The sequence below is a fragment of the Dasypus novemcinctus genome, chromosome 5 (assembly GCF_030445035.2).
Source record: "Dasypus novemcinctus isolate mDasNov1 chromosome 5, mDasNov1.1.hap2, whole genome shotgun sequence".
Lineage (NCBI taxonomy): Eukaryota > Metazoa > Chordata > Mammalia > Cingulata > Dasypodidae > Dasypus > Dasypus novemcinctus.
The window spans coordinates 122,792,453-122,936,631 of NC_080677.1; the positions used below are offsets into that span (position 1 = coordinate 122,792,453).

A 144,179-nucleotide genomic window follows, 5' to 3' on the forward strand; every position below is an offset into this window, starting at 1 on the left:
TGACTAATACAGCCAGATTGCATCATCTTATCCACTTGATATTAAAATCACCCTTTGGTGAGCATTCATGCAGGACACAGATATTTTCATGTTTTCTGACCACTCAGAAAAGTCTATTCACATAGTCTTCCCCAGACTTATCATCAATTTTCCAATCATGTTCCTTCCAAGTCCCTGACCATCTAGCCAAACCATTGGCAATGGCCCATGAATGAGTGTACAAACTCACCTCCAGTCATTTCTTCTTCTAAGCAAAATGGACAACCAGGTGCACTGCTCAAATTCTGGCCACTGGGAGGATTTACCCTCACCACTGTCCTTCAAGGATATCCCAGAAAGGGACTGCTGTGCTGCTGTAGTTCAGTTTCAGGTAGTACCTGCATATTGTGTAGAACCATCTGTAAATAAGGCCTGAATTTTCCCTTCCTCAGTCAACTGATTGTAAGGGGCTCCCCAAGAGGCCAAAGCAGTGATGGGAAAGACAAGGTAACATGGCAGAGTGTGACTATGGGCATTTGGGCTACTTCATGTAACTTACTTGTGCCTTCAGGATCCACTCAAGTCTTGTCTTATCTTGTATATACCACTGTCACTTTATTATGGAGTGCTGCTGTGCATGCCCAACTTTATGGTTTGGTGGGTCAGACAATAACCAGCTCATGGCAGGCAACTCATGTCTCATGGCATTCAGTCTCTACTGAGGCCCAGTATCAGGCCAAAAGCTGTTTCTCAACAGCAGAGGATGGAAGGGCTTTGCTCCAAAATCCTAAGGGTCTACATTGTGGTTCTCCTATAGGAGCCTGCCAAAGACCCTAAATAGAATCTCTATTTGCCACTGAAATTTCCAGCACCATTGGATTTGCTGGATCATATGGCCCAAGCTTGCACAGCAGCCTGAACCTGTTGCAGAACCTCCTCTTCATCCAGTTTCTTGTCAAATCTAGCAGCTTTTTTAGTCACTCAGTAAATGGGCTGGAGTAGCACACCCACATGAGGAATGTGTTGTGTCCAAAATCCAAATAGACCAACTAAGTGTTAAGCCTCTTTTTTGGTCATAGGAGAGACCAGATGCAAAAGCTTATCCTTCACTTTAGAAAGGATATCTTGACATACCCCACAACATGGGCAACTAAAATGTTACCAAGGTAGAAGGCCCCTGTATTTTTGTTGGCTTTATCTCCTATCTCCTCTCATGCAAGTGCCTTCCCAATAAGTCTAGAACCTTTGCTACTTCTTACTCACTAGGTCCTTTCAACACGATATTATCAATATAATAGACCAGAGTGATGTCTTGTGGGAGGGAGAGATGGTCAAGGTTCTTGCAGGGAAGTGGACTTGGCCCAGTGGTTAGAGCATCTACCTACCACATGGGAGGTCCGTGGTTCAAGCCCTGGGCCTCCTTGACCCATGTGGAGCTGGCCCATGTGCAGTGTTGATGCGTGCAAGTAGTGCTGTGCCACGCAGAGGTGTCCCCCACGTAGGGAAGCCCCATGTGCAAGGAGTGCACCCTGTAAGGAGAACTGCCCAGCACGAAAAAAAGTACAGCATGCCCAGGAATGGCGCCGCACACACGGAGAGCTGACACCACAAGATGACGCAACAAAAAGAAACACGGATTCCCATGCTGCTGACAACAACAGAAGCAGACAAAGAAGAATACACAGCGAATAGACACAGAGAACAGACAACTGGGATGGGGGAGGGGAGAAAACTAAATATAAATAAATCTTTTTTTTAAAAAAAAAGGTCCTTGCAGAAAATACTATGACATAGGGCTGGAGAGTTGATATATCTCAGAGGCAGGACAGTGAAGGTATATTGCTGGCCTTGCCAGCTGAAAACAAACTATTTTTCATGGTGTGTACTCATGGCAATTGAGAAAAAAGCATTTCCCAGATTAATAGCTGCATACCAGGTACCAGGGGACGTGTTGATTTGCTCAACAAATGATACCACATCTGGGACAGCGGCTATGATTGGAGTCATCACCTGGTTAAGTTTATGATAATCTGCTGAGCAGATTTTAAATGGTAAATCCATTCTAGCATTCCAATCTCTCTAATCCTTTGAATTTCCTCTTCTACTGTATACCAGGGCAAATCCAGCATCTCAACCTCAGTCATACTAGGTCATCTTTTGGTCCATGTTTCAGTCGGCCACCCTAACAAACTGTTAGAGCCCTTTCTATCCTTGTGCTACAGCCTTGAATCCAGAATTTCTACTGAATGGGCCCATATCAATAAATTCAGCCTGATCCAACTTCACATTCCTTCCACCATTATCCCATACTCTTAGTATCCATTCCCACATATATTCCCTTGATTTCTGTCTATATAAGTTGGAAAACTCATGTAGTTCTTTTAGATAAAGCATACTTCCTCATGGGTCACACTTTGTATTTTGCTTTTGGGGGCTTGTTGTGATTTTAGTCTAGTATTAATAATAGGTCTCCAAGAAAAGAGGGGTGGTGGGAATGGGTAAGGTTAAAGATTATAAATGCCTCAGGTCAGTTGAAAAGCTACAGACCTGAGGGCATTCCTTTGCATTTTCATCTGGTGAGACAGGATTAATCTCCTCAATCAGGTGTTGGAAGGTAGATTCCTTAGAGCAAAGTAGAGGTTGGGAAAAGGATACTGGAGTTTGGCTGATACCTGCCTCAGGGCTGGTGGTGGTCTGGACTCCCTTGCAAAGGCAAAAGGCAGGGCAAAGCAGGTTTTAGTTGAGTTGGTACCCACCTCAGGACCAGGAGGTCCAGACTCCCTAGGGCAGGCTGGAGGCTGGGTGATACAAGCTAGGCTAAATGTGGTCTCCACAGGGCAGGCCATTATAGGTTTATCCAGCAATGTCCCACCAGAATTTAGGATTCCAATGTCCCCACCAATATCATCATCTTCACATGTTTCCATCCCAATCCTCATGGTTGCACTCCTTTCCAATCAATGCCTTCACTTCAACTGCAGACAACCTGTAAAGTTGAGATTTTAGTGTCCTTTGTAACTCTGCTACTGATACAATGAGAGTCTGAATCTGGTTTTCTGTTATCTCAAGCATGTATCTGCAGGAAACAAAATTTTCTTTCAGAGCACACATAGAAATTTTCACATCATTCATGTGGCATTTAAGCTGCAAATTTGAAGTCTTTAGCTCATCTCTTTCTTTTGTAACTGTATTCAGAGTATTTAGGAGGAGTCAACCAATATCATTGTACCTTTTGACTCCACAACTCTGTTAAGGTGTTAAAAACACTCTCACTCAGATCCCTGCCTCTTATAAGCATGGAAGTAGGGGAATCCAGTGATGATATTTTGTATCTCCATTTACCAACTCATACCATGGACTATTAGTGGCCTCTTCATTATTGGAAAGGGAATCCATAGTACTCTCAAGTCCAATTAGAGTAAAGTGCCAATTGCAAAACTCCCAGAACCACTTCAAACATCCCATCTTTAAGACTCTGTTCCTCAAGAATCTCCTTGGTATGAAGATGTCTTAGTCAGGGTTCTCTAGGGAAACAGAATCAACAGGAGATATCTGTAAATAGTATGAGATTTTATACAATTCTTTCACATGACCATGGGGATGCACAAGTCCAGATTCCACAGGCAGGTTGCAAACCAGGGGCTCTGATGAACGTCCAATGAAGGTCATTTATGAGTTTCTGGGAGATGTTGACTGTCCAAAGATGAGCTGGGAAATTCTTTCTGAATGCTGAAATCATTTCCCCTTTTAAGGCATTCAACTGATTGAATAAAACACCACTCATTGCAGACAGCAATCTCCCTGGTTGATGCAGCTGTAATCAGCCATCTGTGCAGTAAATCACTGATGACTAAAGCCCATAAATGTCTTTGTATTACAATTAGCTCAGTGCTTGCTTGACTGAACAACTGGGCACAATTACCTGGCCAAGTTTATACATTAGCCTAACCATTACAGTTTGCTTATTGTTTGTTTTTGTTTTAAGTAGGCACCAGGGACTGAACCTGGTACCTCCCATGTGGGAAGCAGGCACTCAACTGCTTGAGCCACATCTGTTCCCCAACATTGGGTTTTCACCTACGTACCTCAGTTCTCCAGTGTACTGTCTTTCTAGTGGTCTCTGCTTAAGGAATGAGGAAGGGACTAATGACTCATTTGTCATAGAGCCAGAGGCTAATTTTGTTGGCCTTAAACTAGCCCAAACCTTAGCATGGTGACTTATCAAAGAGGTCAAGGTGGTGATAGGAGAAAGTGGGTGATGATGATGTTTGCTGGAAGAGCCTGTGCCATTCCATCTAGTCAATCAGCTTGACCAGGAAAGACTTAGAGAACCAGGTCAAGGAAGAGGAAGACAGAAAATATTGTTGATTAAAAAAAAGCAGCCATTTAAGAATTGTGTTCTCTGTCTACACACACATCCATGTACACACAAACACACCTACACATGCAAACAGATAACTTCTCACAGATACATGGCACTGTGGACATCACTACAAACATGCACACTCTGTCCTTCCAGCTGCATCCCAGCCTTGAGAAAGTCCCTTTTCCCGCAGGCACATTTGGCTATAATTGCCTCCCAAGGATATCAAAGAAGGGGTCCAAGCAAAGATGTCCCAGGCCTACCCCAGGTCAGAGAGAGGGTAACTGCACTTACCCAACCAATCGCTCTTAGTGCAACACCACTCATTGTTACCTGGCCAAATAACTCTCTCCATGCACCTCGGTCCTCTTTTCCTTGTCACCTTGAAGAAACAGGTGGGCCTACCTCAGAGAAGTAAACCCTCCTGGTAAGACATAATCTCAGGTTTTCTTTGAGTAGTCTCAGCTCTGGACCTTATGGACACTATGGTTTACACTTCTCTCTCCAACTCCATTTCTCTACTCTGTTGTATGCAAAATCTGTTCTCAGCACGTCTAAAGTCAGCTCTTCCCCTCCTTCCATCTCTCTTTCCTTCTTTTCTCCCCTCTCACTCAGCTTCAGTGTCCTAGCCTTCTTGACATTTCTTCGGTAACATCCCAAGGGTTGGAACGCTGACCTCTGGCCTCCCTTCCCAAGACTGCAAGCAGAGCCATCTTCAGGTGCAACCTGCCTTTCTGACCTGAGTACAGAACCTTGTCAATAAAACATTTTGCAAATGTCTGTGAGGCGACATAGTTTTAAGAGTCCAGGCATGCTAGTGAAAACAAAATCTCCCCATCATCTCCCTTTCTGTTGCCTAAGAGGCACATGGGAGCCAGACTTCTGCATTCTATATTTTGAAGGATCAGGGTGGAGTGGAGGGTGGAGGGAAGAGGAGAAGATAGCTCTCTGGGGAAACTGAAGAATTCCTCATTTATGAACAGCACAATTTATTTTACTCTTTCCCCATCCCTGTCTCTGTAGCCCATTAAATAAGCCTGGCAGTCTTCCCAGCAGGACAAGAATATCTTAAACCTTCTAACCCTTCAGCAACATAGTTAAAATACCACATCTTCCCTTTGGTACAGTACTGTCTATGCATGTTTTCTTTTCCTGCCTCACTTGGGTTTCTGAGGGCAGATTCTTGTAGATTGCCTGGAAAAAATCTTACAGATGTTACCATATACCAGTGGGTTCAGTAAGATCTGTCTCAGAGCTCTGCTGCTTGGGGTTTCCCCCTTTCACCCCTCCTCTTTTCCCTCCTCTTCTTTCTTCTTCTCCTGTCTATCTTACTCTCTCTTTCAAACAAGCACACACACACAAAAACCACATACTCACACAGAAGTATACTTAAGGTAAGAAAAGTTTCCAATAATTGCATCACATTGGGCTTTATCCTTTCCAATGTGTTTCCAATTATATGTGAGTTCATCATTATTATAACCCCACTCAGACAAAGGTATTTTTATCCCCTGTGACAGGTAGGGAAAAAAAACTGTGGCATGGCAAGTAAGATAACTTACCACAAAAAAACCCAATAATTTAAAAGTTCAGTTCATAAACATTTATTACATACTACATTGCACTGAATTATGCAAGGAACTGGGAATTGAGTGATGAACAAGATTAACTCCATCTTTGCCTCGTGAAACTTACAGTCTGCTAGGAACACAGACATTTAAGCAAATAATTGCAAAGAAGTGTGGGTGGTATAATAAATGTACAGGATGGTCTAAAAATATGGATTAGAGAATTCCCCCACCCCACAAAACACATGCTGCCACGTGTGATCTTTTAGCTGACAACAATAAAATGAATAGAACTTATGAAGATGGAATGGGGAATGGATGGAAAGAGGTACAAAGATCCAAAATTGTGAAAACCCAGAGAGGAGAAAATATAGTAATGACCAGAAATTAAAACGAAAATAGTATTGTAAAATAGAGGACAGGAAAAGAGATGTTTGAGAAGAGCTAGCACTGAGCTCATAGAAGGGCTTCCTAAAGACAGATTTTGAGGTAGGAGTTGCATTTTACTAAGATCATTTTTGCTAGAGTGTGGACTATGGGCTGGAGAAGAGCAAGATAACATTTAAAAAGAGCAGTTAGGAATCTACTTCTGTAATGCAGGAGGGAGATGATGGCAACCTATTCTAGATGAATGGCACAAGGATTGGGAGAGGCAATGACTAGTGAAGGAGGATGGTCCATTGACAGGCCCTTGATATTGATGACTGTGCTTGTGAACCTTTACTCTTGAAATGGAAACTTAGCTTAATATTATAGGGTGCCTAAGAGTTGCCTGCTGGGAGTCTCCTTGTTGCTTAAATGCGGCCTCTCTCTAACCTGAACTCAGCATATAAATACATTGTTTGTGTTTTTAAAAGGATAGGCTTAAATATTGCATTTTTGGCATGATAAATAATAAACTTTTATTACTGGATGTCCCTGAGGAGGACACCTGGTGTTTGGGTAGAGGTAGGATACCTTAATTTCCCTGTATATTTTCTGTACTTTAAAAAAAAAATTATTGAAGTATATCTTTCATACATGCACATACATAAACAATAAGTGTATAGTAAAAGTTGTGAATTACAAAACACACATAATATCACACAGAGGCCACATGTATCACCCTACCACTAACACCTTACACTGTTGTGAAATATTTGTTATAAATTATGAAATCATATTTTCAAAATACTAATACTAACTATAGTTAATATCTTACATTTGGTGTATTTTCCCCCAATCCACCCTATTATTATTTTTTAAAATATATTTTTATTTCAGAAGTCATGAACTTACAAAACAATCATGCACATATGTAGAATTCCCATATAACATCCTTTCACCAATATTTTTCAAAGAAGATGTTTAGGTAGTAGAATTCACAAGTTCTGAGATTTACAGGATATGAGAGTTGAGACAGAAGTATTAGAGATGATGCCTAAGATTCTGGGTTAGGTGTTTACTTTGTTGGGAACACAGGTGTAGGAGAAGCTTTGGGGAGTATGAACAGATGTTCAGTTTGGGACATACTGAGTTTGAGTATCTATGAAATATCCAGGTAGAGTTGTCCAACAGATAGTTAAGCTGCTCATGCCTGGAGCTTAGGAGACAAACCCAGAGTGAGGAAAGTGAGTTGGTAATCATGAGTGTATGCATGGTAATAAGATGAATGGATTTAGGTGAGGCTGGCAAGGCAGAGAGGGAAACACAGAGCTGTGGTCTTAACCTTGTGGACTAAAAGTATTTAAGGGATTGATAGAAAAAGAGAAGCAGTCATAGTGGTAGGGGAAATCCAGTGTGTGTGGTGCTAGACATGCTGAAGAGAAGTGGTAAGTGACCAACAATGTCTGAATGCTACAAAGAGGTTATGCAATATGGAGGCTGTTTAGTAGGTTTGGCTAGAGATAGATAAACTTAAGAAAAGAAATACCAGTAGTATGGAGTAGACAAGGTCAAATCCCAGTGGGGTGAAGAATCAGTGGGAGGTAAGCAACACATGTAGAGTACTCAAGAAGTTTGAATCTGACTGGGGAGTAAGGACAGTAGGTGAAAGGAGAGGTGGAGTTGAGAGAAGGTATTTGTAATTTCTTTAAAGATAAAAAAAAATATAGAGCCTATTTATTTGCTGATAGAGCTAGTGAAGAAAAGGTTGAAGATACACAAACATGAAGAGTTTAAGGAGGCAGTGTGGACACAGGAGTCTGGAGAGACAGAGAACGAAACCTGAGCACAGATAGGTGTATAGCTTAAAAAGCAGTGAAAGCACTTCACTGGGAAAGAAAATAAAGAGGAATTTTGTTGACTGTGTATGTGTATGTGTATGTGTATGTGGGTGTATGATTGTGTGATCCCTCACTGTTCAGCACTTGGCTGTGCATTTGTGTAAGTATCTGCATGAACTTTTCTGTGGGTCACAAATCCCGCTTATCTCTTTGCCATTTCAGACTACAGTCCTCTTGAAACAGGTTTGTCCCATAGCAAGGGTGATAAAAGGGACAAGAGAAGCAAATGGCTGGGAATAAAGAAGGGGATACTTTGTGAGCTATTAAAATGGGTGCCCTGGACACTGGTTCTGAATTTCCCTTCTACAGAGGGGTGGCTGGCTTGCTCTCCATTATTGCTATTCACCCCACAACTCGTCACAAAGGTAAAGAGAGATGGAGAGTTGAGAGATGGCTGGTGGCAAGAGACATAGAAACCTGCGTAGAGATGATTAATTTCTTTTTTTTTTAATTTTTAAAAATTTAATTGTCTTTTTTTCAAAGATACATAGTCACAAAAAATATTACATTTGAAAAATATAAGTGGTCCCCATATACCCCATACCCCACCCCACTCCTCCCATATCAACAACCTCTTTCATCATTGTGGCACATTCATTGCATTTGGTGAATACATTTTGGAGCACTGCTGCACTGCATGGATTATAGTTTACATTGCAGTTTACACTCTTCCCCAGTACATTCAGTGGGTTATGGCAGGACATACAACGTCCAGCATCTGTCCCTGCAATATCATTTAGGACAACTCCAAGTCCCAAAAATGCCCCCACATCACATCTCTTCTTCCCTCTCCCTGCCCTCAGCAACTACTGTGGTCACTGTCTCCATATCAATGATAAGTTCTTCAATTGCTAAAGTCACAATAGTTCTATAGTAGAATGCCAGTAAGTCCACTCTAATCCATATTTTATTCCTCCATCCTGTGGACCCTGAGATGGTGATGTCCACTTCACCTCTAAATCAAGAGGAGACTTAGATCCCACATGGTTGGTGGATGCGATTCTCCTGCTTACAGTTGTAGGCACTCTTGGTTCCCTGATGTGGTAGTTGACCATGTTCACTTCCCCGTTAGCTGATCTGGGTAAGTCCAATGAACTGGAGAGTAGGAGTTGCGACTCTGATGAGGCTCAGAGCCCAGTTAGCACATGCCAGTCCAGAGATTCATGTCTCCTGAGTATACATCAACCCCAGTGTCAACCACATGTTCAGTAAAAGTGATAGAAGAGGCATGTGTAGAGAGGTCATATCTGAGTCCAACTCCATCACACTCAGGAACAGAGATGATTAATTTCTAAAGACCCACCTGAAGAATGGAGTATGGAAGGTTCTGAAGAAGAAATGACTAGGCCATTCAAACATGTAATGAAATGAGAATACTTTCAGAATGAGCCTTACAAAGCACAGATAAGGAAACTTGCTTCTTGTAGTCCTACAGGGCATTAGGAAAAAAGAAAGGGTCACAACTTCTATTTCATGCCTGACTCTTCCCACATTAATCACGGTAGGCAGGCTTCACCAGTTTACTACTTTCTAATTCCTACATGGGGCAGAATGAAAAATCACTTGAAATTTGTCTCACATACCTACCTCATGTCTTTAATTGTCTAGTTCACTTCTGCTCCACGATGCCTCCTTTTTCCCAAGATATGGGACTAATAAGACAGAAGATATATATGACCATGGATGTCCATTGTCCACCTCCAGTAATGCTTATGTGAAGGATGGCACATGGTCCTTTAGGAACTATTCTTGCCATAACTTCTCATAATTAACTGCCATGAAATTTAAACACTCTGTAGGTATTTATAGTATCATAATTAACTGGCGTAGCTATCTTTATAGGTATCTCATAAATAGCAGGCATAAAAATTAGATACATCATAGGTACCTCTCTGCTTGCCCCACAGGCCCACCTGGAGGCAGATCAAGAGTAACTGTCGATCTAATTATATATGGTAGACTCTCTCCTCTCCATCTCCTTCACCAAGATCTAATCCAAGGTTTAAGTGTCCCCAAGTGTTATACCGAATTATCTCCCAGCACTGGTGACTGCTACTGTTGTGGGATGTAGTCCGGGACAGGGAAGGAGTTGGGATGGCCCGGGAGGCTCTGGCTAGAGTCCCACTCTCAGCCACAGAGAGAATTTTCTCAGAAAGATGCTCTTGTCCATCCTCCTGGTCTGAGGACTTGAAAGCTTCCACATAGCGAAGCACTCGCAAAGGATTCTGATCATGGTAGTTCTCAACCCTGATGAAAGGAAAAGGAACAGACTCAATTGAAGTGGGGAAATAAGCCAATTTAAGAAGCAGAGGTAAATGAGGCACAGGATGGAAACAGGATCAAGAGGAAAGGTGACATTAAGTGTGAATAAATATATATATTTTTTAGAGGTACAGGGGTGGATGTGGGGATTGAACCCAGGACCTCGTATGTGGGTAGCTGGTGCTCAGCTACTGAGCCACATCAGCTTCCCTGAGTTTTTTTTTTTTTTCCATTTGTTTTGCTTCTTGTTTGTTCTTTTGTTGCTTTAGGAGGCACCAGGAACTGAACAAGCAATCTCCCATGTGTAAGGCAGGCACTCAACCACTTGAGCCACATCCCCTCCCACATTTTTTTTTTAATTTAGGAATCACCACTGTTCATATCAAGGTAGTAAATGGAATGGAAGACCAAGTATCTTCTCCAACATTAATAAAAGATAAAACCAGTTTGATTGTAACTTCAACATAAAATACACTTAAATGGCTTATAAAATTTATGAATTTTTTATAAATGTTATACTATGCATGTGTTAATAATATTATGTTCACTAGAAAGTTTATTTAACCTGAATATTACATTCTCCAATAATTCTGAGTAAATGAGAAATTCTTGTATTTTTTAAATGTAACATTAAAAAAATAATAAAGACAAAAAAAGTAAAAGTAAATTTTACATAAGTATGTATTAGCTGAGAAATAGAAATAACTAAAAGGAGAAATTATCTTCTTTCTTAGGAAAAAGGTAAAGTGTTTTTTTTAAAGGTTTGATAAAATTCAAAGGTATGTTCTAAAATAATAAAGGATAAAAATGCAAAAAAAAGGAAAAAGAAAAGGAAGGAACCAAAGTTGAAGCAAGAAGTGTATCTAGGATCAATTAATACACTTGATACAATTGATGGAAAAGGAAGGGAGGCAGAGTGCAGTCTAAGGTCAACTGGGATAGAAACAAAGGAAGTCAAACAATCAGGATTTGTATGGTAATAGGGCTTGCTTATGCACATACGTATAGAGGTGAATGAGACAGAAAATACAGAGTCAATTAAATATAAATGAATCTCAAGGGTGAGTAGAATGCAATTCAGGAAATAAACAAGAAATATAAGGAGAGGGGAAAGCCAGGTGAGAAGTTGAGGATAGTAGGTATAGCAGTTTGATATGGTTATGAATTAAAAAAATAGATATTGGATTATGTTTGTAATCTGATCTGTACCTGGGACTGATTGAGTTATGATAAGGGGTTTAATTGGGCCATATCATTAAGGCATTGAGTCCCCACCCCTTGGTGGGTGGGGATTCACAGATAAAAGGCATGGCAAAGGACAGAGTTGTGGGTTTCTGATGTTGGAGTTTGATGCTGAAGTCTTAAGCTGGAGCCCCGGGGAAAGAGACAGAGCCGTTCACCTGATAGTCCACAGCTGACCTTGTGGAGAAAGGCAAAGCCGAGAGAGCTTCAGAGTCTACAGCTGACCTTGTGGAAAAAACAGAAGAGCTGAGTCCAGAGGAACCCAGAAAGCCTGAACCCTCACAGACGTCAGCAGCCATCTTGTTCCAATATGTGGAAATAGACTTTGGTGAGGGAAGTAACTTACACTTTATGGCCTGGTAACTGTAAGCTCCTACCCCAAATAAATACCCTTTATAATGCCCAGCAGATTTCTGGTGTTTTGCATCAGTATCCCTTTGGCTAACACAGTAGGGTATAAAGAAGGAAGTTAGATTCAAGACAAAATATACTGGAGATGGGGGTCAGGTAGGAACAAGGCTTAAACAAATTAGGTAGACACATACATCTAAGCCTTCACACATCCCTGCTCTGATATACACACAGCCTGGCATTCGCTTCCAGCACTTTTTAACCCTTCCACAATATTTCCCTCCCTTTCCCCCAAACACAATGCTGCGGTTTTCCTTTATAGGGTGATCATCACTACTGTGGGTCCAATTTAGAACCTCAATAAAGGAGAAAAGGGTAATAAATGTGAAACTAGTAAGAAAGGCCAGGCCTAGATTCACCCACCCATGATAGCATTTCCTCACACGTCTGAAGCTTGTATGTACACACTATCACTCACCGCAAGAACCAGTGATCTCCCAGCCCATACTCAAGCCCACATATCCCTGAGCGAGGCCACAGCCAGCGAGGCAGCTTCCGCTCCAGCATCACTGTGGTGGCTACAACCTGGAAGGAGATGAGAGGTGGAGAAAGTTCAGTGCCATGAGCTTCAGAGAGCTCATGCGTCCACAAATAGAGGGATTCAAAAAGAACTCGTGTTTAAAAGAATGAAAAGACAAGGCACAGACTGGGAGAAATTATTTGCAAAATACATATCTAGCAAAGGACTTGTATCCAAAATATAAAAAGAACTAGAAAAACAGTAAGAAAGCAACCCATTTTTTTTCACAAAGAACTGAACAGAAAACGTACCAAAGAAAGCACACAGATGTCAAACAAGTACATGAAAAGGCATTTAACATCATGTATCATTCAGATATTGCAAATTAAAACAACAATGAGTTATCATTACACACCTATTAGAATGACTAAAATCCAAAACATTGACCCACCAAATGCTGAGAGAATGTGGAGCAACAGGATCTCTCATTCACTCCTGGTAGTAATGCAATATGGTATAGCATCTTTGGAAGACAGTTTGGCAGTTTCTTAGAAAGCTAAACATAGGCTTACCATATGATCCAACAACTGTGCTCCTACTTATTTACCCAAAGGAGTTGAATGCTAATGTCCCCACAAAAACCTTCACACCAGTGTTTATAGCAGCTTCATTCACATTTGCCAAAACTCAGAAACAACCAAGATGCCCTTCTATAAAAGAATGGGATAAACAAACTGTGGCATACCATTTAATGGAATGTTATTCAGCAATAAAAAAGAAATCAATCCTTGAAAAAACACAGAAGAACATTAAATACATATTGCTAAGTGAAAGAAACCAATATGAAAAGACTACATACTATATGAGTCCTAAATGACATTACAGAAAGGCAAAATTAAAGAGACAGTCAAAAGATCAGAGTTTGTCATGGGTTAGGACTGAGAAGGGGGAAAGCAGTGAATAAGTGGAGCACAAAGCAGGCATATTTAAGGGCAGTCATTCTGTATGATACTGCAATGGTGGGTACACGACATTACACATTTGACAAAACCAGTAAAACTGTACACACAAATAGTGAACCCTAATGTAAACTCTGGACTTCAGTTACTAATAATATATCAATTTGAATTGGTTCATCAATTGTAACAAATGTACCACCCTAATGCAAGATGTTTATAACAGAGGAAATTGGGGTGGGAGAGGATATTGCATACTGCCCATGCAATTTTTCTGTAACTCTAAACTGCTCTTAAAAAAAAAAGGTTTGTTATTTAAAATACAACAAACAAACACAAAAAATGGTGAGATAAGGATTCCAAAGGTCAGTGGTGAGTACAGTGATTCATCCACTCCCTAGTCTGTGCCAGGCTTTACATATCATTTATCAGAAAAGGAGAGATAGATTTTATGAGTATTTATAATAAAACAGAGATCCCTACTTTATTATTCAGATTCATGGGAAAAGAGTCACTCCAAATTTACCTCATTTCCTTTTTCAGAGGAAAGTCATAGAAACAACTATTTGTTTTTAAAGGAAATGATTAAATATAGTCACTATGAGACTGAGATTGAAATGATGATGTCAACGTCTAGACAACTGGTAGAAAATTAAACGTCAATACCCATGTCCTATGAGGGAAAAAAATTGATACACGACTATGGGAAAATGGGTGGTAAATTTGTAATGGCATGTCACTCAGCCCTAATTAGTTACTTGTAAGATGAAACATGAAAGACATACTTATCAAATATCCCTGTGAAACCAAACTGGGAGCAATATGTAATATAGGACATGATAGAAGGAATATAAAAATTATCTCATCAGACTAGAATGCTGGTCTAAAATGAATAACATGAAATTTAAGAAAACCAAATATAAAAACCTACATTTATATTTAAGACTAAAGCACTGTAGGAAAAGAGTAAAGGAGCTTAGCTAAGTCCATCATGCAAAAAAAAAAAAAAATGCAGGTGTTCTAGTTGATCATAATAAGGGCCAACTGTATGTTTTCTAAAAGACCTGACTCCATTTATAAATAGTAAATAGTAGAGTATAGTCTCCAAAGGAAGGAAAGACATGACCGATTTTTTAACCATATTACTCCAGTCATATCAGGGACAATTCTAGTTCAAAAGGTTGATAATCTATCAGAGCAGGAACAAAAAGGTGCAAGCCAGATGGGCTGGGGCCAAGAAAGATGGGGAGTGGAAAAATGTAAAGCTGGAGAGTTGGGCACTCTGTGGTTAGTTCACTTCCAATACAAATATTTTATTAGTCTATGACAATACAAAGAAAAGATCATAGAGAACCAGACATTTATAGAAGCAAACAGAAGATAAGGTCTAAATTTAAAATTACAATGTACCAGAATGAGATGATTTCTTTTTTTTTTTTTTTAAGATTTATTTATTTATTTCTCTCCCCCCTGCCTCCCCAGTTGTCTGCTCTCTGTGTCCTTTCGCTGTGTGTTCTTCTGTGACTACTTCTATCCTTATCAGTGGCACCGGGAATCTGTGTTTCTTTTTGTTGTGTCATCTTGCTGTGTCAGCTCTCCGTGTGTGTGGCACCATTCGTGGGCAGACTGCACTTTCTTTTGCTCTGGGTGGCTCTCCTTACGGGGTGCACTCCTTGCACATGGGGCTCCCCTATGTGGGGGACACCCCTGCGTGGCAGGGCACTCCTTGAGCACATCAGCACTGCGCATGGGCCAGCTCCACATGGGTCAAGGTGGCCCAGGGTTTAACTGTGGACCTCCCATGTGGTAGACGGACGCCCTAACCACTGGGCCAAGTCCGCTTCCTGAGATGTTTTCTAGCTGCAACTGGAATCAAATATGACTCCTGGGTCTACTTGTGAAAAAGACCTCCACCTATTGCTCCTATTTTACCATTTTAAGCTCCTTGGTAGAGACTCCTCTATCTATCCTCATGTACCTCAAGTTTACATAAACATTTATTGATGTAACATCACCACTGAGTTCTGTGACTCTTTTCAAAGTATTCTGAAATAATATATCCCACTGTTGTTTTTCTCCCCATCCTCTGCACCTTAACAAGACTATACTTAAAAACTCACCTGGGCCCTCCAGAGCTCGCCTTGCTCATGGGCCACCCGCCAATGTGTGTCACCCATCATGGCGATGAATAGGTTGAGCATAAGCAGTGTGGCAATGATGGTGAAAGCAAAGTAGACCACTCCAAACATGAAGGGCAAGTTCACTTCGTAGTTGGCAGGCCCATCAATGACAGTGAGGAAAAGTTCAAAAGTGCTGAACAGCGCCATTGGATAATCATAGAAATGCCCCAGATTCGTTGGGTCTTCTGTCTGGAAAATGATATAAAATGCTGCTCCGCCCAGGAAGAGGAAATGGAGATGGGAAACAAGGAGTTATCATGATAAGCATGGGCCTGGTCAGCATTCATTCTACCTCTGATATATACATCTCCATTTACTTACATGCATGAACACATACACACCCATAAAAATAGATGTGGGAATGTGTTCATGTAGATCACTTTTTACCTCTGAAACTGGCTAACACTGAGATGTTCTACGAATGAGTTCAACACTCTGGATAATAATGATACTCAGCCATTTGGCAAAAAATATGATATATTAAATACCATCTAACTGTATTTTACATTTGAGAAAACCAAATATTTAAAATGCAATTATTTCAGGAATGCATGGAATCTTCAACAGTTTTAAAGGACTGAGTGCATGAAAATGCTAAAAGAGATAATTTTTTATCTCAGTGGCCTCTAGATAAGCTTTCATTATCCTGAGATTTCCTGGGTGATGCTGAACCATCATAGTAAAGTTATTCCTGCTCAGTGTGTAGCATACTAGACAGTACTGTACATCCTGGAATCTTAGAACCTTTAAAAGACTACTTATATGTGGATTTGAAGCATGAACAAGGTAATTCTAGGAAATTATGGGTTTGTGAGTGAGGAGACAGGGTAGGGATGGCTCAGGGGAGTGGACTTCTCCAAATAGGAAAAATTAACAGTTCTACACTTTCTATATAAAATCCTGTATTTTTTTCCCCTATGGGCTGTTTTATGAACACCTCCATTAATGGGAAAATTCCTAAGTGTAGAAACAGTGTTGGCTGAACTGATTCATGATTTATTAGATTTGGGGAGGAGTCTTCAAAGATTATCTAGTACATTCCACATGTCTTATGGATGACCAGTTGCAGAAATTGGTTACTGTATTATTGTTGCTGTCCTTTGTCTCTTCATGTCTGGCCCCTTCTGCTTTACACTGCTCCCTAAGAATTCTCACCTACTCATGTACTTCTCTATCCCTCCCTCTAGCTCTTTATCAGCATGTTGAGTTTTTTCCTCAGTGTTCCCTTTTCTCTCTCACTACACGTTGGCTGTTTCTCTCATCTCTGTTCTCCCTATCTCTCTTCACAGCTCTTCTTTTACTGTTTTCCTCTCCTGTTCTTTGAACTCTTTTTACTTTACCTCATTTTTCTAATTCTTTCATTTTCTCTCAAATTTAAATTACCACATTTGAGGAAAAACATTTTTTATTAAATGTTTTATTTTTTTTTCTTTGGAATTGTAAATGTGGTTAAGTAAACACTGTTGTTTCTGATTGCCCACATAGTTCCCTAAGATCCATGATTGGCCAGTATTTCTTGTTTACGTCCCTCTACAAAGCCCTTTTTCTCTCTCTTTTAAGAAGTTCTAGGGAAGTTAGGCCATGTGAAATGTACAGAAATTCAGAACGCATGGGTATACCTTCTAAGCAAGCCTGAGAGGACCTAATCCTACAGATATGAGTATGGTTTATGACTCACTTTCTGCCAGGAGAAATAAAAAGTGAGAGAGTGCAAACAAGAACTGAAAGCAAGAGTGAGAATAAGCACCCTGGAGAACTGCATCTAATGATTAAGTGGAAGTGGGAGTAGAAGTCTTACCTGAGGCAAATCCCAGAATGACCACAACCATCAGCCAGCAGAAACGCATTAGGTCTCCAAAAATCATCTGCAAGAAACAGAGAAAGAGAAGAAATGCGAGATGATTCTTTCTCCATCTGTCGATGAGCAACTACAGCTAACAGAACAGAAAGACCTCTAATTACACCAGATCCACCCTAAGCAGCATTTACCTTTTTGCTCCCAATCCTTTCCCTTTATCTGGGAAGGTCCCGAGGCTAGAATCAGAGGAAGCTTAGGATAAGCCACTGACCTTCTGGATCATGATGGTGAAGGGCCCCAGCATCTGGAATCCTCGGGCAAAGTACATGACACTGCACCAACCCAGCACCAGGGCAAAAGACATGGGCACTACCTCCCCACTGACATTGGTGAGCCGCATTACCATGATCACCAGTACCATGCAAGCATAGGTGATGCTAAGGGAGAGAAAGAAGGGAGAGTGAGAAGAAGGTTGAAAATATTCTAGGTTTCCAACAACAAAGCTGTGATTTAGGTGGTATCTACACACTCAGGTTTAGTCTTTATACCTAAATATAGTCACACATAGAAGTCCCCAAGAGAGAAACCCACAAAGGTAAGATGTGAAACTTTGAACTGGAGTACTTGAATGATTTTGGTGAGCAAAGTCATGGGGCTGGGAGGAGGAGAATACTCACATAATAACATGGAATGGACCCCCAAGTACTGTCTGTCCAAAATAGCAAGTGGCACCAACCCTGAAGATATCTGGAATCTGAGGAAAGGCCAGTAATACAGATTATGGAGACCACAGTTCAGACTGGGCACACTGGTGCTGATGCGCTCGTGATGGATGCAACCCACACCTCACCTCTAGAAGCAGGATGGTCACAGCCCCAATGATGGTCACCAGCTCCCCTATCAGTCGGATGTCATCCTGGTAAGTCACATAGGCCTCCTATGGGGAAAATTCAGGATAAGAAGTGCTTTCTTGTGGGTGGGGATTCAAAACAGTCTGAGCAAGGGGTCTAAAACTGCCAAGGTCTATCCAAAGTGAAGAAAAACTCCTCTTACTATTGCCATCACCAACATCCTCATCATATTTGTTATTGTAGCTCTGTGACCTGGCTATCAGTCTAACTATCTAAATTAAGATAGCTATACCAACAAGAAGACATACTAGTGGTTTGGAAAGATTTTAGCTAAGCTGACAATTCTGTTTTTCCAATTTCACTGTGGCTCCCAATGAGTAAAATATAATGTAAACATATCACAGAAGTCAGGCTCCAATATGAGACCACAACTTACTAACTCAAGTGAGACCTTGAACTGGTCATTAAAGCTTTCTGAACTTGAGGTTTCTCATCTGTAAAATGGAGACTTTTAGGCTTACCTTGCAAAGTTATTGTGAGGAGAAATATTTGAATGTAGTTCATAAATTAAAAGCAGCATAGATAGATTCATTGTGGTTTTATTAAGATATTAATATTATTTCAATTTCCTGGGTCAACATGGCTAAGTAATGGTTTCAAGTTGTTTGCTCAAACAACCTCAGGCCTGATTTCATAGATGGATTTATATCTATTATCAGTTGATTGCCTAAATGTTGACTGCATTTACAACTGACAAAGAAGATCGTCAGAAATGTGAGGAATATCCTCATTCAATCGATTGGAGTCCTTAATGCCAGAACTGATGATTTCAAAGATCAGAAAGAATTCCTACCTCTCCTCAGTTAGCCAACTTCTTCTGGGGATATGAACTTGTTAGTCTTGAGAATGACAGTTATTAGCTTGTGACCTGCCCTACATAATTCAGACTGCTAGCTCCCATGCTGACATGAGCTAATTCCTCATAATAAATTTTTCCTAATGCATATATATAAATATACACACACACATGTATGCATGTTTGTGTGTGTATGTTTCCTGTAGGTTTATTTCTGTGGGGAACTCTGACTAAAACAGATTTTGGTACAAAGAGTGGTTCTTGATAAACAGAATCTTAAGAATGAGATTTTGGAATAAGTTCTCTGTGTTTGGAATTGTTTCTTTTATCTAATTAGATGTAAAGGCACCTAATTTCCAATGATCAAGAGAGTATTGATAGTCCATGGAGTGATTTGGCAATAGAGGTATGCAAAATATCATCACTGGATACTCCTACTTAAGTGCTTATAAGAGGCAAGACTCTGGGTGACAATGTATTTTAAATCTTAGGATATTTTTGTCAAGCTAAAAAGTATAGTGAGGTTGACTGCTAGATTAATTTGTTAAAGAAATGGATGAGCTTAAGGCTTCAAATTCCCAACTCAAGTTTTACCTGAGTAACATGGAAGTTTCTATATGTGCCCTGAAAGAAACTCTTCTTTCCTGTAGCTGCATATTTGAGATTTCTAAAAACCAAACATAAAGAGTCATTCCATGAGTAACCTACAGTGCAAATTGAATTCCCAACCTTACAGGATGTCTCCTATTAAAGTGAAGGCATTTATTGGGAAGGAATAGGACACTGAAAATCAGAATGGAGACATATAAGCTAATCATGATGGCAGTGGGGACATTGGACCACTAAATTCTGCTGAATCCTTTTTGCCTGATAAACCTGCAACAGCCTGACTTGATGAAGCAGGCTTCCCAATCCTATCTGAGAAAATTAACCATTTTTCCTAATAAATCTATGATTGACCCCTGAAGAATCAGACATCCCACCTGTGACAGTTTGAAATTCTTTTATGAATCTTAAAAAGAGAATGATGATGTTTTTTAACTAATACATTCCTGTAGGTATGAGACCCTTTTGACTGGACAAAGTCTGTATAAACAGAAGTGTTCTAGATCAAGTAAAAAAAAATAAGTCTAACTTGAATGACAAAAACAGAGGACCACAGTCCCTTGATTTCCCAGACTTGAGACAGAACCCTTTGAATGAAGGGGAAGGTGTGTTCCCTTGGGGAAGGAACCTATTATATGGAAAAAATAGTTAAACTTTTTCCAAACCTCTCCCCAAAGGGATCTATGGCTTTTTACCTGGATGATTGTGCACTGAGAAAAAGGAAATTATCAGACATTTCAGGGATTACGTTTTGGGTTCAGAAAACCCCAAATATCAATAAATTGGTGTCAGTTCAGAGCCTGTGTTCAGTCAGAGTAGGGGCTCATAAAGGTCAGATAATCAATGGAATTTCAGCTTAGGTTCATCTAACAGTGGGTACTTTGGGCCCCTAAACCCATCGTATGATTATTTCCCCAGTTCTGGAATGCATAACTGGAATAGATATACTCAGCAACTGTCATAATCCCCACATCAGGTGAAGGCTATTATGGCAAGAAAGACCAAGTGGAAGCCACTAAAACTGCCTCTACCTAGCAAAATAGTAAACCAAAAGTAACACCACATTCCTGGAGGGATTGCATGATGTGGGATCATTTCTTTAGCAAATCAACACATCTTCTTGCACCCAGTATGCAGTTATTGATCTGGAAAGTGCTTTTTTCTCAATATCTGTTAGTAAAGACCATGAGAACCAGTGTGCCTTCAGCTAGTAAGGCCAGAAATATACCTTTACTGTCTTACCTTATGGGTATATCAACTCTCCAAACCTATGTCATAATATAGTCTGCACTAGTCCATTACATTGATGGTCCATTAAAATGGTCCATGACATTGATGGCATTATTCTGATTAGATCTAATGAGCAAGAAGTAGCAACCAATCTAGAATTATTAGTAACACATTTGCATGTCAGATTATTGGATATAAATTCAACAAAAATTCAGGAGCTTACTATCTTACAGCAAATAAGTGCAACACTGAGCCCATACTTTTGGAATTCACTCGCCTTACCATGTTCCCCACCATCCTGACATATTTGGATTGTAAAAATGGTGGATTAGCATTTTTATATCTCAGTTATGGTGCCAAATGGCCTTTCAGGCTGGGGCAATGTTCTCCAGGGAGCAGAATATGCTCTAAATCAGTTTCCAATTTACTGTGCTGTTTCTCTCCTAGTCAGGACTCACATATCCATAAATCAAGGGGTAAAAATGAAGTGGCACCACTCACAGCTACTCCTAGCAAAATGTGCCCTTTCTGTCCCCATAACCTTATGCTCTGCTGATTTAGGGGTCTTGATTCTGAAGGGAGTAGTGTTTCCACCAGGAAACACAACAGTTATTCCATTGAAGTGGAGATTAAACCATCCAGCCACTTTGGGCTTCTCAGATCTCTGAAACAACTGGCAGGAATGAGAGTTACTATAGTGGCTGGGATAATTGATCATGATTTAAAAGGGAAAAATAGACAGTCACCACACCATTGTAAGGATGAGTATGTCTGGAATACAAGAGATGGTTTAGGTCATCTCTTAGTACTACCACGCCCTGTGATTTAAATCAATGGAAACTACAACAATCCAATTCATACAGAACTACTAATGTGATTTAAGTCAATGGAAACTATAACAATCCAATTCATATAGGACTACCCAGACCCTTCAGGAATGAAGGTTTGGGTCATCCTACCATGCAAAGAACCATGACTATTTGAGGTGATTTCTGAGGGTAAAGGGAATATGGAATGAATAAGTGAAAGAAGGTAGTTATAAATATCAGCTACAACCATAGGACCAGTTGCAGAAATGAGGACTATAATTGAATTGAGTATTTCTCCCTTATGTTATGAATATATATGTGTAAAGAAAATACCTTTGTTGTCTTCTTTCTCATATTCCCCTTATGATACAACATTAATTATATTAACTATACATCATAACATTTAAGTTTAGGATATCTAGGATAAGAGTAAATATTACCCAAAGTCTTGCATCTTCTTCTGGGGAAGGAGTTACTGTACTTGCTGTTGTACAGAGCAGTTGTATCATGTTAAGTAAAAGAATGACTGTGTTATTGTCTTTATTTGGAGATTAAGCATGGTTTAAGGAGATGTGTATGGGTGCCAAGTGGACAAAGGGCGGATTGTTTTGGTTAATTTCATGTGTCAACTTGGCTCAATTATGGCATCCTGTTGTTTGGTCAAGGAAGCACTGACCTTCAGCTAATAAGACCAGAAATATATGGTTACTGTGAAGGAATTTCATGGATAGATTTGTATCTATAATCAGTTGATTGTACCTATGGCTTATCACATTTATGATCAAAACAAAAGAGATTGCCCTTAGCAATGTGAGGAATCATCTTATCCAATCAGTTGGAGAATTTAAAGCCACAACTGAGAATTTCAAAATCAGAAAGAACAATGTCTGCCTCTCTTACAATCTTCTAAACAATTCAATGAGATGAAGGAAGAGATAAAATATACTAAGAAGACATTGTAGAGGCATCTATTCCTTCACTTAGTTTTTCTAGTGTTTGCCTCACGTAATTAGAGGTGTATAAAAGTCTATAGGCTATAATGTAAACCATAATGTAAAATATAAGGTAACTAAAAATTTAGAAAATTGTATAGTCTAAAATATAAACCATAATGTAAACTGAAATGGAGCCATGTTTGATAGCTATGTTTCAATATCTGTACATCAGCTGCTGCAAATACAACATGAACATGTAAAAAGATCATTGCTGGGGAAGGGGAAAAAGAGTTTGGTGTTGGATATTTGGGAACCCCCTAATTGTATATGTGAAATACTGTGAACTAAAACTTTTTTGAAGACAAAATTAAAAATTAGAAGAAAAAAAAAAAAGAAAGAATGTAGACACTGGGAAAGAAATGAAAGAAATTGCCTTGCCACTGTACATACAGGGCAACACCTATTACAATGATGAAAGGGAAAATGTCAAAAACAGTTTTATAGTATTTTTCATTTTTAATACCCCAATTTATTTTTACATAATTTTAGCTTTCCTTAATTTGTATGTATTCTATTTCTAATCTTTAAATCTATCACTATTTCATTTTCCTACTAATTGAATTTGGCAGTATATTAGGCTTCATTTTTGAAGAAGTTTTGGATACAGAGAGGTTCAACCATGGCAGGGGAGGAATGTTGGTGTGGGGTATTATTGATGGGGGAAACATGGTTGGGAGGGAGTTCTCCAGGGCATGTATATAGGGTACATAAAAATGTCTGGATATATGTTGGTTATTTTCATTGTAGTTACAGTTACAAAGGACAACTGAAGGAGTACTGAGTTTCTACCTGGGGGAGCTTTGTCACATTCCCCAATGGAACAGAACAATCCCCCAAGTGCCACGGCAAAGACCAATGAAGAAGGATGGTCCAATGATGAGCCCTTAATACTGATGACTATGCTTATGAGCCTGTGTGCCTGAAATATGAACCAGGCCTACAGCTCCAGGGTGCCTAAGAGTTACCTTCTGAGAGCCTCCATGTTGCTCAAATGTGGCTGCTCTCTAAGCCAAGCTCTGCATGTAAATGCATTACCTTCCCCCATCATGGGACACGATTCCTGGGGATAAGCTTCCCTGGAGCTGAGTGATTACTACCAATCACTACCAATCAACTAGAAAGAGACCATGAATAAAAGGGTCAACTGAGACCAGCAAAATATCTCAGCCTACATGTAGCATCATGCGTTAAAAACTGATTTTTGACCTTGAATAAAAGGGGGCAATGGCAAAGACAAATGAGTGTATATGGTTAAAATCTTCAAAAAAGAGTTGGGAGGTCATCAGAGGGGTCATGCTTATGCATGCCTCAGCAGGGTCCCAGAGACAGCCAAAGTAGATACAACTGCAGGTATTGGTGCTCCTGAGGGCTACAGAGACACACAGGGTCTATGGTCATGGCAGATGGCTCTGGAGTTCAGTGCATGTCAGTGGGGTCTACTTTGGAATTTGTGTCCCTGAGTGTGATGGAGTTGGACTCTGATGTGACCTTTCTACACATGCCTCTTCTGTCACTTTTACTGAACCTGTGGTTGGCACTAAGGTTGGTGTATACTCAGGGGATTTGAATCTCTGGACTGTCCATGTGCCAGCTGGGCCCTGAGCCTCAGCGGAGTTGCAACTCCTACTTTCTGGTTCATTGGACTTACCCAGGCCAGTTAACAGGGAGGCAAAGACGGGCAATCACCACACCAGGGAACCGAGAGTGCCTACATCTCCAAGCAGGAGAATCTCATCCATCATCCATGGGGGATCTAAGCCCCCTCTCAATATAGAGGTGGAGTGGACATCTCCATCCCTGTGTCCACAGGATGGAGTATTAAAATATGGATTAGAATGGACTTACTGATATTCTACTATAGAACCATTGTTACTAGTAATGGGAAAAATTGTAGCATTCATGTGGAGACAGTGGCCACGGTAGTTGCTGAGGGCAGGGAGAGGGAAGAAGAGATGTGATGTGGGGGCATTTTGGGGACTTAGAATTGTCCTAAATAATATTGCAGGGACAGATGCTGAACATTGTATGTCCTGTCATAACCCACTGAATGTACTGGGGGAGAGTGTAAACTGCAATGTAAACTATAATCCATGCAGTGCAGCAGTGCTCCAAAATGTATTCACCAAATGCAATGAATGTGCCATAGTGATGAAAGAGGTTGTCGATGGGAGAGGAGTGGGGGGGGGGGTGTGGGGGGCGGGATATATGGGAACCTCTTATATTTTTTAATGTGACTTTTTTTGTGATCTATGTATATTAAAAAACGCAATTAAAATGATGGGGGTGGGGAGGTGGGGCGTAGGGTATAAGGGAACCTCTTATGTTTTCTAATGTAACATTTTGTTTGATCTATTAACTTTAAAAAAAGGAAATTAAAAAATAAAATGAAATTTTTTTAAAAAGAACAAAAAAAATAGAAGACATTGTATGAACATACAAAAGAAATTGTAAACATACACAAAAATAACAGGTCTTATGATAATGAAAGGCACAATGGAAGAAATTAAAAATATACTAGAATCAAGCAACAGGAGAATTTGAACAGGCAGGGAAAAGAATTAGCAAAGTGGAACATTGGACATCCAAAATTTCATAGATAGTAGACAAGATTGACAAAAAAATGGAAAAAGCCCAGCAGGGAATCAGGGAATTTAATGACAGCATGGAACACAAAAAAATACATATTATGGGTCTTGCAGAGAGAGAAGAGAAGACTAAAAGGGCAGAATGAGTGTAATCAAAATCCTCTTAACCAAGAAAAGCCCAGGGTCAGATGACTTTACAAGTGAATTCTACCAATCATTCTGTAAATAACTAATACCAATCCTTCTCAAACTTTTCCAAAAAATCAAAGAGGAGGAAATATTGCCTAACTTATTATGTGATGCAATATCACCCTAATACTAAAGCCACAAAAAGACACCACAAGAAAATAAAATTACAGACCAATCTTTCCAATGAACTGAATTCTAAAATCCTCAAAATACTTGCAAATCAACAACATATCAAACAAATTATACACCATGATCATGTGGGTTTTATCCCAGGTATGCAAGGATGTTTCAACATAAGAAAACCAATTAATGTAATACACCACATTTACAAATCAAAGGAGAGAAATGACATGATCATTTCTATTGACACGGAAGAGTCATTCAACAAAATTCAGCATCCTTCTGGATAAAAACACTTAGAAAAATAGGAATAGAAGGAAACTTCCTCAATATGATAAAGGGCATATATGGAAAACCTACAGCTAACATCATACTCAATGGTGAAAGGCTAATGGCTTTCCCTCTTAGATCCAGAAAAAGACACGGATGCCCACACTCACCACTCTTATTTAACATTGTATTAAAAGTAATTGCAGGGACTGGATATAGCTTAAGTCATTGAGAGCCTGTTTCTCATTTATAAGGTCCCATGTTCAATCCCTGGTATCTTCTGAAAACAAAAACAAACAAACAAAAAAGCCAAATCTCATTGGGGAGTGATTGTAGCTCAGTGGTTAAGTGCCTGCTTTCCCTATATGAGGTCCTGTTCAATCCCCAGTACCTCCTTAAAAAAAAAAAAAAGTTTGCTTGAGCATTTAGGCAAGAAAAAGAAATAAAAGACATCCAAATTGGATAAGAAAGAGTATACCTTTCACTGTTGGTATATGACATAATTCTATACATAGAAAGTCCCAAAAAGTTTATAACAAAGCATCTAGAGCTTATAAACAAGTTCAATAAAGCAGCAGGATATAAGAGCAGCATGCAAAAAGCCATGTGAAATAGCAACTAAAATAACCAAATATATAAGAATAAGCTTAACTAAAGATGTAAAGGACTTGTACACAGAAACCTACCCAACTTTGCTAAAGAAATCAAAGAAAATCTAAATAATTGGAAGGATAACCCATGTTTATGGACTGGAAGACTAAATATCATTATGATGTCAATTCTACCAAAATTGATTTACAGATTCAACACAACCCCCCCCCCCCAACTCCAATAGCAATTATTACAGAAGTGAAAAAGCCAATTACCAAATTTTTTTGGAAGGGTAATAGGCACCAAATGACAAAAAATTCTCTTGATAAAGATAAATGAATTGGAAAACTTATGCTACTTGACTTTAAAGAATAATACAAAGCTACAGTGGTCAAAAGTGCTTGGTATTGGTACAAGGATAGACATATTGATCAATGCAACTGTATTGACAGTTCATAAATAGACACACACATCTAGGATTAAGTGATATTCGACAAGGCTGCCATGTCCACTTGACTGGGACAGAATAGTTGCTCCAACAAATGGTGCTGATAGAATTGTATATCCAGATCCAAAAGAATGAACGAGAATCCCCATCTCACACCCTATGCTCAATATGGATCAATGACCTAAATATAAGAACCAGAACCATAAAGCTCCTAAAAGATAATTTAGGGAACCATCTACAAGATCATGTGGTAGGCAATGGTTTCATACACTTTACACACAAAATGTGAGCAACTAAAGAAAAATACAGCATTGTAAATGGGACCTCCTCAAAGTTAAAAACTTCTGTGCTTCCAAGGAGTTTGTCAAGAAAGGGAAAAAGTATCCTACTCAATAGAAGAAAATATTTGGAAACTACATATCCAATAAGCTTCTAATAGCCAGCATATATAAAGAAATCTTACAACTCAATAATAAAAAGACAAGCAACCCATTTAAAAATTGGGCAAGAGGCTTGAACAACACCTTTCCAAAGAGGAAATACAGCTAAAAAGCACATGGAAAGATGTTCATCATCACTAGCTATTAGGGAAATGCAAATCAAAACTATAACGGTATATTTCACACTTATAAGACTGCCTGTTATTTTTTAAAAAACCAGAAATCTACAAGTATTGGAGAGGATGTGGAAAAATAGGAAACTCATTCACACTGGTGGGAATATAAAATGGTGCAGCCACTGTGGAGGACGGTTTGGCAGTTCCTCAGGAAGCCAAGTATAAAATTGCCATATGATCTTCAATCCCACTACTAGTTATAGATCCAGTAGAATGGAAACCTGAGACATGAACATATATAGGCACTTCTATTTTCATACTAGTATTATTCACAACTGCCAAAAGATGGAAGCAACCTCAGATGTCCATCAACAGATGAATGGATAAACAAAATATAGCATATACATGTGATGGAATATTATTAGCTCTAAGAATGAATCAATTATTGATACATGCAACAACATGGTTGAACCACAAGGACATTATGTTGTGTGAAATAAGCCAGATATAAAAGGACAAATATTGCATGATCTCATTTATATGAACTAAGGATAGTGAGCAGACTCATGGAGGGAGAGTTTAGAAGATAGATTACAAGGAGATGGAAGGTGAGTAGAAATTGGTGAGCCAATGATTATTCTGAGCAGAGTTTATAATTAGGTATATTGTAATGGTTTGGAAATGGATGGAGGTGATAGCTGTACAGCAATATAAGTGTAATTAGCGCTGAAGCTTGAGTGTGGTTGAAAGGGCAATTTTGGGGCCATCCATGATGCCAGAAAGAAAGCTAGAGGATAAAATGGGTGACTCTATAACTCAGTGAAATCTGGAGTGACTTAGGATTGTGGTTAAGAGCACAAATATAAGAATATTTATTCAGCACATATAAAAAATACATCACTAGTACAGGATGTTGATAGTGGGGTGATATATGGGGGAAAATGCACTTAAAGCATACTTCTTTGGTATGTGAATGTATTCATGTTATCATAGTTAGGTTTTCTCAATAGCTAGAGGACCACACAGTACCTAATAAAATATTACATTTTCATCCTGGGGAAGTCCTCTACTTTCTCAAATAAAATAGCAAAAATCTCTGGAATATATAAACTATGCCTAACAAAAAACCCAAGGCCAATATGCCAATCCCTCAATCTTAATGCTTATATTGATGAGCTTTATTCCTGTAAAAATCAAACAGCCTAATTATAATTAATGTCTAAGAATTACTTCCTGAGAACCACCTTGTTACTCAAAAGTGGGCTCTCTATAATCCAAACTCAGCTAATAAAGTCCTTCCCTTCCCTCCATTGTGGGACATGACTCCCAGGGATGAGCCTCCCTGACATTGAGGGATTATTATCAAGTGCTAACCAGTGATACAGTTGGAGAAAGACCTTGACCAAAGAGGAAACATTAAATAAAGAAGAGTTTTATGGCTAAGACATTTCAAAGTGAGCCAGAGGTCACTCCAAGGGTTATGCTATGCAAGTCTCAGGCAGATTTCACTAACTACCACAGTAAACAAAGCCTCAAATAAGAGTGCTCCTGAGGGCTCTAAGGACATCCAGATACCAGAGGTAAGGCATATAGCCTCATGAAATCAACACTCCCCCACAAGGGGTCCTATTTAGGAATATTTGATAACCTATTTCCACAATATAACATAACTATACTCAAATTTGACCTCATCAAAAAAAATTTTTAATTGCACATCAAAGGATAAGAAGAAAGTGAAAATACAACATATAAAATGAGGGGAAAAAGTTGAAAAAAATATATGTGATGTGGGTTTACTTTCCAGGATATACAAAGACTGCAACAACTCAACAATAAAAAGACGAGCAACCCAATTTAAAAATAGACAAGGACATGAATAGATATTTTCAAGAAGGTATACAAATGGCCAATAAACACATGAGAAGATGCTCAATATCATTAGCCATTCTGGGAAAGCAAATCAAAACCACAGTGAGATATTATTTCACTACCACTAGAATGGCTACTATTAAAAAACAGAAAATAACAAGTGTTGGAAATAATAAGAATAAATAGGTGTCCTTATACATTGTTGGTGAGAATGTAAAATGTACAGGTTCTGTTGAAAACAGTGGCAGTTCCTCAGAGACTTAAATACAGAACTACCAAATGACCTGGAAATTCCACTTCTAGGAATACACCTGAAAGAACTGAAAGCAGAGACATGAACCGATATTTGTATACCACTATTCATAGCAGCATTATTCACAATAGCCAAAAGGTGGAAGCAACCCAAGTGTCCATCAACTGATGAATGGGTAAACAAAATATGGTGAATACATACAATGGAATAGAATTCATCCCTAAAAAAGAATGAAGTTCTGATGCATGTTACTAATGGATGAACCTGAAGGCATCATGTTAAGTGAAATAAGTTGGACACAAAAGGGCAGATATTGCATGATTTCACTTACTAGAAACAATTAGAATATGTAAATTCACAAAAGGAGGAGAATGAATGGGGAGTCAATCCATAATGTATATTGAATTTGTCTTGAAGTGATGGAAAAATTTTTGTAAAGCTATATGGTCATGGCAGAACAACACCTCAAAGCAATTAATGGCACTAAACTGTATGTTTGACACTCATTGAGATAGGGAATTTTATGTTGAGTATATGTTAAGACAAATTTTTTCTTTTTTCTTTTTTTGAGGTACCAGAGGCCAGGAATTGAACCTGGGAGCCTTGTATGTGGGAAGCTGGTGCTCAACTGCTGAGCCACATCAGCTCCCCTGAGTTTTTTTTTTTCATTTGCTTTGTTTGTTGTTTGTGATTTTTATCTTGTTTTGTTTTTTTGAGAAGGCACTGGGAACTGAACCAGTATTCAGCCACTTGAGCCACATCTGTTCACAAGACAATTTTTTAAAAGAGAAACTAAAAAGTCAATGAAGGAGTTCCAATTAACAAGATGGCAGCACCCAGGGTTCCATTCCCTCACAGAATCTTTAAACGACTAGTAGAAACTGGCAGAGCCATTTTACTCAGCAGTCCAGAAACAGTTAAAGGGTTACAGAACAGGACTAACAATTAGGAAAAAGGCAACTTAAACCAGGTAGGAGAAACTTGTGGTGTCCTTCCAGCTCCTCCTCCACCCTTCCCTCGGGCAGTGTGGAGCCAGCCTATGCTTTCAGTATAGGTCCTTGGCCCTATTTGGAGGGAGCAGAGTTACTGCTCTATGCATTCAAGGGTGCCTGCATGATGAAGCCAATCTGATGACAGCCTAACGGACTAGATGAGGATACTCATCTCTGATTTGCCATCCCAGAATTTGCAATGCACACAGAGGCAGCTTGTGGATAGCTAAAGCAGTGTGAGAAATAACCAAATGGAAGTGGCATGATGCAAAGGACTACCAGCTTCAAGGCATACTATAGAGCACACAGTGGAAGGGAAGTCTATTTCATAAGGAGTACAGGAGGCATTTAGGTCTCTATAAATGGGGGGAATCTCTAAGACCAGCAGCAAGCACATGCCCAGAACAAAGACATGCTCATAGGACATGGGGAGGACCCTGTGCTTTGACTTTGGGCTGATCTTCTTTGTGGTAGGACTAAGCTCTGAAGGAGAGTACCAGCTGCCACATAGCCAATTTGCAAAGACTTTGAAAAATTGTTCAAAGAGTTAAAGGAACTCATGGAGAAAAATTAAAGGAAATCAAGAAAAACATGAGACTCTCAATACAGAAATAGAAATTATTTAAAGGAACCAAACAGAAATACCACAATTACTGAAATAACAAATTCCCTGAAGGATTTCAACAGCAGTTCACAACAGGTGGAAGAAAGCAACTCAAATGTAAGACCATTGAAATTATTGGGAGTCCCAATAAGATTAAATGCTTATTTCTCATCAGAAAACATGAAGGCAAGAAGGCAATGGGGATGAAATATTTAAAATGGAGAAAGAAAATAATTACCAACCAATAATTTTATCAACAGTGAGACAACCTTTCAAAAATGAGGAAGAAACTAAGATAGAAAAAAGGTGAATGAGTATATCACCACTAGACTTACCCTATATGCAGTGCTCAAGGCAGTTCTTCAGATTGAAAGGAAAGAATAGTAGAGAGTAGAATGAAGCAGCATGAAGAAATAACGGTCCTGGTAAAGGTAACCACATGAGTGACTGTAAACACTAGTAATACTCCATTGTATTTTGGTACATAACTCTTTTTACCTTTTATAGGTTATGAAATGCAAATGAATAAAGACTAGAAACTAATGCTAAATCTATGGTTTTGGACACACAATATAAAAAATATAATTTGTAACAAGTGAAACAAAATGTGGGAATGGTAGAAGGGTTAAAGAACATTGTGTATGATATTGAAGTTAAGTTGGTACCAAATCAAACATGCTCGTTATTGGTTTAGGATGTTAAATTTAAATCCTATGGTAGCCACAAAGAAAATACAAAATAGCAAAATGGCAGAAGAAAATCCTTTTACTTTAAAGCAAATGGGTTAAACTTTACAGTCAAAAGACAGAGATTTGAATAAAAGATAAGAAAGCATGACCCAACTATGTTACATCCTTAAATTCAAAAGAAGAGTATGTTAAAAGTGAGAGGATAGAAGAAATATTCCATGCAAATAGTAACCAGAGGAGTGCAGTGTTAGCTATACCAATATTAGATAAAATAGACTTTAAGACAAAAAACTGTTAAAAGGGACAGAGGAAGGCATTGTATATTGATAAAGGTGTTCATTCAACAAGAAGATGAAACAATTATAACTACATATGCACTTAATAAGGGAGCCCCCAAATATATGTGGCAAGTAATGACCACATTCACATTCAAAGAATAAAAGTTGATTCCTACCTTACATCATATCCAAAACTTGACCCAAAATGGATCAAAGTCTTAAATATAAGAACCAAAACTATAAAACTCCTAGAAGAAAACATAGGGAAACACCTTCAGGACTTTGTGTTAGGTAATGGTTTCATAGAGTTTATAACAAAAGCATGAGCAACAAAAAGATAAAACAATACATAAATGGGACTTCATCAAAATTAAAAACTTTCATGCATTAAAGGACTTCATCAGGATAGTAAAAGACCATCTACAGAATGAGAGAAAATGTTTGGAAACTATATCTTTGATAAGAGTTTAATATACAGAACATGTAAAAAAAAATCCCTCATCTCAGAAACAAAAAGAGCAGCAACTCAATTTAAAAATAGACAAAAGGCTTGAATAGGCATTTTCCACAGAATGCAAATGGCCAATAAGCACATCAAAAAATGCTCAAAATCATACATCATAGCCATTAGGGAAATACAAATCAAAACCACAATGAAATACCACTTCATACCCCCTTGAATGGCTACTATTTAAAAACAAACAAAAAAACAAACTGAAAATAACAAGTGTAGGAGAGGATATGAGTGAATAGGAAACCTCATACATTGTTGGTGGGAATGTTAAATGATGCAGCTGCTGTGCAACATTATGATAGTTCCTCAGAAAAGTTAATTATATAATGACCATAGGACCAGCAATCCTGTTTCTAGAATTATTAGGATTGTGAGAGAGAAAGAAAGAGAGAAAAAGAAAGAAAGAGAAAGACAAAGAAAGAGAGAGGACTAAGAAAGAGAAAGAAAGAAAGAAAGAAAGAAAGAAAGAAAGAAAGAAAGAAAGAAGGAAGGAAGGAAGGAAGGAAAGATAAAGAAAGATGAAAGAAAGAAAAAGAAAGACATCAAGGACTTATACAAGTATTTGCACACCAATGTTCATAGCAACAATATTGAAAATTACCAAATGCTGGAAATAATACAAATGTCCATCAACTGACAATGGATAAAAAGAATGTGATGTATACATACAAAGAATATTATTTGTCTCTAAAAATGAATGAAGTTCTGATACATGCTACTACATGGGGAGTTAATGCTTAATTGGCACACAGTTTCTGTTTGGAATGATGGAAAAGTTTTGGTGATATGGATGATATAGATGGATAGATGGATAGATGGATAGGTAGATAGGTAGGTAGATAGGTAGGTAGATAGAGATAATATAGATTGGAGAGACAGAATGATATAAAAATGTAGCAGAATGTTAAAAGTTGATAAGTCTGGATATGTGAGTAGGGGTATATCAGAGTTATTTGTACTGTGTTTTTGTTTCGTTTTCAACTGCCTTGTAAGTTTGAAATTATTTCAGAAGTCAAAAGTGAAAAAAAAAAAGGAACTGCATATTGAATTATAACAAATGACTTCTTGATAGCTGTTAAACTAATTGTAAGATTTCTCCCTAAACAAACTATTGGTGTATCTCTTGAATTAAACTCTAAGAGTAAAACTGGTCATTTTTGCTCTTTTAGAATTTTATTCTCTGGGGATTATATTCAGGATTTTGTCTGTATTAAGAGACTGCTTCACAGCTCTCTAGGTTTTTGATTCTTATGGAAATGTTTTGGGCTCAAGGTTATGTTTGGCCAAGTAAATTAGCAGAGATATTTATTTGTTTGCAAGATCCTATTGATTCAGTCTCCCAACTCTCTCTGAAGCCCTTTACCTTCCCCTCAGTCCTTGGCACCATTGCTTTAATGCAAACCCATAGCATCTATCAATTAGATTACCCTGCATCCATTTTCCCCTCCTGCCACCCACTCCCACTCTGCTTCTGGAGTAATCTTTCTAAAATGAAAATATCATTACATGACTTCTCTATTTTTGAGTTTTCATGGGGGGAATTGTCTAAATCTTTATCATTGTAGAAATTTAGTAACAAAATTCTAATTTGATTAGTAGAGATAGAAGCACATTATTCAGGGAGATGAAGGTATGAATAAAAATGACGATTAGGGAAGCAGATGTAGCTCAAGTGATTGAGTTCCCACCTACCACATGGGAGGTCCCTGGTTCAGTTCCCCAGTGCCTCCTAATGAAGACAGCGAGCTGGAGCAACAGATAGGCATGGCAAACTGATACAGTAAGGAACAGAAGAAGAAAAAACAGTGAGAGACACAAGGAAGCAGGGAGTGGAGGTTCCCAGTGTCTCCTAAAGAAGACGAGCAAGACAGTGAGCTGATGTGATGGGCAGGCACGGCAAGCTGACACAACAAGATAATACAAGAGACACAAGAAGGAAATCATAATAAGAGACACAACAAATGGGAATGGTGATGGCTCAAGCGATTAGACACCTCCCTCCCACATCGGAGGTTCCTGGTTCCGTTCCCGGTGCCTCCTAAAGAAACAAGGAGGACAGACACAGCAAGTAAAAACAATGAGGGAGTGGGGAGAAATAAATAAATAAATATTAAAAAAAAAAAAAAGACCATTAAAAAAGATAAAAACTGATTGCCCCCAGGGAATAAGATACAGTGTCAGGGAGCGCAGATCAGGACATAGATATTCATTATACCTGTGTCATTTGACTTTTTAATCATGTACTTGTGTATTTTTAATTAAAAATGCTCATTGTGATATAACAAAAATAAAGAGACCATGATGTTCAAAAATCTTGCTGGTCTGGTCCCTGCCTCACATCGTCCAACTCTCTGCCCAACCACAATGAACAAATGTGATTCTCAGTTAAGTCATAGCTTTGCATGTACTTTGCCCTTTTCGTAGAACCCCTTCTTCCAAAATGTTTGCCTAGCTCACTGGTACTCAGTCCACAAGACTCCATTCAGGCCAACCCTTCAGCTAGGTATTGTCTGTCCCTCCATGCCCAGATCAGATGTCTGCCCCATGGCCCATGTTCCCAACCCTTGTCCCTACACCCTGAAATTGCCTGGGTACTACAGGGCTCACCCGTAGTTGTATTGCTCCCTGAGGTTAGAGGCATCTTTCTCCTACTTTTTATCCACACTGCACATGGGGATTGGGGGTACTTCCCTTATATGACTTTACCCCCAGGCTCCTGAGCTGCATCCTCTTGATTAGGTGTGGCCAGATAAAGGTGGGTGTGGTAGGCCTTGGCTAGCTTGCAAAGCCTGGAGAAATGAATTTCTCAGGCAATGAATCCCCTAAGAAAGAAGACTGAATCCAAGATATCACTCTGGATCTTGGTATTTAAAGATACATACTGAAATAAAACAGACCTGCACCCCAATTCCAGATCTGCCCCCAGTTAATTGGATGTCTTCGCCAAGTCACTTACCCTCTCTCTTTTATTTTTGTCTTTATTTTTATACTTATGTTTTAAAGGAGGGCGTTTTGGATGTCATCATTGACCTACTTAACCTCTATTGACCTCAAATTCACCATCTCTGAAAGTGAAAATTTTATTTACTTATTAAGATATTTATGAAGACTGAATGATACAACGCCTTGCCATTCAAAATGCGGTCCACAGCACCACATCAGCATCATCCAGGACTGCTTGTTAGAAGTGTAGAATATCAGTTTCCACCTTAGACATACTGTCAGAACTGAACTTTAACAAGATCTCAAAAGCATGGATATAATGAATGCAAAGTGTTAGGTTCAATAATAGGCAAATGGTAAGCACTCAGGAAATATTACTTTTGCCTAAGAGGCTACCTGCTTCGTTGCCATCCAATGTGCATTGAAAACATTACAGAGACAGAAATGCTTCAGAGACAAAGGACTTTAAGGTCCACAGGCATTGGAGACAGCCCCTAGACTCAATTGGTCTCTGAGTCTGAGGAGTTCAGAACTTTTATGGATTCAACCAAGGGGAGGTGGAGTTGTTACCATTACAATAACAAATATAAATGACTTTAGTACCATGTACAGGAGTGGAAGTAAGCTAAAGCAAACACTCCATAAAAAACATAAACACTGTAGTCAGAGGTTACTCTTTTCTTTATGTTTCTCATTCTCTTATTTGCTGTGCTTTTTTCCATAGTGATTGGAGATCAAGTGGGTTCTCAAATAGCTGTAGTGTTTTGAGTTGTTCTGAGTTTATGAGGAATAATGACGCATTGGCAAATTGGTCACACTGAAGTGAGACAGTTAGAAGATGATTTAAAATAGATGGAAATGTACAAACCATTCCTGGCACTGTCATCTCCTTATTTTCTGTACCTAATCCATCTCACAGTCACGATGATTTTACTTTCAATTAGTCTGCTGAAACCAATCCCTTTTCTCCATCTCCTCACCACATCCCTAGGACAATCCACTATCGTCTCTGGCTGCTGGACAATAACTGCCTCCTAAATGTTCTCCCCACCACATCCTCTCTTGTCCTCTTCAAATCTGTTTTCTATGCAGCAAACAAAGCTATCTCTGTAAAACAAAAATCTGGTTGTCACTGCCCTGCTTAAAATCTTTCCAAGGTTTCCCATTACAGTTAGACAAAGATTGAAGTCCTCAGCACAGCCTGCAAGGAAGGCCTTTTGTGACTTGGGAAGGTTCTCCCAGACAACCTCATTTTAAGGCTCCTCTGCCCTAGCCATTTAAGCCCTCATTCAGTTTCTAGATCTTGACATGATTTTTCCTACCTCGGGGACTCTGTATATATATTCTCTCTGCCTAGAACAGAAGCATAACCTGAGACTCACCTCAGTAACCTTCCTCAGGAAAACCTTCCCTTTCCCCCTCAGAGTGACCAAGTCCCATGTTATAAACTCACATAACACTCTTTTTTCCTTTTCATAGAAAATATTACTGAATTTTAGCAATCAAGGTTGTAATTAACTATCTTTTTGCATGACCATTTGACTAATGTAAATCAATCTGTAAACCTCAAAGAGGCAGATACCACATATGTTTTGCCCAGAACTTATTGGCTTAACTCCTAGTACTTAGAATTAGTGTGGAATATTTGTTAAATGAATGAATCAGTGCATGTGTTGGTGAAGATTTCTGTAGAAAGAGTAGAGGAGAACTTGAAAGAGTTTTCTTTAAGGGACAAAAAGGGAATCTTGTGACTAGAGATAATGCCACCCTGTTGAACAGAGTATAAAGAATCAAAACAGTCCGAATGATCCACAAACACTATAATTTAAGAGATGACTAGATTCTCAATGGTGGAAGCCAATAGTTATCAATTTAAAAATCACATAAAGTAGTCTTTAAATATAAAAAGAGTGGTCACCAAATGTCCACGTAGAAAAGGTGGCATTGGATTGGGAAAAGTGGACATGGTGGCTGATGGGTATGGGGAAAGGCAGGCAGAGATGAGAAGCGGAGGCGTCTTTGGGACATGGAGCTGCCCTGGATGGTGCTTCAGGGGCAATCACCGGACATTGTAAATCCTCACAGGGCCCACTGGATGGAATGGGGGAGAGTATGGGCCATGATGTGGACCATTGACCATGAGGTGCAGAAGTGCCCAAAGATGTACTTACCAAATGCAATGGAGGTGTCATGATGATGGGAATGAGTGTTGCTGGGGGGGGGGGGGGGGAGAGGTGGGGTGGGGGTGGTGGGGTTGAATGGGACCTCATATATATATTTTTTTAATGTAATGTTATTACAAAGTCAATAAAAAAATAAATGAAAAATAAAAAAAAAAAGAGTGGTCACCACAGGTTCTGAGGGGAGGGAGAGGGAAAAATAGGTATAACATGGGGCATTTTGGGAACATTGTAATTGTTCTGCCTGATATTGCAATGACAGATACAGGCCATTAAACATTTTGTCAAAATCTATACAATTATGCAATGCAAAGGGTAAACTGTAATGTAAATTACAGACCATCCTTACTAGCAATGCTTCAGTATGTGTTCATTAATTGTAGCAAATGTACCACACTAATGAAAGATGTTAATGGGGGAAAGTGTGGGAGCTGGAGAGGGTAGGATATATGAGAATCCCCTATAGTTTCAATGTAACATTTCTGTAATCTAAAGCTTCTCTAAAAATAAAGGAAAAAATGCCAATGCTAGGGCCTCATCTACAGATGTTCTGATTTACTAGGTCTGGTTTGTGGCCAAGGAATTAGTACTTTTACCCACTTCCTAGATTTCTAAGGCTAAAATCACTGATCTAATCTCAAGAAGCACTAGAAAGGTGAGGAGATTTGCCCAAGGTCAAACACCTATTCAATTTCACAGTTAGAACTAAAACCTAAGCTACCTAACTCCCAGACTTTGACTGTTTATTCAATTAGAAATCTAAGGGAATAAGTACTATAATGCATATTGGTCTGCCTAAACCAAGTAGAAATTGAATGGAAATGGAAATATTAATAGAGTTTTTGGAAAATCCTGCAAAGGTATGGTTTATAGCCAATGAAACATCAAGTGAAGGAACACATTAAGGTATCTTCCAAACTGGACCAAATAAATCAATTCTTATTTTTGTGCGTTTTGGGGTAGATTGTGCCACATCATATATTTGAAGAGTTTATCTTCTTTCATTTCTACTGTTCTGTCATGGTACTGCTGGGATGTTTTCATAAAGTCACAAGATGTTAGATGCAGAAGGGATCTTAGGATCATCAAGCCAGGTGACAACTCCAGATCTCACAAGATCCACAGGGGGTATCCAGCAGTGACAGAGATTCCAGCACCTTCCTACTTTTTAATATGATTGGTTACTAATGTATCGATTTATCCAAAAGAAACTTCACAGGTTAAATAATAGGTCAACCATTGCATTAATCAAGTAAAGACACTGAATTTAGTGCACTTTCACTTTTCTATGACTTTTAGTAATTAAAAAAATAGGGAAAAAAGATAATTTCCTGTTATTTAACAAATGTGGTGCATTTTAAAGTTAAAAGGATTTAAATCATGATGATAAGTTTGGAAGCCCCAGATCTAATCCAAATTGACTTACTACTGAATAGGAGGTATACAATGTTCCATAATCTTAGAACCAAGGTTCAAGTGGTAACACCAAAAAATAGGGACTTTCTTTGGTATTTTTACCTATCCTTATCCCATGCATGCAGCATTCTCAAACTTCTCCCCCCTCCTTCCCCCACCCCACCACCAAAACCAGTATTTAAAACTCAGGAGTCTTTTATTTAGGACAAAATAGTTTTTACCTAAGCAGAAGGCAAAAGGGTAAAAATTCTAATGAGGGAAGAAGAAGTAAAAAATAAGAGGAAGAAAGAAGAGTGAATGGAGCACTTTGGTATAATTATGCTTCTCCTAGTCCTCAGGCAAACAAAAGGGATCTGTTAAAGATAAATGAGATGAGTTGGATCAAAGGAAAAACTGTGTCCATAATTAACTCTTCACCAAGAGAAAGACACATACGTGTGCACACACACAAATGAGATGTAGGAGCAATTAAATTCTCAATACCATCCAACTCTTAGGCCAGAATGCTATCCATATTTCTCAGGAAATATGGTCTGGAAAGTGGGAAAAGTCCAGTGACCCTGACATCTTCCATACTTACACATTTTCTCCATTTCTAGTCACTTCCTTATGCACCTATCCATTTTCTAAATGTCCTCATTTCCCTATGTGGTCTCCATACCTGAGCCATACTTTGTGCCCAGAGTGAAATATTTGGAATCACAACCTCTCCTGAGTTCTCCTGTACTGCCTCCAACAAGGCAGCCATCCCACACTCAGACCTGTCTTCTCCATGCTACACACCCTACTTTATTCTGTATACATGTGCAAGCTGCATACTTGGGGAGAGGCAATTATAAAAATAGGAGAGATAGTATCCTTATCTAGCTTGAGATTTAGTATAGTTCTTTTTCCGTACATACCACTGTCTTTGTTCTAACTCACTTTAGGGTTTTTCTGCCTTCACTAGAAAGGCAATTTATTTTCCCTTTCTTACCCAAACCACCCCTTTTTCTTGTCAAGGCTGAACTTTACCTATGTCTGGTGCATACTGCGTAGAGCATAAATCTCTATCAATCACTCTTATTGAACTTGAACAATTCTTCTTTTCCTTTCCTTTGCTTTTTACTCACATATCTTCACCTCTTTCAGCTATTTATAGCTTACCAGGACAAAAAAGAATGTTTGGTTACCCATGAACAATCATCTTCCCAGTATAGCAGTGCTTGTTGAGTTAATATACTTAGAAGTATTCATCACAGTCTGCTCAGTCTGATGCACACAAATGAATGTCTGCTCCCTTCAGTAGCAGTTTTTAAATGTATTTCACACCTCTAATCAGCCATTCTCACAACCTCAGGTATCTGAAGTTTACCTCATAAGAGCAGGCCGACAAGAGTTAAAAAGTTAAAAAGTGTATCAGAGGGACATGGATGTGGTTTAAGCAATTGAGCTCCCACCTACCACACAAGATGTCCCGGGTTTGGTTCCCGGTGCCTCCTTCACGAGCAAGACAGTAAGCTGGTGTGATGGGCAGGTGTGGCAAGCTGATGCAACAAGATGATGCAACAAGGAGACACAAAGAGGGAAGAAAATGAAAGACACCACAAAGCAGGGAATTGAGGTAGCTCAAGAGATTGAGTGCCCTCTCCCACATGAGAGGTCCCAGGTTCGGTTCCTGGTGCCTCCTAAAGAGAAGACAAAGATGAGCAGACACAGAGAGCAGACAGTGAGTGCAAACAACAAGTGGTGAAGGATAAATAAATAAATCTCCAAAAACCTTCTCTAAAACAAAAAGGATATCAGAGATTATTTACTTCAGTGTGGCACCCAATTCAGGGCCCTTCTGTAGTGTATCTGATAACTGATCAGGCAGCTTTGTATAATTGCCAATGCACTCATATTGACAGTACACAGAAGAGAATTTGGGCCAGAAAGTCCATTTGTGTTGTCCTCACAGATCTGGATGGGCTTCAGATGTTTTGGAATATGTTCTTCCCCCCTCAAATATCAGGTTTCTCTTGAATGTCCCATGACAAAAGGCTGGCCCTCTTTGTAAATTGTAAGGGATTTCATAAATGTACAATGTTATAGCAGTTTGACATTGTTTATGAATTCCAAAATTAGTTATTGGATTATGTTTGCAAACTTGTCTGTCAGAGGTATCACTTTTAATTGATAAATTATGATTAGGACTTTGATTGGGCCAAGTTAGTAGGGTGTTGAGTCACCACCCCTTGGTGTGTGAGGACTCACAAAGAAAAGACATGGCAAAGAGTAGAGTTGGAAGTTTTGAGCTGGAGCTTGGGAAGTGAATACAGGAGAACACAGAGGAATAGAGATGGCTCTTTAGATATGGCACAAGCCCTGGGGAGAGAGACAGAGCGGTTTGCCTGATAGTCTACAGCTGGCCTTGTGGAGATAGCACAGCAACTGAGTCAAGAGAGAAAAGGAGCCCCAGGAAGAGAGGAACCCAGGAAGCCTGAACTCTTGGCAGACATAGGCAGCATCTTGCTCCAACACATGGCAACAGACTTGCTCCAACACGTGGTGAGGGAAGTAACTTATGCTTTATGGCCTGGTAATGGTAAGCGTCTACCCCACATAAATACCCTTTATAAAAGCCAACAGATTTCTGATATTTTGTATCAGCACCCCTTTGACTGATTATACAAATGTTCATAGTTTGAAATAATGTACATACTTTCAAAGATAATGATGAAAGCCATAGTCCCCTGGAAAAATTATCTTTTACTCATTAAGCTCTTTCACTGTACCCCTTATCTCATGCCTAATTTCCACCTGAGTGGTTAGGAGAATGCAGCTGCTGGAGGCTAGTAAGTGGTGTCCTTCCTAAAAACATCACTCTGGTCTCCAACACCATCTCTTCAAGCTACTGTCACCTTTCATCCCCTCCAGAGAAGAATCACCTGTAGTAGTTTCTGTTGCAGTAAGGTGTTATCCCGAGAATCGGTGCGGTTGCCATCACGGGACTTGAGAGGGCGGTAGACACAGCACATAGTGAAGCAGATCATATACAGCACGTACAAGGCACCCAGAATGCAGAAGTATGGCCGCCCATATTGATTCCACTTGAAACTCACCAGCTCCTTCACTGGGGTCTGGTCCAGAATCTGACGAGCCTGGCATGGAAGGAGAGTATAGTTTGGTCTGAACAAGAAAGTGAAGAACTTTGGACTTCTCACTGAGACCCAAAAATGCAGGGCAGTAACTGTCACCATCACCATTTATTTAGTGAGGTGTCATTCCTTTCACAGACCACTAGTAAGTTTCTACTGTATACCAAGTCTTTGCTATTGTTGCAAATACTCTGTTGCAGAAATAAATACATAGTGCTATACAGGCTCAGAAGATAGAGCAGTAGGTAACTGTGTGACAGGAGATTTAGGAAAGATCATTCCATGAAATAGAAGCAGTTGCCTAGGCAGGTAATCATTAGAAGCCATTACTCACATGCAAACAAGGTATGGTGGAAGGTATTGTGGGTGTACACAGGAGTTATAATCAGTGAAGTAGACTAGGGCCAGATCATCCTACATCTTGAGTGCCAGGTTGGCAACTTGAATTTATTTATTCTTTCTGAATGCAAAGGAAATGAATAAGATGGTTCAAATAGGGAAGTAAAGTAGTCATATTTACTCTGGGAACACCATAGATTGAAGAAGAGCAATAGAGGGGGAAAGGTAGCAGAACATAGTGATACTCCAAGCCAGATGGGATGGAGCTCAGATAGAAGTAGACAGTGGGAAGTTAGAAATACAAATTAGAGGAGATAATGGAGGGAATGAAGCACCTGAGAAAGTAGGAAGAGGCAGATTCAAAATATAGCATGAGGGATTAACCATTAACAGAAACAATATCTTTATTTTTGATCTAGAGTTGTAGGAAGGAGACAGTGGGCAGTATCCTCGCATGCTTGGCAGTTAGGGCAAGAATTTGAAGGTGAGAATCTATTTTTGTTATGTGGTAGGATTCCAGGTCTTCCCACAGAACTAACTGTGAAGGTAGTGAGGGATATAAAGAGGGTTGAAAGGAAGTTTCAGGGAATAGAAAAGGAGCTGACCCAAGAGAAGCATAAAAGCTGCACGAGAGCACAGGGAGCTAATATCTGTGGTGTACAATCCATACAGAAAGTTTGGGGTTCCAATTCTAAGAGGTTCTGCTTAAAACTTATCTTTTTCAAGGAATATACTATGAGTAAGATCACACAACGTGACCATTCAAGTTTATATCCATTCATGAGTACAAACAATCATTTAATGGTTCTATAAATAAAGATCCTAGGAAATTATCATGTGGCAAATAAACAAGAAAACTATATCTCACCACTGTCTTAGAGATTCCTGAAAGCAGGTACCGTTTTCTCCTTTCTAGCACATCTTCAACAATTTTTCATTTCTCTCATTGTGCTCAATACAGGAGGATTCTGTAAGTAGTTTGCTGACTGAATGAGTGATGTATTTGTTCTTTCCTCTCTGAAAATCACTTTTTCCTCATCTTCCTAGCGACTTCCAACTCATCCTTGAAGACTAAGCTCAAGCATTTTCTCTACAATGGTATCTTCTCTGCCCTATCTGAGCCAAAATAATCTCCTCTCAATTTCCTGCAACTTTGAGTAATACTATATATGTCCCTAATATGGTATATTTTTTTACTCTGTAACAATTCTTGAGGATTGGGATTGGAAATTGAGGAAGCTGAGTTTATTAATTTATTTCTATAATCCCAATTCCTTTTACAGTGCCTGGGACTCATCAGGTTTTCAAAATGCAGAATGAATGAATGATAGTGTTTCTCATCTGAAATCTTAGTATAAGAAAGGTAGGCAAAGTAAGAGTGAAATCAGGAAAGAGATTGTGATAACAAGGCCTATTGCTTGGACTTTTCTACCAAAAGTCCCCGGTAACTGCCCATATCCATCAATTACTGTGGAGTCCCTGGATCATAAATTTTAGCATATGGAGAGGCTCTCCATGAGCACTAAATTCCCTCACATGACAATATCAGCCCTGAAGCCAATCCTTCTTGACATCCATACCTCCCTCTTCTTAGAGGAGACCACAAGTTCTAGAAATGGCAGCTCCTCTCCCCAGGAGTCGATCTCTGTGAGGTCATAGAGAGTGGAGGTCAGTGGGCCGTATGTCCACTGGATGTGCCTCCGCTTCTGTATCAGGTGTTGAAACATCTGAAAGAACACAGGGTCAGGGTATGAGAAACTAGTCTACAGAAACAATATCATTGAAAGAGGGGTGTTACTCACTCCTTGGGGTCCACAGACAGTGGGGATATGGCAAATCTCTGCTTACACAGACCTTTTTTTATCTGTCTTTCCCACAAACTCTATAAAGTTCTTAAAGGAGAGGGCAGATAAAGGGAGCAGAACTTTGGAATTACCCACAGCAGATATTATAAAGTAAGCCTCCTAAATCCTCACAAAACGTCCTGAGATGGGGATTCCTGAGAATGAGGATTTTACCAATCTGGTAAATGGACCATCATGAATTTAAGGAGTAGGGTTGTTAGAATAGCACTTTAATCAGAGAATTGTCTCACCACAGTGTTGCCCTCCACTCCCGCCAGCTTGAAGGGGGTGAGACCCTTGTGATTGGGCACGAGATCTAGTGACTTCGGGTGGTCCCTGTGTCTATCAAAGGACAGCAGCAGGTTGTACATCTGACAGGCAAAGGTCTTGTTGAGCTGCAGGACGAGGATGTGCAACACTGTGTTTCCTGGGGGCAGACATGTGTTGTCATGAGGCCATGGGTCCAAAGGCCCCTATCTTTCCCACTTCCACCCTGCGGTCCACATGAGGGATACCCCAGCTCCACTCCTCACAGTTCTCCAGAATCCCACCTCCCTCCACTTTCCTCGGCTCTTACCCAGTGCATCCTGGGCTCGGATATCAGCTCCATGTTCAATGAGCAGCCGCACTATCTCCTCATTGCCCACACAGGCAGCAAAGGACAAAGGATGCTCCCCTGGGATGCAGAAAGACCCATGGCATGAGAGAGCAGGATGAATGGCATTCTCCCCCACATGGCTGCCTCCTCCTTCATTTTAGCTCTGGGCTGAGGGGACATTTGCTGAACAGATCCAAAGGAAGGGGTGGTATCGAGAGTTATGGAAATTGGTCTCTAGCCTTAAGCACTAAGAAGGGGGTGATCCTTCCCAGTTCCCAAGCAGATAAAGCTGAGGGCAGGACTTTCCTCCCTCAGTCCATACCCCAGCCTTCCTTTGCTCTTTTCTGCTTTACCTTACCCCCTCCTATGACTGCCTTCCTCCCAACCTGACCCTGACTCTCACCAAAGTAGATGAGGTTTCTGGGGCTGCGACGGAAGGCCATTCCTGTAGCTCTTGCAGAGACACTGGCTCCGTGGGCAAGCAGGGCTCTCACCAAGTTCACATTTTGGTTCATAACAGCTATGTGCAGTGCTGTCTGACCTGGGCCACAGAGAGCTGTCAATCATGGGCTATATCCCTGGGTCCTCTCAGGGACAGGACATCCCCCACCCTTTGCAGGTCCCTGCCAGTTCCTTGCATAAACCACCTCCCATGTCTCACCAGAGTGGCTTGGGCCTGAGACCAATTAGTCCTTTAGGTTACCCACCTCATTTTCCCTACTCCTTCTCTATTGGGGGATTGAGAGTATGCCATACACATAACCACTCTGCTTTTGTGAAAGAAAGAAGTAGAGTTGTGTCCTTCAGGGACCTTGAAAAGAGCTGAAAGGAAATGATAAGTGGCTAAAGGAATTCACTCATGCTAAAGTGACTTCATGGAATTCAAGGGAGACATTCCTCTTGATCCCTTCATCACTCTTTCCCAAACCCAACCTTCAGAGACTCATTTTAAGAGATGATGTCAGACCCTTCCACCTTGAATTGTTTTCCAGCCTTCTCACCTACAAATGGTTCACACAATGTGGATTCCTTGACTAGCTCTGGGACAGCCTCCATCATCACCATGGCTGCTTCAAGATTGTCATAGAGAGCAGCTATGTGCAGTGCTGTTTCCCCAAGTGCTCCTGGAATAGAGTAGAGCAGGTATGTCAAACACTATCCAGAATCCTTATCAGTAAGGGGCTCCAGGCTACAGACATACCCTTCAAGTTCCCTTTGAGAAAACATTCAGTCCTAGGGCAGAGGATCAGATGCTTTGGCCCCAATTTCCATCTCCTTAAAATCTGATTCCCACCTCTTTGTCTAAGGTCGCAGGTTTGTTCCAGCAGAAGTTTCTTAAGAACATGAAGGTCATTTTCTTTGGCTGCCTGAAACAGTGGAATCTCCTGAATGCTGGTGAAAGATGAACAGAGTCAGGTCAGATAGAGGATCACATAGAGCCCTAAGACCAAAGATAGAATCAGAAATTCTCTGCTTAATACAAGCACAATAATACTGAGTGTACAATGACAAACTGGAAAGAGTTGTTTAATGAACTTATAGAGTGTTACACTTTGGACAAGAAATAGCCTCACCTCAGAGATTCCCCATGCACTTATATCACACTAATTTTCCTCAGGGAGAAATGGTGAGACTTTCCCTTGGTGGGGCAGGGCTTGTAGTTCAACTTTATGGGGAGACATAATAGATAGGGTACAGTGCCAAAGTAGGGAGCCTGGGGTACATGTGGTATGGTGTTCCAGAGAGGAGAACAAGGTCTACAGGACTGGCTGAGTAAATGTTTTAGGGACATGAGAAGATTAAGCATGTGGGGAAGATAATTTCTATTCTGGGTTTTTACCCCCGCCCCAGGCCTGCTGAACTTGCTCTCTTTAGTCAAAGGGAGTTTGAGGGCCCAGACCTTGAAGGCAGAAAGGAAAGAAAGCACCAATTAATAGATTTTAGGAAGTTTTTAGAATTTGTAAGTTCTGACCTCTTCCTGCTATTTCAACAGCCATCTCTCAGGGTGGGGGGTCTACTCTTTCTATTTTTACCCTTAGATTCAAGGGCACTAACAACTGGTTAGAATGAGAGAGTGGACCTATTGAGAGTCTCTGAACATTTGCACAACTCAGAGCCTACAGCTGCCATTTTGAGATACTCGCCCTACATACAGAACCTCTACTGGTTCATCTTTGTTTCTAGCCCTGCCTGGGTTTGAAATAAACAGGGGAAAAAATTTTAAAAGCAGAAATCAATACTGCAGGGCACTAGTTGGTTCCAAAGACAAACTCAGGGTCTAGCAGGTTGAGCATCATGAGGGAGAATAGAAAAGACAGATAAATTGACTGATGAGTGGTTCCCAAAGTCCTCTCTTCCAATAGATACACGAGCCAGGGGAAGAAGTATTTTCATATAAACAGGGATTCTGCAGTCTCTCCTTTAGGAAAGTGCTCTTAGGTGGGATTAACAAAGTGAAGAGACCATCTCCGGCCCTCTCTCAAGAGACCCTCAATCTGAATAGTACATTCAGTCCCTCCCCAGTCAGGACAGCCAGAGCTAGGATTCTAGAGCCCACTACCCTGTCCTAAGATACTGCGCAAAGCCCGATGGCTTCAGCCCTCTACTCTTACTGCCCCTCTGCAGAGGAGGTCAGATACCCAGCCTTTAGGGACTCCTCTAGTTCACCTCATGGGGGTCAAAATTTCCACGTTGGATGGGGGTGGTGAGTAAACATGGGTCTCAAGTTGTGCCCAAGGCTAGCTACATAATTTGGGAGGGACAATGCAAAATGAAAATGCAGGAATTATTAATCATTTAAAGATGGTGGTTTCAGGTCTTTAAACCAAGGTGAGGGCTCTTCTGAAGTGGGGGCTCTGTGTCGCTGCAAAGATTGCATGCCCTCGAAGTCAATACTAGAGGAACTCGAAGTTGGCTTAATGTCTACTCATCCCATCCCTCCAAGCAGTTTTCTGGTGTGAGACAAGTTTACCAAACACCTAGAAGCAGAATCTGCTGATTGTCCAGGGTCTGAAGCTCAGGGCTAGCTTTGAAATGATCTATCCCAAAGTATATTGCCCAAGGAAAACTGAAAACACCCCAGAAACACAAGCCCCACTACCTCAGGACCCAGCCTACCATTGTGTTCACAGTACTCAACTGAAGTTATATGAACTGAATTAAGTACTCTCCAATATCAGCTGGATTTCCCTGTCACCTGGGTAGCTCCAAATGTTTCACAGAACAAACAGGTCCTTCCCCTTTCCCACACAATCAACTCTTCACACTAATGGTAATTCCTCATGTTTTCATTCAACCAACAAGTTACCAGAAGAGCCATTTAAAAACCCACAGGTCCTCACATTTCTATACCATCTCTTCCTCAGAAACCACTCCCCAGTAGGCTGTTCTTGTCTGGCAATTCAACCCACAGATTCTTGTTCCTTTAGATGGTCCTTTCAGTTTCCCTGACCCCTGATCCAAAGGGCAGACAAGGTAGAGCCCTGCCTGTCATTCTGCCCACTTCCTGTAGACGTATACTTAAGGTCTCCCTGTGAGGCCCCAATACTCATCCCCTATCACCACTGGAAAGAGGCAGTCTGGACTTTGTAGTGGGTGGGCTGAGAAGGCAGGGCATTTCCAAGTGAGTGACCCAGAATTCTAGAAGCCCATCAGGAGATAGACCCAGGAGGGTTTGACAAGGTTTGAGGCTCAGTGAAAGTCATGGCAGGGCAGGTGGAATTGGGGAAGCCTACCTTTTCTGTTGCAGCATATAAGCCTTTTCTATATGATGGTCCCAGTCTTGTTCTCTGCCAAGCCAGGAAGTCAGAAGTCTCTGGAGATGTAGCCAAGGTCCTTTTTCCTTGGGTTGAGGAGCCCCCATGTCTCTCCTTTCAGGCACAACAAAGCTATAGGAAAGTGATAAAAGGAGAAGGTCTAGCACAAAGCAGACATGGAGGAGAAGGCAGGATCTGTTTGGGGTTGGGGCGCTGAGTGACCGTATCTCCCATGTGGCTCCTGTGTGCAGTGTGGACTTTCTGGTTGTGGTATGTGTGTCTGTGTTTGTGTGAGTGCAGTGAAGAGACTGGTGGCCCTGCAGGGAGAGATGTGCTTTACCTGGAGATGGGAGGAGCTCTGTATAGAACAAGCCTCTAGGTCACACAGTCCAGCCCCTGAACTGGGAGGGAAGAAAAGAAACTTCATTCCTGGCAATGGGCTGGGTGGCTAAGACTGAAAGAGGCTGGGGGTTGGGACAGAGGAATTTAGAGGGAGAGCAAAGATAGAGCCTGGAAGATGGGTCCCACCAAAAAGGTGTACAGTTTCTGGGTTGCTGGATTGTGGGAAATTAAGACTTCAAACCTGAGAACCAGAGAGATTCTGGTTTAAATCCTGGCTCTGACCTCTTACAAATAAATGAGTTAACTAACACTTTTGTACCTCAGTCTTCTAATTGGTAAAATTAAGGCAATGGCTACATTCTCAAAGAAGTGCCTTAGCACAAGAATTCAACAACTGCAGATTTTCCTTCCAAAGATGGACTCGAAAGACTTCAGGGGCTCCTTCCTGGAACTTCTGTTTGCCTCAATTTTCTTTTTATCTTTATCATCAGCTCCTGCAAACTCCTGAGTCACCACCTCAATGGAGAGCCTCTGGCCTCCCCTTTCTAGGCCACCTCCTCTCTGTGAGAACTCCAGCAATGATTTCTCTTCCCCTCCTAGCTTCCTGGAACTCACAGCTAAGCCTACCTCTGCATTCCTGGAGAAAAAGGTCAGAGGAGACCTGAGAGAACCCAGTGTTTCACCAGAGGTCAAACAGCAGGAGCTGAGCAGAAGTGAAAGACAAAGAAATCTTATTTACAACTTGAGGTTCCTTCCAAGAGTGAGACAGCAGGAGAAATGGGTAAAGATAAGACAGTGGTATTTTTCTTATTAGATAGCTTGTATTTAGCATGATTTTTTATAAAGAGATATAGAATTATTGCTTACTTGTAGTCAGTCAGTACAACTATGAGTAAAATGGGACTAGAATAAGTGTTTCATTTATCAAATGAAAAGACAGAAACAAAGAAGGAAGAGTGACTGTCCAAAGGCACAAGACTAGGTAGTGGCAAAACTGGAACAGGTTTTGAGGTCTGGAATCTTCGCTCCAAATACTTCTTATTGCTTCTTGGGAAACATCTGACTTTAAGGATGTGAGAGACTTGAGTGGGGATTCAATGGGGCACTCTCCCTTGGCAGTCTACAAGAGCAGCGGCCTTATCCCTTTTTTTTGTAAGAAAGAGATCTCTACTCTAGGGATTGAAAGGTGGACAAAGTAACCTTTAAAGAATGCAAGAATACAAAGGAAAATAAATAAGAAAGAGAAGAAGTAAGGAGAGCTCATAAATTCACCCAGGGAGAAGGGGAGATACTGGTTGGGAAGGGGCAGGGAGTTGTTATGTGCCACATTTTTCTGCTTCCTTGCTGGGGGTTGGGGCACTGTGTGGTGCTAATGACCCCTGAAACTCTAGGACTTCCAGTCTAAGGAGATGGAGGGAGCGATAAGTTTGAGGTGGAGGTTGTAGATGCTCTGATAAGCAGGAGCAGGCAGAGGAAAGGAGCACCTGCAAGGAAACATGCAACCCATAAAGCTAATCATTGAGTGGGTTGGTGTAGGGAGGGGCTGGTTATGGTGGAGGCTGGCTGGTCAGAGCCGCACAGAGCAGGTGCTTGGAGGCTGGCCACCAAGGGCATTGTTGATGGGTCCTGGAGGAGAAAAAGAGGGCCTGATACTGGGGCCACCAACCCTGCTTCTTGACCCTCTCATTTACCATCTTTGCCATCCTTTTCTTCTCTATTTGCTGATGTCTGTACAAGGAGCCTAGGTGGGAACAACTTTTCCCAGCTGGCAGACCAGATATTTGAAAGCTGTATCTTAATTTTCATGGGAGTCTTCTCCTCTTTTCTCCTCTGACTTTCCTCTTTGCCACTCTTTCACCTTTATGAATTATGTATTTTGATATTAATTCTACTTTTGACCCCTCTCATTCTTCCAGGCCTCTCTCAGCTTCTTTAACAAGGGACATCTACAATCTTTCTCCCTCAGGTTGCAGCTTCCCCTGTCTTATACTGACACCTGAAAGTATAGTTTGCATCAGTAAATCTTCCTAGGTGCCCAGAGGAGAACTGGGCTGGGGGCATCTCAAATACAAAGTCAGTTCCCAGAACCTCTTTTCCACAAAATAGCCAGATTTCTTGTTCTGATGTGATAAGGAGGAGAGATCATATGACTTGTCTTTCAATTTTTAGAAAATATACTCCCACATTCACATACCTTTATCACATAGGTAAAGGAATGGAATTCTTTGCTTCGATACATTAAGATAATTATCATTGGATGTGGAATTATCATCAGTTTCTGTTTTCTTGGATTTCTATATTTTTATACGTTTTTCCTAAGAAATATTTTTAAATTTTTTAAAATCCAATTTTTTTATTGTTAGGGAAATTTTAGATTTATAGGAAAATTACACAGAAAGTACAGAAAGTTCCCACACACCCTCTCCCCCCCACCACACACACACATAGTTTCCCCTTTATTAACATCTCACATTAGTGTGGTACATTTGTTAACAATTGAACAAATATTGAAGCAAAGTGACTAACCAAAGTCTGTTGTTTACATTATGGCTTATACTTTGTGCTGTACAGTTTTTAGGCTGTGACAAATGTCTAATGCCATGTATCCATCATTACAGTGTCACACAGAACAGTTTCACTGCCCTAAAACTAAGGAAAAAAACCTAATGGGGTACCTGCTTCCCTGCACGAATTCATGTCTTTCAACATTTAGAGTTGGGCAGGGGGTGGTAAGGAAATGGAAGTAATGATGGTTGGTACAACCCAGTTCTTTCCACTCCCACCTGCCTCTGACAGAAACCCCCACCTCCTATAACCTTTCCCATTGCTACCCACAATTACTGGAGTTGCCTTCTTTTTATGCCAGGGAACCAGGAGGCCCCTCCCCGAAAATAGCCAGGAGGAGATTAAGTTATTTTTCCACCAAGCATAATTCCCCGGGCCTGCACGTCAATGAGGCAAGATAGGGGTCAGCAGGGTCAAGTGACCTCCTGTGCTCACTTAGACCACCAAAAAGTATCTAGGATATGGTGTCTCCTGTGTGTGAGAGGGCTGCTAGGTGAGCATATCTTCATTTGCTAACATGTATAATCTGGGTGTGAAGGAATCTTCACATGGACTTCCCCATTTGTGCAATTCCCTCTATCAGAAGGAGAATGTGTTTCTCTACATGCCCTGGCCCCTGCATTTGTGTGGTTCATTCATTTTTGAAATGCATGGATAAGCAGGAGTGCTGTGAGCTGGATAAGGAAGTTCAGGTGTGAATAAAGATCCTCCATCCAGTACTTGGATACATAGCTTGTATCTGTTTCTGGTTTTCCAGGGCAAGTCTTCATCCTGTCTCTCCCGAACCACACCCCCCTCCCAATACCATTTCTACTCCTGGAAGCAGATGGTAATTAGCCACAGTCCATTACTGCCAACAGGGTGTGGCTCACTAGGTTCATAAATAGGATGGGCAGTGGGGTATTGAGGCAGGTGTTCCCAAAATCTGCTATTTGGGGTCATTGCTTCTCTTCCCCTCTGGCTCTTATGTGCAGATCTGAAGTCCTTCCACCAAAGAAGGGGCTTGGAAAATGATCCTATAACTTTATCTTTGCATGTAAGAATAGGATGTAAAATAACACAAGTGATTGTTTCATCCTGGGAATACAATAGGGCAAAAGCTAGGAATGGGGAGAGCCAAAGGGATATGAGGCTAGAATGAGAGACTTGTTTCTCTGTGGATGCAGGGCTCCCTGCTCTCTTTCCTTGCTTCTACAAACTCACTCCTCTCTCTGTCTCGCTTTCACTCTTGCTCTAATACACACAAACACACTCAGACACAGACAACATGTAACCTTTTCCCACTTGCCACCTAAGCCCCTTCCCTCTCTGTTTTGACTGACTCGAGTTTCATATAAAGTAGTATGCACATGCCCAGGGTTTGAGGCTCCCCTTTTCTACATCTAGTCTGGGCCTCTTCATATGAAGCTGCTCCCCTTGGAGAAAGGCTGCAGGCTGCATGGGATAGTGGGAAGAATGTTATATTTTGAACCAAAAGATCAAATTGATACAAGAGTCTTGCTCTGCTCCCTATCGTCTGTGTGACTTTGAGTGGTAGATTCATTTGTTTTGTGAACCTCAGTCCTCATCTATATAATGAGTATGATAACTTTATTCCTCTGGAGTCCTGGTTGCTACAGGGATCTAATGATATAATGAATATGAAAGGACTTTGTAAACTCTTCAGCCATTTTTCTTGCTATCCAAAGAATGACCCACTATGGTCATCCTGGAAGCCTCTGTCATCCCCTGCTAGCTGCTCTCCACTCTCTTGCCTGGCAATGGAACTCTCTTGTGAGGTGGAATGAGGATCAGGCCCATGGCTGTGATGTCACAGAGCTCATGAAGTCAGAGGTCCTATGGAAGGGAAGGGAAGAAAACGGTGCTGGGAAGGGGTAAGGGCAGGGACAGGGAAAGGGGTGGGGAGAGGCTTCTGGCCCTTGGGGAGGCAGGGAAGGCCAAAGGCAGTTGATGGGCAGGCTCATGACTTCCCTGAGCTCCCAGCTCTGCAGGGCCGTACTCCTGGCCACCATCCTGCTGCTGCTGCGGGTGAAGGGGGTGAAGTCTCAGAAGGGGGCCTCAGACATCGAGGACCAAAGCCCAAAAGACAAAACACCCTCCACAGGTAGGTAGAAAAGAGGGGAGCAAAATTTGAAGTCTAGGGATCAAAACTGCTTGGGGTCAGGCCTGAAGCTATGTATGAGTCTAGGGTAAGATCTGAGATAGATTTGTATTATGGGAGATAACCACAGTCCTCTGTTACTGTACTTAGAATGTCATGTAAAGAGACTAGTGGAGGGGTTGTTAGCTGTGGTTTCAGGAGCATACCACGGACAAGTTAAAATTGCAAAGAACCTTAATTTGTATGGCCAAAGATACATATGTCTGGGAAGAGGGCACACAATTTTCATCATATTTTAAGGTGTTCCTTCACCTCCTAAATGGTATAATACATTGGAAAAGGGTGGTTAGAGTTAGAAATTGGGGGTGTATATGTACTTAAGTTGGGACTGTGGTTGAACTCCGATCAAAGGACATCTCTAGAAGGAGCATCACCTTGGTCAAGGCCAAGGATATAGGTAATTGGGTCAAAGCCCCAAGCCCAAATTTTCTACCACAATCTCTAACTTCTTCCCCTCTCTGGTTCAGGGCAAGGACAGAGTAGGGGCAGTTCAAGATCATCGCTTTCAGTTCCTTCTCTCTCCCCTGTTTCAGACCAGGATCAAGAGCAATTAGAAGAGCATTTTATGGCCGCATCAGTGGGGGAAATGTGGCAGATGTTGGACATGGCACAGCAAGAGGAGGACCAGACATCAGAGGCAGCAGCTGTCCATGACCATATTTTTGACCTAGCCTTCTGCTTTAATCTGGCAAGCATCATGGTTTTTTTATGAGGGACATTGTAGATGAGGTCATTGTCTGGTTCCTGGATGAGGACCTGGATATCTACCTCCGCTTCTTGATAGCTTACTGACCCTGCTTCCCCACTGGGCTCCAGGTCACCACCCCCGAGGGACACATACATGCAGTTTCCTGCCTCTTTTCAGCTGGTTCTTTATCTCAGGATGCAGCAACAGAGAGTTCCTAAAACTGGTCTAATTACTGGTTGCTACTGCTTAATCACCTTCCTAACCTCTGAGCTTCATCTCCCAGGGCCAGAGACATGAGACCCATGTCTTTTTCTCTTCCATGCCTCTCATGGTTTTGTTCAGGACAGCAGATTAGGGGGAGGAAGCAGCAACAATAAAAGTAGTAGTAATAAAATCCTGAAAATAATTGGGGGCAGTTTTCTGATACTTAACTAAAGCCATTCAGTCTCTATCTAGTGTGTTCAATTGCCCAGCCCTTTGAAAACTGACTTATCTTTAGACCCATCAGTTCACCAAACATTGGATTTTTCCTTTTCTTGTTTGTGAAACCCCTGCTAGGCACTTTTTCCTTTTATATTTTCTGGCATTTAGGCATACAGCATGACAAGAAAGAGTTGTTGAAAGACAGGCAGAATTCAGGGGCCACATTTTTATTTCTGGAATGGAAGGGGAAATCGAATACTGCCCTATTCCAGGGAGGGGATCAGGGGGATGTTGCAGCATCTGTACTTAGGTCTCTTTGGTAGCCAGGTTACCAGAGTTGGCAGCGGATGGAGGGGTTCATGAGGGTACCATGTGGACAACGGAAATGTCTTGCAAAGGCTGGGGTGTTGCTTAGGGGCCCATGGACTCGAAGGGTGGGAGGGCTGTGAGTGTCCTGTGAATCCTGGGAACCTGTCTCCCTACACAACACCTAAAAAGGTAGAGAGAGCAACACAGGGTAAGGGTAAGGAGAAAAGTCGGTTATGATGAGGGTCAGTAAGAAAAGATAGAACTTGTGACTAGGGAGAGCAGGGAGTGAGAAAACTCATAGGGTCACACAGAAAGGAAGAATATTTGCCATTTGTAGTTCATTTAATTTGACAGGAGTCTGGGGTGTGGATGGGGGTTGTAATCATACTGTTTAGAGTGACAGAGAGGTGGGTTCTATTGAAAGAACTCTGTGAGGAATCTTTGAGTGGGTTGAGAAATTAGAGGCAGTGTCTGTCAAGGGATTATCAAGGTATTTAAGGTGGTTATGTCCAAGTTGGGACCACACATACAGGAGAGTACTCTGAACAGGTATATGGTACACAGACAGTCTGTTGGTGGTCCATTGTTAAAGGATTTATATTTCTGGAGCATGACAGAAGAAAATATTGGGCTCATCCCAGGGTGGAATCTGGAAGGAAGAGTTTTTATTTCTTTTCTGAGGCAGGGGGGAGATTTGGTAGAGGAATTTGTAGTAATCTGAAAGGATGACAGTGGGAGAAGAGTTTGTGGCAGAGATTTGGGGCTTTTTGGGTGGGAGAGTTGAGGGGAGGAGGGAATCTTTGATTTTAGTATGGAGCAAGCTGTGCTGAGATGAGGCAGCTACCTACCTGGGCATAGCTTCGGAAAAAAAGCTGCCGGGGGCTGAGGCCCAGCTTGGGTAGGGTGGTCTCCCCACGGTGCCACAAGAGCCTCTTGCTATATGCCTGGATATGGGGGTGGAATGAAAAGTCACCCTTAGACTCCAGACCTGTGGCCATTTGGAAGTCCGATGCCCTTGATATCCATGAACATTTCATGGTCCTTCTTCCCAAGTTCTGCACTGCACACATCTGGTCTGAGCTAGGAGAGAGCATATTAGCCAGAGGACCCACAGAAATCATGGAAAAAGATGATCCTTGGGGTAGGATGGGGATCCCAAAGTTTCCATCTGTTAAATGGAAATGTGAATGACAAGAGGGATGTTGAAAGGAAACCTTGGGGACAGAGATTCCAATCTGTTGATTAAAAAAGGATCTCAGTCTTTGGAATGTGAGTTACCTGCAATGCAATGGCCAACCCCCCTATGTCCGCAGCATTCTCCAGGAATGTGTGAGAGCTATTGAAAGAGGTTCCACTGGGCAATGGGAAGGCAGCATAGTGGTTCTCCAGGCACAGCACCACCCTCTGGAGGGCATGAGTGTCACAGGATGGGCAGCCCCCAGGGAGCACTGTTGAAAATGGGGGAAAGGGTATAAAGTAAGCAGTGGTTTGCAGGGCGGTAGTAGAGGGAGGATGGGGGGAGTAGGAGAGGAAACATAAAGTGGATGGTCCTAAGGAGCATTGCAAAGATTTTGGGACCGCTCCACTCAGACCCTCAAATACCTTGCCTTCCCCCGAACTAGGTTTTCTTTGGGGCCCACCTCCCTATGGCCCGCCATTACCCACAGAACTGGTAGAAGATGTGCAACAGTTCATGGGCCATGATGCTGCCAGCAGCGCCAAAGTTCACAGCTCTACGGAGACAACAGTTTGTCTTAACCCAGAATCCTTCAGTTTTCCAATTACAAGCCCCATCAATCATAACATCTGTCCATCCCTCCACAGGAAAGTGTTACCCTCTCTGGAAACTACCTGCCCACCCATATAGAATGGTCCATACCTGGGGTACTCTGGGTGGAAGAATGGGGGTTGGAGGAGTCCAGCAGGGATGACCACCACATGGTCAGATATTGAATAATAAGCATTGACACCCCAAGGAAACACATGCCAGCTGCGGGAAGAGCATACATGAACACCAGCCTGATGATTTGTCTACCGTCCACCCCACCCCCAGCCATGTGCAGTCCCTCTCAACTACTGTCATTGTACTTGTTGCCTTAAGTCCCAGGCTCCCTTCCTACTAATCATGGATGCATATATCTGGAATGGAGGTGTTTGAGTATCCCTTGCTCTCATACCGGTGGTGGGGGAAAGGGTGCAATAAGTTCCGGACAATTCTAGCTCGCAGAGATCGGCCACAGCTTAGGAAGGACTGCAAGAAACTGGGTCCAAGTTGTATCTGGGGAGGAAGAAGGAGGTGACTCAAGTGCACAGAGACAAATATAAATGCACATCAATATCAATAGATGCATATACACACAATGAAATGCCCTAATGGGTACATTGAGTGCATAGGGAGACCCTGACACAAAGATCCACAGATCAGTGGAGCATAATACAGTATCACCATCACTTATGGAACAGACAGGCTTCACATGCATCAGCACAGAGATGGAGTGGGTCACATAGGACAGTCTGGGGAAAACAGAGGCCATCAAGGACTCAGGTGGGTCAGGGGGGTGAGGAAATGGTAAGGACTAAGGAAGAGCCTGGAAAGGGGAAGAACTCACATCGCTGTATTCCTGTTTGGCCAGCTCTGGCTTCAGAGCCCATTCAGGGGCCCCCATCTTCACCTGCAGTTGGGTGAACTGTGGAGAAACACAAAAGGGAGTAGGAACCTAGCAGCACCAATCCTATTAGAGGGCATTTCTCCTGCTCACTGTGCTTGTCCCCACCCTCTTACTTGCTACCAGGATGTGTGTGCACTATATCTGTTTTTAGGGCTGTGTGTCCTTCTGCCTTATGCACTGTGCCCTGGTCACCATGACCTCATGACTCTCAGAAGCCACTATCCTCTCATGATTTTTTCTGCCCAGGTTCCCTCCCTCTCCTTTCTGACTTGATTCTCTATTACTCAACACCACTCCCCACACTTACCCCACACAGGCCCTTCCCTTGGACCTTACCCTCTCTTGGGCTTCTTTCCGGGTCTCCTCATTCATCCAGGGAAGCCTTTGGAGGCGACTGAAGAGGGTATCCTTGATTGCAGAGAACAATTCCATGGCCTTTGTCAGCAGGGTTGAGGATGAGGGTAGAAGCAGGCAGGGAGAAACAGAATCAGCCTCAGCCCGGGCTCCTGCCCAAGCTACCTGAATCTAGCAAGAGGCCTCAGCCCAAGGAACTAATGGGCTAGAGGAACTGTGAGAGAAGTGGGGAGGGCTCAGAAAGAGGGGGTGGTAAGGACTATTTTCTAGGTGAACAGAAACCTCCAGAGTGCAAAGATCTCAAGAAAGAATGGAGAGGCCAAACTCAGAAAAAGAAGGAGGGAGGTGCTCACCGCTGAGGGTCAGCAAGGGGAGATGGTTCCTTTCCTTGGGGAGATCTGAGCCAGATGGTGGAGACAATGCCCTTATTTTTGAGTCCAGAAAAAATACTCAGAAATCAAAAGAGGAAGAGAGATGCCATCTCCTTCTCTGCTCTCTTGGGCTCTATCCTAGGACCCTCTTTCTTAGGGCATGCATTTCATCTATCCATCTCTCCAGGCTCTTTTTCTCAGCTTCCCAACTAGTTGAATGACTTTACTTTGTAGTTACTCTTTACCCAGTCATCAACCACCTTGTGTATATCCTTTCTTTGCAGAGGAAAATGAATATGTTATAGTAGATGGGGCTCTAGAGTTAGGCAGAGTTCAATTTCTGAATCTGCTGTTTGGTAGCTGTGTGATGTTGGGCAAGTTATTTAACATCTCTGGGCCTCAATTTTCTCCTTCATAAAATTAGTATAATAATCATCTAATAATAGTATCCTCACAGGTTTGATATAAGAGTTAAATAAATTAATTCATGCAAAATGCTCACAAGAGGGCCAGGCACTAGGAAAGCACACAAAAACTTTCAAGTACTTAGTTATGTGCACTTTTTAATATTACCTTTCCCCATTCTCACCTTGTTTAATGTATTGTTAAAAAATCAAGATAAACAAGACTTTAGAGTTGGAAGGGAGGTGCCTTAGAGGACACAGAGCTGATTTTCTCATTTTATGGTAGAAGAAACAGAAGACTGGGAAATGTGGTGACCTCTGCAAGTCAGTGCACACGCATAGGCTGTGTGTCCCTTAGTCTGACTCTGCACACCCATGGGACACAGCATGTCTTCTGGGTCTCTCCTCTTCTGCCATCTGGTTCTTACTGCAATGACTATGCCTGCCTGGCTCTCTGACTGTGAAAACCCTGAAAAGGGCAAGGTTAATAGAATTTGGGGTGGGTGGGGGTAAATGATGTGGACTGGGGAAGAGTTCTCACATACAGCACTTTGGGTGTTCCGGCTGAAGGCCTCATGAACAAACAAGGCTGCCAAGGTGGGTGTGAAGTAGGTTCCTGTCTCCTCCACACACTTCATCCATCGAGGGTAGGTGGGCTATGGAGACAAGGAAGGCATGAGTGGCTCCTGTCCAGGGCTCTTTTCTCATTCATTTCCCCAGCCACCTTCTCTAGACCTTCATCTGCAGATGGCCCTTTCTTTCCTGGACTTTCTGGGTTTGGTTGCACTTTGGGGAATCACGAGTCTATTTCTTCTCAATGAAGAGGGGCTCATCTCCTCCTCCAGGATTTGTTCTTTGAGCCTTAGTTGGACAAATCACTCATGTTTATTAATGAATGAAGTGAAAGCAAGGCCTGTGGGAAGCATCATTCCTCAGGACCACAGGCTCCAGGAAGGATAGGACTAGAAGTCAAACCTCTTCCCTTAGCAGATCTGTTATCCATCCCTGTCCCTACATACCACACACAGTATCCTGCATGCCAGCAATGACTTCCCACCCTTCCGTGATTTTCCTCAAAATAGAAATTGGAGAAGGCAATTCCGCAGTCTCCCACTTACCCATCTCCCAAATTATTAATATGGGGCTCTTTCTAGGATTTTGCCTTATATGGAAGAAAACCACCAGAGTAAAATTGGGATTTAGATGTCATTTTTTGGCAAGAGAAGAGGACAAAAGAAAAGATGAAGTATATGAATTCATAAAGCTTTAATCAAACTCTGTGAAGAGTAAATAGGATGGAGTGATAGAGGTCTTTAACTTCAGTGCAGAGAGGACAATAGACAAGAACTCGTGAGGGCAGTAGCAACTGGGGTGCTTTTTTTTTTAACAGCAAGACTCAATCAGCAACAACAACAATAATAATAATAACAGAAGAGAGAGATCCTAGGGGAGTTTTCAATGGTGGGCTTGGATGGCTTTCAAAACTGTTGACCAAGTAGTGAACCCAGAGAGGACCCAGGCAGGACTGAAAAACATATTCAAAGGGCCTGAGGAAAGAACTAAGGCAGCTGGTATAAGGAAAAGCTGACTGGAATGTATAAAAGCCAGCTAATATGCTAATTTGTGATAGAAAGGATGAAATCACAAGACTTCAGTCCTGTAACTTATTTACTTTCTGTGGTTTCCTCTTAGGGAAAGTAGTTAGGCTGCCACGCACTCTCAGCCTGAGCTGGGCTGGACCTAAGATTGGTGGAGAAGTTGTAGGGGTTACCACTACAATAGGAATAGAAAAGAGAAGGCTAGTATTGTAGTCTTTGAAGAAGAAACCCCTGGGCCCACCTGTTAGGAAGTTTATCGTTTTGGAGATTGCTCCTGACCTGTTGACACATTGATATGTCCTTTGCCCCTCACTCGGAGGTCTGTTAATATCTCCTCTTATGAGAAGACTCTTAGACTCTCTCTATGGTGTATTAATAGGAATTTGGAAACATGGATGTCAACTAGAATAAGCAAATTCATAGAGACAGAAGTAGATTAGAGACTACCAAGAGCCAAGGGGCAGGGGAAGGAATGGAGTGTTATAGCTTAATGAGTATAGAGTTTGTTTGGGGTAACAAAAAAAATTGGTAATGGATGGTGGTGATGGTAGAACAACATTGGGAATGTATTAATTCCACTAAATTGTACACATGGAAGTGGTTAATATGGGAAATTTTGAGTTGTATATATGTTACCACAATAGAAAGTTAAAAAAAAAACACCCTAATTGGAGAAACACACAAATTAAAAGGAAAGCTGAGACAGTTAACGACTAGGTCAGGTAGAGGCTCTGCTGGCTACCTGCAGTTTCTTTTCCACTGGCCTCCAGGGAAGTTTGGCTCTGGGATTGCCACTCATCAGACTGGTTGGGGAGGATAGCAGCAAACAGCATCAGCCAAGGGCCCACTTAAACTTGGTAATATGAATCTGTCTGCCATTTTCACATCTTCTGGTTCTTGAGTTGTTTCCTGATCTCTCTGTTCTTGTTCCCTCTTTGCTCATGTCTGTCCATTTCTCCAGGAATTCTTTACCTGCTCCTTGCCTGTCTTCACAATCTAAGCCCATGGGAGACCCTGGCCTGTTACTGGAGAACATAGATCCCATCTCATGTGACCCAACTCTCACCCCAATGCAGACTCTGATATGCTTCTTTTGGTCACAATAGAGCTGAGTCGTATATCCATGAACAGGAAAATAACTTCCAGAATTTAGAAAGGGCCTTCAGGGGTGGAGGTTAGTAAGTTATATATTCATCTCCTAGAGATTATTAATATGTGAACTGTCCCTAGAGACATAGATTGATATAGCATACCATTTAGATTGAAAAAAAGAAAGAAAATGACTTCCAAAATATGAAGGATGGAAGAAATACCTCAAACACAAGATAAAACACCAAAAGGCTTGGTGGATTACATTTAGGGCACAGAAAAAATATTAGCTATAACCATTGAACCACGAAAAATAAGAATGCTCCCACAAAACTACTACTTCACAGGGTATTCAGCAATTCAGATTATTAATTCAAATCCCTTTGCTTCTGTTACAACAGCTCTAAAAATGAGGATAATATCTATTCTGCCTTCATTATAGATTTTCTTTCAGGATCAGGTGAAATGATATACTGAAAGAACTGTACATTCTAAATCACACCCTGCTCTGTTGGCATTGTCTTGATTTCAACAAGGTCTTTGGTAAAACCAAAAACCAATGTGGACACTCTGCTGGCTGAACCATAGCTAAAAATCAATGATTAATGACTCCAAGTTAATCTGATCTTCCTTGATGTCCATATTGAAAACTGCAACACACTTTTCACCTAGCACTCCCTCTCCCCCTTTCCTGTTTTATTTTTCTTTACAACACTCACCACCTCCTAACATTTTATTTACTTATTTAGTTTATTGTCTCTCTCCCCCATTAGAACATAAGTGTCTGAGGGCAGGAATATTTATCTGTTTTGTTCACCAATATATCCCAAGTGCCTAGAGAATTGTCTGGTGCATTGTAGTACATCAATAAATACTTGTCACAAAAACAAATGGATAATTCTATAGCTAGACCTTCAATAATCCAAGCCAATGTCCATCCTTCCTCAGGATCTTAAAAGTAATCTAGATAAAGATACACTAAAACAAAATTGCAAATGACCCAAAGTTGGAAAGGAAAGGTAATATAATGAATAATTGAATCACAAGTTAAAATTACTTGAATAAATTGGAATGTGAGATTAAATATAAAAAGTTCACACATAACAGACATAAACGTGAAGCTTTTTCATCCAAAAACTCAGCTTCACAAGTTTAAGAAGAGAAAAAACCTGGCTTAACAGTCATTTCATTGGCTATATGTTCAAAATAAATCCACAAAAAATGGTCAGATAAGGAGACCAAGCGGTTATTTTTTTAATAAGGATGCTAGAAATTAGAATCCATTTAGAAGAACAGAAACCTATAATTAATGACTTTTGGACAGAACAAAACATTTTGATCAAATTAAGGCAAAAATGTTGGTAATATCTTTGATTCTATTCTTGTCACATTGTATCCATCAGGAAATCCTGTTGCTAACTTTCAAAATAACTTCTGCATTTTATCACTTCTCAGCTTCTCTACTTCTACCATGTTGATCAGAGCTGCCATCACCTCTCACTTGGATTACTGCATTCATCTAGAAGTTCTCCCCAGTTCTACTCTGACTCCCTATAACCTATTCCCAGAGTGCTGTTTTAAAACATAGAACAAGTGACTACTCCATTGCTCCCCATTTCATGCAGTGGAAAACACAAGTCCTTACAGGTCCTGTGTGTTCTCTTCTTTCCCTCTCTTTTGTGTCCTTTCTATTACCCTATTCACTCACTCCAATCCAGGTACACTGGCTTCCTTGCTGAGTCTCAAATGGGACATGCTCCAGCAGTAGGCGGCACAGGTGTCCACATGAGGTAGTCACCTCTTCCCAGCCAGAGTCACCATGAGGAACCTTCACATTATACTGTATTTTAGTCAGCCTCCTCCATGCCCTGTCCCAAAGAGATATATCCCCTTCTTTGCTAGGAAATCCCTTCCCTTCTCCTGACATCTCTTCAATCCTGCCTCCTGCATAGAGAACCCACTGATCAATTGTTCCCTGATCTTTCCCTCTTGGGCAAGAATATTTGTTGTCAAAATCACAGGGTGGTTATTATTATTATTATTTATTATTATTATTATTGGAACACAGCAACATCCATTCATTATATAGTATTTGGCTGCTCTCAAGAAAAAAGGACAGAGTTGAGTAGGTGCAAAGATACCGTATGAATTACAAAGCCAATGCATTTTTTATCTTTCCCTTTACTAATCCCCTGTCTATACCACCCACTTATTTCTCAATCTTCATGAGCCATACAAATCTGTTTTGGAGTTTTAGTTCTTTCACTTATAAGCTGGGTTGTCTTGAGAAAATTAACCTTTCTGTGTCTATTTCTGCACCTGAAAAATGGGCATTAAAACCTCCGAGTGGTTCTTGAAGGATTAACTAGAATAATGAATGCTAAGTGCTAACATATAGTAACTTGTCAATGTATATTAGCTATTACTATTTTTATTTTTTCATTTCATATTTTGCACTGTTATCCCAGAAAGGTAAAGTGACTTCCATCCTCACCCAACTATCTGTTGGCATAGCTCTAAATCCAAAAGAGGATTATATACCATTATGGGAAGGATGGTGACTTTAGCATTTGTAAACATTCTATATTCTTTAACTGTAAGTCCCAATGTTAGCACTCATACACCCTTCAAGAAGAAACATCAGGCCATGATTTACAGCAAATTGTTTGTTGCCAGCAATTTTCTAGCAACCAAGAGTGCAGTGTTCGTAGGAGTTGTGGCTCTGTTCCACTTCATCTGAATCAACAAAGACTGGGCAGAACCTTCTTGGGGACTTGCCTACTTGAATGAACGTCCTAAGGAGAAGTGCTTTTTAACACAGTGGATAAGTACTCAGGCCCTGACACCGGAGTTCAAATACTAACTCTACTAACTTCGATCTATATAACTTTGGCAATTTCCCTAAATTTTGTGCCTCTATTTCCCTATCTGTAAAACAGGGAATAAATAATGTTACCTCCTGAAATTTTTCTGAGGATTAAATCAGTTAATATATCTAAATAGCTTAGGATAATGTCCAGTACATTATAAACTCTCAATAAGCCAAACTATATTGTAGTCCCTACTCAGAATCGTGAATGCATTTCACCTCTCGGAATTGCATGTGTCAAAGCAAAGAGTCTTTCCAAGGGCAGAGAACTGGTCCACAAATCATTAATAAAAGTCATTGATCTTCAAGACTAAACTGAGGCCTTCACTAAGGTTGGGGCCTGGTATAGGTAAAGCACTAGATGCTTCCATTTGTATTTGTATGTATTCTGGCCTAAGATTTCAATGCTCTAGATAAAAGAGTTTCTCTGCATCTTATATAATATGGCAGACTCTAGTGAGCTAAATGAGTTTGCTATACAACCCTCTCCTCAGTTGTTAAATATATCAGGATCTGCACAATCAGGTTCACATTGTGGGCCAACAGATCCCACTGAACATTAGAGATTAACTCTTTGTAAAGCATGTTTGAGCACACAGAGGCATCACCAAGTCTCTGGGAATCACCTAGACAGAGGAAAGGCCAGTGCTTGCCACACCTGTCTCTCCTCTCAATGAATCATATGCTCTAGGTCCAGGTCCACAAATCATAAAGTTCAGGATAACTAACCAAATAGATTAAGAGTAATAAGAAAAGAAGAGCAATCCTTGATGATTTCATTATTTAAACTCTAATGTTCAGCTAAGGCTAAAGAGGTGGCCAGGAGATGTATGCTTGGAGTCTCTGGTACCCAGTCACTCTGTTCTCAAGTTAACCTTTGTATGTCCAACCCATCTGCTTCCATGGAAAGTCCAGACACCAAACAGCATCTATTCCCATGCCCCTCTAAGAGAGATATGCCAACACTTACCCCTCAAAGTGGCAGATACCCCTTCAACCCCCAATCTGGGAACATACATCCCCTTCTCTTCTCACCATGGGTGGTCGTTCTGTCAGCTGCCGCAGCTTCTGGATCAGTTCCCTGTGTGCCTCCTGGAAATTACTGTCCAGGGCTCGAGAAAGGGTACCCACCAGCCCAAAGATCATGTGGCTCTGCACAAAGTCCCTGTGGAAAGAAGAGACCTGCACATAGATACCAGAGCCCAAGGATGCCTCTAGTAAAGGCCTTGTATAAGTCGAGTCACCTTAATACTCCTGCTGTCAACTCATTCTATGCATGAGAGCAACTTTTTATGTGTAAAAAAAATCAGGAAAAATTTTTCTTGGTGTGGGGTGGATTTGGGGAATGCCAGAAGAAGGAACAAAAGGAAGATGCAGACTTCTCAAATTTCAGGGAGAGGACCTGGGCTAGATCAAGGCTGAACTCTAAGCAAAACAGGTGCATCTACTTCCCAAACCAAGAAATCTCAGCTCGTCTTAAGACATATTTCCAAGGCACAACAAAGCTGGGTTCTTGAGCTCTCTCACCCTCCTTACACTGTCTTATCAGGTGTGGATTATATCCTTACATAAGCCTGGTTATACCTATGTGAATGGCCAGATTGCGTCCCTCAAAAAGAATTTCTAGAAGTTGATCCACTGGAAGGAAGGTATTGTCTTCAGGTGATGGCCACACAGGCTTCAGGGAAGGTCAAAAGCCCAACATAGAATCTCACTCTCATGTTCTCCACTCTCCTTACCTTTCTGATCCCAAAAGAAATGGTCTTAGAAAATCCTGTCCCCCAATGTTCAAAGAATTCTCTCAGCACAGCACAGAAATGGCCTTTCCCTCAACTTTCTTCCCCAAGAGCATTCCCAGCCTCTTCCAGCCCACACCCCGCAATTGCTGCAGACAGAAATGCCCTCATCTGTTTCCAGTGACCAGACCCCCCAGCATCATCTACATTTCAGAGGCCTTTTACAGGCTTGCATTCTTCTCCAAACAGACTCAATATATACCTCATTCCAGGTGCATTTTCTCTCCCCCTTGATCCTCAAGCCTCTCATACTACCTGCTTCCTCCATTTCTCCTTCTCTTTCTCCACATCTCCCTGGATACCTCCCATCTCCCTGGCAGACCCTTACCATCCTGTACTCTCCAAGGTCTCCTTTGTCACTGCATACCTATGATTCCTCAGACTATCCTTCCATATGCCTTATACTTCCCAATCCCACCTGGGGCAAACCTGTGCGTCAACAGCTGCTCTTCTACCAGTTGCGACATGTTTTTCAAATACTCCAGGTCATGGACCACGAGGGGCTGAGAGGGGCTCAAGGACATCGGTACAAACATTGCTTGCAAGCAGGACAACCAGTCGATGGCAGGGGCCATTTCCTTAGAGGAGGGACACAAAGGCTGAAGTGGGATAGGAGAAGAGGAGAGAAGGAGAAGGAAGGGCATCCTCTCAGAGTTTGAGAGGGAGTTGGGGAGGGAGAACATAGGGAAAGAGATGGGGCCAGAGAAAGCTGGAGAGGAAATCACATGAGGAGAAAGAAGACAAGGAGGTAAAGTTTGGGAGAGAGAACCTTAAATCCATCCTACTCCAGTCCCCGGCTCAAAGCACCTGCAGCTGGGCAATAGTGACGATTTGGAAGAGCTTCCCCTGTGCCTGCCGCTGGAACTGGAACAGCCGAGAGGTTATGGAGATGGACATGGAGGCATGTTGTTGCACCTTGACTGGGTCTCCTCCCAACAAGGTTCCCAGTCGATTCAGGTAAGCCAGGTATTCCCTTACGATCTGGGGGAGAGGCAGTTTCAGTCATAGTCCCTTTCTCTTGACTCCAGAGCCTAGTTCCCTGTCCACAACACCATCTTACCTGGGCATAGATCTTTTGTTCCTGCTCCTGCTTGAGGGGAATGTCAAACTCTGGCTGTTCTATCTGGACACAAAAGAAACTGGAGAGAAGCAGGGAACATGGGGAAAGGGGAGGGCAGGTGTGGGGAGATGGGGCATGTACAATGGATGGGCAGATGGTCTAGGGAGATGGGATTAAAGAGGGGATAGAGAAGGAGTGAATGCAGGAAGAAAGGGAAGGATTAGGGCCCAGGGGTATGGGGAAAGAATGTCCAGACATGGAAATGGAAAGAGAGAGTAGGTATTTAAACCAGCTTGGGTATGCTAAGAAAAAAATGTGGCAAAACAGTGTCCTAAAAGGAACCATTTCCTTTATCAAAAATTTTTGTCAACAAATCCATAAAGCTTTTTTGATACATTTTGAAAAAATCATAGATTTTTCCCCCAATATATCCAAAATTGATTTTGACCCAGTCTGAAAAATCATGAATTTATCCAAAAAAAAAAAAAATTCCTCAATGAACTAAATGTTGATATTTTGTTCATCTTGGATTTTTATAATGATTTTGATTTTTAAAAAGTAAAATATCTCAATTACCAAGTTTTTGGTACTTCCTTAAATTTTTCACCAAACATGGATATTTTACCTCACTTAGCCTAGCATTCTGTCCCTGCCATGTCTGGATTGTATTCTGCTAATCTGTGTTCCCACACTTTCCTTTTTCTTCTCTGATTTCAATATGTCTTTCCCATCTTGTGCTATGTACTTTTTCCCTATCTTGCCAAAACTTTCTATTTGGTCATTTTTGTCATTGTATGTCCAAAAAAAAAATTTTTTTAAGGCATCTATGCCCATTGCCTGAAGTTCCTTACATTCCTCCAAAATTCTATACAATGTGTGTCCATTCTCATAGTCATTTTCAGACTATCTCTAAAAGGTTTCAAATGGTGTTTTCTCATTCCTTATTCTATATGAGCTTGGAAGCTTCTGGAATCAACAATTAGCCTTCCATTCTTAAGCATACTCCTCCCTTATCTTTTCCTCCTCCTCCTCTTCCTCCTCTTCCTCCTTCCCTTCCTCTTCGTTTCTTCTTCGTCTTCTTTAAATATGGATTGCTTCATAAATTGAAACAAGCACCTCCCTTGTCTTTTGCAGCATTCCCATACTGGTCTTTCTCCCACCTCTCTGACAGTTATTACTTTTCTCCAGTTTCCCTTCCACCCCCAGACACCTCAATAGACATTGAAGTCGTCCTCAGTAATACAGTCTCCACCTGGGCTTCCCCTCAGAGTCCATCCAATATCAAGTTCTTGTTATTCACCTTCTCCCATTCACACCAAATCAAACTGCAGGTTCATTTTGTGATTTCTCCATCTCCTTTATTTATATTAAATTATTCACCAAGTCCTACTACAATTACCATTTACCATCACCAATAGAATGAAGTTGCCTAAATCCCCATCCTTGGTTTCTGCTTTCTATCTCTTCCACAACCACCTTAGTTCAGGGCCTCAAAAAATTCTCATTTAGATTCTTCAACACATCCAGGTTGATTACCAAAGCAGTAACTGACCTCTTCTTAAGCTCCACACATGGGCTTCATAATAGTTGAAAAAACTGGCTCTTTTTTTTTTCAATTACGTCAAATTTTATCATCTCTGCCTGACTTGTCAATAATAATCAGACCCAACCTCATATCTTCGGTCTTACTTTTACCTCCCATTGCACCCTGCCCTACTCCCAAATTTTTGTTGAACAGATCAGTCTCCTCACTGACCCCATGAAGGAGTCACATACATCTGGACTCTTCCTTTTGCTCAGGATTTCCCTACAGTCCCTTTAATGCCCTCTAAATTCACCTTCACCTATGTGAATCAACCATGCTTCAAGGCTCAGCTCATGTTCTCTCCTTTCTCATTTCAGTTCTTAACTAATCGCCAAAGGCTACAGCCAGTTAAATTCCTGACCATACTCTTTAGCACTGAATTGTAAAATATCTCACACTGGTTAGCAGTTCTTCCTGTATATTCCTCTTAAAAATGTGTGGAATTTTTGAGAGTAGAGGCCAAATATATAGCATTATATTGCCTACCACAGTACTAATGGCTCCATAAATATTTTTATTTATTTACTCACCCATCAGACACCTGTTGTGAGCCTCTAAATGCCTGACATTGTGCTTAGCCTTGAGGAATAAAGGTGAATAAGATGGAATCCTGTTCTTAAGAGACTCCCAACCTTTAAGTCAGAGTGTTAGGTGCTAGGAGGGTGGAAAAGTGGGAGGACAGAGGGGGTTCTATGAAGGCTTCCTGGAAGACATAATAAAGTCAAAATTTTAAAAAATGTGAAGAGTTTTCCAGGCAAAGTGCTGGGGACTGGGGAGTGGTGTCATTGCAAAGAACTGAGGAATATTCTTGGAGCTACCACTGAATCAGCCTGGCTTACAGTGTAAGGGAATAAGCGTTGTGGCAGGATATAAGGCTAGAGAAGTATATAGGTGCCAGGTCACAGAAGTACTTGAAAGACTTTGTTAATGCATATGGACTAGATCCTACTGACCTAACAAGCCATTGAAGGTATTTAAACAGAGACAAAAGCAAGATTTCTTGTCTTAGAAAGGTTGATCTGGCAAAAATGAAAGGAGTAAATATGAAGAGGGTACATATAATAGAGGTAGAGAGACTAGATAAGAGACTCTGGATGTAATTCAGATAATCAGTAAGGAAGCCCTGAAATATGTCTATACCCTTGCTCTTTCTTCCCCTGCCCCCACTGAGTGTCTCTGACTCTCACCTTAATAATTTTCCCTGAACATAGGGCTCTTCTCTATATTGCACATGTGTCCTAACTCTCAACCTGCAAACTTCCTCTAATAGATAGTAGGATAGTTAGAGGTAGGCCAGGTCCCCTTATATTTTGCCAATCCACTCCTCACCTGGATGACTGGTGTGTGTGGAGAGTTGGGATGAGGGTGCAGATAGGCTCTGAAGAATGGGAAGTAGCCATATTGACTCATCAGTAGTCTCAGAGTTCGGTTGAAGTCTAGGGAAGTCCAGTTACCAGAGATTCTCCAGCCTCCAAGCTGGGAAGAACAGAAATGACCTCCATTATCTTGGTCTCCTATTCCTTAGGTATCTTCTACTTCCTGACTCTTGCTCTGAGTCCCTTGATCCCTCCAGAGCTCCACCTCTACTCCTTTATACATTCTCACCCAAGGTCCTGATGCTTCCAAAGGGCACTGCCATTTCCATCTTCTTCCTAGAACTTGAGGATCCCACCCTCTCAATAAAAATGGCCACCCTGAGCATGCAATGGTCTTATGTGTGATATATCTAGAAAAGCTGATGCCCCAGGTCTCACCTCCTCAATAATGTGCTTCAGGGGACCAGCCCCTGCAGCTTCAATGGCACTTGTATTCATGCAGGAGCTATAGAATTTGAAGACCTTCTCCTCCCCAGAGTCTGGGTGCCAGATATCTGGGGCCTCTGGAAAGGAAGCATGGGGGGAACTGAATGAGTGGGGGGCAATATAGAGGCAAACAGGAAGGACAGAAAAGCAGGACCTTATAGGAAAGGGAGGGGAGGATGTGGGGAAAGAAAGTGGTGAAGAAAACTAGGAAGATAGGAAGACTGCCTAATTTGGGAATGAATGAAAGAATAAGAGTAGGGAAAGGAATTGTGGAAGAGAGGAAAATGAGAAAAAGAAATGGAAGAATTGGAATAAGTGGGATATGGTAAATGAGAAAGGGTAGAAATGGAAGGTAGGAGGAAGGTGAATGAACAGATTAGAAACATTTAGGAAACTAAAAATTTAAGAAATTAGAAAATTTGAGGGGTTGGAAAAAATAAACTCACAAGGAAAAGTTTAGAGAAAAAAAACAGGGGGAACTCCCTTAGTCTCCACATGTCTTACTCATTGATCTCAGGAAACAAACAAACAAACAAAAACAAAACACATTACAATAACTCAAACATATATTCATTTGAACTATCCATCCTCTAATATCTAACACTTTTCCCTTGGTTCCCCTCAGGTGTCTCCATTCTGTTGTGGGCAATAGAATTTATACTAAGCACTTTTTTTTCTTTTCATCTCTGTGCCTTAAATGAAATTGTGGTCCTCTACCAAGGCAGAATCTACTTCCCAATCTTTCCATGTTAAAGGAAGCAGGGTAGAGGGATACATTTATTTCTCCCAAGTTCCAAGCGATACTGTCAACACTTTCTTTAGATTTCCTTAAATTGGAAATGTATGCCTATCTTATATTTCCTCATTCCCAAATCCTCCCCACCTCTACCAACTTCCTGGGCCTACTTCCAACTTCCTAGATGGCCTCTGTTTCTCTCTTATATTTTTCCTCTCAGTCCTGTCTCTGGCCATCATCTTGCATATTTCAGCTTCTATGTGGATGAGCAGTCTGTCCTTCTCTCCTAATATATTCTTATTCTCAGCATCATTGCCTTTTTTGTTTTTTTTTCTCTACAACCACCATCTATAGGAATTTGCTTTACTCCCAATGTCTTTAACATGATCTCTTCTTCCAGGATATCTTTTGTGCCTATATTCTTTCTCTTACCCACAAGCATCTCCAACCATACAGCCCCCTTTATCACTTCTCATCCCATTTCCCAGTCCTTTCATTTCTTCAGCATCTCCAATTGTACATCTACATTATCCCACATCTTACAATGTAAATTGCACACCACAGTCCATGGTTCCAGTGGGGAGCCAGAAGATAATTGTTAGAGAGGAGAACTGTGAAGTGATGGAAGGGAAAGAACAATGTTGACAAGGGGGCACTGGAACACAAGAAGGGTTTGGGGGCTAGAGAATGAGAGGGATGGAGAAAAGAAAGTGCAAGAAGTGTTGCAGAGATGGTGGGGGTGGAGAACTTGGGGAAAAACAAAGACAAAGAGATGATTAACCAGTCCCATGAGGTAAAAGGGAGAACTTGGAGAAAATGGAATAATCACAGTGAAATGAAAAAGGACAGAGGCAAGGAGTGGGTAAAGAAAAGATAAAGAGAGGGACTAGTAGAAGAATTGGAGAAAAGGAGTTACCTGAGGTAAATGGGAACAGTGACAGAGAGGCAAGCATAGGCATTTCCCTGAGGAGCCCACTGAGGATGAGGGATCAGCTGTTCCTCAACTACATAGGGTTTGGGACAGTCAGGGTAGTTTTAGGTTCAGAGTCAACTTGCATGGAGAATTTCCTCTGCTTTCCTTACCCAGTACTCTCCGAAGTCGGTTTTTGTTCTCCTTTGCAAGAGTCTGAAAAGAATTGCTGGTCCCTTTGGTGTTTCCACAGGCAAAGGTGAAGAAGTTGGTGCAGGGGTCCACACTGGTGTTCCCAGAGGCCAGGTAATGAGCCAGGAGAGCCAAACACACAGGAGTCTCACATGGGCCTGTAGAGAATAAGCTCAAAGCTGGGAGGAAGGAAAGAGGTGAGGGCTCCCCCAAGGGGCTAGGCAGAGGAATGTCTGGTGTGGAAAACAGGAGCCAGAAGCAGGTAAGGGAAAAATTCTGACTGATGGCTAGGAATGGGATTTAGAGAGGAAGAAGTAGGGAACTGAGAGAACCTAGTGACAGCTGTGAGAAAGCGAAGAGTCAGGAAGAGTGGCTAAGTCAATGGGCTCAGAGCTTCAAGTGTATGGCCAGGGGTACATGACTGAGGGAGGGATAACCAGGTAGGGAGTTTCTATGATCTTGCTTACGAGGGCCACAGCTTCCAAAGATGTATACAAAAAGCACAGAAGAACCAAGGAGCAGGCCAAAAATCAGGACAGCCATTAGCACCTGCCCTGCCACTGTCCATCGTCTGCCCCATTCATTGGGCAGCTCCCCCTCTGGAGATCTCTGAGAAGAACCAGGAGGTGAAAAGTACCAGGAAAAAGGTGGTTGGAGAGAGAGAGAGACCGGTGGGGAGAAGATAAGGGAAGGGGAGAAAAAGGAGGAGGAGAGAGGATGAATCTGTTAGTAAGAGGGCCTCTGCACAGAAATAATTCTCATTATTCCTAAATAAACCCAGCTGTATTTAGACACCAGGGAGCTAAAAAAAAAAAAAAAAAAAAATGGCTTGAATAAGGATCAAAGTGGGCAATTAGGGGATGAGGAGTATTCAGGGAACTTTAAAGGGGTTCCCCTAATTCAAAGTTAGAGCTGGGGAGGATATACTAGATCTATTCCAGTTTAAATGTTTACCAAAGAGGTCACTTACCTCCTGGCTCCAGAGTGTCCCCATACCACTTGCTCAACTCAGTCCCTTTGGTTCTTCCTCACTTTGTCTCCACTTTCCTAGACTGAGTAGAAGAGGAGAAAGGAGAGAGAAATGGGTTCAGGTAGGGGGTGCATTAAAGAGTGTTATCAGGCATTTTGGTACCTGCCTGCCCCCACATACACACATTTATTCCAGGACACTTTTTTGTAGATGAGTTTCAGAATGGACCTTTCCAGGGTCCATTCCCTGGAATGCTTCCTTCCCTCTCCTGACATTGCTTCCTTCCCTCTCCTATCACTTCCTTCTCTTTTCCCCTTTTGATTCATATACCCTCAAAGCCTCTCAAGTAGGGGGCAGGATATTCCCACCCACAGTCACTCCTACCCACCCACCCCCATTCTAGGCATCTGATTCCAAAAGGAAATGATTTTCTCCAGGGCGCTTACCTTCTATTTGTACTTCTCTCAGCTGTATGTCTCCCAAATCTCCCAGACTCCTTCCTAGTACTGCTTTAGGTGCTCAGTTGGAGAAATGGAATTTAAAAAATGTCCTCCCTTCTATCCCCACCCCAACTCCTCCGTTCAGAAGAAAGGCCACTTCTGTCACTGTCCCCTCCTTCCCCTATACACATAGCATTGGCCTCTGGGTAGAGACTGTTTATCAGTCAAGAGACACCCAGGCCTCCCCTTCTCCTTTATCTCAACTTTTCAGGAAAGGAGAAGGGAGGGAGTCTACTCCACAAGCAGTCTTGTGCTTGGACTGCTCCTCCTGTCCTGCTCTGACTTTGCTCATGGAGTTCCTTGATTTCTGGAATATTTTTCTTTCTCTCCTTTCTTTTATGATTGAAATCTTTTGGATCTTTCAATTCTCAGGTCAAATGCCACCTTATCTGAGAAGCCTCACAGCTCTGTGACTATCCCCACTGTTCTCAAGCATGCTTTATCACGTCTCTATGTGTTTGGTAGCCGTCTTTGCAGTCAGGATGGTGCATTAAAAAGATCACCCAACCAGGAGACCCTATTCTGCTAATTATTATCTCTATAACAATAAACAAGTCACTTAAACTCTCAGGTGGGTAAATAAGTTTTGTCATCTGGATAATAAGGAAATATTTGCCTCACAGAGTCATATAGCTTCTACAAAGGAATGAGGCATTATTGAGCTTCTCTTGCTTTCACTGTATTAAATACATTCTATTTCATTGGTGGTTTGCATCTTCCTATGATAGGAGAGCCTTGAGTGGCAGGTATGGTGTCCCTTTTTCCTTATGTCCATCTGGGATGATTCATGAATATATGTAGCAATTAATTGCTTTTTTTTTATTGACTTTGTAATAATATTACATTAAAAAAATATATATATATGAGGTCCCATTCAACCCCACCACCCCCACCCCACCTTTCCCCCCCCCCCAGCAACACTCATTCCCATCATCATGACACATCCATTGCATTTGGTAAGTACATCTTTGGGCACCTCTGCACCTCATGGTCAATGGTCCACATCATGGCCCATACTCTCCCCCATTCCATCCAGTGGGCCCTGTGAGGATTTACAATGTCCGGTGATTGCCCCTGAAGCACCATCCAGGGCAGCTCCATGTCCCAAAGACGCCTCCACCTCTCATCTCTTCCTGCCTTTCCCCATACCCATCAGCCACCATGTCCACTTTTCCCAATCCAATGCCACCTTTTCTATGTGGACATTGGATTGGTTGTGTCTATTGCACCTCTATGTCAAGAGGAGGCTCAGACACAAACTCTCTTTCTCACATCATACTTAGCCTCACCTGTGGTCTCAGTGATGCGAGCACATTTCTGGAAGAAGGTATTTTATGTCTATTAACTGTCTCCCTATCCCAGGCAATAATGGGATTTATTAGGATAGTCATTCTAATGACACCCTGACAATACTTCCTTCATCACTGTGCTAGGGCCATGAACATTTGTTGAGATGGAGGTGGGAAGGGAAGGGGGACTCCAGGGTTAGAGAAGGGGGAATGAAGTTACTATGTAGACTGGGGCCATATTATTAGTATCATGAAAGTCATTAAGAAAGGTCAGGAATGCACAAATTGGAAAAGAAGGCACTGAAGATTTTTGAGAAATGGTATGACATGAAACAATGTCTTGGAAAGGTACTAGGGATCTGGATTGGTTGGATAAAAACTTAGAGAGAGAGTGGCTAGTTCAGTGTAACAGAAATGATAAAGTGAGCATCTGGCCCAGGGTGATGGCCGAGGGTAGGGAAATGCATGGAAACAAAAATTTTATGGAAAAAAATTAAAGTCATGGTAACCAATTTACTGATTGGGGGTTGATTTAAAATAAGTTCCAGGTTTTATATCTCCATCACCAGAATAAGTGATGCCATTGATAGAAAAAGTTGACTTTTGATGAGGGCAAGGAGTACCAATCAGCTTGAGAGCAAATGGTGATGCAGGATTTTACTTATTTTTATCTGTTCGGATATATATATCAATCATGCATCCTTATCTTCTTTCTCTTCCCCAGAAAGTCTGCCCATGAACTTCTAGTCTCCTTCATCCATATTCCTTTCCCTACTTCCTTTCTACCAATCAAATATTCTTGACTAATGTTCCTCTAGGAAAATGATAATAGGGATAATTCCAATTAGATAAGAATAAATTGAGGCACAGAGTATTCCCTGTGACATTGACTCTTTGAACAGTCACAACAGCCTGGACTTAGGTTCTGTCACTGTTGGGGGAGCTGGGCCAACCAGAGATAAGGCAGCATGGCTGCTAGGTTAATCCCTGCTGTCTCCTGAGTGCACAGTAACCTCTCTTCTGGGAACTGTCTCAGGACCATAGCTCCCCCTTATCTCCCATGTCTTCCCCCACTGTGAGTCATCACCACCACGGGCATACCCAGTCATACCAGCTTCTTAACTGATGTGGTCATCACTCAACTATAAGCAATGAGAAGAGCTCAAGTTAAAGCAGACACCATGATTATCTTTGCAGATATTACCTTCTGATTGCTTGAATTGATCTCAGTTCAGGATCTTTTGCTTGACACCAAAATAATATCAACCTACTACTACTATTACTACTAATAATAATATCCACTTTTTATCCAGTATTTCCTATGTGCCAGCGACTATAGTTTGCTTAAATATATACAGTTTTTTGTGTTTGTGTGTGTGTGTTTTTTTTTTACTTTCAGTCTTCATAATATCTCTATGAGGGAAATAAGATCTATTTTCCCCATTTTATAGATGAGAAACTGAGATACATTGAGAAACTGAGATACATGGATATACATAGTTATAAAGTCATTAAATTTCAGAGTTGGGAATTAAGAGTTAAGCACCTTAAAGATTAAGCCATTCAGTCATTAAGCTTCTGTTTCTGGAAGTCTCTTCCTAGTCAAAATCTTCTTTTGTCTAAATTATTCCTTTTAAACTGCATTTCTGTTTTTGGACTTGTTCATGGCTTTGTGGACTATTAGTCTCTAAGTTTTCAAACATCAGTTTCACCTTCTAAAGACAGAGGCCTTTGTGTTTACCTATAATCAGCTCCCATCTGCAATGATTAAGGTAAAGAAATCAAAGAGACATTTATCTATATGTTGTGACACTTTCACACATGTATATCAGTGACAATTCATCTCTAAGATTATTTGATTGCAGAGATAACAGCTAAGAAGCCACCACCTAAGGAGCAATAGAACCGGTTATGAATGAACAAGAGTAAGCCTTGACGTCACAGGCAATGCTGGGAACTTTAACAAGAAGAGGGAGAAACAGATTATTGGAGGCAAGTTTGGGATGTTCTAATTACTCTTTCAAGGGAAGCCATGATTGAGAGATGGGATCACCTTTGGGGAAGAATAATTTATAAGTTCATTGTTCCCCAAAGTAGTTTTTGTGATAATTTAAGTGGTAAATAGAAGAATCTTTTAATATTTTAATTTCAATATTCATTTTATTTTATATTTAAAACTAGAAAAACAGCAGAATGCATAGTCCTATTTAAGTAAATTAGTAAGTCAATTAAAATATATTAGATAATAGTAGGGTTGGGAATAAATTTGAAGGTAATGCCCAAAATATAAGTTTGAAATATGTACAGGTAGACATTCAAAACAAGGATTCTTTGTATTTTTCCTTATATTTTCTCCATATCACTATTTACATCTTCCCAATCCAACAGGTGTCCATGGCAGTGCTCTAGAGACAGGAAACTCTAATGAACTTGTATCAATTAATGTATGTCTTCACAATAAGAATTTGCAGATCTTTCTAATTCCACTGTCTTAGTCAACGTCTGCCATTACAATGATGTGTAATAAACCACCCAAAACTCAAAAACAAGCATTTGTTCTTATGTTCTTATGCTCAGAGATCTGCAGTCTGACTGCTATTCAGCCATCTAAGCTGTGTTCATTTGTGTTTCAGGCTGCTGTTAGACAATCTTGGATATTGGATGAAGGTTCAGGCAGATCTGCCACACTTAGGCTTGTTCTGGGGCTTATGCTGAAGGGGTAGAGGCTAACCAGGTCATGTTTTCTCATAATGGATCACCTAGTCAAATCTTTTAAAGCTCAGTTTTTATGTCTACTAAGCATTCCATTTGACCAAAATAGCTCACATGGTCAAGTCCAATATCAATGGCCCAGGAGAAGTATACTTTGCTTATAGTGGGAGGGGGAAAGTGGTGAATATTTGCTAAATAAAATGTCCAAACTATTGTACCCAATTCTTTAGTGCAGGGTTTAGCCATCTTGTGTGGTAGCAGGAAAATTGGGTCACTATGTGGAACCAGCAGAATCTACACAGAAACGAAATGGTAGGGACCACCTGGATCAATCTTTTATGTGGGATATACCCACCAATACATATATCTCATAAATGGAGGCCCTTATTTCCTAGGAATTCAAGCACTGCAGGACTTATTATGTTACATGGCAGTATGGTATGCACTCATTTAGGAGCCTTTAAACCAGCATTCCCACACAGGAAAATGGTCATAATGCTGTCTGAGTTTTGCAGAAAAACATTTCCAGTACTCTTATCATTTTAATATTGGCCTTGGCCACTCTCTTTAAGATTCTGTTTCTGATGTTTGGCTCTGCACCCTTTTGTAGGCCTGGTACCTATCCTTGAGTCTTGATGCTTGAGCTTGGTTTTAGAGATTTAGGCCTTTATATACTTAAAGATGTTGGTTTAACCTCAAATCTTGGATCTTCAGCACCTGGCAGACTCAGGTCAGGTCCAAAACCCAGCTCTGTACCAGCTCAATCAACACTATTGCCTGGCTAATACCGCAGGTTGATCCTGAATGAGGATTACAAGATGGAGTTCCCTTGGGTATATTCCCTTGGGAATAGCAAAACTGAAAACAATAATAACAACAACAACAGGAAAACAAGGCTGAGTGCAGATTCTAAGACTGTAGCAAGTTCTTGAGTTCAAGAACTAGAGATGGAACAAAGCGTGCAGTGGTTGGAAAGGAGGCAAGGCTCACGAAGAAGGTAACTGATAGACCTTGGAGAAACTAATCAAAAACTATGGAGAAATTTGCACAGATAGCTATCAGCGGCAGCTGGTTTCTTTTGGAACTAAAGCACCACACCTAGGTCTGCCCTAATCACCTAATTCTGATATTAGAATATCTGGTATGGTGACATTTATTTAATTCTAATTTTTTTATTATTTTATTAATTTTATTATATTATTTCTGAAGAGGATTTTAGATTACAGAAGTTTCATCGAAAGTATGAGGGATTCCCACATACCTCCGATTTCCCACCCCACACCCACATCTTTCCCTATTAATAACATCTTTCAATAGTGTGGTACATTTGCTACAATTGATGAATAAATATTGAAGCACTGCCACTGACTAAGGTCTATAATTTATCTTGTGGTTTACACTTAATACCAATGTCCTAAAATGTCCTATGTACCATCTATTATTTATTAATTATTAATTGATTATTTTGTGTAACAGGAGACAATTTCTTTGAATTGAAATTGGGAATCAATCACAGGCACATCTGCAACCCGGAAAAGGGATAGTTCTGGTTTTCTTTTCCCCTTTCCTTCCCTTCCCAGCAGCAGGGCAAATCAAAGACCTTTTCACATTTCAGTAGGCTATATCTTCCTGTGTTCTATCCTTCTCCAGCACTCTGTGTCCGTCCTGATACCCAGTATTCACCGAATAGTAAATCATCAGTGTATTCACAGACAGAAGAATTTTAGATACAGACAGCAATATAAAGACAAGAAACCATGGATGCATCTCTGGCATGAGGTGGCACAAAAAAGAATATTGCATGGACTCTGATCACCTACACTGATGGAAGGGTAAAGGAGTATATTTTGTGTGCTATGTGGATGCCATGGAAGGGAGCAGGCCATGAAGTATTTTGAATTGAACATGCTGGAGAATTTCCTGCCAGAAATGAGGCAACCCAGCAGGAGGAAGCTGACCATTCCTTCCACTTGCAAGGAAAAGTTGAGATAAACCAAGAAAGCATAATCCAATACAAAGGACTTTAGTCAGATGTTTCCAGTGAGAATAACTCTGAAAAACCCACAAAAGTTTCCCACGTAATAGAGAAAGACAACTTTGGGAATCAGTCTTATCCAGAGAGTAGTATCATATTTGTCCATCCCTTACTTCCCCTTCCTTTCCAAACTCCAACCTGGAAGGAACCAAAACTGACACTGCTAGTTAGAAAGAAGGTAGGTAGAGAAAGAGAGAAGGGAGCTGGCCATGACCTGCATTTTTCCACTGAAGTCTTCAAGTCTAAGTCAAGTACAAACTTGGAAATGGGAGAAAGTTTTAAATAGACAACAATCCAGAGTTTTGGTGGTAGATTAGACTGCCCTTTTTATTACCTGGAAATGTCTGGAGGACCTCTTATTACCTCTCAGTGCCTAGAAAAGCTACTGGACTTGCCCAAGATTTCATCCAGAGACAATGGACATGCTGATAAGTTTTGCAGGAATAGTTGCAAGAAAGACTAGTCAATTCAGCTGGCACTCTGCTGAGGCTACCTCCATTATTAAATCAGTCACATTAATGACATGACTAAGGACAAGGCACTATATTCTTTTTTGATGATGTGAAAAATGAGAGAATTATACTTAAACATTATTTCAATTAAATATATCTTATTAATCTGAATATCATAAAACATTTAGCAACAACTGATTCTATTTAATGTTCAGTAAATATTCTATGCTGTATAAAGGATTGATGAACAAAAATTTTCCCACTATGAAGACAAGAAAATAGAAGAATGGAACAAGTTATGTATCCATCTGGAACACAAGAGATGTGATTGACTAGTTAGGGAGAGTATTGGTTCTTTATTGCTCCATTATAACCACACAACTTGGCACTCCTTCCCAAGCAGTAAAGACCCAGTGAGGACCCTAAACTTCCACCTTCAAAGACCATTATGAAATACTTGCACTCCCTCACCAGGGTGGTATCAGAGAAGGCTGAGTAGGGAGCCAGAATTCTTATCTCTACCAAACAGTAAAGAGGTGCCCTCCCCCTCCTCCCTGGGGTGGTATCAGAAGAGGACTAGTAGAGAGCAAGGAAGTTCACCACTGCTAATGGTAAGAAGGCAACCCTTCATCCCTACAATGGGAAGCAGTATTGAGGCACTCCTACCCCTCCAAAATAAAGAGGTATCATTAGAAGATTAGTGGGGGGCTGTAAGTGTCAACCACTCTTAGATGGAATAAGGAACCCCCATCTAGGGTGTCAACAGATGCTGAGTGAGAAAGTCAAATTTCTACTCTCACTTGATAGTAAGAAAGAGTATCTTCCCCTCCCCCTGCTGGATTCATGTTTTAAAAAGCCAGCTATGAAGCTGATTTAAATATGATCCAGGTTCTCATAACATCATATGAAAATGTCTAAATTTTAATGAAAATCACTCAACTACCTGGAAAATCTCAAGCAGAATGAAAATAAGGCAACCAAAAGATGCCAACACTGAGATGACAGAAATGTTAGTATTATTGAACAAGTATTTTAAAGCAGGCATGATAAAGTACTTAAATAAATATGCCCATGCTTGAAACAAATGGGGAAAAAAATTAAACTCTTGGCAAAGAAATAGATCATAAAAAGAAGAACTAAATAAAAATTTTAGAACTTAAAAATAAAAGAACAAAAATAAAATCCTGAATAGATGGACTTTACAGTCAAGTAGAGGGGCAGAAGAAGAAATTAGTGAACTGAAAGATAGAACAAATTACCCAATTTAAACAGAGAAAGTAAATGAACAGAGCCTTACAGACCTGTGAGATTATAACAAAAGATCTAACATTATCATCATTGGAAGGGGAGGAGAAGGAGGGCTAAATGAGACCACAAAAAAATAATATCTGAAAACTTTTAAAATTTGGGAAGAGGCATAAATTTTCAAATTCAAAAAGTTGAATGAATCTCAAACAGTTTTAACCAAAAGAAATCCACATCACAACATACCAAAGTCAAAATTCTATAACCCCTTTCTTTTGCTCATCCCTTCCCCCAAAAATCTGGAAAACAGTGAGAGCAAAATAATACCTTATCTATAAAGAACACTTTGAATGACAGTGGATTTCCCATCAGAAACTTTAGAGGTCAGAAAGAAGTGGCTCATTATTTTTCAAGAGTGGAAAGAAAATAACTGTCAACCCAGAACTCTATCTGGAGAAAATATAGCTCACAAATGTAGAGAAAATCAAAACATCCTCTGATGAATGTAAATTAAGATAATATGTTGACAGCAGAACTACCCTAATAGAATGACTAAAAGAAGTTCTCTAAACAGAAAATAAACAATAAAAGAAGGAACCTTGAAACATCATGAAGACAGACATAGTAAGTGAAAATATTAAGAAATACAAAAGACTGTCCACTCCTTGTGAGTTTTCTAAATTTTGTTTGATGGTTGGAGAAAATAACACTCTAATATAGATCTAAATATATGTAGCAGAAATATTTAAAGCAATTATAAACAAATGAGAATGTAGAGACAACTATGATAAGTTATATATATATATACAATTCCTAGAGCAACACTAAAAAAGCAACACAAAGGGGAGAAGATGTGGCTCAAGTGATAGAGCTTCTGCCTACCTATGGGAGAACCTGGGTCCATTCCCTGCAGCCTCCTGGTGAAAAAGAAGAGCAAGTGTGTCTGCATGGTGAGCCAGTACCCACACAAATGCCCACGTGGTGAACTCAAGTGCCCATATGGTGAGTCAGCGCCCATGCAAGTTCCTGCATGGTGAGCCAGTGCCTGCACAAGTGAGTCATGCAGCAAGATGATAATGAATCGACAGAGACAAGGGAAAGTTAAGGTGAAGTGCAGCTGAAACTAGGAACTGAGGTGGCACAATTAACAGGGAACTTCTCTCCACAACAGAGGTTCCCAGGATAGAATCCTGGTGAGTCCTAGAGGAGAGAAAATGAGAAGAGAAGACAACACAGACAGCAAAAACAGCAGGGCGGGAGGAGGGAAGGGGGGAAAATAAATAAAATAAATCTTAAAAAAAAAAAAAACACCACAAAGGATACACTACAAAACACTATAGATAAATCAGAATGGAATTCTAAAAGTTGTCCCAGTAACCCACAGAGTCAGGTGAAAGAAAACAGAGAAATGAAAAAGAGGTAAAACAAGCACAAAACAAAAATTTTATATGCCACACTTAAGCCCAGTACAGTAATAACTACATTACAAGTCTAAATACATGGATTAAAAGACAGGGATTGGCAGAATGGATTAAAAACATGGCACAGCTACATACTGTCTATAAGAAACTCATTCAAGTATAATGGTACATGCAGGTTGAAAGCAAAAGTTCAAAAAATATATATTATGCAAAAATTTATCAAAAGAAAGCAGAAGTAAATTTATTAACATTAAAATAGACTTCAAACAAAGACAGGGACATTCTATAATGATAAAAGGATCAATCTATCAAGAACACAAAGTCATCCTGAATGTGTATATAGTAAAAGGAGATGAAAAATATGTGAAGCAAGAACTGATAAAAATGTAAGGAGAAATAGACAAATCCACAGTTACATTTTGAGACTTTAGCACCCTTCTCTCAACAAATGAAAGAATATCTAGGCAGAAAATCAGCGACGACATAGAAGAACTCAACAAGGTCTAATCAACATTTGTAGACTACTCAACTAAACAGCAGAATACACATTCTTTCCAGGTGCCCATAGAAGATATACCAAGATAAACCATACCCCAGTCATAAAACAAACCGCAACAAATTAAAAGTACATAATCATATAAGAGCATGTCTTCTAATCAAAATGGACTCAATCAAGAAATAAAATAACATGAATATAGGAAAATCTCCAAACACTTGTAAACAAATAGCACACATCTAAATAATACATGGGTCAAAAATAAAGTCTCAAAGGAAATATAAAATACATTGAACTGAATGAAAATTAAAACATAACATATCAAAAATTGTGGGACACAGATAAAGCAGTACTAAGAAGGAAATGTATTAGACTAAATTCATATATTACAAAAGAGGAAATGTCTCAAATCAATAATATAAGCTCCACCCTTAAGAAACTAGAAAAAGAACAAAACAAACCCAAAACAAACAGAAGGAAGAAAATAAATATAGTCGCAGTAATCAATGAAATTGAAAAGAAAACAAAACAGAAAAACGGTACAGAAAATCAATGACACCAATAGCTGGTTTGTTGAAAAGAAAAATAAAATTAACAAATCTTTAGCAAAATTGAGAAAGAATAAAATAGAGAAGACACAAAATACCACAATCAGGAATAAAACAAGTGATATCATTCAGTCCCTAGAGATATTGAAATTCTACAAACAGCTCTACACACAAAAAGTTGACAAGTTATATGAAATAGATTGATTTCTCAAAGAATACGAACTTGCACAACTCATTCAATTTTAAATATATAATTTGAGTAGCCTTATAACTATTAAGAAAGTTGAATTAATAATTTAAAAATTCCCCAAAAAAGAAATCTCCAGCCTCTAATGGTTTCAAAGGAGAGCTCTACCAAATATTTAAAGAAAAATTAACACAAATTCTGCACAATTCCTTCCCAGAAAATAGAAGAGAAGGAACACTTCCCAATTCATTTTATACAGCTAGTCTCACCCTGATGCCAAACCAGATAAAAATAAAACTAAAAAGCAAGAGCCATCTTGAATATAGATGCACAGTTCCTTAACAAGATATGAAAAAATATAATTCAGCAGTATGAAAAAAGAATTTTGTGTCACAACCAAGTGGGATTTATTCGGGGATGCAAGGTTATTTCAATATTTGAAATCAATGGATGCAATCTAGTATATTAACAAGTTGAAGAAAAAAAAATCACATGGCCCTATCAATCAGTTCCAACAAAGCCTTTCACAAAATTCAAAACCCATGCCTGATAAAATATCTCATAAAAAATGGGAATAGAGGGAAACATCTTTAATGTGATAAAGAGCATCTACCAAAAAAGCCTACAGTTAACATTATACTTAATAATGAAAGACTCAAAACTTTCCCCCTAAGCTCAGAAAGAAGGCAAGAAGCCTGGATCACTCTCGCCCCCCTTATCTAACATAGTGCTTGAACTTCTTGTCAGTTCATTAAGACAGGAAGAGGAAATAAATGCATAGATCACCCCAGAAAGAAGAAATAAAACAGTTCCAGTTCATAGAAGACATGATATTTATCTTGGTTGTCCAAAATCCCAAGCAATCTGCAAAAAGTCTCAGAGACTAATAAGTGAGCTACTTGAGGTTGCAGGATATAAGATATAACCATACAAAAAAAATCAATTGTACTTTTATATACTAGCTATGAAACTCATAGACACTAAACTATAAAATACAGCATCATTTACAATCATTCAAAATGATTTTTTGATTTACAAAAAAATAAAAATATGTACAGGACTTTTATGCTGAAAACTATGCAATGTTGATGAAAGAAATTTTTAAAATCTAAAAAATGGAGAGAGAGCATGTTTATGGATTGGAAGACTTGATAAAGTAAGTGTGTCAGTTTTCTCCAAATAGATACACAAGTTTAACACAACTGTCAAAATCTCAGTAAGATTTTTTGTAGATATAGACAATTCTAAAATTTATGTGAAAAGACAAAATAACCAAAACATATATAACATATATAACAATTTTGAAAAAGAAGAATAAAGTGAGAGGAATTAGTCTACCCAAATTCAAGATTTATTATGTAGCTGCCATAATCAACACCATGTGGCATTTGGAAAGGGATAAACACATAAACCAATGGAATAGAACAAAGAACCCAGAATGGACCCATACAAATATAATCAACTAATTTTTGACAAAGGTACAAAAACAACTCAATGGAAAAAAGATGGCCTTTCCACAAATGTTACTGGAGCATTTTGACATCTTAGTCCAAAAACAAAATGATCCTTGAACTAAATTCCACATCTTGTGTCAAAATTAACTCCAAATGCTTTACAGCCTTAAATGTAAAACATAAAATTATAATACTTATAGGAGAAATAAGGGAGGAAATCTTCCAGACAAAGAACTTTGTAAAGATTTGCCATACATCAAACATATGATCCATAAAAGGAAGAATTGATAAATGGTACTTCATCAAAAAGAAAAACCTCCTCTGGTTTTTTAACATAACATTTTGTGTGATCTATTTATCTTTTTTAAAAAGACAAGAAAAAAAAACCAAAAAACCTTGCTCTGTGAAAGGCACTGTTTAGAGTTTGAAAAGACAATATCTAGACTGGAAGAAAATATTTGCCAACCACATATCCAACATAGGACTAGTATCTAGACTATATAAATAACTCCCAAAACTCATAGTAAAAAACAAACAATCCAGTTAGAAAATGGGAAAAACACATGAAGATATATTTCACTGAAGAATATACACAAATGACAAATAAGCACATGAGATGTTCAACATCATTAGCCAGTAAAGAAATCCAAATTAAAACCATAGTGAGGTTTCACCATATACCTATCAGAGTTGCTAAATAAGTGACAATACCAAAAGCTGGAGAGTATACAGAGAAATTGGATCACTCACACATTGTAGTAAGAGCTTAAAATTAATCTAAACATGCAACTACCATATGACTCAGCAATTGTACTCCTTGGCATTTATCTCAGAGAAATGATAGCTTATGTCCATGCGAAACCTGTACATCAATGTTTATAGCAGCTTTATTGATAACAACCAAATTGGAAATAGTTCAGATATCACTCAATGGGTGGATGTTAAACAAACTGTATGATATCCATACCATGGAATATTACTCAGTAATAAAAGGAATACTTTATCAATACAATAATCTAGATGAACCTCGAGAAAATTATGCTGAGTGCTAAAAGCCAATCCCAAAAGATTACTTACTGTATAATTCCATTTACAGGACATACATGAAATGTCAAAATTATAGAAATGGAGAACAGGGTGGGAGGGAAATGGATGTGGTAGTAAAAGGCAACATGAGAGATCTTTTTCATGACGGAAATGTTCTATATCTTGATTGCATCAATGTCAACATACTGACAATGAAATTGTACTATAATTTTTACTATGGGGAGAAACTGGGTAAAGGCTAGAGGGGATCTCTCTGCATTGTTCCTAATAACTGCTTGTGAATATTTATTTACCTAAAAAAAACTAATTCAAAAATTTGTCAGGTCTAGCAATGGAAGAAATTATATCATTGATGTGGAGACAGTGGCCACTGGAGTTGCTGAAGGCAGGAAAAGAGGAAAAGAGGTGGAATATGGGAGCATTTTTGAGGCTTGGAATTGTCCTTAATGATATTGCAGGGACAGAAGCAGGACGTTATATATCCTGCCATAACCTACTGAATGGACTGGGAGAGAGTGTAAACACAGTGTAAACTATAATCCATGCTGTGTAGCAGTGCTCCAAAATGTATTCATCAATTGCAATGAATGTACCACACTAATGAAAGAAGTTGTTGATGTTGGAAAAGTGAGAGGTATGGGGAGTGGGGCATATGGGAATCCCTTACATTTTTTAATGTAACATTTTGTGTGATCTATGTATATTTTAAAAGTAAATAAAAAATACATTTTTTAAAATTGTCAAGTAGCAAGATCAGTAGTATAATTGCCCGAGGGGATGAACTTGATAATTTATCAGTTCAATTCTTTGTTGCAAACGACAGAATCTACTCCAGATAGGTTAGTCAGAATGGTAATCCATTCAATGATATGTGGAAGTTCTCAATATCTGAAAAGGGCAGAGAGAACAGAGTCTCTGCAACTAAAATGCCAGACCCACACCATGGAGACAGTTCCAGTCAAGATACCCCTACTCCTGTCAGTTCTGCCAGATCCTGTGGCTCCCATCAGTGATACTAAGAAATAGATATAGATGCCCTAACACTACATTTGCCAAAAACTGATCGATGCCACATACTTTCTTCCATTTTTAACTTTGAAATTGAAGTCCGGTACAGGTATTTCTGATTGGTAAAGCCCAGATCTTGGAGAGCATGGTCTGGTTTCTACCTTGGAGAAGGGAGAGTTGTAATATGGGAAATTCTCCAAACATAGGAAGATGTTCAAAAGATGCTTATCAGCCACAAACATGACAAATGTCCACTACAAGTAAAATGCCACGTTTTTAAGAAAAAAATGTTTATTTTGGAAAATTTAAAGAAACTTTTCAGTTACTGATGAATAGGGTAGGCAGAAATAGGTAGTATGTTTCTTTGATGATTACCCATTTCCCTTTTCTTGGTAGTGTCTATTTCCAGACTCACTACTAATATACTTTATTTGTAGAGAAACTCATATATTTTACTTATCTTGTCAGTTGTATTATCATAAACTATGCCTAGTATATCTTATTTATGTTGTTTTCCATTGCTATATAGTCTATTTTTTATTTAATTTGGTAATTCCTTTTCTGTTTTTAATTATGAAATATATGTTCATTATAGCTTATTTGAAAATACTCAAAAGTACAAAGAAGAAACAAAAATCATTTGAAATCCTGGACCCAAATAATAACTATAATGAACTCCCCAATGCCCATCCCATCCATTCCCCTATTGTAGAGCTATAGGTACTATTTGGCCTAAGCCAATCAGAGTGAATTCCTTTCTCCAGTCAATATTACTAGTTTAGATATAGTCATACCTAAGCCAATCCTGTCATCCTCTTGCCTCAGTTTGGTTCAGGAGTGAGCACATTACCCATGCTGAACCAATTATAAAGAAATCCAGGATTTCTCTTTGCTCCAAAGAAGAGAAGATACCCTTTCCCATTCTCCCCTCCCCTGCCCTATCCCCTACCACCACCACCACCATCCAGACCTGATAAATACAAAAGAGAAAGCCCAAGACCTGCTGGGAGGCCATCTAGAAAGAGAGCTTGTATTAATATGGAGCTAAAAATGGAGAGAGAAAGAAACTATGCCTTTATCACAAAGTCCCTAAAACCAGGTCAGCATTGGCCTCGTCCCAGATTGTTTTTACTTCTTAATTGAACTTCTTAATTGAATTACTTATTAATTAATTAATATGACTTACCCAGATTTATCATGTGAAAAGAGGAAAATGTGCATTTTGTCTCTATCCCTGCTATAAATCTACTTTTATAACTGTCTTGATATGAAGTCTCTGGGAAAATTCTCTCCTAGGGACCTAGAGTCTCCAAACAAATCCTATTTTAACTGAAATTTGCTTTCTTTGCTTTCCAGATTGTCCTCTAAATTTCCTGAAGCACCTGGTCCATAAATATCAAAATAGCTATTATAACTTGATTTTAGCACAGCAGTTTGAGTTTCCATTCCAATGCTATGCTTGAGAAATGAGTGCTACTGGATATGTACTATATACATTTAAAAGACTGGCAGATTATTTGAATCTGGAATGCCTAACAATTCTTTAAAAAAATTTTGTTATTGTAGTTTATCATTCATACATGAACATCTATAAACAATAAGTATATAATAAAAGTTGTGAATTTACAAAACAAATATGTATGTCATCTTACAAGGCTCCCATATATCACCCCACCATCAACACCTTGAATTGTTGTGAAACAATTGTTACAAACTATGAAAGAGCATTGTCAAAACATTACTACTAACTATAGCCCATAACTTACATTTAGTGTATTTTCCCCAAACCACCTGGGTTTTGACACCCTGTATTAGTATTATATACTTTATATAGTCCATTGGAGGACGTTCTCATATTTGTTTGGTTAACCACAGTCCATCTTCCACCACAGATTAATTGTATTATACAATCCCATGCTTTATATAATCCATTCAAAATGTATGCTCAGTGGCTCTCATATTCACCACAGAATTGTACTGTCATCACTTCAGTCAATCTTAGAACATTTTCATTACTCCAAAAGGAAAAATTCCATCCCTGCTAATATCCTCTATTATTGTCCCTTAGAATTGGTATATCTTCTTTGCCATTGCTGCAAAAATATTACAATATTACTGTTAACTGTAATCCATAAATTACATTAGTTGTAATTTTCCCATGTATCACCATATTCATAACACTTTGTGAAAGAACTTATACTATTAACCATAATCTTCATTCACCACTGAAATCTCTATAACAGGCCCTACATTATTCTCTAGCTTCCTTTCATTTGGAGTTGTATGCACAGCATACAAGATTCCCATACATAGCCCCAGCAACTTAAATTTTTGTGACACATTTGTTACAACTGATGAAAGACCTTCATCATAATATTACTGCTATCTATAGTCCATAGCTTATGCTTGGTGTATTTTTCCCACAAACCATCCTATTATTAACACTATGCATTAGTACCGAATATGTGTTACATTTCCTGAGAGAAGGTTCTCATATTTGTACTGTTAACCACAGACCATCATCTGCGATGGGGTTTACTATGTTATAGGGCCTCCTGCCTTGTAAAATCCATCCAAAGTGTAAACTCAGTGGTTCTCAGTTTCATCACAGAATTCGGCTGTCATCAACTCCGTCTATTTTACAACTTTTTCATTAGCCTAAAGGGAAATATCCCATACATCTTTACACACATGCACACACACACACACACCCCTTGTTGACCCTTAGCATTGATATAGTAATTTTTTTGCCATTACTGCCAAAAATTACATTATTACTGTGCCTAACCATTCTTGATGAGGGTCAGAAACATCGTTTGTTAACCAAATGAAGAGAGGATCCTGACACTGTCTGTGGATGTCTGAAACTATAGGACATATACACCTTATCCAGGCTTAAACCCACTTAGAATTGCTGTTCCTCCATTGACTGAACATGATTGCAGCCAATTTCCTTGAGTTTCCACAGACTGTCAGGATGTCCTCTTGCATTCTCTCCCAATACTTCCACACAATGTGCCTGGAGTAGTAAGAAGTCATAAAATAACTCCTAAATCATTTCCTTGACTTGAGATCATCCCTGCAACTACATGTGGATTAAAGCTAGATTGCTTCATTTGGACCTCGAGAGTGTTCTCAATAAAAATATTCATTCATTTAGGAAAAAGAACCCATTCTAGTCTCATTCAAAAACTTGAAAGATAGTCATAGTAAAGTGACCATTCTTAGATATACAGGGGTAGATAGTCCTTCCAGGATTTGTCTTCATTTCTAGCAGGTATTCACAGTCGTAGCTCTCCTTTACTGAGGTGGTAGCTTTTCAGTTCTGTGCAAGAATTCTAATCCCTAGCATGCACTGAAACCACATGTGCTTATTGCATCTGCCTCTGAGCTTGACATATGTGGGGCTTTCCACAACCTGAATCTATGCACCACCTACTCTAAGCCTCCACTCCTTCTTCTTGCCCAGGTTTTTGAAGTTGCTGTTTTGGAATAGATAAAGAAAGGTAGCGGAATAGAGCAGGGGAAGTATACTTTTGCTGTTTTAATACCTAGAGGGAGAGATAGGCAAATAATAAGCAAGTATACAAATAATGTAATTCCAGGTAGTGATAAGTGCTATGAAGAATAATCAATCAGAAAAAGGGGAAAGAGAGAGAGAGAAGGTGGTGGTATTAAAGATACCATTTTTGATGGGATTGTATACATCTGGGCAGGAGGTGTGAAAGAGTGAGCCACACATATGGTGATCTGATGGAAAACTTTGAACTTACTTTATGTTTGGTTAGAAGTCAATGGACAGGTTTTAAAGTATCATTCAGGCTATTGGGGGTGTGTGGGGGGTGTTTTAAATAGAAGCAGGAAGGCTGGTTAGGAGGCTATTAGAATTATTGCAAGATCAAGGCAAGAGATGACAAAGTTATGGACTACAGTGATAGCAATGGAGGTGGTAAGAAGTAACAGAAATATATATATATATTTTTCATGCAAAGGTAGAACCAATAGGATTGCTTCATGGATTGCATGTAAAATGAGATGAGATGAGATGGAGGTGGGGATGGGGACAGAGAGGAAGAGAGGAATCAAGAATGCATAGGTTGAGGCCCAAAGATGAATGATGGTTCCATTTCCTGTGGGAAAGAAAATTGAGGAAGGAGTGAGTCTGGGAGTACTATTTTAAATGTTTGAATTAAGACATGCTTATTAGACATTGAACTGGAGATGTTGAGTAGGAAATAAAATATAAATATCTATAGCTCCAGATAGAGGTCAAGATTGGGAAGAACAATTTGGAAGTTTAAATCTAAGTACGTTAAAGCCAAGGGACCAAAGGAGAAGACTCCTGGATGAATTTAAGAGGCCAGAGAATGGATCTCCTCAATTTCAGAGAGCTAGGGAAAGAAGAGGCAAGTAAAGGTCACTAATTTAGGAAATGTTAGGGTTTTTCGTGTGTGTGTGTGTGCATGCATTGATGTTTTTTAAATCAGAAGGTGTCATATTGGGGTATCCATAAAGATATCATTATGCACTCGAATTCTGTTTTTTCAATTATATTATTAGAGGCGTATCTATTTTCTACAGCTCTTCAAATAACCAGTTCTTAGTTTAATGTATGATTTATACCACCTTTACAGCTTTTACATTATTTTCCTATTTGCCTTATATTAATACTTTGCTCTACTCTAGAACTTTTCAGCATAATAGTGCTTTCATTAAAATATCTATTTTACTTTTTATTAAAGAACTCTAATGAGTACATTTTCTTCTAAATACTGTTTGGCTGCATCCCAACCCAGTTTAATATGCAGAATTGTCATTATTAATATTTAAAAACAGATTCTTATTGCTTTCTTAATTTCCTTCCTGAGCCAATTTTTACTTATAAAAAAGTATTTTAATATCCCAAGAAATTAAGCAATTTTGTTATACTTGCATTATTCATTTCTTCTTTAAAAATGTTACAGTTAGAGATTGTATTGGGTAGAATTCCTACTTTAAGGAGGTTGGTAGTTGGCATGTTTAAAATACTTTTATGGTCTTTTATGAGCTTTTATGTGTGTGACAGCTATAACATGTATATTTTCAGTTCTCATCCAATTTCACAACAAATTTGTTGCATACCTGATTAGCTGGATTATCCAAGTCTTCAATATTTTCATTAATTACTTTTAGCATCTTGATTTTGTCAATTACTACCTTTCTCACCCCCAAGAATTACAACTCTTTTGCCAATCCTGACCAACAAAAATTACATTAAGGGTCTTAGAACTACCAATAAGAGGAATCTGTAATGAGTTCTGTTACTCTAAACCAGTTATTTGGGGTGGTTGAATGAACTCAGAGATATTACTTTCCTGCAATGTTCTCTAGGTTGACTGACCTCATAGAACATCTACCTCCAATACTAGCTGTAATCTCTTAACCTCAGCCATTGCTGTGTGATTTTGTTCCCTACAGCATCTGGATAAATAATTAGTCAAACATAATTATGCAACCCCAGTTACTGCCTGGTGCTAGGAGCTTCCCAATTTGAGAGCCTTTGCTACTTGGGATCCTCTCAACTACAAAATTCTTCCAAAAAGTAATCAAAATTTGCTACTGGAATCTACCCATCTTGGGGAGTTACTATATTGCAAAGTCGAATTCTGAATTACTTCTCCTGAAATGTTGAGGATCTAGCATGTCTACTATCTGAAATTGTGAGGTTTTTTCCCAGATAGATCACATTCTAATATTGCATGTTTCAGACGTCTTGTCACAAAAACATTTTTGTCCCTCTATCAGTGCTACTTAGGTCCTCAGAGAAGTAGATACCAAGGGCAGATTAAATATGCAACTTTTTATTAAGAGATATGTCTGTGAGAAAATATGGGAAAGGAGTCATTGAAGGCTGAGAGAGTTGTCAAACCTTCATGCAAGTCTGAACCAGAGTGAGGGATAAAGGGAGAGAAGTTTATGTGGAAGCAGTATAGACCACCACAGTCTAGGGAAGCTTGGGCAAAGTCATTGGGAAGTCCTCAAGCAAAAGCTGCAATCATAGGTATCCCTTATCTCCCAGGAATGGGTTGTGTCTTAGTATCTCACGGGATTGACTGTGAAATTAGCATTCTCTTTTTGTTGTGCCTTTTCATTATATTATATAATGACTATTATGCTTAATAAATCATGCATTGATTTCTACTATATTGAATATCATTTATATTTTCTCTGTAATTTAATAGTGCCTTAGCTCATCTATTTTAATAAATTTGATAAGTTGGGCTTGCTTTTAAATACAGAATGACATTTTTTAAAGGTAAATTATCTCTTTTTGCTAGATGGTATTGTAGCTGAAATCCTCTCTATTCAATTGTTTTCTCCCTCCTATACTTATTATTCTGTTTTGCTTTAACAGTTATGCCCTTTTATACATACACTGCCTTTTCATGTACTATTTTCTTCCAAAATTGACTGAAGATAGTTGTATTTAACTCAAGTCTACAACTATAACTAACAAAAATATTTTACTTCTATTTATATTAAACACAGAAAATAGAAAATTTGAACACCTTTTTTCTGACATGTTTTGCACTAAATTGTTCCATGTTTAAATGTGCTTCATACAGTCTCTATATTTTTTTAATTCATATATGACTTTGAATCTAGCATTACACTGATTCAGACATCAATCTAGCAGCTGTCAAAGTGCACAATTATATCTTTTTAATATGATTTTCCCACTTAGTAAGTTGCTAAAAATAAGTTTTAAATGTATTTAGAGATGAGAAATGTTGCCTTTGAACCTGTGGGAAATATTTCTACCTTTTTTCCAAATGAATGATCAACTGGGAGAAAGACTTTTGAGGGAATAGGTTTTCTTTAGGAACTTAGAAGTATTGCCCCATTTCAGGAATTTATGGTTTAGGTTCTAAAAGTTGTAGTCATTCTATTCTGTAGTCTTTTAAATATTATCAGTTCTTTTTTAATTTCATGTATTATGATTTCATTTCCAGGGAATTAAAGGTGGATGTAAAGAAATGTGTTAGCTCACCACAGCTTCTTTCTAATATTGACTCCTTTATCTTCTGCACCCTTGCTTCATCCACTTATGGGGTGACATCCCCAGGGACACATGCTCCCTGATTCCCATGATCAAAGCAGGAATGACTCACCTCCTCCTCCAAGTCCAGTTTGAAAATGCTGAGAGAGAGATGTGGTTGGTCTTACTGGGCTCAATGTCATCAATTACACTGTGCTAATGCAATGAAGCTTACAGTGCTGGTCTGGTATAGGTTAAATGCTCACCTTTAAAGTCTCATTTGTGGTCAGGAGCACAAACTCGGTGTATTAGTCAGCCAAAGAGGTGCTGATGCAAAACACCAGAAATCTGTTGGCTTTATAAAAGGTATTTATTTGGGGTAGAAGCTTACAGTAACAAGGCCCTAAAGAGTCCAACTCGAGATACCTTAAGAGGTACTTTCTCTGGACATGGTGGACGATGGGTATGGGGAAGGCCAGGAAGAGATGAGAGGTGGGGGCGTATTTGGGACGTGGAGCTGCCCTGGATGGCGCCTCGGGGGTGATCACCGGACATCGTGGATCCTCACAGGGCCCACTGGATGGAATGGAGGAGAGTATGGCCCATGATGTGGACCATTGTCTATGAGGGGCAGAGGTGCCCAAAGATGTACTTACCAAATCCAATGGATGTGTCATGATGATGGAAACGAGTGTTGTTGGGGAGGGAGAGGGGGGGTGGGGGGGTGGGGTTGAATGGGACCTCACATATATATTTTTAATGTAATATTATTACAAAGTCAATAAAAAAAAAATTAAAAAAAAAAAAAAAAAAAAGAGGTACTTTCTCACCAAGAGTCTGTTGCCGCGTGTTGACGCAAGATGGCAGGCGATGTCTGCAATGGTTCAGTCTTTTTCCTCCTCCCAACGCTCGGAATTCCCAGCTTCTTCCAATCTCAGCTGCAGGCTGGGACAAATATTGCCTCTATCCTTGGGCTTGTTTCCCTCCAGGCTCAGCTGCTCTGCTCTTTCCACAAGGCCAGCTGTAAACTATCAGGTGAATGGCTCTTCCTGGGGCCTCTGCTGTGTCTAATGGAGCCTTCTCTCTTTCCTCACCTATCTGCTTCTCTGTGTGCTTACTTTCTGGGTCCCAGGATCAAAACTCCAACTTTCTATTCTGCCCTGTTGTTTTCACTAAGGGAGCAGGGTCTCAACGTCCTCCTGACGTGGACTAGTCAAAGCCTTAATCATTATTTAGTAAAGTAAAAGTGAAACCTCTGAATCCAGTCCAATCTAATATACCCAGAGGAACAGGCCAGTTCACAAACATAATCCAATATCTATTTTTGGAATTCACAAATAATGCTAAACTGCTATACTTGGAAAGAAAATTGCCTATTTCTTTTAGCCAAATGTTTAGAGAAGGAAAAGAAACATTTCCCAAGGGAAGGGGTACCATGCTCTTCACTATTCATTATAATAACTTTTCCTGGTTTGACCCCACACACTTAAGAACTCTCTTTAAACCCAAGATGCATGATTTTACTCCCTTCTCAAGTTCGGTCATTTTGATCTCTATTTTAATTCAATTTAGTTTGGGTTTGATTCCTTGTCTATCATATCAGCTGAAAATATTCAGGGTTTAAAATAATAATCTCCTTTAAGCATTTTTAAAAGTAAAGCAATACAGCTATGCTTAAAGCAAAATATGTTTCTGGTCTTTTCCTTGTGAAATTGGAATGATGAATGATTTTATTCACCATCTTAATTTGTTTGAGCTTCCTTTTTATCCAGGAAAGTATTAAGAAGAAATGGAGGTTAACTGAAGCAGGTCGACATACCGATAATCCTTCGCGATGCTGATAAAACTCCCTGCCCCAGCATGGGAGGAAAAACTATAACAGAGTTCAAGCTGCCACCAGCGAAGCTTGCTTATCTTCACCAGATAGTCATAACCTTACATCAACATCCTGCTTGCTAATTAATGAATTGGACTTCTAGGACAACCTGCTCAAACAGCCCCATAACTTTGTAATACATGGAATGCATGGAAAACACATACCAAGCATAAATCATGTTCCCTTTATTCCTCCCCATTTCCCCTCAAACCCTCTCTTTGTCTCAAGCAGTCATATAATTCACTCCCCTAACTCAGCCTTTTGAGCAGAAACCTCTTTTGGTGCTGCTCATGCATTAATACAAATTTAGCTCAATAAACTTGCTCTACACCTGTGTTGTTTTTTTTTTTTCAAGTCTGTTTATTTTATTTTTCAGCACAACATTTTCCATCCCAAAATGGTCAGTTAGCTGATATGATAGTTTGATGTGTTTCTTTCCAACCCATTTTTCATTCATATCTTAACACAAACACACACACATAGATTTTTCAAACAAAATATATAGTACTTTACATGATGTTCTGAAATACTTTTTATTTTAAAGATCTCAGTTGTATATATCAGCACACAGAGAATGTGCTCCTTCTCTTTAATGGCTATCATTGCATGGATATAGCATAATTTGTTTACCAATCACTCCCCTTTTAGTTGGCATTTATGTTGATTCCACTTTTCATTATTTCAAGCAAAGTTTCAATGACCATCCTTGTATGTATATCTCTACACTGTTATATAAGTATATCTAGAAGAATGAATCCTAGAGATGGTTAGGTCAAAGAATATGCCAACAACATAATTAATTACCCTATCACAAGGTTATAGCAATAACCTATTTTATTTAATCATTACATTACCATCTCTTTTATCCTAACCTGGCCCAGATTAATTCCTGCTATACTTCCTCTCATTTCTTTGCTAATAGATGTTATCCTTTTTTTACATTTTGATTGTAATTTTTGGAGACATTCCATTGTAGTATGATTAGAAGCATCTTCTGAGCTCTTATGTATTATGAAATTATTTAATTGTGGTAGAATTTTTTCCTTGCCTCATTTTTGAAAATACATTATCAATTTTAAATATTGATGTTTTCAGTTATTAAGGCTTTATGCTGAGATTTTATTGTGTTGAATATGAAAAGAAAGGTCTAATCAGTTATTGTCATGTTTGGTGTTGTCTCCAGTTAAGCATTTTTAAAATATGCTCTGTGGAAGAGGATTTTGCCCAATGGATAGGGCATCCACCTGCCACATGGGAGATCCAAGGTTCAAACCCAGGGCCTCCTGACCCATGTGATGAGCTGGCCCACACGCAGTGCTGATGCACGCAAGGAGTGCCGTGCCATGCAGGGGTGTCCCTGCGTAGGGGAGCCCCACGCACAAGGAGTGCACCCCGTAAGGAGAGCTGCCCAGCGTGGAAAAAGTGCAACCTGCCCAGGAATGGTGCTGCACACATGGAGAGCTGACGCAGCAAGATGATGCAACAAAATGAGATACAGATTCCAGGTGCCACTGACACAAGCAGACACAGAAGAACACACAGTGAATGGACACAGAGAGCTGACAATTAGTGGGGTGGGAAAGGGAGAGAAATAAATAAAAATAAATAAATCTTTAAAAATAAAATAAAATAAAATATGCTCTAAAACGCTACCTATCTGAAATGTATCACTCTATTTTCAAGGGTGTCGTTGAGGCCCAGTTCATTAATGAGCAACGAGGACGTTGGTGTGAGATTGTGGCCATCTGGTAAAGATCATCAGATTTTGCTGGTGTCAGCCCTATTTCCTTGTTACAGTTCTTCCTTCCAGGCAGGAGTATTGGCCTCTGTCAGCACCACAAGGGACAACTCGTATGTCTGCATGGATCATTTAGTCTCTGTTTTTTCTTTGTAATACCCTGGATAAATTGGAAGCTCTAGCAAATCAAGATAGTTAGTAAAATCATTTATTACTGCAAATTCACAAAACACTGTTGTTACTGTATTAAGTCCTTGGGTCATTTTGTGGAGATTTTTTCCCCCTTTGTGCCTTTCAGTTTGTGAGCTAACATACATTTCAGTACTTTCAGTAGTTCTTGCTCCTTCTAATGAGTAAATCATTTTATTAAGCTTCATATTTGGCTCAAATAAATAAATTTTAAAAACAGATTGAAGGAAGTCTAAGACTTCCTATGAGTGAAGTGCTCAAGCTTTATTTAGTGCACGGACTTTGAGACATATATTCTGTCTGCTTGCTGGCTTATTTTGCTATTTACTGATTCTTAGCCATGTTCTAGAAAGTTGAGTAGAAATTTGGATGAATAAGATCTTACAATATACATACATATAAATTAAGATATCTACAGATTTAGAATAATAAAATCTTCCAGATGCACACGTTTTTAAAGTGTCAGAATATCAAAGGAAAATATAATCATATTCAAGTATTAAATCATCAAAGCCTAATAAATTCACGATTCAAAATCCAAAAAATACTTTGAATCATTAGGTCCCCATCTGTCCCCCAGCCTCCGATTTCTCTCCCCACAGACAGCCAACCTAACCCGTCAACTTGCCTCTATTAATGTCTTTGCTGAACTCTTCTGGCAAATTTGAAGTGATCCAGAAGATGACAGCTTTATTTATTGATTTTTTCTTTTAATTCGCTTGTTGCTAAGATGTTCCTGCATTATCTCAGACTGTCTAAAAAGATTTTTCAGTATCCCAGAAATTATTTTTAAATTCCACACTTTTCTTTAACCTCTTTGCCTCCATCTTTTCCTCCTTCTATTTCTTAAGACATTCGTATTTTTATCTCACCCTCCCTCTCAGATTTTAGGCTGTTCCCACAACTCTAAATTCACAACAATCATTTCTGACTGGTTTTATTTCTGAAATCCAAACTCCCACAACCTTTGGGAATAAGATAATTGGGAAGTCAATGACTGCCTCAAATGGAGCGCTTTCAGTGGAGAGAAAAAAACAGTTTGTCATGGATGAAGGAATGCATGGGAAGTATGGAAGTGATAATAGTGGATGTACTCTTATATTTCAGGAAACTGGGCATGGAAGGAAAGATAAGATTGGAAGATAATTTAATGTTCAAGCAAAAATTTAGAAAGGTAGTCATTCATTCACTCATTCATTCATTGTTTAGGGTGTGTGGTGGCTGGGCAATTGAACCTCTCCAATCACTAACTGCTGTGATTATAACTGATTGATAACCAGCTGCTGTGCTCTGAAATTCTTTACTGCCTTCTTGAAGCCATGCTTCCCATGGGCTGCTACCAGACAATGACTGTGGGTTGGAGGGATGCTAAAGCAGGTCTGATTTTCAGATGGGCAACTAACCTCAATAATTTGTTAAATTAACAACCAATAGTTTATTAAACTTTCTAAGAGCTGCACTTCAGTCTAAGAAGAAGGACACCCAACTCTTGCTCTCTCTCTCCTTGACAAGGGTCAGATCTGCCTCAGAATCTGATGGCTTTCCCTACCTTTCTGATTCCAGGCTTCCTCCCGATTTTCCCTAAGAAATTTCTAGGGCACCTTATCACATGTGCCATCTGCTTCTTGGAGGATCCAGCCAAACACAAGTTACAATAACCTTGAGAATATTTGTAAGATAAGAGGTGGGGATATGGAAAGAATGTTTTTTTCCCATTTTCTCTTTTGCAGATTACTTTCCAGACTTTCTAGGTTTTGTCTGTCTGCCAGCCACATGTCCTGTGGCCTTATCACACCATTCCTCTCAATATCTTCATTTTTCTGATGTAACCGTTGACCTTGCACCAACTGTAAATTTCCCACCCAGATCTCAGCCTAAAAAACAAAAAGCACCTGAGTAAAGTCTGTGGACTTCAAGGAGAATAACAATCATAACCTAGGGTATTGTTTCTTTTGTGGAAAAACTGCTCATTTTCTGGTTGCCTTTGTAATAATATATTGAAATGCAATTTTTCATTGTCTTAGAATTTCAGACAAAGGTCAAACCACAGGAAATTGACATTTAGTACCCACACGTTCTAAATGTGAAACACAACTTTGAAAACTTATTAAAATAGTATAACAATCTAGTGACCTTCATTTCACCATGTATCCAGCTTAAAAAGAAAAAAATATATATATGTTTATTGGGGAGAGGAAATTCATAAGGGTAGAGTTCTGTAGCTCCCCCTCCCCTAAATGTCTTAGGTAATTAAAGAGGCAGTCTCCAGAAAGACACCCTCTAGAGACTAGAGATACAAATAAGGTCTGTTTCTTATCTCACCCCCTGGTTGTGTACAAATGCTGCAGACCCACTTTTGTGCCACCAGAAGAGTCAGATAGTGAGAGAACTTCAGAAAGTGATTTATACAAGACCCCAAAATTGTAGAGAGGATGAAATACTCTTGTCTCATCAATGGGTAGGTGTGATATCAAACCTGCACTACCATCATTGATAAAGGACAAAGGGGCCAAACGGATACCATGAAAGGTCTGAGCCATCTTGAACATTCCTGGCCCAAGACGATACCCCAGCATGGAGCGGCTATAAGCTGTACAGCCAGTGCAGGAATCAAAGGGATGTGAAATGCAGATGCCCTTATAGGGTATCTAAAGGACCCACAAATATTCTCAATGAGTAAGACACCATTTGAACACTTGCCCCAGAAAGGGCATCGAAAGGAAAAGAAAGGACAAACAAACAGCTCTAGACAATAAATGAGACTTCAGGTTCTTTTCCCCTGTCCTGACATCACAAGTTCCAGGGCAGAGGTGGAGGATTAGAGTGGAAGAGCAAAGGGGAGTGAAAGAGTGGACCACTCCTGCTCTCCCCCTGCAGGCCTCCACATCTCAGATCAGACACCACCAGGGGAGGGGAAACTCTTTAAATTAGACTCTACAGAAGTTTTAATATAGACCACATTGTGCTGTTTAACAGCTGATATGGGATCTTAATGAACACTAGGAAGCTGTTATTATATGCAAAGTCACAGGAAAATTAGAAGATCCAGGGGAAGGGAAGGGGAAATCTGATGGAGTATTTTTGAAGCAGTAGTTAAAAGAAAAACAAAGCATTTCTTATTTTAAATGTCATTAAATTTTGCATACTTGATTAATGGGTTACGTACTCTTTGAAAGTTCCTTACATAATAAGGCATGGGTTGAAGGGCTGTGCCTAACAAAGTTAATGGAAATTTTATCAGGACATTTCAAGGGAAGCCTATATCTTATTCCTGGTTCATGTCACTATTCTACAGGGAAAAGGATATTCTAGTACCTGGGCCTTCTCCAATTTTGTGGGCATCAAATTGTATAACTCTCCAAGACCCCTTTATTCCCTAAGTGCATTATAATAGTGGCTGTAGATAGACTACACAGATACCCTCTTCTTCTAATCTCAAGGAATGTTCTTCATGATTTTATTGATAGGGTAAGATCACAATATGTATTCTGAGCTGGCTAATATTCTGTACTTTCAGGAGTATGAAATGTATTGTATGTTTAATCATCATGTACACTTCTAAATATTATTAGTTACAACAAATCAATGGCTGCTTGGCAACCAAAAAGCTGAGGTTTTGAAAGGAAGTACTCCATTACTGTATTAAAAACAGGATAGCAAGATTTGTTGAAACACTCTGAGTTCTGTTGAATTCTTTATGATTGAACCAAACCCTGGGGCAAACAAAGGGGGAAACCAGGGGCAGTCACATTTTAAAGTGTAGTTAATTTTAGGAGAATAAAAAAGGAAGTAAATTGTACCTCATCTCTTAGTTGGGTTAGAACTGCCCAATTTGAGAACAAGTACTAATTAGCTAAAAGTAAAGCTCAGCTGTGACTTGGCTAAAAATGGCATCTCTTGCAAAAATGTACTGTAAACTGAGTGTTATGGAACTGATTCACTTTGTATGTGAAAACCAGACTCATATTAACAAAACAACATGTGGGAAAAAGAGTTTTGGAACATTTTTAAAACATTAAAGCATTTGGTTAGAGAAATGACCAGCTAGATCTCTTATAATAGAACCAAAAATGAAATCCAGACTAGCATTTTTGGTTTGAATTCTTTTGAAGAGAGTGTTGTTACTCAATATCCGCTTGGCTAACTAAGGGTTAATCTAATAACCAAGAAAGGGATCTGGGAAGCAGATGTGGCTCCAGGGCTAGAGCTTCCACCTACCAAATGAGAGGACTGGGTTTGATCCCGGGGCCTCCTGGTGAAAAAGAAAAGAAAGCATGCCTGCACAGTGAGCCAGTGCCCGCATGACAAGCCAGTGCCCATGTGGCAAGAGTGCCTGCATGGTGAGCCAGTGTCCATGCAAGTGAGTCACACAACAAGATAATGATGTAACAGAAGAGAGAAGAAAGGGAGAGTCAAGGTGAAACACAGGAGAAACCAGGAACCGAGGTGGTGCACCTAACCGGGAAACTCTCTCCACTTCAGAGGTCCCCAGGATCGAATCCTGGTGAATCCTAGAGATGAAAAAATGAGAAAAGAAGACCAAAAAGAGAAATAAATGCAGAAGATCAAACAGCAAATAGATACAGACAGCAAAAACAGCAGGGTGGGGGGACGGAGAGGGAGAGGGGGGATTAAGTAAATAAATAAATAAATAAATCTTTTTTAAAAATAAAGAAAGGGATCTGGAAATAAGAATGACTATTAAAAAAAATTTTTTTAACGACTTTATTTCAAATTTTAAAAAATGAAACAACAGGAAAAGGCAGCTCAACAAGTTATGGAAACATTACTCCCCAAAACTTCTGTCCTGGCATTTTTATCTCATGTAACTCCAACTACTAACTCAGTTGTTCCTCTAGTATTCTTAAAGTCACACAAATGGACACAGATCAGTTAAATGACATAGTCAAGTTCTCCTTATTAATGAAAAAAATGAAAAAGAGAAACAAAATGCTTAATCATATTCATATCTCACAAAACCAAGCCCCATATTCTTTTTAAAATTTTTACCTTTGGCATTAATGTATTACCAACTTTGCTTTTGCTACAGAAACTCTACAGTGTTGTATAACAGGTATAACAATGATTTTGGCAGTAGATAAGGATTGTGGTTAGTATCAACACAGGAGAATAACTTAACTATAGATCAACTGAAAGCTTTACAAGGGGAATTTGGGAATACATATTAGCTTTGGAGAAAATTTATGCAACAGGTTTTTTTTGTTTCTTTTAATTTTTTAATTGTCTTTTTTTAAGATACATAGATCACAAAAAATGTTACATTAAAAAATATAAGAGATTCCCATATACCCCACAACCCGCCCCACCCCCCACTCCTCCCACATCAACAACCTCTTTCATCATTGTGGCACATTCGTTGCATTTGGTAAATACATTTTGGAGCACTGCCCCACCACGTGGATAATAGTTTACATTGTAGTTTACACTCTTCCCCCAGTCCATTCAGTGGGTTATGACAGGATATATAATGTCCAGCATCTGTCCCTATAATATAGGACAGCTCCAAGTCCCAAAAATTAAGCAATAGTTTTAAAGCCTTATATCAGTAATCACTCAAAAATATTCAAAAGACAAAAGGTAAGTTAAAATATTTTGTTTTGAAAATCCTCTACTCTTAGCTTTTGATTAATTTTTAAATTTTGTTGAAGCAGGTAGTTTTTTCATTCATCTGTTTGTTCATTCCCACCCCCTCCCATCACTCCCTCATCTGTTTACTCATTGTTTGCACTCATTGTTTTTGGCTTTGGTTTGGGTTTTGTTTTTTTTCTGCTAGTTGTCTGCTTGGTTTTTATCTTTAGGAGGAATCTGGAACCAAAACTGGGACCTCCCACGTGGAAAGCAGGTACTCAACTGCTTGAGCCACATCCACTCCCATAAAGTAGTTTTGATTTTAATGTTTAAATTAATTTACTTCTGGTTGTAACTTTCTGCTTTCATCTTAAAAAGAAAGTTTCTTATAATGTTGGATACTCAATCAATTTGATGTTAGTATTTTTTAATCATGTAAGTGAATAACATTCTGTGGAAAGACACCCAAGACACTGGTAATGGTGAGCTGTTTCAAGAAAGAAATGGATGAGTAAGGGTGGGAGGGAAATTGCTTTTCACCTGCCTTTTTTCCTACTTAATTATTGCTTGCTTTTTCATTTCTGTACTTTTTAAACTTTTTAATCTTATAAATTAATTATTAAACAAATAATAAAATTTGAAATAAACTTTAAAAATTTAAATGCACGTGGATCAAAGAAAAGCAACATGATATAGTAGAAAGAGCAGGATCTGGAATTATAGACCTGAATTTGAATCCCATCTTGGTCTTCAATTACATCTGAAAGCTTGGGCAAATTAGACAACATCTCTGAATATCCATTTTCTTTATCTTCAACATGAGACAGAATTTTTAAATTTACATGGTTGTGATGAAGATGAGGCTAGTAAAAACCCAACCACAAGTATGCAAGTCCTCCAAACGGTTATCTTACTAATAGTGTTCAATATATTAAATAAATGAAGTTTAATATATACTGCCCATAATCCCAACAAAGACAATAAATGTTTATAATAAACCCATAGTCAAATTTGTATCTGAGAACATGGTTTTCTCAGACATAGCAATGTAAGTCTTACAGTCTTAACCATTTCACCAACCCCAGCCTCTCAGCTTTTCTGGAAGGAAGTAATATAGTATTGAATCCCCTTTAGTTATTCTGATTTCTTAAGGCCATAGTTTAATCCAGCTTTCTACAATTAGTTAAATGGTATTTCTATTGATGGAAATGAATTCTTTTATCATCACCAGGTAGTGAGTCTCTCTGTTCACGTATCTCCCTCAAACAATTTTTGAAAATTCAGTTTGCTCAAGGTATGTCTTCTTTTTCTCTGAAAGTTCTAAAAATTTACCCATTTTGTAAACTTACTTCCTTTCCTCCCCAAAAATGACTATACGCTCTGGTTCCCTCTTTTGCTTATAATATCACCCCTGCCAACCTGCTTGGCAGTTTGTTGCCTGACAGTAACTAAGTATCACCACTGCATTATTTAGAGCTGCCACCAGGTGGGAGTGGATGCACACTTCTGAGAAGGTCCTCTCTTTCTTGACACTCTTTGTCTCTATGTTTTGGAGTGTACAGGTTAAAAAGAATTCTTTAAATAACTGAAAAATTAGATGGACTCAATGAAGACACACCTAGAATCAAGCAGAAACTATCTCAAGGAAAAAGTTTGTCATATCACCTCTACTCACTCTAGTTAGCAGCATCCAAGGAGGCTTTCTTCACCTTCAGATTCTAGTTTAGCACCTTAAGCCCAGCCCAGCTGCTGCTTCTTTATTCATTCAATCCCTCAAGTGTTCCTCTGTGCACCACATATTCACACATATACCTAAAGTACACAGTCCCTTTTTGGGCAATGTGAAGGACCTGAGGGTATGTATATGGTCTGCTGATTAGTCAGAGGATCTGAGCTAATATGACACAGGACATAGTTGGCTTGTGTGAGGCAGCATCCAGGGGTAACCAAAGTCATTTGGTTGCCAGACTCCCTTTTAAATTGTAACAAACTTAAAAAATACACTAAATGTGGATATAAATAAAATATATCATTTTATTATCCCTTAGTTGAAAAAATTCACATAGTATAAAATTGCAAAATCAGCAGTGTTTTTCAATGGGTGGGTACTGTAATTACCAGAGCATTGACATTCAAACATAGTCCATGTCATCCATTCATTGTGTTGGCAATGACAGGTGTGCATGTATTTATATGAACCTTGCAGTAATAGTGGTTAGAAACCACTATTGTGGTGGAAGATCATGGACTTTGGCATCAGATAGACTGGAATTCAAATGCAATTTCTGTGATTCCAAGCCATGTTTCTCAACCCTGGTGGGCCCCAGACTCTTCAGCTATACAATGGAAATAATAACCTCTTCTAAGCATAGTTAGTGTGAGGATTAAAAATAATGTATGTAGGAAAGCAGATGTGGCTCAAGTGATAAGGCCTCCACCTACCATATGGGAGGACACAGTTTCGATCCCTGGGGCCTCCTGGTGAAGAAAAAAACAAGAGAAAGTGTGTCTTCACAGTGAGCCAGTGCCCACACGGTGAGCCAGTGCCCACACAGGTGAGTCACACAGCAAGAAGATGATGCAAGAAAGAGAGATGAAGGGGAGAGTCAAGATGAAGTGCAGGAGAGACAGGGAACTGAGGTGGCACAATTGACAGGGAAACTCTTTCCACCTCAGAGGTCCCCAGGATCAAATTCCAGTGAACCCTAGAGGAGAAAGATGAGAAGACAAAAAGAGAAATAGATACAGAAGATCACACAATGAATGGACGCAGACAGCAAAAACAGCAGGGTGGGGAGAGGGAGGGGAAGAAAAAAATAATGTATGTAATGTCATCAGCATGAAACCTGGCTTTCATATGTTCTCAGTAATAGTGATGATTATATTAACAGTTAAGTTTTATAGTTAAGCAGTTTTGCTATATCTGCAGTATTTAGAGAAACTTGTAATCCTTTCTTATTGGCCCCTGTGCTTTCTGTCCTCTTTTCAACCACCTGAGCTAATTGTCCGCTGGATTTTGTATGCATAATCTCTCCCCAGCTCTACCAGCCCCAGCCTCTGCTCCTCGTTCTGAAGCCTTGTCTTAGGGAAACATCCTTTCATTGGCCAGTTGCTCTAGCTCTGTCCTAATTTGAATCATCCATTAATATCAAAGACTTTCTTCTCCAGTTGGTCACCAAGTCCTCTTCTATCTGTCTCTTTTCCTTTTCACATATCAGCTCTTTTTTTTATTTTTTATTTTTTATTTCTCCCCCCCCCAACCATATCAGTTTTTAAATTACCTTGATATCTATTAACCATCTGGTCTCCCTTTATCTTCATCTCCTCAGTTTTCTATTCAAATTTATACCAATACACAATAATTTTTTTTAACTGAAGGGAAAGAATTAAAACTATAATCCACATATAAGTAAGAGATTGACCAATATATCATATAATTAGACACAGTCAACCTTCATCTAATTTTGTTTTTAATCTCTTTATACATCTCCTAACACCTTAATCCTGCACATTAACTTCTGCCAAAGTGTTTGCTTTTATAATTCATCCCCACCAACTATTCAACCCAGAACAGACTTCTTTTTCGATCATTATTCATTTGTTGTAGTTTTTCCCCTTTTAAAATATTTTAGCTGCACATCTGCTTCCTGGAAAATTCTTTCCAGATAGGATCATGAATCTTTTTCCATGTTCAAGCTAATCTATTTACCATGTTACCATGAACTTGCCCATCAAGTATAAATTTTCTCTCACCTTTCACCTTTCTCTCCCCTGTATACTTTCTGATTGTAGTTCAGCAAATCCAAGGTTAATTTATCATCTGATCGCTAACTGGGTGAATTTGGACAATAACTTGGTTTCCCTACATTTCAACTTCCATATATATAAAAGGAAATTGTAGATGATCTCAGACTATTATTCCACCTCAAACATTTATTAACCTGTTCCTTTAAATATTATATTTTTTATTTTAACCAAATTCCTAAGAAGCACGCCCTATTGTACTCAGAGAAGTTGGATATCTTGCCTAAGGTTACACAACTTAGAACTGGTAGAGTTATGATTCAAGTCTAAACTTGGCTCTATATCCCATGTTTACCCACTAACCATCTTTCAAAAGTAAGATGAAGTTCAGGGTTAAGGAACTGATCCCCTGGGGAAGATATTCTTCTATACTTATAGCTGCTCTACCAAGAGCAGTTTTCTGTTCAAATCTTGGAGGATTCTGTTTTGTTTTCATAAAGGAGACTTTGGTAAGGTAGCTTGGCTACCTCAGAAATAAATTAATCTGGCAGAAGCCAGTTATTTTGTAGAATCTCAAACTCCTAAGTGGAGTTACTGCTTATCAGAGAGCTTTTTTAATGTTCTCCTGGTTGGTTTAACACCAGCTGTGACTTCAATGAAATGTCTGTTTGAATGTGACTAGAAATATATGCCAAGAGATTAACCTTGGAGAAAGCCAGGTCCCAGTTGAAAAATGAGCACAGGAACACTGTGGACTTCACATTTATTTTTTATTTTTTTTTTATTTTTTATGTAACTTTTATTTTTTTTTTAATATTTATTTATTATTATTATTTTTTAATTACATTAAAAAATATATATGAGGTCCCATTCAACCCCACCGCCCCCGTCCCCCACTCCCCCCACAGCAACACTCTCTCCCATCATCGTGATACATCCACTGCACCTGGTAAGTTCATCTCTGAGCATCACTGCACCCCATAGTCAATGGTCCACATCATAGCCCAGACTCTCTCACGTTCCATCCAGTGGGCCCTGGGGGGATCTACAGTGTCCCGTAATTGTCCGTGAAGCACTATCCAGGACAACTCCACGTCCCGAAAACGCCTCCACATCTCATCTCTTCCTCCCGTTCCCCACACCCAGCAGCCCCCATGGCTACCGTTCCCACACCCATTTCACATTTCCTCTGTGGACATTGGATTGGTTGTGTCCATTGCACACCTATGTCAAGTGAGGGCTTAGATTCCACATGGGTACTGGATGCACTCTTCCCGCTTCTAGTTGTAGACACTCTAGGCTCCATGTTGTGGTGGTTGACCTTCTTCAACTCCATGTTAGCTGAGTGGAGTAAGTCCAATAAGTCAAAGTGTAGGAGCTGAAGTCTGTTGAGGCTCTGGGCCTGGGTGTCATATTATCAGTCCAGAGATTCAAATCCCCTACATATATCTTAAACTCAGCACCAACTACAATTCCAATAAAGTAGCATGCAAGTCTTGTGAAAAGAGATCCCCTCTGAGTCCATTTCCATCACGCAGAAACACCAGCTCCAAAGAAGGGCTATCTGTCATGGCAGTGAACCCCTTCTGCCATGACCATAGAACCCGTGGGTCTCTTTATCCCTCAAAAGAACCAATACCTGGGGTTGTATCTACCTTATCTGTCTCTTAGACTCTGTTCAGTTGTACATAGGGGTATTCCTTCTGACAACCTCCAGACTCTTTTTTAGAGACTCACAGCCTTATAATCTCATTTCTCCTTTCCATTTCCCCCTTACATTAGGTCAAACCGCTTCCCGAAGTCATGTTATTATATGTAGACAGGTATATTCTGCTGTTCCGCATTGAATCTTTAATTCAAGGTCATTTTCTAGTTGCTTCTTCAGCTGGTATGTGGTAGTGATCCCTCGGTGCCAGGGAGGCTCATCCCCGGGTGTCGTGTCCCACGCTGGGGGGAATGCATCACATCTACATGCTGAGTTTGGCTGTGAGAGTGGCCACATTTGAGTAACATGAAGGCTGTCAGGAGGAAACCCCCAGGCACAATACTACTCTAGGCCTTGTACTTATTGCAGGTGCATAGGCTCAAAAGTGTAGCCATTAGTATCAAGAGCCCACTGTTGGGCCCTCCTTCCTTCCTGGTTCTTGCCGTTGCACCTGGAGGATTGCCGCTGCTCTCCCAGGGCCCACAACAGTGACCCCCCGGCCAGGAGCCCAGTACCCCCCCAGCTGTTGTTTTTAATTGTTTCCACTATGAGTATATATAGACATTATCATATACCCTGGGCATATGCCCTGTATAACTCCCTGTCAACCATATATATCCTGTCAATAACATCCCATATCAGTATTCCTCCGCTGCCATTGTTGAACCACTCTGTGATCCAAAACTTCCCGTAAAGTGAATCCCAACATAATGTCAGCTTCAGAAGAGTCTTAGATCACCAAAATTCATATATACAATATACAGTATTTCCCCAGATCCACCATAAAACCTTTTCCCTTCCACAGCAATAATCTTTTAACTTATTCATATCATATTTCCTGAAACTGATGTACAGATTCCGAAACTATAGTTTTCAAACAAGGTAACATTTGTGCTTACTATGTGGTCCATACTTTAGGTTGTACAGTTTTCTAAATTTTTTAGTTATCCTATGTTTTGTCTTATGGTTTTCATTATTAGTCTGTCGTCCCCTATATGTTTTTGGTGTAATATTAGCTGTTTTATATTCATCCTCGTGTACTCTCACATAACTCCTCTTTTGCCCCCTTATTTACCTTTGTTCTATCCATTGCACGTCCATTTTCCCCTCCCCTTAGGGCCCACAACGCCTGCCAATCTAATGCCCTGGGAGCCGTCCTTTCTCACGAGAGATACAGTTCTCTCTATTCGATGGCATTAGTCTTCCCCAGGATATGGGTCCACCCCACCCAATGGTAGAACCCACCTTGGCAAAATGAGCCTTCAGCTATTCCCTCCGGAGTCCGTCACGCATCAGACCATACCCCCTGAGCGTCCTAACCAGGTGACCCTCCTATTTATACTTTGATACGTTTTACTCAACATTTAGTTCTCAACGAACTTCTGGCACTCTCCCATGTTTGTATGTTGCCCCTCACTCCCACCTATTTCTTGGACCATATTACCCCTCTTCCCATCCCCAGCCCCCCTCAAACCCAGAAAACCCCACCCGAAGGTAACCCCTTGCCCCCATTTTGTCCCTTCTTTGTGCTCATACTTACCCCCAGCTCATCACAGATTCCACCCCTACAGACATTAACTCACATCCTTCCTCCACCCCCCGATTTCCAGTAAGCCACTTTTCCAGACTCTAGCTCTCTAAGGCAGTTAACTTATTTCATATCATTGAGGTCATATAGTATTTGTCCTTCAATGCCTGGGTTGCTTCACTTAACATAAGATTCTCAAGGTTCATCCATGTTATCACGTGCGATTGTAGTGTATTGGTTCTTACAGCTGAGTAGTATTCCATTGTGTGTATATACCACATTTTATTGATCCACTCATCTGTTGATGGACTTTTGGATTGATTCCAACTTTTGGCGATGGTGAACAATGCTGCTATGAACATTGGTGTACATATATCGGTTTGTGTCCTTGTTTTCAGATCTGATGGGTATATACCCAGCAGTGGTATTGCTGGGTCATATGGCAAATCTATGGATAATTTTTTGAGAAACTGCCAAACTGTCCTCCAGAATGGTTGGATCCTTCTGCATTCCCACCAGCAATGGATGAGTGTTCCCCTTTCTTCACATCCTCTCCAGCATTTGTATTCTACTGTTTTTTTCATGGCTGCCAATCTTATGGGAGTAAGATGGTATCTCATTGTAGTTTTGATTTGCATTTCCCTGATAGCTAGGGATTTGGAGCATTTTTTCATGTGCTTTTTAGCCATTTGTATTTCTTCTTTGGAGAAGTGTCTGTTTAAATCTTTTTCCCATTTTTTAAATGGGTTGTTTATCTTTTTGTTTTCGAGATATATGAGTTCTTTATATATGCAAGTTATAAGTCTCTTATCAGATATATGGATGCCAAATATTTTCTCCCATTGTGTGGGTTCCCTTTTTACTTTCTTGACAAACTCCTTTGAGGTGCAGAAGGCTTTAATTTTGAGGTAGTCGCATTTATCTATTTGTTCTTTTGCTGCTCGTGCTTTTGGTGTGATATTCATGAAGCCATTTCCTATTACAAGGTCCTGTAGATGTTTCCCTACACTGCTTTCTAAGGTCTTTATGGTCTTGGCTCTTATATTTAGGTCTTTGATCCATCTTGAGTTGATCTTTGTATAAGGTGTGAGATGGTAATCCTCTTTCATTCTTCTACATATGGCTATCCAGTTCTCCAGGCACCATTTGTTGAATAGGCCATTTTCTCCCAGTTGAGAGGGTTTGGTGGCTTTATCGAATATTATATGGCTATATACATGAGGTTCTATATCTGAACTTTCAATTAGATTCCATTGGTCTGTGTGTCTCTCCTTATGCCAGTACCATGCTGTTTTCACTACTGTAGCTTTGTAGTATGTTTTGAAGTCAGGTAGTGTGATTCCTCCTATTTCGTTTTTCTTTTTCAATATGTCTTTGGCTATTCGGGGCCTCTTTTTATTCCAAATAAATTTCATAGTTAGTTTTTCTAGTTCCTTAAAGAAGGCTGTGTTGATTTTTATTGGGATTGCATTGAATGTGTAGATCAGTTTTGGTAGGATAGACATCTTAATAATATTCAGTCTTCCTATCCATGAACAGGGAATATTCTTCCATTTATTTAGGTCTTCTTTGATTTCCTTCAACAATCTTGTATAGTTCTCGATGTATAAGTTTTTTACCTCTTTAGTTAAATTTATTCCTAAGTATTTGATTTTTTTATTTACTATTGTGAATGGTATTTGTTTCTTGATTTCCTCCTGATCTTGCTCATTATTGGTGTATAGAAATGCTACTGATTTTTGCGCATTGATCTTATAACCTGCGACTTTGCTAAACTCATTTATGAGTTCTAGGAGCTTTGTTGAAGATCTCTCAGGGTTTTCTATATATAGGATCATGTCATCTGCAAATAATGAAATTTTGACTTCTTCCCTTCCAATTTGAATGCCTTTTATATCTGGTTCTTGTCTCAGTGCTCGAGCCAGTACTTCCAAGACAATGTTAAATAGGAGCGGAGACAATGGGCATCCTTGTCTTGTTCCTGATTTTAGAGGGAAGGATTTCAGGACTTCGCCATTGTAAACAATGTTGGCTTTAGGTTTTTCATATATACTCTTTATCATGTTCAAAAAGTTTCCTTGTATTCCGATCTTTTGGAGTGTTTTTATCAGGAAGGGGTGCTGTATTTTGTCAAATGCCTTTTCTGCATCTATAGATATAATCATGTGGTTTTTTTCTCTCAATCTGTTTATATGGTGTATTACATTGATTGATTTTCTTATGTTGAACCATCCTTGCATACCTGGGATAAATCCCACTTGGTCATGGTGTATAATTCGTTTAATGTGTTGTTGAATACGATTAGCAAGTATTTTGTTAAGTATTTTTGCGTCTAGGTTCATTAGAGAAATTGGTCTGTAATTTTCCTTTCTTGTGGTGTCTTTGTTTGGCTTTGGTACTAGGGTAATGTTGCATCATAGAAGGAATTAGGCAGAGTTCCTTCTGTTTCGATTTTTTGGAATAGTTTCAACAGGATTGGTGTTAGTTCTTTCCGGAATGTTTTGTAGAGTTCACCTGTGAAGCCGTCTGGCCCTGGGCTCTTCTTAGTTGGGAGATTTTTAATGACTGATTCTATCTCTTTGCTTGTGATTGGTTTGTTAAGATCATCAATTTCTTCTTTCATCAGTATGGGCTGCTTATGTATTTCTAGGAATTTGTCCATTTCCTCTAAATTGTCATTTTTGTTGGAATATAGTTTTTCAAAGTATCCTCTTATGATAGTCTTTATTTCTGTGGGGTCAGTGGTGATATCACCTTTCTAATTTCTTATTTTGTGTATTTGCATCTTTTCTCTTTTTTTCTTTGTTAGTCTCGCTAAAGGTTTGTCAATTTTGTTGATCTTCTCAAAAAACCAGCTCTTGGTCTTGTTTATTTTTTCAAGTGCTTTCTTATTTTCTATTTCATTTAGTTCTGCTCTTATCTTTGTTATTTCCTTCCTTCTTCTTCCTGTTGGGTTACTTTGTTGTTGTTTTTCTAATTCCTTCAAATGTGCAGTTAATTCTTCAATTTCTGCTCTTTCTTCTTTTTTGATATATGAATTTATGGCTATAAATTTCCCTCTCAGTACCGCTTTTGCTGCATCCCATAAATTTTGGTATTTTGTGTTATCATTATCATTTGTTTCAAGGTAGTCATTGATTTCTTTTGAGATTTCCTCTTTGACCCACTGTTTTTCTAAGAGTGTGCTGTTTAATTTCCAAATCGTGGGGTGAAATCTGGGCTTCTGTCCCTTGCAAATCTCCAGCTTGACTCCACTGTGGTCAGAGATAATGTTTTGTATGATTTTGATCTTTCTGAATTCATTAAGCCTTTCTTTGTGGCCTAGCATATGGTCAATCTTGGAGAATGTTCCATGTGCACTTGAGAAAAATGTATATCCTGCTGTGTTTGGGTGTAATGATCTATATATGTCTATTAGATCCAGCTCTTCTAATATACTGTTCAAATGTTTTGTTTCTTTAGTGATTCTCTTTTGAGATGTTCTGTCCAGAGTTGATAGTGGTGTATTAAAATCCCCCACTATAATTGTAGATGCATCTATTCTTTCACTTAGTTTTTCCAGCGTTTGCCTCACATATTTAGAGGCGCCCTTGTTAGGAGCATAAATATTTATGATTGTTCGATCTTCTTGACAAATTGTCCCTTTCACTAAAATATAGTATCCTTCTTTGTCTCTCACAATTGTTTCGCATTTAAAGTCTATTTTGTCTGATATTAATATAGCTACTCCTGCCTTTTTTTGGTTGTTGTTTGCTTGTATGATTGTTTTCCAGCCATTCACTTTCAACCTCCATGAGTCTCTGGGTCTAAGATGTGTCTCTTGTGGGCAGCATATAGATGGGTCGTATTTCCTTATCCAGTGTCCCAGTCTGAATCTTTTGATAGGTGAGTTTAATCCGTTGACATTCAGTGTTATTACGTTTAGAGAGTTATTTATGGTAGCCATATTTTGGTTGGATTTGTGTTTGTTATATTTTGTTTGTATTATTTTATTTTCCCCTTCTATTTTTGTCTTTCTTGTTGCTTTTACACTCTCCTCCATCTCTGACTGTCCTGTTTTTTCCTTTCTTCCTGCAGAATTCCCTTAAGAATTTCTTGAAGGGGAGGTTTCTTGTTGATATACTCTTTCAGTTTCTGTTTATCTGTGAATATTTTGAACTCTCCATCATTTTTGAATGCTAATTTAGCTGGATAGAGTATTCTTGGTTCGAGATTTTTTTCCTTTAGTACCTTGACTATATCATACCACTGCCTTCTTGCCTCCATCGTTTCAGATGAGAAATCAGCACTTAATCTTATGGAGTTCCCTTGTATGTGATGGTTTTCTTTTCTCTTGCTGCTTTTAGAATTTTTTCTTTGTCTTGAGCATTGGATAATTTGACAAGTATATGTCTTGGGGTGGGCCTGTTGGGGTTTATGACCAGTGGAGTGCGCTGTGCTTCTTGGATATGTACATCTGTCTCTTTCAGTAGATTTGGGAAGTTTTCATTCATTATTTCCTGCAACACTCCTTCTGACCCCTTTCCCTTCTCTTCTCCTTCTGGAATGCCTATAATACGTATGTTTGAGCGTTTTGCATTATCATTCAGGTCCCTAAGTCCTATCTGGATTTTTTCTACCTTTTTATTGACCACTTCTACTATCTGTTTGATTTCCAATGCACTGTCTTCCACATCACTAATTCTCTGCTCTGCCTCTTCTAGTCTGCTGATATTTGCTGCAAGTGTATTTTTGATTTCTTGAATCGTGGTGTTCATTTCCATCATATCTGTTATTTTTTTGCGCATGTCTGCAATTTCCCCTCCAAGTGTTGTCTTCACGCTGTTAACCTCTTTCATTACTTCATCAAATTTGTCGGTGATAAATGTTCTGAGATCTTTCATTGCTTGTGCGAAGTCCTGCCCCCCTTCCTGATTTTCAGTTTGTTGATTGGATTCAGCCATGTTTTCCTGATTACTGGTTTGGTTTGTAGATTTTTGTTGCTGTCTTGTCAGCATTTTTTCTTGACGGGTTTAATCAGTTCCTTAGCTTCTTTGTCTAGTCTTGGAGATTAATTAGCTGTTGTTTTTGCGTAAGTGTTATATCTTCTCTTTGTCACTTTGTTCTTCTTATTCCAATTTCTTATTGCTAGTTAAGCTCACTTTAAAGGAAAGTATTAGTGCTGGGGAAAGTCAATTGTGTAAGGAAGGAAAAAGTGTGAAGTAGTATTGGTGATATATGTTTACAAAGCAACAATATGAGTTCTGGGAGGATGGAGGTTAGATCATGTAAATTGTGTAGAGTTATAGTAGTAGGAAAGTACCTATAATGAGGTAGACGACTGAATATGGGAGGAATGTGGTACGTACTAAGAGGCTATTGTTTTCATGAGAGAGGGAAAGAGAAAAGAAAGGTAATAGTTTCAGGGACGAATACCAGATGGAAAACTAAACAAAGGTATTAGAAATTAAGAGTTAGACACTTTGTGGATCAAAGAAAGGGAGATGGAATATAGGAGAGATAGCAGATGGTGGAGGATACCAAGTTGTAGGGGAAAGGGGATAGTGTAGATAGGCTAAATCTATTCACAGAGCAATGCAGCAGTGGAGGGTGAGGAAACCCAGCAAATGTGAGGTATTTCCTGTAGGACCTATTGTATTGTTAAGGTAAAATAGTATAAGAAGAATATTGGGGACAAGAAAGAGAGGATTGAAAAAAAAAAAAAAAGAACAACAAGAACAACAACAACAAAAAAAAATAAAAAATAAAAATAAAATAAAAAAAAAAACAAAACAAAGAACAGAAACCCCGCCGCCAGGCTCGGCTGGGCTCAGCTGGGCTCCGGTCCCCCGCCCGCCGCCCGCCGCGGCTCGGCTGGGCTCGGCTGAGCTCGGCTTTCCCGCCCGCCGCCCGGCGCGGCGTGGCTGGGCTTGGGCCCCCCCGCCCGCTGCGGCTCAGCCCGGCTCGGCCGGACTCGGCTTCCCCGCCCACCGCCCGCCGCCGTGGCGCAGCGCGGCTTTGCTCTCCCACCGGCCACCCGCCGCGGTGCTAGCTGCCTCGGCTCCGCCTACCCAAGGAGGGAGTCCTCCACACGTAGCTGGGATCTCCGTGTATATTTCACAGATGGATCCTCTCTGTTACCTTCCCTCCAAATCGATGTCCAGACACCTCCGGACCAGGAAAAATCCCGAAACAGCCGGTCCCAAAGAGTCTCCGACACCTCCCAGCCGATTCCCCCCAGGAGATAGTAACCGGGAAGTTCACTCAGCCGCCATCTTGCCTCCCCCTCCTGAAAAGTCCCAAATTATATCTTATAGACCAGTCCTTTCCGTTACCTTCCCACCAAATCGATGTCCAGACACTTCCTGCCCTGAAAAAATCCTGAAAAAGCCTGGTCCCGGAGAACCTCCAGCGGTGCCCAGCTGCCTCTTCCCAGGAGAGACGGCAAGGCAAGCTCACTCAGCCACCATCTTGCCGGAAGTGTGTCGACTTCACATTTTTTGCTTGATAACCCCAACTTTCCTTTCATACATGAAGTTAAGCATCATCAACTCTGAGATGCTTTCCCTTATTTCACCCACTCCTGGCTGAGTTGGATTTTCTTACTCTGTGGGGCCATATACCCAGTGAATAATTCTGTGGGGCAGAATTCTGTGAACTGTTCACTGATTCGTCCCTCTCCCTCACTGGACTGTGATTTCTTTGATGGAAGAGCCTGAATTTCATCTCTGTTTTCCCAGTTACTACCACAGTGCCTGACACATTTGTACTGTGTGTGTGTATAGATAGAGAGAAACAGAAAATGGGGGCGGGGGAGAAGAGGGGAGAGAGGAAGGGAAACAAAGAGGGAAAGGAGAGAATAAAATAGAGGGAGAAAGAAAGAATGAAAAAAAAGATGGAAAGAAGAGTGAGAAGATAAAGAAGAGAGGTATAAATTAATAAATGAAGTCCTTGAACCCTTGGATTGATATTAAGGTTTGAGAATGAGGAAATTTCCTAGGGATGATGTTTTTTTGAACCGTGGGTAGAGTCTGAGGTTTGGACCTTAGAAGAAGAATCAAAATATCTTACAAAAGTGATTTACTGAGAAAGTACTCTCAGTTGATAGGAAAGAAAGGAAATAGGAAAGAAAAGGGGAAGAAAGTTGTGCAGGGATGTAATATTATCTAGATATTAGCTTTAGCCTGGACCCACAGGGAGCTCTGGAACATGAATTGCACCACAAAGTTGGTCTCAACTTTGAGGCAAGAAGTCTAACACTTTGTAGCTGCCCTATGCCCTCCATGTCAACCTTTGGCTATAGGTTACCTCAAGGTTGGAGGTGGGGAAGGCTGTAACTTCCTGAATGAGAATGAGCTACCTCCTGCTGAGACAAAATAAATTTTCTAGGGACTGGGAATCTGGGAGTCATCAGCATACAACATTCAGAGCATCAGGGGAATGGGCCCATGTGTACAACCTAATGAAAGATATCTTAGCAAAACACCAACAGTGCTCACTACAGACTACCCCATCAAATCTGCATGTTTCTTGCATTAAGTTCATTCCATTCAAGTCCTGTTTCTTCAGAACATTTTTTTTGTTATGATATCTGGGGGAAATTACCAGAAGAGGTTAGTGGAACAAACTACAGCCCTCACTGCTGCCAGTGATGTTGAGACTGTAATAATCATCATCTCTCTTCTCCTTCCCCATTCTACCTTTCTCTCTTGGATAGAACTTCTACTAGTTCAAATGGCTTGTTTGTCAGGGTGACAAAAATCCTCACTCCTGAGAGTTTTAAGGCACTGGTCACTATAACAAGATTTTGTTATCATATTTGTTATCACTATAATGTTATAAGAAGAGTTTGTTCTACTTGTCCACTTATGTTTAAATGTGGCATGGGAGCACCAAAAGATACACCAATGCATCACTTGAAAGCCAAACATTATTTTCGTGTACTCCTACCTTCTCCTGACAATCAGGGTGAATTAAACTACCAGAATGGTAACTCCAACTTTTTTGCATGCTAGTCTACTAACACAAGGAGTTCAGAGTGACCAGAGGCAGCCAACAATAACTTTATTTTTTTTTATTGACTTTGTAATAATATTACATTAAATATATATATGTGAGGTCCCATTCAACCCCACCCCCCCCCCCACCTCTCCCCCCCCCCCCCCCCCCAGCAACACTCGTTCTATCATCATGACACATCCATTGGATTTGGTAAGTACATCTTTGGGCACCTCTGCACCTCATAGTCAATGGTCCACATCATGGCCCATACTCTCCTCCATTCCATCCAGTGGGCCCTGTGAGGATTTACAATGTCCGGTGATTGCCTCTGAAGCACCATCCAGGGCAGCTCCATGTCCCAAAGATGCCTCCACCTCTCATATCTTCCTGCCTTTCCCCATACCCATCAGACACCATGTCCACTTTTCCCAATCCAATGCCACCTCTTCTATGTGGACATTGGATTGGTTGTGCCCATTGCACCTCTATGTCAAGAGGAGGCTCAGATTCCACATGGATGCTGGATGCAATCCTCCCACTTTCAGTTGTAATCACTCTAGGCTCCATGGTGTGGTGGTTGTCCTTCTTCAACTCCATCTTAGCTGAGTGTGGTAAGTCCAATAAATCAGATTGTAGGTGCTGGAGTCTGTTGAGGCTCAGGACCTGGCTATCACATTGTCAGTCCAGAGATTCAAATCCCCTAAATATATCTTAAACCCCAACATTAACTGCACCTCCAGCACATTAGCATGAAAGTCTTATGGAGGGAGATCCCATCTGAGTCCAGATTCATCACACATAAACACCATTTCCAAAGAGGGGCCATCTGACCTGGTAGTTAACCCCATCGGCCATGACCATAACTCCCATGCGTCTCTTTAGCCCTCAAAGGAACCAATATCTGGGGGTTGCATCTGCTTTATCTGTCTCTCTGACTCTGCTCAGTTGTGCATGAGGGCAATCCTTCTGCCAGCCTCCAGACTCTTTTTTAGAAACTCGTAGCCATATAAACTCATTTCTCCTTTCCATTTCCCCCTTACTTTAGGTCAAACAGCATTTTAAAGTCATGTTATTTTATGTAGACATGGATATTCTGCTGATCTGCATTGAACCTTCCGTTTAAGGTCATTTTCCAGTTGCATCATCAGTTGGTAGTTGATAGTGGTCCCTCGTTGCCAGGGAGGCTCATCCCCGGGTGTCATGTCCCACGCTGGGGGGAAGGCATTGCATTTACATGCTGAGTTTGGCTTCGAGACTGGCCACATTTGAGTAACATGAAGGCTGACAGGAGGAAATTCCCAGGCACAATGTTGCTCTAGGCCTTGTTCTTATTTTAGGCTTATCAGCTCACAAGCATAGTCATTAGCATCAGGGGCTCACTGTTGAACCCTCACTCCCTCCCGGTCCCCGCCGCTGCACCTGGGAGACTGTCGCTGCTCCCCTAGGGACCACGACAGAGCACCACTGGCCAGGAACCCAGTACCCCCCCTGCTGTGGTTTTTAATTGTTGCCACTATGAGTATATCCAAACATTACCATGCACCCTGGACATATGTTCTGTACAGCTCCCTGTCAGCCATATATCACCTGTCAATGGCATCCCATACCAGTATCCCTCCATTGCCATTGTTGAAACACTCTGTGATCCAGAACTCCCCGAAATTTGAAGCCCAATATAATGTCATGGTCCCTTACTAGGGAATGGCATATAGCGATGGGTTTAAAGGATAGATAAAGAATTTGGATAAAGTTAGATAAAGAACTTAGATAAAGAATGTTGATTTGAAAAAATTCCACATCCTATCTTTTTTTTTTTTTTTTTTTTTTCTCCCCTAATTATTCAGCATTTCTTCACAGGAGTCCTAGACCACAGCAATGCATATATATAATATACAGCACTCCCACACATCCACCAGAAAACCTTTTCCCTTCCACAGTGATACTCTTACGCCCTATTCATATCATATTTACTTAAGGTGATGTACAGAGTCTGAGATATTAGCTTTCTAACAAGGTAACATCTGTGCTTACATTATGGTGCATACTTTAGGATACACAGTTTTTTACATTCTTAGTTATCCTATGTTTTACATTATGGTTTACATTATCAGTCTGTCATCTCCTTTATGTTATGGTGTAATATTACATGTTTTATATCCATCCTTGTGTACTCTCAAGAAACTCCTCTCTTACCCCCCATTTACCTTGGTTCCACACATTTAACGTCCATTTTCCCTTCCACCTTGGTGCCCACAGTGACAGCCAACCTCTGTTTCCTGAGGAGCCACTTCCAGAGATAGATGGAATAGTGTTCAGGGCCTAACTTGCTCAACTGCCCCAATGCCCTGGGAGCCACCCTTTCTCTCGAGGGATACAGTTCCCTCTATTTGATGGCATTAGTCCTCCCCAGGATGTGGGTCCACCCCCACTCTCACTACTTGGGTTTCTACCCCATGGTGTCACCCACTCTGGCAGAATGAGCATTTAGACATTCCCCAGGAGCCCATCCTGCATCAGACCCTCCCCTCCGAGCATTCTAAACAGGTAACCCTCTTTATTATATTTTGATATGATTTTCTCAGCATTTTACTCTCCACCAACACCTGACCCTCTCCTGTGTTCGTATGCTACCCCTCCCTCCCCCCACTTTTGGGCAATGTTACCCATCTGTCCCTCCCCAGCCACCCTCAAACCCGCAAACCCCCAACCAAAGGCAACCCCTTGCCCCCCTTTTATCTCTTCTTTGTGTTCATACTTACCACCATCTCGTCTTAAATTCCACCCCTGCAGACATTGGCTCACATCCTTCCTCCACCCTCCGATTTCCTGTAAGCCTATCATTCAGTCTCTTGCTATCTAGGGCAGCTTGGTTATTTCATATCATTGAGGTCATGTAGTATTTGTCCTTCAATGTCTGGGTTGCTTCACTCAACATAAGGTTCTCAAGATTCATCCATGTTATCACATGCAACAATAACTTTAGATCCCATTCTAGTACCCAGGACTTCTAAACCTACAAATTCACCAGGTGGATCTCTCACTGAGAGAGATGGTAAGTGAGACCACTCCTATTTTTATTCCTTGGTTCCTGGACACATTTATTCTATCTTTTAGGACATAGGACCATATAATGGCTGTTGGCTTAATACATATTCCTCTTCCTACTTAGGATATTGTCTACAAGTTAGCCTCTCAGTTTTATCTTCAATAACCTTTTCTATCATTCTATCAGCTGGCAGCTTCCGGATGGTTCAGTGGGTAATAAGGCCAATGGTATTCCATGATCATTTACCTACCACCACAACTTCTTTGATGTAGTCAGTCTCTTGATCCTTCTCAGTGTTATTCAGGACCCTATGCTGGTAAATCAGAAACTCTGTAAGCCTAGCTGAGATGCTATGAGCAGGAAAAATGAATCCAATATCCTGACTCAGTATGCTCAAGGTAAACTGTTTCTTTTTCCACATGGAAGGAGTTCAGTGTAAACAAATGTTATTAATTGGCTGGTGAAAAGTATCAGGAGGTCAATATTGCTGTCTGTTGTTCACAAGTCAGGTATTTAGCAGTGATAACAGCTATAGCCTTGGTGATTGGAATAACATATCACTGGGCCCACACAGAAACTCCATCTTTCCCAATAGGGGAATAGACCATCTCTGCAGGCCAAGTGAGCTCAAGGGAGTCCGTTTGTTGACAGTTCTGGCTGTATGGACTCAGAAATCTTCATACCAAAGCTAAAAATGTTACTCATTCTCTTTCAGAGTCCTGACTTTGATCTGAGACCGCCCAAGTTGCCAACTGGAACACCCTTGAAATTTCGCTACTTTGACAATTAAGTCCCATATCTAGTCTTCCCTTTGCACTCTGACTACAGGATGTGAGTACTTCTTTAAATGCTGACAAACAGGTACTCTGACTCTCATACTTACCTTTAAATTGAGTTGAGCCTGTCATTTTCTCTCCTTAACGATGGCACCAATATCTATCTAATTCCACAGTTCTTGTATTTACTATTTCTCTTGAACATCTCAAATACTAGTGACCACAGGCAAAAATCTTAGAAATTGTACCATTTCATAATTCTAATCATTCTAGGGTCTGTCATTACTGCCAGTGATGGGATTCCATTGACATGTGGTTAGCAAGTGATGTACCTCCATATTCCCATCATGAGAGTCTACTTTAAGGACCATTTTCAATACCAACTGACTTGGGTTGGGTTTCCCAGAAAGAAAGCCTACAGCAAAGTTTCCTGAAGAAGTGATTTATTGTGGGAGGTCTCTCAGGGAAAAGAGTTGAGAGATGCAGGATAGGGCCAGGGAAGAAAGTTAATCAAAGATGCAGTCTCAGCTGGAGATTAGTTCAGCCAAGCCCAATGGGGACCTCTGAAGAACAAACTGTTCCACAGAGTTGGATTAATATGAAACAAGGGATGACTTATTGCAGCTCTGTGTTAGCCAGTCAGTCTTGGACCATGGACTTTCCCTGGGAGGTGGGCTGTTGCAACTATCTGAAGGAGGCAGTTGTAAGCCATCAGCAGCCAGTTTTCACTATAACAGGAGCATGGATACTGTAACCTCGTAGAATGGATGGTGGGTAGATGGTATGCCAACAGCTTTTACTAAGATAACATATAAGACAGGGGTTCTTTACCTTTTTTGTTCCACGGGCCCCTTTGCCAGTCATGTGAAAACAAACCATGGATCTCTTAATAAGTCCACACTATACTGTGTATTATTTAATAAATACATCATACCTGCACCAACATGTCCCCACAAGAGTGTTTATTTTCATTTCCATTCAAGCTCATAGACCCCTTGTTAAGAACCCCTGATCTAAAAGAACAGATTTTTTTTATATCCAGTGGTAGAAAGACCTAATCAACACATAAAGTTGGCTTAGAGGAGATTCTAACCTCAGGTGGCTTTCAAAAGAGCTATAGCTCAATTATTTAACCACTTGGGTATATAGGATTAGAGCTCTGATTAATCTTCATAAAATTAGAACAGTTTTTGTGGTTCTCAGCATTGCTGCTAATAACCTATTTTCAAAGAATGATGAATGGGAGATGAAAGTAAAAGTTTTTTGTTTTTTTTAAGTTTGATCTCCTCTGCCTTAATTCTAGGAAAGAGTTCTCAAGTCTTTCTATACTGATGAATAAGGGAAAATAGATTTAAAACTTAGTAACTCATCACAGAAGAATGGTACTTAGTGCTGGCCATGCGGAAGTAATTGCAGGGCTGAGCAGGGAAATTAAAAGAGCATTTGCATGCATGAGTGATTTTGTGGTAGAGTCTGTTTTGAACTATGCACAGGTATGGCTTTGAAAACAATAGAAAATAAATTATGGGGAGGAGGAGTGGTGGTGAAAAAATTGCTATACCAAGACCATACTGTCTCAACCTATTGGGAACTATCATCAGGGCATGTGGAATTATCCCTGTTAAAATACCAATCTGGATAGGCCACACAAAGATCAACAACCTCAAAAACAGCTGTGATAACACTGTGGCTATTTAAAAACACATCATAAATATGTAGTCTTAAGGTAATTATTGTTTTCGTGTTAATCTCAATAATGTTGGTACTCAAACTTGTAGTTTCCAAGTAGACTTCAATATAACTACATGGTAACGTGTATTGTTGGTCCTAACTCTTCACTCCCTCCCTGCAATAGGTTTACACATCCATTTGCCATGTGACATTGCATTTCATCCAAGGACAATAGGTAGAGTACACATCCCATCTCCATTTACTCTGAGATTAACCCTGTGACTTACTTTGGACAACGGAGTGTTAATAGTTAAGACAGGAACAGAAGCTTTAAATGTGTTTCCATGGTCTTGCATGGTCTCTTGTGTTTCTTCTGTTTGCAATGAGAAGAACATGCCCTGGGTAGCAAGGTCCCAGAGTGGGAGACACATAGTGCAGACTTGAATCTGACCTTCAACATATTGACAAGCCCAGCTGGGCCTAGACAAGTCCAACAGAACCAAAGTCAACCTGAATACACAAAGGCATTAAAAAATCAAATTTTGTTATTGTAAGTCACTGAGACTTTGGAGATTGTTATATAGCACTATTGCAGCAAGAGCTGACTAATACAATTCACCTACCTTTTTGACTGCTCATCTTGGATATTTTAGTAGATTCTTAATACAATGTGTCTTCTAATTTAACTTATTCTCTAAATCTACTTTTCTTCTAGTGGTCTTTATCTCAGTAAATGTCATCCCCAACTCAACCTTATTTTCATTCTAGTTATCTGGGAATCTTTTATGAAACATCTCTGACACTGGACATATAAATCAACATTACCATATCTAACAGGGTCTATGAAACATGCTCAAATCAGTCTACTTTTTTTCTTATCTTCACAATCCCCACTTTATCCCAAGCCAACATCATATCTAACTGGATTGCTATTATAGTTTCTTAACTAGTCTCCCATCTTCCACTGTTGTTCCCTTCAATCCACTATCAACATAGCTGCCAAATTATTCATTTAAAAATGAAAATCCTATCATGTCTATGTGGGAAGTTCAGGGAGTCCTCATTGCAGTTATGATAAAATTTAAGATTACTAAAATATCTTATTTTAATAAGATATTTGAAAGGTACTTCCTTCTCCTCTCTCCCCAATCACTGTCAGCCAGGCAGTTTTCCTAGAGTTGTCGCCTTTCTTAAGATCTTCAGCTGTATTCTCTCCTCTGATTGGAAAGTTCTTCTACCACTTTTTGCATAAATTTTATTTCTTGTTCAAGACTTGACTTAAATGTCTCTCCTTGTAAAAGTTTCCTTACTGTTTGACCTCCTAGACAATGTGAGATATATTTGTTAAAGTCCTCATAACTAGTAGTTTTTCTTCATAGTGATTATTTTTCATGATATATAGTTATATGTTTTCATATATTTTCAATTGTGCAGTTATTTGTTTATTATCTGCCTTTCCTATCAGACTGTGAACACTATGAGGGCAAGGGAGTACATATTTGCTCACTATTCTTTCTCCAATGCCTAGGACAGAGCCAAAATATATATTTATTGAATGAATACAACTCCCTTGCTCCCATAATGAGTCAAGCATGAAGTAATGACGAATGAAGTTGAAAGATGGGTGGGTCAAGAACATGTATAAAGACTCCTCTGTGGTGCAGGCAAGCACAGAGAGGATTGAACACTAACTCAGTCCTCCGGCACCTCAGCCAAACCCTAAGCCCGAGGCTACAACAGACCACCACTAAAGGAATTTGGTACATGTGGTTTACAAAAGGCAATAAAATATCCCAACGCAGTTCAACTTCCTAACCAGATTAACTAAAACCCTCATATTTATAGTCAGACCAAAGAAGAGGTTTGCCCATTTCCAGGGGTAAATACCACTTATCTCAGACTCGACTGTTTTCTATATTCAATGTATTGCCTTCTATTTAAAACTCATGAGAACAGAAAGCAGGGGAAAGCAACCTATTTTCAAGAGAAAAACCAAATGAACCAGAAGCAAAACTGATTCAGACAATGCAACTATCATAAACAGACCTTAGAATCACTCTGATTGAAAGGAGTTATATTTTCATAATGGCAATATGTGGTGTTCTGCTGGCCTTCTCACAAACAAAACAAAGAAAGATGGTGAAAAATATTTATTAAAAACTTTTAGGTCTCTGGGAATTGTACTAAGGACATATAGAAATAAAGAAATATTTGTTCAAGAATATCAACTAAAACTTGGTAAGAAGAGTGAGACTCTGTGGAATTTGAACCATAACCACTCCTTCCACCTGAGGCAGAATAGAACAGGGACCTAAGGAGGAAAGGGTCAGAGAACCTATAAGCTACATGAACAGAAACTGAGGCAATAGTCTACTAACTTACATCAGCCTGCTGACTCACACAAGCAAGTTAGGAAGGGGCAGTTTACAAGCACACACCCTGCGACTCATAGCACATACACCCAATGGCTATGTTATCAGAAGGCAGCCAGCAACATCATTACATAGTGGAAAAGAGGGAAGGGGCAGGAGGGGCTCTACCACCATCACCCACCCACTTTTAGGTTACCTCACGCCTCGTGAACAGTGACAAGAGCCCAATCACTGCTGCTGGACAACACAGCCTGCAGAGTTCATGGACAACAGCCAGAATCTAATTACTACCGGACAGCAACCCTTAACCCCCTTAAAAAAATCAAATCACCCTGTAGAGCTCCCCTGCTTTGTCTCAAATATGCCAATCAGTGCAGACCCTGGAGTCCTGTACTCCCATAAATCAGGGGACCCCTGTGCAGAACTTTGCATTTCTCTTTCTTGAGAAGGCCCACCTTCCTTCTTGAAGATGTACATTATTTCTCTTGCTTTAACCCCCAATAAATTCTTTGCTTGCCTGTTCATTTGTGGTTCTTCCTTGAATTCTTCCTCACAACAAAGCCAAGAACATGGACACTGATCACCAGCTCCAGTAACACATCCATACTCCCAGCTCAGTGGAATGGAAACTATTCCAGGTGGATACTACCAAGAACATAGGGCTTCTTTTCTCCCTGGTTCCAAATAGCTGGCTGCAATATTTTCCTAAAAGGGGCAGACCTCCAACATTCTCATCTGCCCCTGCAACATATCACAGAGGCTGAATTCCAAAGGAGTGTAACTCTAAGGTCCAGGTTCCTTTCTTCCTCCCAGCCCCACCCATAGAGAAGAGGCCATACCTCAGACATGACATATTAATAATATTCAGGCCCAAGCTTATTTGTAGGTCAGAGGTTCCATGCTGGAAGCCGCAAGTTATGAAGCCCAGAAGCTACCATCCCAATCCAACATCCTTCCTCTTCCTAAACCAGGGGTGTCATTCAGGTGAAGGATGTCGCCATCCCTACCCAGCTCTGGAGGCACAACTTAGAGATTTTTTTTTTGGTAAGTACATCTTTGGGCACCTCTGCACCTCATAGACAATGGTCCACATCATGGCCCATACTCTCCTCCATTCCATCCAGTGGGCCCTGTGAGGATTTACAATGTCCAGTGATTACCTCTGAGGCACCATCCAGGGCAGCTCCATGTCCCAAAGACGCCTCCACCTCTCATCTATTCCTGCCTTTCCCCATACCCATCAGACACCATGTCCACTTTTCCCAATCCAATGCCACCTCTTCTATGTGGACATTGGATTGGTTGTGTCCATTGCACCTCTATGTCAAGAGGAGGCTCAGATTCCACATGGATGCTGGATGCAATCCTCCCATTTTCAGTTGTAATCACTCTAGGCTCCATGGTGTGGTGATTGTCCTTCTTCAACTCCATCTTAGCTGAGTGTGGTAAGTCCAATAGATCAGATTGTAGGTGCTGGAGTCTGTTGAGGCTCAGGACCTGGCTATCACATTGTCAGTCCAGAGATTCAAATCCCCTAAATATATCTTAAACCCCAACATTAACTGCACCTCCAGCACATTAGCATGAAAGTCTTAAGAAGGGAGATCCCATCTGAGTCCAGATTCATCACACATAAACACCATTTCCAAAGAGGGGCCATCTGCCCTGGTAGTTAACCCCATCGGCCATGACCATAACTCTCATGGGTCTATTTAGCCTTCAAAGGAACCAATATCTGGGGGTTGTATCTGCTTTATCTGTCTCTCTGACTCTGCTCAGTTGTGCATGAGGGCAATCCTTCTGCCAGCCTCCAGACTCTTTTTTAGAAACTCGTAGCCATATAAACTCATTTCTCCTTTCCATTTCCCCCTTACTTTAGGTCAAACAGCATTTTAAAGTCATGTTATTTTATGTAGACATGGATATTCTGCTGATCCGAATTGAACCTTCCGTATAAGGTCCTTTTCCAGTTGCATCATCAGTTGGTAGTTGATAGTGGTCCCTCGTTGCCAGGGAGGCTCATCCCCGGGTGTCATGTCCCACGCTGGAGGGAAGGCATTGCATTTACATGCTGAGTTTGGCTTCGAGACTGGCCACATTTGAGTAACATGAAGGCTGACAGGAGGAAATTCCCAGGCACAATGTTGCTCTAGGCCTTGTTCTTATTTTAGGTTTATCAGCTCACAAGCATAGTCATTAGCATCAGGGGCTCACTGTTGAACCCTCACTCCCTCCCGGTCCCCGCCGCTGTACCTGGGAGACTGTCGCTGCTCCCCTAGGGACCACGACAGAGCACCACTGGCCAGGAACCCAGTACCCCCCCTGCTGTGGTTTTTAATTGTTGCCACTATGAGTATATCCAATCATTACCATGCACCCTGGACATATGTTCTGTACAGCTCCCTGTCAGCCATATATCACCTGTCATTGGTATCCCATACCAGTATCCCTCCATTGCCATTGTTGAAACACTCTGTGATCCAGAACTCCCCGAAATTTGAAGCCCAATATAATGTCATGGTCCCTTACTAGGGAATGGCATATAGCGATGGGTTTAAAGGATAGATAAAGAACTTGGATAAAGTTAGATAAAGAACTTAGATAAAGAATGTTGATTTGAAAAAATTCCACATCCTATCTTTTTTTTTTTTTCTCCCCTAATTATTCAGCATTTCTTCACAGGAGTCCTAGACCACAGCAATGCATATATATAATATACAGCACTCCCACACATCCACCAGAAAACCTTTTCCCTTCCACAGTGATACTCTTACGCCCTATTCATATCATATTTACTTAAGGTGATGTACAGAGTCTGAGATATTAGCTTTCTAACAAGGTAACATCTGTGCTTACATTATGGTGCATACTCTAGGATACACAGTTTTTTACATTCTTAGTTATCCTATGTTTTACATTATGGTTTACATTATCAGTCTGTCATCTCCTTTATGTTATGGTGTAATATTACATGTTTTATATCCATCCTTGTGTACTCTCAAGAAACTCCTCTCTTACCCCCCATTTACCTTGGTTCCACACATTTAACGTCCATTTTCCCTTCCACCTTGGTGCCCACAGTGACAGCCAACCTCTGTTTCCTGAGGAGCCACTTCCAGAGATAGATGGAATAGTGTTCAGGGCCTAACTTGCTCAACTGCCCCAATGCCCTGGGAGCCACCCTTTCTCTCGAGGGATACAGTTCCCTCTATTTGATGGCATTAGTCCTCCCCAGGATGTGGGTCCACCCCCACTCTGACTACTTGGGATTCCACCCCATGGTGTCACCCACTCTGGCAGAATGAGCATTTAGACATTCCCCAGGAGCCCGTCCTGCATCAGACCCTCCCCTCCGAGCATTCTAAACAGGTAACCCTCTTTATTATATTTTGATATGATTTTCTCGGCATTTTACTCTCCACCACCTCCTGACCCTCTCCTGTGTTCGTATGCTACCCCTCCCTCCCCCCACTTTTGGACAACGTTACCCATCCGTCCCTCCCCAGCCACCCTCAAACCCGCAAAGCCCCAACCAAAGGCAACCCCTTGCCCCCCTTTTATCTCTTCTTTGTGTTCATATTTACCACCATCTTGTCTTAAATTCCACCCCTGCAGACATCGGCTCATATCCTTCCTCCACCCTCCGATTTCCTGTAAGCCTATCGTTCAGTCTCTTGCTATCTAGGGCAGCTTGTTTATTTCATATCATTGAGGTCATGTAGTATTTGTCCTTCAATGTCTGGGTTGCTTCACTCAACATAAGGTTCTCAAGATTCATCCATGTTATCACATGTGTTTGTAGTGTGTTTGTTCTTACAGCCGAGTAGTATTCCATTGTGTGTATATACCACATTTTATTGATCCACTCATCTGTTGATGGGCATTTGGGTTGATTCCAACTTTTGGCAATAGTGAACAATGCTGCTATGAACATTGGTGTACATATATTAGTTTGTGTCCTTGTTTTCAGTTCTGCTGGGTATATACCCAGCAGTGGTATTGCTGGGTCATATGGCAAATCTATGGCTAGTTTTTTGAGAAACCGCCATACTGTCCTCCAGAATGGTTGGATCCTTCTGCATTCCCACCAGCAGTGGATGAGTGTTCCCCTTCCTTCACATCCTCTCCAGCACTTGTATTCTTCTGTTTTTTTCATAGCTGCCAATCTTATGGGTGTAAGATGGTATCTCATTGTAGTTTTGATTTGCATTTCCCTGATAGCTAGAGATTTGGAACATTTTTTCATGTGCTTTCTTGCCATTTGTATTTCTTCTTCGGAGAAGTGTCTGTTTAAGTCTTTTTCCCATTTTTTAAATGGGTTGTTTATCTTTTTATTTTCAAGATATAGGAGTTCTTTATATATGCAAGTTATAAGTTTCTTATCAGATATATGATTGCCAAATATTTTCTCCCACTGTGTGGGCTCCCTTTTTACTTTCTTGACAAACTCCTTTGAGGTGCAGAAGGCTTTAATTTTGAGGAAGTCCCATTTATCTATTAGTTCTTTTGCTGTTCGTGCTTTTGGTGAGATATTCATAAATCCATTTCCTATTACAAGGTCCTGTAGATGTTTCCCTACACTGCTTTCTAAGGTTTTTATGGTCTTGGCTCTTATATTTAGGTCTTTGATCCATCTTGAGTTGATCTTTGTATAAGGTGTGAGATGGTAATCCTCTTTCATTCTTCTACATATGGCTATCCAGTTCTCCAGACACCATTTGTTGAATAGGCCACTCTCTCCCAATTGAGAGGGTTTGGTGGCTTTATCGAATATTATGTGGCTGTATATGTGAGGTTCTATATCAGAGCTTTCAATTCGATTCCATTGGTCTATGTGTCTCTCCTTATGCCAATACCATGCTGTTTTCACCACCGTAGCTTTATAGTATGTTTTGAAATCAGGTAGTGTGATTCCTCCAATTTCGTTTTTCTTTTTCAGTATGTCTTTGGCTATTCGGGGTCTCTTTCCTTTCCAAATAAATTTCATAGTTAGTTTTTCTAGTTCCTTAAAGAAGGCTGCGTTGATTTTTATTGGGATTGCATTGAATGTGTAGATCAGTTTTGGTAGGATAGACATCTTAATAATGTTCAGTCTTCCTATCCATGAACAAGGAATAGTCTTCCATTTATTTAGGTCTTCTTTGATTTCCTTGAACAATCTTGTATAGTTCTCGTTGTATAAGTTCTTTACCTCTTTAGTTAAATTTATTCCTAAGTATTTGATTTTTTTATTTACTATTGTGAATGGTATTTGTTTCTTGATTTCCTCCTGATCTTGCTCATTATTGGTGTACAGAAATGCTACTGATTTTTGCGCATTGATCTTATACCCTGCAACTTTACTAAACTCATTTATGAGTTCTAGAATCTTCGTTGTAGATCTCTCAGGGTTTTCTATGTATAGGATCATGTCATCTGCAAATAATGAAATTTTGACTTCTTCCTTTCCAATTTGAAAGCCTTTTATTTCTGGTTCTTGCCTCAGTGCTCGTGCAAGTACTTCTAAGACAATGTTAAATAGGAGCGGAGACAGTGGGCATCCTTGTCTTGTTCCTGAGTTTAGAGGGAAGGAGTCTAGGATTTCTCCATTGTAAACAATATTGGCTTTAGGTTTTTCATATATACTCTTTATCATGTTCAAAAAATTTCCTTGTATTCCAATCTTTTGGAGTGTTTTTATCAAGAAAGGGTGCTGTATTTTGTCAAATGCTTTTTCTGCATCGATAGATATAATCATGTGATTTTTTTCCTTCAATCTGTTTATATGGTGTATTACGTTGATTGATTTTCTTATGTTGAACCATCCTTGCATACCTGGGATGAATCCCACTTGGTCGTGGTGTATAATACGTTTAATGTGTTGTTGAATACGATTAGCAAGTATTTTGTTAAGTATTTTTGCGTCTAGGTTCATTAGAGAAATTGGTCTGTAATTTTCCTTTCTTGTGATGTCTTTGTTTGGCTTTGGTACTAGGGTAATGTTGGCATCATAGAAGGAGTTGGGTAATGTTCTTTCTGTTTCGATGTTTTGGAATAGTTTCAGCAGGATTGGTGTCAGTTCTTTCCGGAATGTTTTGTAGAATTCACCTGTGAAGCCATCTGGCCCTGGGCTCTTCTTAGTTGGGAGATTTTTGATAACTGATTCTATCTCTCTGCTTGTGATTGGTTTGTTAAGATCATCAATTTCTTCTTTCGTCAATATGGGCTGCTTATGTGTTTCTAGGAATTTGTCCATTTCCTCTAGATTGTCATTTTTGTTGGAATATAGTTTTTCAAAATATCCTCTTATGATAGTCTTTATTTCTGTGGGGTCAGTGGTGATATCGCCTTTCTCATTTCTTATTTTGTGTATTTGCATCTTCTCTCTTTTTTTCTTTGTTAGTGTTGCTAAAGGTTTGTCAATTTTGTTGATCTTCTCAAAAAACCAGCTCTTGGTCTTGTTTATCTGTTCAAGTGCTTTCTTATTTTCTATTTCATTTACTTCTGCTCTTATCTTTGTTATTTCCTTCCTTCTTCTTCCTGTTGGGTTACTTTGTTGTTGTTTTTCTAAGTCCTTCAAATGTGCAGTTAGTTCTTCAATTTTTGCTCTTTCTTCTTTTTTGATATGTGAATTTATGGCTATAAACTTCCCTCTCAGTACTGCTTTTGCTGCATCCCATAAATTTTGGTATGTTGTGTTATCATTATCATTTGCTTCAAGGTAGTCATTGATTTCTTTTGAGATTTCCTCTTTGACCCACTGTTTTTCTAAGAGTGTGCTGTTTAATTTCCAAATCGTGGGGTGAAATCTGGGCTTCTGTCCCTTGCAAATCTCCAGCTTGACTCCACTGTGGTCAGAGATAATGTTTTGTATGATTTCAATCTTTCTGAATTCGTTCAGCCTTTCTTTGTGGCCTAGCATATGATCTATCTTGGAGAATGATCCATGTGCGCTTGAGAAAAATGTATATCCTGCTGTGTTTGGGTGTAGCGATCTATATATGTCTATTAGATCGAGCTCCTCTAATATACTATTCAGATGTTTTGTTTCTTTGGTGATTCTCTTTTGAGATGTTCTGTCCAGAGTTGATAGTGGTGTATTAAAATCCCCCACTATAATTGTAGATGTATCTATTCTTTCACTTAGTTTTTCCAGCGTTTGCCTGACGTATTTAGAGGCACCTTTGTTAGGGGCATAGATATTTATGATTGTTCGATCTTCTTGACAGATTTTCCCTTTCACTAAAATGTAGTATCCTTCTTTGTCTCTCACAATTGTTTCACATTTAAAGTCTATTTTGTCTGATATTAATATAGCTACTCCTGCCTTTTTTTGGTTATTGTTAGCTTGTATGATTGTTTTCCAGCCATTCACTTTCAATCTCCATGCGTCTCTGGGTCTAAGATGTGTCTCTTGTAGACAGCATATGGATGGGTCATATTTCCTTATCCAATGTCCCAGTCTGAATCTTTTGATAGGTGGGTTTAATCCGTTGACATTCAGTGTTATTACTATCAAGGAATTATTTGTGTTAGCCATATTTTGATTGGATTTGTGTTTGTCATATTTTGTTTGTTTATTTTTTTTGCCTTTTTTGTTGTTGTTGTTGGTCTTATACTCTCCTCCAACTTTGCCTTTCCTGTTTTTTCCTTTCTTCCTGCAGAACTCCCTTTAGAATTTCTTGAAGGGGAGGTTTCTTGTTGGTATACTCTTTCAGTTTCTGTTTGTCTGTGAATATTTTGAACTCTCCATCATGTTTGAATGCTAGTTTAGCTGGATAGAGTATTCTTGGTTGGAAGTTCTTTTCCTTTAGTACCTTGACTATATCATACCACTGTCTTCTTGCCTCCATGGTTTCAGAAGAGAAATCAGCACTTAATCTAATTGAGCTTCCCTTGTATGTGATGGTTTTCTTTTCTCTTGCTGCTTTTAGGATTTTCTCTTTGTCTTGAGCCTTGGATAATTTGATAAGTATATGTCTTGGGGTGGGCCTGTTGGGGTTTATGACTTGTGGAGTGCGCTGTGCTTCTTGGATATGTACCTCTGTCTCTTTCAGTAGATTTGGGAAGTTTTCAGCCATTATTTCCTGCAACACTCCTTCTGACCCCTTTCCCTTCTCTTCACCTTCTGGAATGCCTATAATACGTATGTTTGAGCGTTTTGCATTGTCATTCAGGTCCCTAAATCCTAATTGGATTTTTTCTATCTTCTTATTGACCCCTTCTACTATCTGTTTGATTTCTGATGTACTGTCTTCCACATCACTAATTCTCTGCTCTGTCTCTTCTAGCCTGCTGATATTTGCTGCAAGTGTATTTTTGATTTCTTGAACTGTGGTGTTCATTCCCATCATATCTGTTATGTTTTTGCGTATGTCTGCAATTTCCCCTCCAAGTGATGTCTTCATGTTGTTAACCTCTTTCATTACTGCATCAAATTTGTCGGTGATAAATGTTCTGAGTTCTTTCATTGCTTGTGCCAAGTTTTGCTCTCCTTCGTGATTATTGGTTTGTTGATTGGATTCAGTCATGTTTTCCTGGTTATTGGTTTGGTTTGTAGATTTTTGTTGCTTTCTGGTCATCTCTTTATTTTGACGAATTTAATCAGTTTCTTAGCTTCTTTGTCTGCTTTTGGAGGTTAATTAGTTGTTATTTTTGCATAGGTGTTATATCTTCTCTTTGTCACTTTTTTCTTCTTATTCTAGTTACTTGTTGTTGGTTAAGTTCACTTTAGAGGAAAGTATTAGTGTTGGGGAAAGGCAATTGTGTAAGCAAGGGAAAAGTGTAAAGTAGTATTGGTAATGTATGTTAACAAAGCAAGAATATGAGATCTGGGAGGATGGAGGTTAGATTCATGTAGATTGTATAGAGTTATAGCTGTAGGTAGAGTACCTTTTATGAAGTAGATGACTGAATATGGGCAGAATATGGTATGAACTACAAAGCTATTGTTTTCATGAGAGAGGGAAAAAGAAAAGAAAGGTAATAGTTTCAAGAGTGGATAACAGACAGAAAACAGAACAAATGTATTAGAAATTAAGAGTTAGACACTTTGTGGATCAAAGAACGGGAGGTGGGGGGTGGAATATAGGAGAGACAGTAGATGATAGTGGATATGAAGATGCAGGGGAAGGGGGATAGTGTAGGTAGCCTAAATCAGTTCACACAGAAATGAGGCAGTGGAGGATGGGAAAACCCAGCAAATGTGAGGTGTTCCCTGTAGCACCTATTGTGTACTTGAATTAAAATAAAATAAATGGAAAATGAGGGACAAGAGTGAAAGAGAAAACCGAGAAAAAAAAAAAGAAACTAATTATAATAAAGAAAAAAAGAAAGACAAGAAGAAAGGAAGAAAGAAAAAGAGGATAGGCAAACGGTGGGGAACAGATAGGGGGAAGAGAGATGCAGGTATACACGTGTCACAATTGCAACACTATCTAAAACAACAACCAAAAAAAACCCCTAAATAACTGTATAAAAAAAAAAAGGACTTTGGGGGACACGCTAGGAGAAAAGACTAGGGGATAATGCAATATTAGCAATCAGGGCGTCAAAAAGAGTAAAAAATAAGATAAAGTGAAAATAAAAACAAAACAATATGAACCAATAAAGATAAAACGCAAACGTTAAGGTCCAGGGCACTCATGGACCCCAGGTAGACCCCAGGGCATGATGGATTCAGGGGTGGAAAGTCTGAGACACTGAAGACTCAAGAGGTGTGAGTCTGGGGTGTGGACCGCCAGAGTCCAGGGGACCCAGACCTGGCAACCTCAAATCTGGTCCACAGAAAGCTTAGGAGCCCCGCAGTGCAACATAGCCCTCAGGGATCCCCGTAGCTGGGTGCCAGCCCCGTGGGGGAAGCCAGATCCGCGAATTCTATATTGAATGTCTGATCCCTGAAATTCACCTACTCCTCAGGGTTTCAGCCTTTGGACCGCTCCCTCCCTGTGCTCCCACGCAATGGCCACTTGAGGGTGCCTCTACACCACGGCCAGTTCAATGACCCAGATCCCAAGCCCCGCCGGGTGGGGTGGGCTTCAGCTGAAAACTCCGAAAACAGACTCTAAGATCCGAAATCCCAAACTTCACAAAATATTCCCCAATCAGCTTCCAGACGTGTCCTCCTCCCTCACTGCACCCTACAACAGTCTCCCAATTGTGTCCCCTTATTGCACAAAATCCAATTCCATTGCAGATCGGCAGTCAGACCTGTGGGGATGGGGCTCCAGGCGGAAGCGCTACCCCCCCCGCCCCGTCCAGCGACCAAAACGTCCCCTGCTTCACAACAAAGCACCGTCTGTCTCCCCAAATCGATCTGCAAAGGAGTCTTGTCCCAACAATCCCTCACCAGCCAGCCCAGTATCCGCGAATTTCTCAGCACCGCAAAGCCTCCAGAAAAAGGAAAAAAAAAAAAACAAAAACCCTGGCCGCCGCGGCTCCGGAGCTTCAGGAGCGCCCGCTACCGCGGCTCCGCCCACCCAAGGAGGGAACTTCCCGAGCCCAGCTGGGACCTCCGTTTATATATTATAGACGTATCCTCTCTGTTACCTTCCCACCGAATTGACGTCCAGACACCTTCCAACCAGCAAAAATCCCCGAAACAGCACGGTCCCAAAGAGCCTTCAACCTGCCCAGCCGCCCCCTGCAGAGACATTACCAGGCAAGCTCACGCAGCCACCATCTTGCCTCCAACTTAGAGATTTTGCTCAGGAGGAGAGGCAGACCATAAATAGAGTGCTCTGAAATGCTCCCCAAAGGAAATGACTTTATTTGAAATAGAGTGTGAGTTCAACCCTAAGGGCACTCTCAAAAACAGTGGAGGTTTTGGTGATCAGCAATTAAGAAGTGGCTGGTAGCTTCATGAAATATGTAAGTTAAACCATAGGTAACCTAGTTTACCAGAGAACTAACTCACTAAGAAAAGAGACAGCTAAGAAGAGTCCTCCTGAAGTCAGGAAAAACATTCAACCACTGACCTCAAAAACTACTCCTGCCTCTTCTCTGCCCTCTTCGTTTGCCTCCACCAGCCCAAGGACAATCTAGGCCTTTCAGAGCCTTTGGGCAATGAACAATCATAAGTGTGGGGGAGGGTAGCCATGAACCCATGTAGATGTATTGTTGTAGCTAGCACGTGGTAATGGAAGAACTTGTAACATTGATATAAAGATAATGGTTACCAGAGGTTCAGAGAGGAGAAGGAAGGATGAACGGGTGGATCACAGGGCATATTTAGGGCATTGGAATGGTTCTGTATGATATTGCAATGACATATGCAGAACATTATATGCTTGCCAAGGCCTATAAAACTGTACAGTACAGTACACCTTGATTAGTAGCAATGCTTCATTTTGTCTCATCAATTGTAATAAATGCACCTCATTAAGGTAAGCTGTTAATAATAAGAGAAAATGTATATGTGGTAGGGTGTTATATGGGAATCCCTTATACTTTTTTTTTAGGAGGTATGGGGGATTGAACCTGGGATCTCGGACATGCAAAGCAGGGGTTCAAACTGCTGAGCTATGCCTGCTCTGCATGCTCTATATTTTATATATATATATATATTTTGTAATCTAAAACTTCTCTAAAATTAAAGTTTATTTTTAATTCAAAAAGAAAAAGAAGAAAGTCACCCTTTCTGGGATAATGATTTAGAAAAAAGATACACTCTCTAGTCAAAGGGACTCTCACGAACTGGACTGGGAGAGCAAGGGTACCTTAGTTTATAGAAAGAGCCTCCACTTCCTTAGCCAGGTTCCTCTCCCACCCCTACCTCAGGGCACAATGCATGGCTAGCAGAGGAGGGGATACCTTTAAGGCTGGCCGCACTACCTTATAAGGTGTCTTTATGCAGTACACATTTCTCACTCATGTGCATTGGCTTTGTCTCTGTCTCTGCACCAGAAGGCAGTGCTCACACTGTAGGTTTTGGAACCCTAAGTCACCCCTTCAATCCACTAATGGGCAGCTCAAGTCCCTTACTCACATCAGGGCTGGCAGGAAATGTTGAGTGTTATACTTTAAGTGAACTCTTTCCTGCTAAACTCTTCTTCCAACATTATGTGAAATTCCTACAGTTGCATTGCCAAACAGCCCTGCCCTGGAACTGTTAAAGAGCCAGGAGTTGATGGTAGCCTCTCACTTTCTTTATTCTGCCAACAAAGAAAATATATGAAAATGTAATAATATAGTTGGATATGGGAGGCAGAAAATCAAGAGGCATTATGAAGATTGAGGTCTGGCTCTGTGCGGCTGGGGCGGCTTGCACCCCGACGCTGACGGGGGGGGTTTGGAGGGGTCAGCTGGCTGCAAAGGCGTCTGAGGCTGCGGCAGACAGCCTCAGAGGGGCTCTCAGGCGTGGAGGACGCGCGGCGAGGGGAGAAAGAATGCCGCGGAGACCAGGTCTGGTACGCAAGCCCGGTTTATTGCGGAAGGGGACATAGCTTTATAGGGTTAGGGACTGCGTGGAAGGATTTGATAGGTGCGGGCGGGTACTGCTTCCTGATAGGTGATTGTAAGTGGTTGCTAGGCAGAGGGCTGGCGGAGAGGTTTGGAATAGGAGAGGGGAAAGGGGGAGTGAGAGCTGGCCGGATGTTGGGCTAGGCGGGAGATAAAAAGAGGGAGGGCAGCACCAGCCAGCCGTTAGCAGCAAAGGCCTAGTCAGGCGTGGTCACCTTATCTAGGCCCAGTGGGCAGAGGCGGTATCACTTCTTGCCGCACCGTTTGCTACTGTGGCAAGCCGGGCGCCCTTCCTCCCACATTTCCCCCTTTGTTTTTATTAAGCTCCTCCGAAAAGCTTGATTTGAGGAGAGAGGGGGACTGTGCCTGTCTTAGGTCGGGATTGCGCCCAGCCGGGCAATGCCCGTGCCACACAGGTGGCCAGTCTTACCCGTCATGGGGAAGCGCGGCAGCAAAAGGCCGTGTCCCTGTCTTAGGTTGACTGGCGGGCCGATCCCGTTGCCCGTCATTGGCTAACCAGTCCAGCGCCTCGATGGAATGTTGGCGGCCTTAGATAAACAGGGCGGGGGAGGGGAAAGGGTAAGGGTAAGGGGTTAGGATGGGCGGTGAGAAGGGGTAGGGGCAGGGGGGCTGGGGCTTGGGTGCGTTGAGAGGCGGCTGGCCATTTGGGGAGGACGGCAATTAATGGAGACTCTTGGTGCGTCTTCGTCGGTGGTGCGGATTCGCTGGTACCGGACCTGGATGGGCTTACTAAGGACAGAGTTAACTTGATTTTTGACAAGCCGGACAATTCGCCTGATGATCCAGAGTCCTAGGGCTAATAGGAGGACAAGGGTGAGGAGCAGGCCTAGAAAGGGGAGAAAGTAAGAAAGGATTTCATTGGGCAGCCCCCAAGAGAAAGACCATCCGGCTTCACGTTCCTGCTTTCTCTTGCGGAGGCCCTCCCTAACTTGTGCGAGGTTATCTCGAATGAGGCCAGAGTGGTTAGCATAGAAGCAGCATTTTTCTCCTAACGCTGCGCAGAGCCCCACTCTTTTAGGAGGAGGAGGTCTAGGCCCCTGTGGTTTTGGAGAACGACCTCGGACAGGGAGTTGAGAGATGTTTCAAGGTGGGCCATGGAAGTCTCAAGGCGGGCGATGTCTGCATCGACAGCTTGCCTAAGGGTTGAAAAGGAATTATCTTGGAGGCTGAGAGCTGCAGCTCCAGTGGCTGCGCCGGCAAGACCTAGAAGGGTGGCAATTGTGATGGCGGTGAAGACTTCCTGTTTCTGCTCGTGCTGCGGGGAGCTGAAGTGCTGCCGGGAGTCAAAGAATTGGTTATCAGTATGAAAGAGAACGCGGGGGGCAATGAGTATAAGCACACAGGTGTCGCTGGTGGAGTTAAGGGTTTGAACATTGAGACATGGAGTGAGGCCGGAGGAAGAACATAGCCATTTGGTGTTATTAGGGGGAATTAGGAACTTGGCAGCTGCATTAGGGGTGTGAGTTAGGCTGCAGAGGGACTGCATGGAGGGGAGAACCTTGCCGCCGATTCTTATTATACAGAGTCCAGTCTGGGAAACTGATCGGAGGGTGAGTCCTCTTTTTGTTTGGTTCCAATTGCAAGAGGTACCAGTGGAGTCTGGGGAGGCGCGATAGGCGCTGTTGGTAGCTAAGGCTTCATAGAAGGGAGCCGCGGTGGAGAAGCAGAGCCAGCAACATTGTGTAAGGTTGGGCTGGGATAAGTTTAAGGAGATAAATGATGCGTTGAGGAGGGCTACAAGAGGGTTGGGGGGTGGCAGGGTTTGGCGGTGGGGAGGATACCTAGTGATGGAAGGATTTAAGGTGGTAGCGGGAGGAGAAGGAGAAACAGAGGGAGGAGGGGGAGGCCGTGTGTGGGGAGGATTGAGAACTTGATTTGGGCCCACAGCGGCGGATTGTGTGCGGATTGAATTTTTCTTTATAATGAAAAAGGCACCGTAATCATAGTTGCTCATGTAAAGTCGGGCTCCCCAGGTGCAGCCCTGTAGCCAGCCTGCATTTTTAGGGTTTTTGACAGTGAGTGTAATGCTGCTCCAGTAGGGTTTAATGCTGCTCCTGTGACTTTTATCCTTAAAAGAAAGGGAGAGGTAGGGGTCCCTATTGGGAGCTCCCGACCATCCGTGGGCCATGGTTTGCACCCCCAGGAGGGGCAGTAATAGTGCGCTGGGTCATAGCAGCCTCTGGCCGTGGAAGGACAAATATAGAAGCCTGAGACTTCATGATTATAGGGGCCGTCAAGGCCTGTAAGTGAGCTGTATCAACACCGGTGAGTCTTGTGTGTAACGTCTACGAGGGAACTGATGACAGGAAGGTTGGCAAGATTACATATGTGCACTGTGAAGGAGGGAGCACCTGCAGTAATGTTATTAGTGAGGAGCTTTTCCTGCTGCTAAAGAGAGAGTGTCCAGTTAAAGGGCCGATGGCTTATACTAGCCTGGTCCGTAGTGGAGGGGAGCAGAGCCCACATGAAAAGCAGGAGAGAGTGTAGATTTTTAGGTTTTTTGTTTGAAGCTAAGGCGCGGACAGCAAGCTGTACTAGCTGTCCAAGGAGGAGGGTGTCATGAGCTAGGTCTGCGGCCATATTTAGCCTCTCCATCCGATGGGCGAGTGCTCTCATCATCCGTCGTTGGAACCTGCTGCTGGCCGGTGGCGGGTTTGACGTTTCTCCCGGGGATCCAGAGTGGCTGGGAGGCATTTTCTGGAAAGACACAAGCAAACCCTCTGCCTTGGGTGAGAAGGGGACTGGGTCCCTGCCAATTGTTTGTTTCTGGGTCCTTCCAAAACACCATCGGGGCAACTGTTGGTGCGTAGGAGGGGCCCCAATGCTTATGGAGGGGGGAAAGACCGTTTTTATCAAAGGAGAGGAGGTTTATGTGAATGAGGCAGGCAGTGATAATGTCGCCTGGTTGACTATGTGGGCGTAGATCCTTCTCTTATTGAATTTGCACTTTGAGCTGGTGGTGGATGCATTCTACTATAGCCTGCCCCTGGGGGTTGTATGGAATGCCGAAGTGGGGAGTAATGTTGTAGAGCTGGAGAAATGCAGCGAATGAGGAGCTGCGATACCTAGGCCTATTATTGGTTTTAACATCCCAAGGAACCCCCATGAGTAAGATGGCTTGCCGCAATGCTTTAATGCAATGCTTGGCTGTTTCCCCCGGTAAGGGGACAGTGTAGCAAAGGTGAGAAAAGGTGTTGACTGTGACATGGACATACTTGAGGCGCCCAAATGATGGCACATGGGTGACGTCTATTTGCCATTGGGAGTTTGGCTTGAGGCTGCGGGGGTTGACCCCTTGTGGCTGCAACGGTCCAAGCGGCAAGAAGGGGGCGCATGTTTTACAGGTGTGCACCAAATGCTTGCACGTTTCCTTGGGGAGGCCTGGCAAAAGACGTTGAAGTGAGGCTGCTGAAAAGTGGAACTTAGAATGGAGAAGTTTGGCTTGATTGACCAAGTCTCCGACAGTGGCTATTGTATGGGTGGAGACGGTTTGGTCGGCAGAATTACCCATGGCTAGAGGCCCGGGCAGCCCTGAATGGCTGCGAATATGAGAAATGTACTATGGCTGTGTGCGGAGCTTGAGCTCTCGCTGCAAGGCACGGAGTGCTTGATCAATGGGCGTGTCACGTGGAAAGAAAACAGCGTGGGCAATAACTGAACAAACTTGCAGGGCGTACTGACTATCAGTGAAGATGTTGACGGGCTCATTGCCGTGGTGTTGGAAGGCAGTGAGGATGGCTAGTAGCTCGCCCATCTGAACGGATCTGGGATGGGTTTGGCAGTAAACGGTTGGCAAGTCACGGCTGGGAGAGTAGGCAATATAAGTAAACTTGGTCTTAGAGGCGTCCGTGAAGACAGTAGTGGAGTTGGAGAGAGGCTTGGAGCCAGGGAAAGGGTGGTATAGTGGGGAGAGGGGGAGCCTTGTGAGGCCCTGGAGCAACTTGTGTGTGGGGGGGGTAATGGCAGTTAAAGGTCCCGTGGAAGATTTCTAGAAGAATTTGAGCACAGGGGTTTTCGGAGAAAAGGGCAGTGGTGTGCTTATCAGTAAGGCATACATATTCAGAATCAGAGACAATATTCAAGGACTCTTAAAACATTTGTAAAACTTTAATGATGGCTCAAAGCTCTGTGCACTGAGCAGATGAATAAGGGAGTTGGCTAAACCTGTTCTTTTTGGAAAGTAACACATGCTGTTTTTTTTTTTTTATGCTGCATTTTC

General features: G+C 40.5%; 1 protein-coding gene across 8 annotated transcripts; it reads right to left on the bottom strand.

Annotated features, from left to right (window-relative positions):
* Positions 1-6,789: 6,789 nt before the first annotated feature.
* On the bottom strand, positions 6,790-74,503 carry TRPV5 (transient receptor potential cation channel subfamily V member 5). Of its 8 annotated transcripts, XM_071215320.1 has the most exons (19): positions 74,322-74,503; positions 73,876-73,957; positions 73,373-73,514; positions 72,887-73,063; positions 71,020-71,144; positions 70,595-70,741; positions 67,681-67,743; positions 67,428-67,601; positions 67,050-67,198; positions 65,860-65,989; positions 59,814-59,924; positions 58,476-58,574; positions 58,080-58,157; positions 57,648-57,748; positions 57,350-57,460; positions 57,136-57,203; positions 56,749-56,918; positions 56,319-56,414; positions 55,353-55,651 (listed from the first exon to the last, which is right to left on the bottom strand). In XM_071215320.1, the coding sequence occupies exons 2-19, from the start codon at positions 73,897-73,899 to the stop codon at positions 55,490-55,492; spliced, it is 2,127 nt and encodes a 708-aa protein (XP_071071421.1). In that variant the 5' UTR covers positions 73,900-73,957; positions 74,322-74,503; the 3' UTR covers positions 55,353-55,489. The 8 variants fall into 8 exon arrangements, with proteins under 8 accessions (XP_058153485.2, XP_058153480.2, XP_071071424.1 ...); XM_071215322.1 differs by lacking the exon at positions 59,814-59,924; XM_071215321.1 differs by lacking the exon at positions 58,080-58,157.
* Positions 74,504-144,179: the final 69,676 nt, after the last annotated feature.

Excerpts from the sequence above, each read along its gene's own strand:
- TRPV5 (XM_058297502.2), bottom strand. Across the intron at positions 46,620-48,961 it reads TATATGCTGCAACAGAAAAG|CATTCAGGAGATTCCACTGT; the intron begins GTAGGCTTCCCC and ends ATCTTTCACCAG. Across the intron at positions 18,238-18,333 it reads TGACCATCCTGCTTCTAGAG|ATTCCAGATATCTTCAGGGT; the intron begins GTGAGGTGTGGG and ends GCCTTTCCTCAG.